Source organism: Notamacropus eugenii, unplaced genomic scaffold (assembly GCF_028372415.1).
Source record: "Notamacropus eugenii isolate mMacEug1 unplaced genomic scaffold, mMacEug1.pri_v2 scaffold_102, whole genome shotgun sequence".
Classification (NCBI taxonomy): domain Eukaryota; kingdom Metazoa; phylum Chordata; class Mammalia; order Diprotodontia; family Macropodidae; genus Notamacropus; species Notamacropus eugenii.
In genome coordinates this window covers 81,816-224,073 of record NW_027325148.1, presented here as the reverse complement: position 1 = coordinate 224,073, position 142,258 = coordinate 81,816, and the positions used below count along the sequence as shown (strand labels likewise).

The following is a 142,258-nucleotide window of genomic DNA, read 5'->3' as shown; positions in this document are numbered from 1 at the left end:
CAGAGAGTGAGACAGAGAGAGAGATAGAGAAAGAGAGAGTGAGACAGAGAGAGAGGGAAAGTATCTCTGTATGAGAACGAATGGGGAAGAGAGAATGTCTCTCTCAGTGGTTGTGGGAGACTCAGTGTGTGCCTACGGCTTGGTAAGAGAAGGATGTCAGAGGGAGAGGGCAAGTGAAAGAATGAGGAAGACAGATAGAAAGAAACAGGGGGAAAGAGAGACAGAGAGAGACAAACAGACACAGAGAGAGACACAGAGATTCAGACACACACATACACACACAGAAAGACACACAGGGACAGACAGGGACAGACAGAGACAGACACGAAGCAGGAGAGTGGGACAGATGGACTGTGCATATTGAATCGTGGCTCTATTTCAGACATATTGCCTGGGAAATTGTAAGTATGAAGGACAACAGAGAGACCAAAATGTTCTGTGAGTGTGACCGAGAGAAAAGGCGAAACAGAGAAAAAGAGAGGAAAGAATGTCCTTGTGCGAATGTGGCTGGTTTGGACACACAGCGTGGGGCTGACTGGGTGAGAACGAAAACACTTGGAGAATGTGTATGTCTGCCTGCTTTACAAAGACAAATTAAACATGTGTGGGAGAGACAAATTTACGTGTGAAAGACATTCTGATAACTCTGCCCGTTTGTCAGTGAAGTAAATTGTCAGTGATGGAAAAACACAGAGAGACAGACAGAGGGACAGAGAGACAGACAGAGACAGAGAGAGAGAGATCATGTGTGCATTAGAGTGAAAGATAGTATGGGAGAGTTCATCTTCCACGCAGTGCGTGTTTGTGGGAGATACAGGTTGGTATTTTGTGAACACGTTTAGTAGTGAGATGAAAAGAGACAGAGAGACAGAGAGGGAGGATGCAAGGGAGGGAGGTAGAGAGAGAGCAGGGGGATGAACCTGTGCGAGAGAGGGCTTGAAGAAATGTGGGTGTGCGAGTGAAAGTGTGTGTCACAGAACTTGCGAGTTTGCACTGGTGACCTGTGAGAGTGTGGGGGAGAGGAAATGAGACAGAGGGCAGGCTCTGTGACAGACATACAGTAGATGTGCATTGGAAGAAAGAGAAGGGGAGAGAGTGTAGCTGCAACACAGTGTGTGGAAGAGAGGGACTGACAATCTCTGTGCCTCTGAGTGAAGTAGAGAGAGAATTGCAGGTGGCAAAAGAGAACGGGCAACGGAGAGAGGGACAGGGAGACAAGGTCTTTCTCTGTGATTGAAGGAGACGTAGCATTTCAGGAAGAATGACAGAAGGAGGGACAGAGAGAGGGACAAAAAAGAGACAAAGATTCAGAGAGACAATGAGAGAGGGCCACAGTGAGGAAAGTGCGCTGTGACAGACGAAGGATTTCTGTGGAAAGGTGTGTGTGTTACTGAAGGAGTGAGGGTGAGAGGCTTGAGGAGACTGAGAATGACTGTGAGAGTGAGGGGGAGACAGAGGCAAAAAGGAAGGGAGAGAGAGAAAGAAAGACAGAGACAGAGACAGACAGAGAGACAGAAGGAGAAAGACAGAGAGAGAGTGAGTGGAAGAAAGAGAGAGGGCATGAAAGTGCGTGAGAGAGTGTTTGAAAAGACTGGTGCGAAGGAGAGGGAAAGAGTCCCTCATAGACTATGGCAGTTTGTATTTGTGATCTCGATTGTCTGGGGGGCAACAAAAGAGACAGAGAGCAGGTTGTGTGACAGAGAGACTACATGTGCAGCAGAAAGAAAGAGAATGTGAAAGAGTCTATTATGACTGAGTGTGTGTGACAGGGAGAAAGAAGGTGGGTGTTTCTCTTGGAATGAAAGAGTGTATTTCAGGGGGAATAAGAGAAGGATTCCAAGGGAGAGGAAGACACGGCTACAAGGAGATGGACAGAGACAACGTTACAGCGCCACAGTGAGATAACAAGGGTGAGTGTGAGAGACTAAGTGAATGTGTGGAATTGTGCATGTGTTTTCACAGGGGGACTGTGGGAGTACCTGTGAGACTGAGAATGAGGGTATACCTCCATGTGTATGTGTGTGAGAGAGAAAAAGACATACAGAGAGAGAGAGAGAGACAGAGAGACAGAGAGAGAGGGAGAGACAGAGACAGAGAGAAAAAGATTATGGGAAAGAGAAGAAGATAGGAACGATGTCTGCTAATGACGGTATGTGGGTGTAAGAAACATTCTGCGGCTATGACTGTGTGACAAGGACTTTATCACAGAGAGAGGGACAGAAGGATCATACGGAAGAGAGAGCTTGAACAAAAGACCGAGCTGGACTGGGAGAGACTAAGTGTGTTGCATTCGGCGTGTGTCCTTCAGAAAGATTGTGCAGGAGACTTTATGGGAACGAAGGAAAAGGCAGCAAGGGGGAATCCACTTGTACGGGGTGTCTGTGAGAGACACAGACAGAGAGAGAGAAAATATCCCTGTGGAAGAGAGAGAATAGGTAAGAGAGGAAGACAATATGAGAGAGTTTCTGGAAGTCAGACTGTGTCTTTCTGAGATACAGTGTGTGGTTAAGACTTGTGATAATACAAGAAGTCAGTGAGGAAGACAGAGAGAAATGGAAAGGGAGAGACAGATACTGAGAGACATAGAGAGAGACAGGAATACATACAAGAGCATTCAGAGAGAGAGAGGGAAAGACACCTATGATGAATGTGGGAGACAAAGAAGAGCTGTCGGATTGTGTGTCTATTTTGTAGACCGCACATGTCTGAGACGTTTTCCGCAAAAAAGAACAGACAGCAAGAGGGAGAATGTGTGTATGTGCGAGAGGGGGACAGACAGAGAGTGAGAGACAGAGAGAGAGACAGAGAGAGAGAGACAGAGAGAGAGACACAGAGAGACAGAGAGAGAGAGAGAAAGACAGACAGACAGAAAGACAGAGAGAGACAGAGACAGAGAGTGAGACAGAGAGAGAGACAGAGAAAGAGAGAGTGAGACAGAGAGAGAGGGAAAGTATCTCTGTATGAGAACGAATGGGGAAGAGAGAATGCCTCTCTCAGTGGTTGTGGGAGACTCAGTGTGTGCCTACGGCTTGGTAAGAGAAGGATGTCAGAGGGAGAGGGCAAGTGAAAGAATGAGGAAGACAGATAGAAAGAAACAGGGGGAAAGAGAGACAGAGAGAGACAAACAGACACAGAGAGAGACACAGAGATTCAGACACACACACACACACACAGAAAGACACACAGGGACAGACAGGGACAGACAGAGACAGACAGGAAGCAGGAGAGTGGGACAGAGGGACTGTGCATATTGAATCGTGGCTCTATTTCAGACATATTGCCTGGGAAATTGTAAGGATGAAGGACAACAGAGAGACCAAAATGTTCTGTGAGTGTGACCGAGAGAAAAGGCGAAACAGAGAAAAAGAAAGGAAAGAATGTCCTTGTGCGAATGTGGCTGGTTTGGACACACAGCGTGGGGCTGACTGGGTGAGAACGAAAACACTTGGAGAATGTGTATGTCTGCCTGCTTTACAAAGACAAATTAAATATGTGTGGGAGAGACAAATTTACGTGTGAAAGACATTCTGATAACTCTGCCCGTTTGTCAGTGAAGTAAATTGTCAGTGATGGAAAAACACAGAGAGACAGACAGAGGGACACAGAGACAGACAGAGACAGAGAGAGAGAGATCATGTGTGCATTAGAGTGAAAGATAGTGTGGGAGAGTTCATCTCCCACGCAGTGCGTGTTTGTGGGAGATACAGGTTGGTATTTTGTGAACACGTTTAGTAGTGAGATGAAAAGAGACAGAGAGACAGAGAGGGAGGATGAAAGGGAGGGAGGTAGAGAGAGAGCAGGGGGATGAACCTGTGCGAGAGAGGGCTTGAAGAAATGTGGGTGTGCGAGTGAAAGTGTGTGTCACGGAACTTGCGAGTTTGCACTGGTGACCTGTGAGAGTGTGGGGGAGAGGAAATGAGACAGAGGGCAGGCTCTGTGACAGACATACAGTAGATGTGCATTGGAAGAAAGAGAAGGGGAGAGAGTGTAGCTGCGACACAGTGTGTGGAAGAGAGGGACTGACAATCTCTGTGCCTCTGAGTGAAGTAGAGAGAGAATTGCAGGTGGCAAAAGAGAACGGGCAACAGAGAGAGGGACAGGGAGACAAGGTCTTTCTCTGTGATTGAAGGAGACGTAGCATTTCAGGAAGAATGACAGAAAGGGGGACAGAGACAGGGACAAAAAAGAGACAAAGATTCAGAGAGACAATGAGAGAGGGCCACAGTGAGAAAAGTGCGCTGTGACAGACGAAGGATTTCTGTGGAAAGGTGTGTGTGTTACTGAAGGAATGAGGGTGAGAGGCTTGTGGAGACTGAGAATGACTGTGAGAGTGAGGGGGAGACAGAGGCAAAAAGGAAGGGAGAGAGAGAAAGAAAGACAGAGACAGAGACAGACAGAGAGACAGAAGGAGAAAGGCAGAGAGAAAATGAGTGGAAGAGAGAAAGAGGGCATGAAAGTGCGTGAGAGAGTGTTTGAAAAGACTGGTGCGAAGGAGAGGGAAAGAGTCCCTCATAGACTATGGCAGTTTGTATTTGTGATCTCGATTGTCTCGGTGGCAACAAAAGAGACAGAGAGCAGGTTGTGTGACAGAGAGACTACATGTGCAGCAGAAAGAAAGAGAATGTGAAAGAGTCTATTATAATTGAGTGTGTGTGACAGGGAGAAAGAAGGTGGGTGTTTCTCTTGGAATGAAAGAGTGTATTTCAGGGGGAATAAGAGAAGGATTCCAAGGGACAGGAAGACACGGCTACAAGGAGATGGACAGAGACAACGTTACAGCACCACAGTGAGATAACAAGGGTGAGTGTGAGAGACTAAGTGAATGTGTGGAATTGTGCATGTGTTTTCACAGGGGCACTGTGGGAGTACCTGTGAGACTGAGAATGAGGGTATACCTCCATGTGTATGTGTGTGAGAGAGAAAAAGACAGACAGAGAGAGAGAGAGAGACAGAGAGACAGAGAGAGAGGGAGAGACAGAGACAGAGAGAGAAAGATTATGGGAAAGAGAAGAAGATAGGAACGATGTCTCCTAATGACGGTATGTGGGTGTAAGAAACATTCTGCGGCTATGACTGTGTGACAAGGAATTTATCACAGAGACAGGGACAGAAGGATCATACGGAAGAGAGAGCCTGAACAAAAGACCGAGCTGGACTGGGAGAGACTAAGTGTGTTGCATTCAGGGTGTGTCCTTCAGAAAGATTGCGCAGGAGACTTTATGGGAACGAAGGAAAAGGCAGCAAGGGTGAATCCACTTGTACGGGGTGTCTGTGAGAGACACAGACAGAGAGAGAGAAAATATCCCTCTGTAAGAGAGAGAATAGGTAAGACAGGAAGACAATATGAGACAGTTTCTGGAAGTCAGACTGTGTCTTTGTGAGATACAGTGTGTGGTTAAGACTTGTGATAATACAAGAAGTCAGTGAGGAAGACAGAGAGAAATGGAAAGAGAGAGACACATACTGAGAGACATAGGGAGAGACAGGAATACATACAAGAGCATTCAGAGAGAGAGGGAAAGACAACTTTGATAAATGTGAGAGACCAAGAAGAGCTGTTGGATTGTGAGTCTATTTTGTAGACCAGAGATGTCTGAGACATTTTGGGCAAAAAAGAACAGACAGCAAGAGGGAGAATGTGTGTATGTGAGAGAGAGGGACAGACAGAGAGTGACAGAGAGAGACAGACAGACAGACAGACAGACAGAAAGACAAAGAGAGACAGAGAGAGAGACAGGGAGTGAGAGAGAGAGGGAGAGAAAGAGAAAGAGAGTGAGACAGAGAGAGAGGGAAAGTATCTCTGTATGAGAGTGAATGGGGGGGAGAGAATGTCTCTATCAGTGGTTTTGGAAGACACAGTGTTCGCCTACGGCTTTGTCAGAGAAGGATGTCAGAGGGAGAGGGCATGAGAAAGAATGAGGAAGACAGATAGAAAGAAACAGAGGGAAAGAGAGAGAGATAAACAGACACAGACAGAGACAAAGAGATGCAGACACACACACATACACACACACAGAAAGAGACACAGGGACAGACAGGGACAGACAGAGACAGACACGAAGCAGGAGAGTGGGACAGATGGACTGTGCATATTGAATCGTGGCTCTATTTCAGACATATTGCCTGGGAAATTGTAAGTATGAAGGACAACAGAGAGACCAAAATGTTCTGTGAGTGTGACCGAGAGAAAAGGCGAAACAGAGAAAAAGAGAGGAAAGAATGTCCTTGTGCGAATGTGGCTGGTTTGGACACACAGCGTGGGGCTGACTGGGTGAGAACGAAAACACTTGGAGAATGTGTATGTCTGCCTGCTTTACAAAGACAAATTAAATATGTGTGGGAGAGACAAATTTACGTGTGAAAGACATTCTGATAACTCTGCCCGTTTGTCAGTGAAGTAAATTGTCAGTGATGGAAAAACACAGAGAGACAGACACAGGGACAGAGAGACAGACAGAGACAGAGAGAGAGAGATCATGTGTGCATTAGAGTGAAAGATAGTGTGGGAGAGTTCATCTCCCACGCAGTGCGTGTTTGTGGGAGATACAGGTTGGTATTTTGTGAACACGTTTAGTAGTGAGATGAAAAGAGACAGAGAGACAGAGAGGGAGGATGAAAGGGAGGGAGGTAGAGAGAGAGCAGGGGGATGAACCTGTACGAGAGAGGGCTTGAAAAAATGTGGGTGTGCGAGTGAAAGAGTGTGTCACAGAACTTGCGCGAGTTTGCATTGGTGACATGTGAGAGTGTGGTGGAGAAGAAATGAGAGAGAGGGCAGGCTCTGTGACAGACATACAGTAGATGTGCATTGGAAAGAAAGAGAAGGGGAGAGAGTGTAGCTGCGACACAGTGTGTGGAAGAGAGGGACTGACAATCTCTGTGCCTCTGAGTGAAGTAGAGAGAGAATTGCAGGTGGCAAAAGAGAACGGGCAACAGAGAGAGGGACAGGGAGACAAGGTCTTTCTCTGTGATTGAAGGAGACGTAGCATTTCAGGAAGAATGACAGAAGGAGGGACAGAGAGAGGGACAAAAAAGAGACAAAGATTCAGAGAGACAATGAGAGAGGGCCACAGTGAGAAAAGTGCGCTGGGACAGACGAAGGATTTCTGTGGAAAGGTGTGTGTGTTACTGAAGGAGTGAGGGTGAGAGGCTTGTGGAGACTGAGAATGACTGTGAGAGTGAGGGGGAGACAGAGGCAAAAAGGGAGAGAGAGAAAGAAAGACAGAGACAGAGACAGACAGAGAGACAGAAGGAGAAAGACAGAGAGAGAGTGAGTGGAAGAGAGAGAGAGGGCATGAAAGTGCGTGAGACAGTGTTTGAAAAGACTGGTGCGAAGGAGAGGGAAAGAGTCTCTCATAGACTATGGCAGTTTGTATTTGTGATCTCGATTGTCTGGGTGGCAACAAAAGAGACAGAGAGCAGGTTGTGTGACAGAGAGACTACATGTGCAGCAGAAAGAAAGAGAATGTGAAAGAGTCTATTATGACTGAGTGTGTGTGACAGGGAGAAAGAAGGTGGGTGTTTCTCTTGGAATGAAAGAGTGTATTTCAGGGGGAATAAGAGAAGGATTCCAAGGGACAGGAAGACACGGCTACAAGGAGATGGACAGAGACAACGTTACAGCACCACAGTGAGATAACAAGGGTGAGTGTGAGAGACTAAGTGAATGTGTGGAATTGTGCATGTGTTTTCACAGGAGGACTGTGGGAGTACCTGTGAGACTGAGAATGAGGGCATACCTCCATGTGTATGTGTGTGAGAGAGAAAAAGACAGACAGAGAGAGAGAGAGAAAGAGACAGAGAGACAAAGAGAGAGGGAGAGAGACAGAGAGAGAAAGATTATGGGAAAGAGAAGAAGATAGGAACGATGTCTGCTAATGACGGTATGTGGGTGTAAGAAACATTCTGCGGCTATGACTGTGTGACAAGGACTTTATCACAGAGAGAGGGACAGAAGGATCATACGGAAGAGAGAGCCTGAACAAAAGACCGAGCTGGACTGGGAGAGACTAAGTGTGTTGCATTCGGCGTGTGTCCTTCAGAAAGATTGTGCAGGAGACTTTATGGGAACGAAGGAAAAGGCAGCAAGGGGGAATCCACTTGTACGGGGTGTCTGTGAGAGACACAGACAGAGAGAGAGAAAATATCCCTGTGGAAGAGAGAGAATAGGTAAGACAGGAAGACAATATGAGAGAGTTTCTGGAAGTCAGACTGTGTCTTTGTGAGATACAGTGTGTGGTTAAGACTTGTGATAATACAAGAAGTCAGTGAGGAAGACAGAGAGAAATGGAAAGAGAGAGACACATACTGAGAGACATAGAGAGAAACAGGAATACATACAAGAGCATTCAGAGAGAGAGAGGGAAAGACACCTATGATGAATGTGGGAGACAAAGAAGAGCTGTCGGATTGTGTGTCTATTTTGTAGACCGCAGATGTCTGAGACGTTTTCCGCAAAAAAGAACAGACAATAAGAGGGAGAATGTGTGTATGTGCGAGAGGGGGACAGACAGAGAGTGAGAGACAGAGAGAGAGAGACAGAGAGAGAGAGACAGAGAGACAGAGAGAGAGAGAGAGAGAGAGAGAGAGAGAGAAAGACAGACAGACAGAAAGACAGAGAGAGACAGAGACAGAGAGTGAGACAGAGAGAGAGATAGAGAAAGAGAGAGTGAGACAGAGAGAGAGGGAAAGTATCTCTGTATGAGAACGAATGGGGAAGAGAGAATGTCTCTCTCAGTGGTTGTGGGAGACTCAGTGTGTGCCTACGGCTTGGTAAGAGAAGGATGTCAGAGGGAGAGGGCAAGTGAAAGAATGAGGAAGACAGATAGAAAGAAACAGGGGGAAAGAGAGACAGAGAGAGACAAACAGACACAGAGAGAGACACAGAGATTCAGACACACACATACACACACAGAAAGACACACAGGGACAGACAGGGACAGACAGAGACAGACACGAAGCAGGAGAGTGGGACAGATGGACTGTGCATATTGAATCGTGGCTCTATTTCAGACATATTGCCTGGGAAATTGTAAGTATGAAGGACAACAGAGAGACCAAAATGTTCTGTGAGTGTGACCGAGAGAAAAGGCGAAACAGAGAAAAAGAGAGGAAAGAATGTCCTTGTGCGAATGTGGCTGGTTTGGACACACAGCGTGGGGCTGACTGGGTGAGAACGAAAACACTTGGAGAATGTGTATGTCTGCCTGCTTTACAAAGACAAATTAAACATGTGTGGGAGAGACAAATTTACGTGTGAAAGACATTCTGATAACTCTGCCCGTTTGTCAGTGAAGTAAATTGTCAGTGATGGAAAAACACAGAGAGACAGACAGAGGGACAGAGAGACAGACAGAGACAGAGAGAGAGAGATCATGTGTGCATTAGAGTGAAAGATAGTATGGGAGAGTTCATCTTCCACGCAGTGCGTGTTTGTGGGAGATACAGGTTGGTATTTTGTGAACACGTTTAGTAGTGAGATGAAAAGAGACAGAGAGACAGAGAGGGAGGATGCAAGGGAGGGAGGTAGAGAGAGAGCAGGGGGATGAACCTGTGCGAGAGAGGGCTTGAAGAAATGTGGGTGTGCGAGTGAAAGTGTGTGTCACAGAACTTGCGAGTTTGCACTGGTGACCTGTGAGAGTGTGGGGGAGAGGAAATGAGACAGAGGGCAGGCTCTGTGACAGACATACAGTAGATGTGCATTGGAAGAAAGAGAAGGGGAGAGAGTGTAGCTGCGACACAGTGTGTGGAAGAGAGGGACTGACAATCTCTGTGCCTCTGAGTGAAGTAGAGAGAGAATTGCAGGTGGCAAAAGAGAACGGGCAACGGAGAGAGGGACAGGGAGACAAGGTCTTTCTCTGTGATTGAAGGAGACGTAGCATTTCAGGAAGAATGACAGAAGGAGGGACAGAGAGAGGGACAAAAAAGAGACAAAGATTCAGAGAGACAATGAGAGAGGGCCACAGTGAGGAAAGTGCGCTGTGACAGACGAAGGATTTCTGTGGAAAGGTGTGTGTGTTACTGAAGGAGTGAGGGTGAGAGGCTTGAGGAGACTGAGAATGACTGTGAGAGTGAGGGGGAGACAGAGGCAAAAAGGAAGGGAGAGAGAGAAAGAAAGACAGAGACAGAGACAGACAGAGAGACAGAAGGAGAAAGACAGAGAGAGAGTGAGTGGAAGAAAGAGAGAGGGCATGAAAGTGCGTGAGAGAGTGTTTGAAAAGACTGGTGCGAAGGAGAGGGAAAGAGTCCCTCATAGACTATGGCAGTTTGTATTTGTGATCTCGATTGTCTGGGGGGCAACAAAAGAGACAGAGAGCAGGTTGTGTGACAGAGAGACTACATGTGCAGCAGAAAGAAAGAGAATGTGAAAGAGTCTATTATGACTGAGTGTGTGTGACAGGGAGAAAGAAGGTGGGTGTTTCTCTTGGAATGAAAGAGTGTATTTCAGGGGGAATAAGAGAAGGATTCCAAGGGAGAGGAAGACACGGCTACAAGGAGATGGACAGAGACAACGTTACAGCGCCACAGTGAGATAACAAGGGTGAGTGTGAGAGACTAAGTGAATGTGTGGAATTGTGCATGTGTTTTCACAGGGGGACTGTGGGAGTACCTGTGAGACTGAGAATGAGGGTATACCTCCATGTGTATGTGTGTGAGAGAGAAAAAGACATACAGAGAGAGAGAGAGAGACAGAGAGACAGAGAGAGAGGGAGAGACAGAGACAGAGAGAAAAAGATTATGGGAAAGAGAAGAAGATAGGAACGATGTCTGCTAATGACGGTATGTGGGTGTAAGAAACATTCTGCGGCTATGACTGTGTGACAAGGACTTTATCACAGAGAGAGGGACAGAAGGATCATACGGAAGAGAGAGCCTGAACAAAAGACCGAGCTGGACTGGGAGAGATTAAGTGTGTTGCATTCGGCGTGTGTCCTTCAGAAAGATTGTGCAGGAGACTTTATGGGAACGAAGGAAAAGGCAGCAAGGGGGAATCCACTTGTACGGGGTGTCTGTGAGAGACACAGACAGAGAGAGAGAAAATATCCCTGTGGAAGAGAGAGAATAGGTAAGAGAGGAAGACAATATGAGAGAGTTTCTGGAAGTCAGACTGTGTCTTTCTGAGATACAGTGTGTGGTTAAGACTTGTGATAATACAAGAAGTCAGTGAGGAAGACAGAGAGAAATGGAAAGGGAGAGACAGATACTGAGAGACATAGAGAGAGACAGGAATACATACAAGAGCATTCAGAGAGAGAGAGGGAAAGACACCTATGATGAATGTGGGAGACAAAGAAGAGCTGTCGGATTGTGTGTCTATTTTGTAGACCGCAGATGTCTGAGACGTTTTCCGCAAAAAAGAACAGACAACAAGAGGGAGAATGTGTGTATGTGCGAGAGGGGGACAGACAGAGAGTGAGAGACAGAGAGAGAGAGACAGAGAGAGAGAGACAGAGAGAGAGAGACAGAGACAGAGAGAGAGAGAGAGAGAGAGAGAGAAAGACAGACAGACAGAAAGACAGAGAGAGACAGAGACAGAGAGTGAGACAGAGAGAGAGACAGAGAAAGAGAGAGTGAGACAGAGAGAGAGGGAAAGTATCTCTGTATGAGAACGAATGGGGAAGAGAGAATGTCTCTCTCAGTGGTTGTGGGAGACTCAGTGTGTGCCTACGGCTTGGTAAGAGAAGGATGTCAGAGGGAGAGGGCAAGTGAAAGAATGAGGAAGACAGATAGAAAGAAACAGGGGGAAAGAGAGACAGAGAGAGACAAACAGGCACAGAGAGAGACACAGAGATTCAGACACACACACACACACACAGAAAGACACACAGGGACAGACAGGGACAGACAGAGACAGACAGGAAGCAGGAGAGTGGGACAGATGGACTGTGCATATTGAATCGTGGCTCTATTTCAGACATATTGCCTGGGAAATTGTAAGGATGAAGGACAACAGAGAGACCAAAATGTTCTGTGAGTGTGACCGAGAGAAAAGGCGAAACAGAGAAAAAGAGAGGAAAGAATGTCCTTGTGCGAATGTGGCTGGTTTGGACACACAGCGTGGGGCTGACTGGGTGAGAACGAAAACACTTGGAGAATGTGTATGTCTGCCTGCTTTACAAAGACAAATTAAATATGTGTGGGAGAGACAAATTTACGTGTGAAAGACATTCTGATAACTCTGCCCGTTTGTCAGTGAAGTAAATTGTCAGTGATGGAAAAACACAGAGAGACAGACACAGGGACAGAGAGACAGAGAGAGACAGAGAGAGAGAGATCATGTGTGCATTAGAGTGAAAGATAGTGTGGGAGAGTTCATCTCCCACGCAGTGCGTGTTTGTGGGAGATACAGGTTGGTATTTTGTGAACACGTTTAGTAGTGAGATGAAAAGAGACAGAGAGACAGAGAGGGAGGATGAAAGGGAGGGAGGTAGAGAGAGAGCAGGGGGATGAACCTGTGCGAGAGAGGGCTTGAAGAAATGTGGGTGTGCGAGTGAAAGAGTGTGTCACAGAACTTGCGAGTTTGCACTGGTGACCTGTGAGAGTGTGGGGGAGAGGAAATGAGAGAGAGGGCAGGCTCTGTGACAGACATACAGTAGATGTGCATTGGAAGAAAGAGAAGGGGAGAGAGTGCAGCTGCGACACAGTGTGCGGAAGAGAGGGACTGACAATCTCTGTGCCTCTGAGTGAAGTAGAGAGAGAATTGCAGGTGGCAAAAGAGAACGGGCAACAGAGAGAGGGACAGGGAGACAAGGTCTTTCTCTGTGATTGAAGGAGACGTAGCATTTCAGGAAGAAAGACAGAAAGGGGGACAGAGAGAGGGACAAAAAAGAGACAAAGATTCAGAGAGACAATGAGAGAGGGCCACAGTGAGAAAAGTGCGCTGTGACAGACGAAGGATATCTGTGGAAAGGTGTGTGTGTTACTGAAGGAATGAGGGTGAGAGGCTTGAGGAGACTGAGAATGACTGTGAGAGTGAGGGGGAGACAGAGGCAAAAAGGAAGGGAGAGAGAGAAAGAAAGACAGAGACAGAGACAGACAGAGAGACAGAAGGAGAAAGACAGAGAGAGAGTGAGTGGAAGAAAGAGAGAGGGCATGAAAGTGCGTGAGAGAGTGTTTGAAAAGACTGGTGCGAAGGAGAGGGAAAGAGTCTCTCATAGACTATGGCAGTTTGTATTTGTGATCTCGATTGTCTCGGTGGCAAAAAAAGAGACAGAGAGCAGGTTGTGTGACAGAGAGACTACATGTGCAGCAGAAAGAAAGAGAATGTGAAAGAGTCTATTATGACTGAGTGTGTGTGACAGGGAGAAAGAAGGTGGGTTTTTCTCTTGGAATGAAAGAGTGTATTTCAGGGGGAATAAGAGAAGGATTCCAAGGGACAGGAAGACACGGCTACAAGGAGATGGACAGAGACAACGTTACAGCGCCACAGTGAGATAACAAGGGTGAGTGTGAGAGACTAAGTGAATGTGTGGAATTGTGCATGTGTTTTCACAGGGGGACTGTGGGAGTACCTGTGAGACTGAGAATGAGGGTATACCTCCATGTGTATGTGTGTGAGAGAGAAAAAGACATACAGAGAGAGAGAGAGAAAGAGACAGAGAGACAGAGAGAGAGGGAGAGACAGAGACAGAGAGAGAAAGATTATGGGAAGAGAAAAAGATAGGAATGATGTCTGCTAATGACGGTATGTGGGTGTAAGAAACATTCTGCGGCTATGACTGTGTGACAAGGACTTTATCACAGAGAGAGGGACAGAAGGATCATACGGAAGAGAGAGCCTGAACAAAAGACCAAGCTGGACTGGGAGAGACTAAGTGTGTTGCATTCGGCGTGTGTCCTTCAGAAAGATTGTGCAGGAGACTTTATGGGAACGAAGGAAAAGGCAGCAAGGGTGAATCCATTTGTACGGGGTGTCTGTGAGAGACACAGAAAGAGAGAGAGAAAATATCCCTGTGGAAGAGAGAGAATAGGTAAGACAGGAAGACAATATGAGAGAGTTTCTGGAAGTCAGACTGTGTCTTTGTGAGATACAGTGGGTGGTTAAGACTTGTGATAATACAAGAAGTCAGTGAGGAAGACAGAGAGAAATGGAAAGAGAGAGACACATACTGAGAGACATAGAGAGAGACAGGAATACATACAAGAGCATTCAGAGAGAGAGAGGGAAAGACACCTATGATGAATGTGGGAGACAAAGAAGAGCTGTCGGATTGTGTGTCTATTTTGTAGACCGCAGATGTCTGAGACGTTTTCCGCAAAAAAGAACAGACAGCAAGAGGGAGAATGTGTGTATGTGCGAGAGGGGGACAGACAGAGAGTGAGAGACAGAGAGAGAGACAGAGAGAGAGAGACAGAGGGAGAGAGACAGAGACAGAGAGAGAGAGAGAGAGAAAGACAGACAGACAGAAAGACAGAGAGAGACAGAGACAGAGAGTGAGACAGAGAGAGAGACAGAGAAAGAGAGAGTGAGACAGAGAGAGAGGGAAAGTATCTCTGTATGAGAACGAATGGGGAAGAGAGAATGTCTCTATCAGTGGTTTTGGAAGACACAGTGTTCGCCTACAGCTTTGTCAGAGAAGGATGTCAGGGGGAGAGGGCATGAGAAAGAATGAGGAAGACAGATAGAAAGAAACAGAGGGAAAGAGAGAGAGATAAACAGACACAGACAGAGACACAGAGATGCAGACACACACACATACACACACACAGAAAGAGACACAGGGACAGACAGGGACAGACAGAGACAGACACGAAGCAGGAGAGTGGGACAGATGGACTGTGCATATTGAATCGTGGCTCTATTTCAGACATATTGCCTGGGAAATTGTAAGTATGAAGGACAACAGAGAGACCAAAATGTTCTGTGAGTGTGACCGAGAGAAAAGGCGAAACAGAGAAAAAGAGAGGAAAGAATGTCCTTGTGCGAATGTGGCTGGTTTGGACACACAGCGTGGGGCTGACTGGGTGAGAACGAAAACACTTGGAGAATGTGTATGTCTGCCTGCTTTACAAAGACAAATTAAATATGTGTGGGAGAGACAAATTTACGTGTGAAAGACATTCTGATAACTCTGCCCGTTTGTCAGTGAAGTAAATTGTCAGTGATGGAAAAACACAGAGAGACAGACACAGGGACAGAGAGACAGAGAGAGACAGAGAGAGAGAGATCATGTGTGCATTAGAGTGAAAGATAGTGTGGGAGAGTTCATCTCCCACGCAGTGCGTGTTTGTGGGAGATACAGGTTGGTATTTTGTGAACACGTTTAGTAGTGAGATGAAAAGAGACAGAGAGACAGAGAGGGAGGATGCAAGGGAGGGAGGTAGAGAGAGAGCAGGGGGATGAACCTGTGCGAGAGAGGGCTTGAAGAAATGTGGGTGTGCGAGTGAAAGTGTGTGTCACAGAACTTGCGAGTTTGCACTGGTGACCTGTGAGAGTGTGGGGGAGAGGAAATGAGACAGAGGGCAGGCTCTGTGACAGACATACAGTAGATGTGCATTGGAAGAAAGAGAAGGGGAGAGAGTGTAGCTGCGACACAGTGTGTGGAAGAGAGGGACTGACAATCTCTGTGCCTCTGAGTGAAGTAGAGAGAGAATTGCAGGTGGCAAAAGAGAACGGGCAACGGAGAGAGGGACAGGGAGACAAGGTCTTTCTCTGTGATTGAAGGAGACGTAGCATTTCAGGAAGAATGACAGAAGGAGGGACAGAGAGAGGGACAAAAAAGAGACAAAGATTCAGAGAGACAATGAGAGAGGGCCACAGTGAGGAAAGTGCGCTGTGACAGACGAAGGATTTCTGTGGAAAGGTGTGTGTGTTACTGAAGGAGTGAGGGTGAGAGGCTTGAGGAGACTGAGAATGACTGTGAGAGTGAGGGGGAGACAGAGGCAAAAAGGAAGGGAGAGAGAGAAAGAAAGACAGAGACAGAGACAGACAGAGAGACAGAAGGAGAAAGACAGAGAGAGAGTGAGTGGAAGAAAGAGAGAGGGCATGAAAGTGCGTGAGAGAGTGTTTGAAAAGACTGGTGCGAAGGAGAGGGAAAGAGTCCCTCATAGACTATGGCAGTTTGTATTTGTGATCTCGATTGTCTGGGGGGCAACAAAAGAGACAGAGAGCAGGTTGTGTGACAGAGAGACTACATGTGCAGCAGAAAGAAAGAGAATGTGAAAGAGTCTATTATGACTGAGTGTGTGTGACAGGGAGAAAGAAGGTGGGTGTTTCTCTTGGAATGAAAGAGTGTATTTCAGGGGGAATAAGAGAAGGATTCCAAGGGAGAGGAAGACACGGCTACAAGGAGATGGACAGAGACAACGTTACAGCGCCACAGTGAGATAACAAGGGTGAGTGTGAGAGACTAAGTGAATGTGTGGAATTGTGCATGTGTTTTCACAGGGGGACTGTGGGAGTACCTGTGAGACTGAGAATGAGGGTATACCTCCATGTGTATGTGTGTGAGAGAGAAAAAGACATACAGAGAGAGAGAGAGAGACAGAGAGACAGAGAGAGAGGGAGAGACAGAGACAGAGAGAAAAAGATTATGGGAAAGAGAAGAAGATAGGAACGATGTCTGCTAATGACGGTATGTGGGTGTAAGAAACATTCTGCGGCTATGACTGTGTGACAAGGACTTTATCACAGAGAGAGGGACAGAAGGATCATACGGAAGAGAGAGCCTGAACAAAAGACCGAGCTGGACTGGGAGAGACTAAGTGTGTTGCATTCGGCGTGTGTCCTTCAGAAAGATTGTGCAGGAGACTTTATGGGAACGAAGGAAAAGGCAGCAAGGGGGAATCCACTTGTACGGGGTGTCTGTGAGAGACACAGACAGAGAGAGAGAAAATATCCCTGTGGAAGAGAGAGAATAGGTAAGAGAGGAAGACAATATGAGAGAGTTTCTGGAAGTCAGACTGTGTCTTTCTGAGATACAGTGTGTGGTTAAGACTTGTGATAATACAAGAAGTCAGTGAGGAAGACAGAGAGAAATGGAAAGGGAGAGACAGATACTGAGAGACATAGAGAGAGACAGGAATACATACAAGAGCATTCAGAGAGAGAGAGGGAAAGACACCTATGATGAATGTGGGAGACAAAGAAGAGCTGTCGGATTGTGTGTCTATTTTGTAGACCGCAGATGTCTGAGACGTTTTCCGCAAAAAAGAACAGACAACAAGAGGGAGAATGTGTGTATGTGCGAGAGGGGGACAGACAGAGAGTGAGAGACAGAGAGAGAGAGACAGAGAGAGAGAGACAGAGAGAGAGAGACAGAGACAGAGAGAGAGAGAGAGAGAGAGAGAGAAAGACAGACAGACAGAAAGACAGAGAGAGACAGAGACAGAGAGTGAGACAGAGAGAGAGACAGAGAAAGAGAGAGTGAGACAGAGAGAGAGGGAAAGTATCTCTGTATGAGAACGAATGGGGAAGAGAGAATGTCTCTCTCAGTGGTTGTGGGAGACTCAGTGTGTGCCTACGGCTTGGTAAGAGAAGGATGTCAGAGGGAGAGGGCAAGTGAAAGAATGAGGAAGACAGATAGAAAGAAACAGGGGGAAAGAGAGACAGAGAGAGACAAACAGGCACAGAGAGAGACACAGAGATTCAGACACACACACACACACACACAGAAAGACACACAGGGACAGACAGGGACAGACAGAGACAGACAGGAAGCAGGAGAGTGGGACAGATGGACTGTGCATATTGAATCGTGGCTCTATTTCAGACATATTGCCTGGGAAATTGTAAGTATGAAGGACAACAGAGAGACCAAAATGTTCTGTGAGTGTGACCGAGAGAAAAGGCGAAACAGAGAAAAAGAGAGGAAAGAATGTCCTTGTGCGAATGTGGCTGGTTTGGACACACAGCGTGGGGCTGACTGGGTGAGAACGAAAACACTTGGAGAATGTGTATGTCTGCCTGCTTTACAAAGACAAATTAAATATGTGTGGGAGAGACAAATTTACGTGTGAAAGACATTCTGATAACTCTGCCCGTTTGTCAGTGAAGTAAATTGTCAGTGATGGAAAAACACAGAGAGACAGACACAGGGACAGAGAGACAGAGAGAGACAGAGAGAGAGAGATCATGTGTGCATTAGAGTGAAAGATAGTGTGGGAGAGTTCATCTCCCACGCAGTGCGTGTTTGTGGGAGATACAGGTTGGTATTTTGTGAACACGTTTAGTAGTGAGATGAAAAGAGACAGAGAGACAGAGAGGGAGGATGAAAGGGAGGGAGGTAGAGAGAGAGCAGGGGGATGAACCTGTGAGAGAGAGGGCTTGAAGAAATGTGGGTGTGCGAGTGAAAGTGTGTGTCACAGAACTTGCGAGTTTGCACTGGTGACCTGTGAGAGTGTGGGGGAGAGGAAATGAGACAGAGGGCAGGCTCTGTGACAGACATACAGTAGATGTGCATTGGAAGAAAGAGAAGGGGAGAGAGTGCAGCTGCGACACAGTGTGTGGAAGAGAGGGACTGACAATCTCTGTGCCTCTGAGTGAAGTAGAGAGAGAATTGCAGGTGGCAAAAGAGAATGGGCAACAGAGAGAGGGACAGGGAGACAAGGTCTTTCTCTGTGATTGAAGGAGACGTAGCATTTCAGGAAGAACGACAGAAAGGGGGACAGAGACAGGGACAAAAAAGAGACAAAGATTCAGAGAGACAATGAGAGAGGGCCACAGTGAGAAAAGTGCGCTGGGACAGACGAAGGATTTCTGTGGAAAGGTGTGTGTGTTACTGAAGGAGTGAGGGTGAGAGGCTTGAGGAGACTGAGAATGACTGTGAGAGTGAGGGGGAGACAGAGGCAAAAAGGAAGGGAGAGAGAGAAAGAAAGACAGAGACAGAGACAGACAGAGAGACAGAAGGAGAAAGACAGAGAGAGAGTGAGTGGAAGAAAGAGAGAGGGCATGAAAGTGCGTGAGACAGTGTTTGAAAAGACTGGTGCGAAGGAGAGGGAAAGAGTCCCTCATAGACTATGGCAGTTTGTATTTGTGATCTCGATTGTCTGGGGGGCAACAAAAGAGACAGAGAGCAGGTTGTGTGACAGAGAGACTACATGTGCAGCAGAAAGAAAGAGAATGTGAAAGAGTCTATTATGACTGAGTGTGTGTGACAGGGAGAAAGAAGGTGGGTGTTTCTCTTGGAATGAAAGAGTGTATTTCAGGGGGAATAAGAGAAGGATTCCAAGGGAGAGGAAGACACGGCTACAAGGAGATGGACAGAGACAACGTTAGAGCGCCACAGTGGGATAACAAGGGTGAGTGTGAGAGACTAAGTGAATGTGTGGAATTGTGCATGTGTTTTCACAGGGGGACTGTGGGAGTACCTGTGAGACTGAGAATGAGGGTATACCTCCATGTGTATGTGTGTGAGAGAGAAAAAGACAGACAGAGAGAGAGAGAGAAAGAGACAGAGAGACAGAGAGAGAGGGAGAGACAGAGACAGAGAGAGAAAGATTATGGGAAAGAGAAGAAGATAGGAACGATGTCTCCTAATGACGGTATGTGGGTGTAAGAAACATTCTGCGGCTATGACTGTGTGACAAGGACTTTATCACAGAGAGAGGGACAGAAGGATCATACGGAAGAGAGAGCCTGAACAAAAGACCGAGCTGGACTGGGAGAGACTAAGTGTGTTGCATTCGGCGTGTGTCCTTCAGAAAGATTGTGCAGGAGACTTTATGGGAACGAAGGAAAAGGCAGCAAGGGGGAATCCACTTGTACGGGGTGTCTGTGAGAGACACAGACAGAGAGAGAGAAAATATCCCTCTGTAAGAGAGAGAATAGGTAAGACAGGAAGACAATATGAGACAGTTTCTGGAAGTCAGACTGTGTCTTTGTGAGATACAGTGTGTGCTTAAGACTTGTGATAATACAAGAAGTCAGTGAGGAAGACAGAGAGAAATGGAAAGAGAGAGACACATACTGAGAGACATAGAGAGAGACAGGAATACATACAAGAGCATTCAGAGAGAGAGGGAAAGACACCTTTGATAAATGTGAGAGACCAAGAAGAGCTGTTGGATTGTGAGTCAATTTTGTAGACCAGAGATGTCTGAGACATTTTGGGCAAAAAAAACAGACAGCAAGAGGGAGAATGTGTGTATGTGAGAGAGAGGGACAGACAGAGAGTGACACAGAGAGAGAGAGAGAGAGAGAGAGAGAGAGAGAGAGAGAGAGAGAGAGAGAGAGAGAGAAAGACAGACAGACAGACAGAAAGACAAAGAGAGACAAAGAGAGAGACAGGGAGTGAGAGAGAGGGAGAGAAAGAGAAAGAGAGTGAGACAGAGAGAGAGGGAAAGTATCTCTGTATGAGAATGAATGGGGGAGAGAGAATGTCTCTATCAGTGGTTTTGGAAGACACAGTGTTCGCCTACGGCTTTGTCAGAGAAGGATGTCAGAGGGAGAGGGCATGAGAAAGAATGAGGAAGACAGATAGAAAGAAACAGAGGGAAAGAGAGAGAGATAAACAGACACAGACAGAGACACAGAGATGCAGACACACACACATACACACACACAGAAAGAGACACAGGGACAGACAGGGACAGACAGAGACAGACACAAAGCAGGAGAGTGGGACAGATGGACTGTGCATATTGAATCGTGGCTCTATTTCAGACATATTGCCTGGGAAATTGTAAGTATGAAGGACAACAGAGAGACCAAAATGTTCTGTGAGTGTGACCGAGAGAAAAGGCGAAACAGAGAAAAAGAGAGGAAAGAATGTCCTTGTGCGAATGTGGTTGGTTTGGACACACAGCGTGGGGCTGACTGGGTGAGAACGAAAACACTTGGAGAATGTGTATGTCTGCCTGCTTTACAAAGACAAATTAAATATGTGTGGGAGAGACAAATTTACGTGTGAAAGACATTCTGATAACTCTGCCCGTTTGTCAGTGAAGTAAATTGTCAGTGATGGAAAAACACAGAGAGACAGACAGAGGGACACAGAGACAGACAGAGACAGAGAGAGAGAGATCATGTGTGCATTAGAGTGAAAGATAGTGTGGGAGAGTTCATCTCCCACGCAGTGCGTGTTTGTGGGAGATACAGGTTGGTATTTTGTGAACACGTTTAGTAGTGAGATGAAAAGAGACAGAGAGACAGAGAGGGAGGATGAAAGGGAGGGAGGTAGAGAGAGAGCAGGGGGATGAACCTGTGCGAGAGAGGGCTTGAAGAAATGTGGGTGTGCGAGTGAAAGTGTGTGTCACAGAACTTGCGAGTTTGCACTGGTGACCTGTGAGAGTGTGGGGGAGAGGAAATGAGACAGAGGGCAGGCTCTGTGACAGACATACAGTAGATGTGCATTGGAAGAAAGAGAAGGGGAGAGAGTGCAGCTGCGACACAGTGTGTGGAAGAGAGGGACTGACAATCTCTGTGCCTCTGAGTGAAGTAGAGAGAGAATTGCAGGTGGCAAAAGAGAACGGGCAACAGAGAGAGGGACAGGGAGACAAGGTCTTTCTCTGTGATGGAAGGAGACGTGGCATTTCAGGAAGAATGACAGAAAGGGGGACAGAGACAGGGACAAAAAAGAGACAAAGATTCAGAGAGACAATGAGAGAGGGCCACAGTGAGGAAAGTGCGCTGGGACAGACGAAGGATTTCTGTGGAAAGGTGTGTGTGTTACTGAAGGAGTGAGGGTGAGAGGCTTGTGGAGACTGAGAATGACTGTGAGAGTGAGGGGGAGACAGAGGCAAAAAGGGAGAGAGAGACAAACAAACACAGACACAGAGAGAGAGGGAGAGGGAGAGATAGAGAGAGAGGGCAAGACAGAAAGAGAGAGAGGTAGAAAGAGAGAGGGAGACAGAGAGTGAGGGAGAGAGAGAGGGAGACAGAGACAGAGAGGGAGAAAGAGGCAGAGAGACACAGAAGGAAGGAGACTTATGGTGAGTGTGAGAGACTAAGAACAGGTGTTGGATTGTGTGTCAATTTTGGAGAAGGGAGATGTGTAAGACATTCTGGGTAAAAAAGAAAAGATACCAAGAGTGAGACTGTGTGTATGTGAGGGGGAGGGACAGAGGGGGGGTGGGGATGGGGGAGTGAGAGAGAGAGAGAGGGAGAGAGAGAGAGAGAGACACAGAAAGAAAGAGTTCTATGGTGAGTTTGAGAGAGTATGTGTTCGGTTGTGTATGATTTTGAGTGAGTGTGTGTTTTTTTGTCTGTGAAAGAGACCAAGAATCAGTAAGTGTGTGTATATGTAATAGAAACAGAAACACAAAGAGATTTTTTGAGTGTTTGACTGACAGTATGTGTGAATTACAGTGAAAGAGAAGAAAACACGTCGTGTATCCATTTTTGATTGTGACCTAGGTGTACTGTGAAGGACTGTTAGTGTTCTAGTCTTTGTGTATAGTTGAGACAGTGTGTGGGAGACTTAGGGGTTAAGAAAGAAAAGCCAGCAAGTAACAATGTGTGTGTATGTGTGTGTGAGAGAGAGGCAGACAGACAGATAGAGAGAAAATTAGGTTTAGTATGTTGTCTCAGATCAAATTTCCATCAGATGTTGTGGGTAAGAAAGAAAAGAGATCAAGAGTGACTTTGTGTTTATGTTTTTGGCGGGGGAGGTGTGAGATAGAGAGAGAGAAACAGAGTGAAATGGGAGGAATGTATCAGAAAGAGATTGCATATATGTGTGAATGGGATTTGTTTTTGCTTGAAAGAGGATGTGGTTGAATGTAGTTGTGTTTGTTAGATAGACATTGGATGGAAGACAGAAAAAGACAGAGAGTGCATGTGTGAGCTTTAGAGGAAGGGGAGAGAAAGAGAGTGTGTAGGACCAAGGATGAGAGGGAGAGAATGTTTATATGTCAGTGTAAGAGATTATGTCAGAGAGAGATAGAAAGAAACAGACAGACAAACAGAGAGAAAGAGAACAATGTCTGTGTAAGACAGAGAATGAGTAACAGACAAAGAAAATGAGAAAGAGTGTATTTATGAGTGAATCTGTGTATCCGGGAGATACAGTGTGTGGGTATGACTGTGTGACAGAGGATGTCAGCAAGGTAGGGAGGAAGAAAAAGAATGAGGAAGAGAGAGAGAGAGATAGAAAGATAGAGACAGAGACAAAGAGTGAGAGAGATATAGAAAGGAATAGTGGATGACAGACAGAAAATCATACTCATGAAATGGATGGTGAAAATAGTAGAGTAAGAGAATGGGAAAAGAGAACGTTAAAATGATGAAACAGGTTCAAAGAGAAGAGAACAAGGGATGTCTGACAACTATTTACTATCTACTATGTCCCTAGATCTTATAGCGAAGATTAAAAACGTGTATGTAATATGATACAGTAAAAACTATTTTTTAATTTATTTTTATTTTTTTTCAAACCCTAGATTTCATAACTTTGGTTCAAGGGGCTTTGCCTAGAAAGAAAAGGAGAAATTAATACGGGCTATAGTTAGCAGGAAAACTTCCTGGAAAAAGAGAAACAAAAACTGGGCCTTGAAAGAAAAGCTAGACTTAGGAGAAAACACATTTTTTCTTTTCAATTCTAATTATTACTTTTCTCTCAATAAACTTCTCTCATCTCTCTGTATTTCTCTCTATTGGCAATGGATATCAATATCAATAATTCAGATGACTTTAGAGTCATTTTTATTACTTTCTCACTTTCCATATACAATAAGTTACTGAGTCATATCCATTTTATAATTTTACTCATACAGCTACTAGTTTATTTTTTATTCATCATTTTCTCCTTTTTCCAAATGATGCTATCCTGTATGAAGAGACACAGAACAAAATAAGCAGGTCATTGATTATAAAACTGTAAATTACAATTTTAAAAATCAATAATGGGCCTAAAGAACAAATAATATACATATATATATATATATATGTATTCTTTCCTTTGGCAGGGTCATGGGACAAATAGGGCACAATGTAATTAAACATTATATAGAAGATCACTCACTATACTGGGAGTTCTTGTTTAATTGTTTGATTTCACTTATCAAAAAACACTTTTTAAGTCCTAAGATAATAATCATCTTCCTAACGCACAAGTTTCATATTACAAATCTGCAATGACTCCTTAATGTTGACAGATAAAAAAGGTACCACTAATTCACTGGCCAGGTATTTAACAGGTTCAACAATCTCACCTACCTTTCCATATTCCCCTCCTTCTTTTAGCTCCTCTAAGAATTCCCTTTTCTAGCCCAAACTGACAACTAATTTCCCCCAGTCTCAAAATTTCCCATTCAGAAAATTTGCACAACCATATTCCATGTCTGAAATAGTCTCTACTTACCTACTCCTCACAGAATCTTTTTCAAAACTTCAGTTCCTTCTTCAAGCTTTTACTCATTCCCCCATCTCCACTATTTTCTAATGTTCTTTCCCAATAAAATGTTTCTTGAAGTTATACTCTTTGAATATTTAATGCCTGTTAATTGAACTAAACTGCTTTTAGGTCAGGAAAGATGTGTAGAAGTGAAAATAAGAGTGAAAAAAGGTGGGGGGAGCAAGGAGTACAATCTTCAAAATACTAAAGAATAAAAAAAATGGTAAGGTAAGGTTATGCTTAAATATCACTGTGTGAGCAATGGGGAACTGGCCACTGATGTATAGAGAACACTGGAGAGATGATTAAAGTGCAGCGATATAAAGAAAATTCCAAGAGCTATAAAGAGAAGAGGAATTTAAAGAAAAAAGAGAATGGTAAAAGATCAAGAAATTTATTCCACTAGAAGGAAAGGCCCAACAAAAATCACCAACATCAGCACCTTCCTCTACCGATCCTCTGAAACAAAACTGCTGTATATCCCATCCTTCCACATCAGATTTACTCACACACCACTCACACACACACTCACACAACACTGTGAGCTCCTAAAAGTTGAGCAACTGGGTAAAAGGAAGCATTTGCTCCTCTTGTATAGAACCTTCAAACAGTCTCTATAATGATAGTATTTTACAGTTTGAGAAGTCTTTATCTAAGGAAGTTACAGATGTAATGTCCAATAGCTCTCAGCTCCTTGCAACTCACAGTCACCCATCTTAGCATGAGCCCTCCCACAGGACCCAGATAGCCTGGGACAATATGACATAACATACGTCATGTTCAGTAGCTGCCTGTGGCAGCATCCTCAGCATGATGATGTAACTGGCCTTCTCGTCCTCTTCCCCATGTTCTGTGCGATAATCCTGATCTCGGTAGTTACCATCTCCAGGAAACCCAAGTGGATCAGTAGGGCTTTCCCACTTACGCTGTGTTTCAGAACCTGAAGAAGCCTCATAACATTCCTAAGCATAAGAAGGAAATGAAAAAGACAAGTCTTTGAGTCTGGGTCTTACACATGGTTATAAAATCTAGACAGGAAGAGAAGAAAGCCCTGCTCAAGGACATAGGCTTAACTTGGCACTGGCAGGACTGGGAAACAAACAGCTTTGTTTTGATTTGTGTAGGTTTTCAGACATACTCTACCTATTTATATCTGGCAGAAAGGTGGCAGGACTAGATAATTAGGTCCCATATGGTAGAAAGAAAAAAGCACCAAAACAACAATAAGCATTATCCTCCTTTATAATATTAAACCAAAGTATCACAGTAAAACCACTTAGACTGAACCTTTCCCCTTCTTATACCCATCCTGAACTTTCAAGTTTCTTACACTTGGGGCCAAGAAGTCCAATTTAAGCAATTTCCCATTGCTTGCCAGTGCCAGCCTCTCTTTCTGATCCATTGCCTCCTTATAATTTTTGCACCATACCTAAGGATCACAAAAGATGACTGGGATAGCTGACCAGATAAAGCAACAAAAAGGGGACAGTGAAGTAAACAATCAAAGGCCAATACCTTCTTCTCCTAGGCTCCTCAGAAAGCTATAGTATAAATTCCTTAAGTACTTCCTACAATTAGAAATCAATAGTGAACATCACCATGTTTTGACTCATGCATGAACTGCATTTAAGTGAGGCAGAGTTGCACAAAATAGTTAGCTATTAAAATTTCTCCTGACAGCTAGAGTCAAATTTAGGAACAATTAATTTTGTCAGAATATTTCTTTTCATTGCAATGCAATGGGAACAAAAAGGGAAAGAAAACCAATGAAATTTTTCTTGTTCTTAATGGTTACCTCTGCACTCTGTTCCTCAGATGAGTCATAATCATGTTTGAGTTTCTGACTGTTGAAGCCACGGGGATAGGAACGGTACTCCACATCCCAATAATCGTGGTCTCTAAGACTTCGGCTTTCTACTCCCTCATTTTGGGAGCAGTCAGATACACCATATCGGCCAGTTCTATCTCCGCGGCCACCACTGCAGAAGACAGAGATAAACAGGTTAGATTAGTTGAGCTCTGACAGGTAGCTAAAAATTCTAGTATACAACTTACGCTGAGGTAATTGTTAAATTCTCAGTATTAGCATGTACAATTTAAAGTGAGCAAGTTACCAATTAGAGCTTGATTTATTATTCTGTTGATTGTCTGCATTTCACAAAGTGATGAAAAGTGTCAATATTGCAGATTAAACTTAAAATTGTATTATAGGTCCTTTTTTTCCTTTCTAGAAAGTACAGTTGCCAAAAGATTTATCAGCACAACCCTGTTTCTAGGTTTTTGTTTCTTCTGTTCTTCTGTAACTCTAACCCTAACCCTAAAGCAACTTAAGGAATAAAGGGTCAAAGAATTTAAAGTACAAAGGAGAAAAAAAAATCAGAAGGCAAAAGCAATTAATTGATTGATCAAACATTTATTAAGTGCCTACTCCAAAAAACACAGTGAAATACAATGAGTATAAAAGACAAAATAAATCTTAAAGAGATTTATAGAAGATGTAAATAGATGAGAACTTAACAGACTGAAAGCTTCATATGGAAAAGTTGGTGGCCTTAGGTGATACATCTCTTCTATAGTATCACTATCCTTTTAAAAAAAAATTTTTTTTAATTCTGGATCTGTGGTTTATTTACAGGGACCCTTTTTATACTGAATCACACTAATGTGTTTGATCTAGAGTCACATAGCTAGGAAGTGTGCAGACAGAAGAGTTAGACAGTACTCTGTTGCTAGCTGTTAGATGCCATCTTCTAGTAATAAAGTGCAGATACTGTGTTTAAGGCCCTGTCCTTTTACATTGAGGAAGGCAGTTAGGTGCTATAGTGGAACTCTGCTGGATTTGGTATCAGAAAGAACTGAATTTGAATACAGAATGAAAGTCTTGGAGTCAGGAAGACTCATCTTCTTGAGTTCAAATCCCACCTCAGACACAAGTTATATTGTCTCAGTTTCCTAATCTGTAAAATAAGGTGGAGAAGGAAATTGCAAACCATTTCAGTATCTTTACCAAGAAAATTCCAAAACGGGTAACAAAGAGTCAGACATGACTGAAATTTCAACATGAAACATTTACCAGACACTTACCGTTGGATCCTAAGCAAATTACTTCCCCTTCAGCTTCAGTTTCCTCATCTAACAACAGCCCTTACTTCACACTATTGTGAAACTCAAATAGGGCTACAGTGTGTCATAAAGCACTAAAAAATCCTAGGTAATATTATTATTACATCTCACAAATGAATATCTAACAGTTGTAAAACCTTCTTACTTTAAAGAGACAAAGTTTTCAGAAAAAAAATCAGAATGATCTCCCCTTCCCTATCCCAAATCTTTTACCTCTTTATCTTCCCTCTGATGACTTAACTTTTTCCCTCTATTGATTATTTAAAATTTATTCTAAGTATAAGTACCTTGTTAATTGGTATTTGCATGTTGTGTCCACTAAATTGTGAGTTTCTTGAGAGCGAGAACTATCTTTTATTTTCTTTGTAACCCTGGTGCTTAGAATGGTGCTAAAGGTTTATTGACTGACTTACCGTCTTTTAAACTCCATCTCTTGGGTATTTTTCTTGGAGCAATGGCTTCTCTTTATTTTTCAGACACAACTACCACCACGCTTCCAACACCATGTTCTGCAAGCCTGCACGGTGTCTGATGATGATGTGAACAAAATAGACGAGAGTTTTTAAGGACAAACGAAAACATGCAAATAAAACTACTTGGTTAGGATTTGTACAGAATGGAAAAGATAAATGGAGTTTTCCAAAGGTCAAAAAAACAGACTTGGGAGCCTAAAATTAGGTGTATTATGTGAAAACTACCTTATTTGGGCTTACCTGTACTGATTACATTTTAAGAGAGACAAACAGAAGTAGGGAATGGATCAGTTTCCTCAGATCATTCCAAGATTTTTTGCTAGAGACTGATTTTAAATTTATGTGTGTTTTTTAGTCACTTTGTTTTATTATTGGCTGGTGAGAGGTGTAGTACAGATTATACAGAAGTATTTTAATGAAGCTATCTCTACTGTCCTCCAACTCAAATTCAGAAGATCCCATTCTTCTTGCTTATCTTTAGTCCTACCATAAATGGTCATTTTGCTTAAATAAGTTTTCTTTTATGTCCCATGAATTAGCATGGCATTCTAAAAGTGGTTTATATTCTATGAGGAGTTGTGTTTGTGTTTTGATATCAGGCAAGTCATGTTGCTTTTCTGACTTCACTTTCATTACCAAAGAGATGAATTATGATGGTTAGCCACGGACTTATGGTCTTATATTTATGGCTTTATTTTCTCCTGCATCGTATGATCCATCAAGGTGTCTTTTCTTTGTTTTCCAACTTTTTAAAAAAAAGGAAATGCTACCTAACTCTAACCCTAATCTTTCTTTGGGCCACATAATATGTAAAGCTATTGTACAAAAGTTGGTACAAAAACACAGGTGAGGTGATTTGTTATAAGCAATAAAGAACTGGAATTTCACAGGTCCTTTTAGTCCTCTGTATTTGAATGTAAAGTACTGATTTTTAGTATTGTTATTTTGATATTTTCACCCAATGGTGTCTAGATATATTAGCTACTAGAATTTTGACATTTGTCTAAACAAAAAGTTATGACAGATGGCATACAAATTTCAGGTACATAACAGTGAGAAAACTAGGAATCTAGAGGAAGTTGTTCTAAGGAAGATACGTAGGAATATGTTTTTTTTTTCCATTTTAGTAAAGAAGTATTAGAGATAAATAGTGTTTGCTATTATTTTGTTTTTTTCAGAATTTTCATGAGCCCATTTTGAATTTTTTATTTTGTTTTCCAGTTCATTTTACAGGTGAGGAAAGTGAAGTAAAAAGGCCTTAGTGGTAACTGTTTGAACTTTTACTTGAACTTGGGAAGATGTCTTATTCCATGTATGTCCAGTGTTGTATTTAGTGCAACCAAGTAGGTATTTTGTTGTGTCTAGTTATAATTAACATCCAGTAATGTAAGCAGAAGTGAAAAAATGATAGCATGTTTTTGTTTAGAGGGTGGTTTTGGGATTAGCAGATAGAATAAAGTCAAAATAGAATTTATTGAGGATTTGCTATAGAAAACATACTGTGTTAAGCTGTAGGAATGCAAAGAAAGAGTAAACATAATTTTTGCTCTGTAGAAGTTAATAATTTAATGGAAGAAATTCCAGGCAATGAAGTATAAGCAGAAAATGTGCAAATAAATTGTATAAATAAATGAGTGGGTGAAGTATTAAAAGTAAATGTAGGTAGAATGAGAGATTGTTAAATTACTAAAGTAAGAAAATAATTTGGTTTTGCAGTAGAATAAATAATTTAAAAGCTGAGATGTTAGGGTTTGTTTTTTATCTAAGTTTTTTCCTTCTAAAATTTTAACAGTGGTTATAGTCATCAGTGTTCTTGCTTGAGAATAGACAGGATAAAACAAAGAAATTGAAAATTAAGAAGGTACAAAGAATTTTATGGAAGTGGTGTAGATAAAAGTGGATTAAGGAAATGGAGTGTTACTTTTTTTAAGTTGGAAAATGTAGAGGGACAGGGAATTGTGACAAAAAATTACTTAAAAGTTACGAAGAATTTTTAATTTGTGTAAATGAGAAGAAACAATTTGGGTTTTGTTTAACAGGCTTAGGGGAGGAAATGTGTTGAGTGTTTGGATTACTTTCTAAGTTTCCAAGAGTAATTAATACTAGTTGTAACTAATAAGTAATAAGTAATCTGAAATTAGTTTTACTGTCAGTAAAATAATAACTTGATTCTTTTTTGAATACATATGTAAAAGTTTTTACCGTTTGGTTTTCCCACCCCATGTGGCATATTTTTCTGGGGATAATTTCTTTTTCAAACTGAGAATAATAATCTACAATGTTTTAGGTTAACGTCTAGTTTTTAGGAACTCTGTGGGTTTGTAACAGTACCATATTGGTTTTTTTTGAAACTCAAACTTTGAAAGTTTTGACGTTTTTGGTGGGAGAAGTCAAGGAACCAAATGTCAATTTTTTTTATCCCTCAGCGGATCTCGGGAGGAAAACACAAATGTCTAACGGTTTTTTTTCCTTCCCAACCTCCCGCCTACGTTTTGGATGCTTAGGCCTACCGTTTTTGTTTTTCAGAAGTGTACCTCTCCACAGAAGTTTGTGACCCCCTTCCTTTTTAAACCAAAGTCACAAGTACCCAAACCCTAACCCTCTCTCACTCCTCAGCTTTGTCACAGTATTTCTTCAATTTTCTTTCCTCCCTCACTCACCTGCTAGTTTCGATTTGTGAGGCGAGGAGTTCGGTGAGGCGCCCCCTCGCTCAGGCGCGCAAACGTATGTACAGTACCAAGGCTCACGCACCCTGTCAAATATTAGAAAAACGAGAGGCTGGATGTAGGGAACGGATTATTTTTTCTGCTCCCCCTCCAACCCCACCCATCATCCTCGGTAAAGCCAAACGCACACTACCAAAAGAGAGCCACCACAAAATGGCGGCCTTCGCGATGCTTCTGACTCTACCCCCACCGCAACTCTGAATCACCACAACAAACCGTGTTGGGTCTCAGTTACCATAGTGACAGTTCCGGCTCGAAGTACATTTATTGGAAGCCGCAGTCACGCACTTACGTCATCTCGATTTTCATTGGTAGGTATTTCCGTCACTAAGGCCTCAGGTTGCCCCAAGCCACGCCCCCTAAGGCGTGGTTCTTAGTTGACTATAGCCGTTAGGTTGGAGAAAAAGTGGGAAAAAGGGGCGGGAGGGCTGGGGGGGAGGGTTCGGGGTGTGGTGTACTTTATTTGAAATTTGTTTTCTACGTTATTATGTCTTTGTAGTTACAACAAAGAAGGACTTCTGTTTTTGCAGTTATCCCGCGAAATAACAGCATTGCTGGGGGTAAATGTACAGAAGGCGTCTTAAAAAGCAACATATTTTAGCAAAAAGGAACAAATTACATTCATTCATGATCAAAACACACTCATCACCAACGTCATACTGGTACTCAATGTTTTTGCTTTATAAATAATATGTAGTTTAAAAGTACTTTGAAATTGGCATCTACTATACCTTTAATGTTTTCATTTTACTTATTTTCTCCCTTTCCATGTTTCATTGCTTACCTAAAAAATACTATACTTTCATAATTATAGGTGTCCTTAAGATTCAAGTTAAACAATATAAATTTGTAAATTACCAAGTATATTTGTTCTTACCAAACAGAATAAATTTTCCTTTGCTATGTTTACAACAATACAAATTCGAATTCAGTTTTATTTTAACTATCATTTATATTCATATATTATATATATTTATATCACTTTGAAATTAAAATTACTTATGTAAATTATAATTTTTCATCTTGTACTTAAGCTACAGTTTTGAGGATTTTTTAAATGAATGTTCTCCAACCCAAAAAATGTTTTCTTGTATTCCCCTTAAAAGGGAGCATTTTCAAATTACTGTAGTACACAAAAAGAAATGATTGTATATCCTAAAATAAGGTTCAAATGTACGTCTTTCTTTACAAGATACGATTTGGTCAAAAGTAACCCAAGTTGCTTTGCGACAAATTTTGGACTGTACCATACTTTTTACTTAAAATTATTTTGGAAATGTGGTGAAAGCGTTTCTGAAGAATATGGGAAAACAGGAAAGTGTGTTTGAAAAAAACTTTCATATAAATTCATGACATGATCTGTTTTAATGTTATTATTTAATGGCATAGGTAGTAAGACTTGATTTAAAAAAATGGTCTCCCCTCTGCCAAGTGGTACAGTCCTGCTTTGATTCCGAATTCCTTTTTTTCAATATCCTACTTGGAGTCGAGGCGATTCTTACGTGGTAAAGTGGTAAGGTTAATCCAGAAAAGAGACATTCCATGGCCTGATTAAACAAAACCTAGTTGGAAAAAAGGTAGTTTTTAAAAACTTTTTCATTGTTTACTGAAATTTGAAATGGTTAGGTTTAAAATGGGGAGGGGAATATTCGCTTTGAAATATATTCTTGTATTATTCAGTTTTATCGTAATACTTCAATACTTTTTGTGCAATTCCTTCATAATTTCATGAGAAATTACCACTTGTTTTAAAAATCTTTAATTTTTGTCCTTTTTATTTTTTGACCACGAGTTCAATTTAGCTTTGTTTTGATAAATCGCTTACAGTAGAATAGGCATTTTGATGAATACAAAGTCAGGTACAGTATTTACTTTCAGCTTTTAGTTAGGGAAAGCTTCATTAAATGTACATTTCTGTATATAACATTGTTTAGTAGTTTGAAGTTCTGTAATTTCTCAGTTCTCTGTTGACTGTTTTGCACTTAAAGCATTAGTTGAAATTGTTTTATAAACCAATATTTATTATCCAGGACTCTTTATTTGCGTCGGCCATTTTGTGTATGTGTGAAGTAATTAAAACCTCTTTGAAATTATTTCCCATCATTTATCCTAAAGTAATGCAATCATTGTTGACCCATTTTCTTGATTTTGATGCAAATTGAACCTTTTTAGCCATTTAAATCCGAGTCAAATAACTTAATCACTTTACCTCATTTACTCCATCTGTAAAACAATAACAATAACCCCTTTACAAAGTTATAAGGATCAAGCAGACTACTATAGACTTAATAAATGCTTGCTCATTCTACTTCCACTTTCTCTTTAATACTCCCAGAGTAACCCAAATATTTACTATTAATTATACCTTCAAAAATAAGATCTTTCACCCCCAAAAATGTATTTAACTCTGTCTTTATCCATGTCCTTATACTTTTACACTTTTCTAATTATTTCAGTCATAGATTTACACAAAAGTGGACAGGACTCATTTTCCTTTTGAACTTTCATTTTAACCTCAGACTACTTTTCCTTCTTCAGACCACTCAATGTTTTTCCATTTTTACCAGATGTCTAAGTCTCCTATGTCCAAGAAACGTTGCATCTCCACAGCTGATACAAAGCCAGGTTCCAACCACTCCTCTGCCCCCTTTATACCTGTTGAAGCTCCTACAGCACCTGCTAATGTGAGTATCTTGACATAATATACATTTACATTATGTACACTAAACACTACATATTGTTAAGAACACAACTACAAGTTGAAATTCTTCTCACTCCTCACTCACTACCACTTCTTACTATGTCCCCAGGAAATGGCAAAGAAAGAAAATGAAGCAGATATAGATGAAGTTCTATACTCCAGACAACTGTAAGACCAAGGAAAAGACCAGGGCAGGTGGGGGTAGGAAAAATGTATACAAGTGGAGTGGGGGAACAAACACAGAAGTGAAAGAAGGGAAGTTGGGTAAAATGAAAATATATACTTAGCACCCACACCCATTCTCTTGCCAGGTATGTTTTGGGCCATGAAGCAATGAAGCGGTTGCAGATGTCTAGTATCCTTATATCTGGCCTTCGGGGCCTGGGTGTTGAAATTGCAAAGAACATCATCCTTGGTGGTGTCAAGGCTGTAACCCTACATGACCAGGGTAATGCCCAGTGGGCTGACCTCTCTTCCCAGGTAAGCTTTCAGTTCTTACATAATATGTAATTATAATTCTATTGTATTTTCCCCCCTCAAAATATTAAACAGGCAAAACTCTCTGGCAATCCAGTTAATCATTTTCTTTTTCTCTGATTATCAGTTTTACTTACAAGAGGAAGATGTAGGCAAGAATCGTGCTGAAGCATCACAGCCTCACTTGGCCAAGCTAAACACTTATGTGCCTGTTTGTGCATACACAGGTCCCCTAACAGAAGACTTCCTAAGCAGTTTCCAGGTATGCAGAAACCTTTTATCCTTCTAAATTCCTACCCCTAAAATCTTACTAAATGACTGACATTTGCTTGATCCCTCCAAAATTCCCCCCCATGTAACCACCAAGGAATTCACAAGTTCATTCTTCATTCCTCCATCTTTTCATTCCTATTGTTTCTTCCACTGATACCTGCAGGTGGTAGTTCTCACCAACTCACCACTACACGAGCAGTTGCATGTGGGTGAATTTTGCCATAGCCATGCCATCAAGCTAGTAGTAGCTGACACCCGTGGTCTGTTTGGGTGAGTTTTACTGCTTCCTTGTATACTGTTCACCCTGCAGGACTCCCTTCAACATTTTCCTGAAATCATGACCACATAATACACAGGGTTTTCTGGAACAGTTTCACCAGTGTATCTGATTCATATATGTATCTATGATTTAATGAGTAAAACAAGGCAAACAGAATGATAAAAATCTTCTGGAACACATTGTTAAATTATTAGATGTTGTCTTAGAGCAGTCTTAAAACTATAACATGTCTGTAAAGTACAAGATAATTCAGCAAAGGAACACTATGTCTCCTTCAGTCAGCTGTTCTGTGATTTTGGTGAAGAGATGGTCCTAATTGACTCAAATGGAGAACAGCCACTCAGTGCCATGGTTTCCATGGTAACCAAGGTAAGGGACTTAAATATTGGGATGCCTGCAAGCAGTGAAAGGGTTGGAGACATAGAAAATAGCACATTCTCAACATCAGAACATCATCTTTACTCAGGACAGCCCAGGAGTAGTAACCTGCTTGGATGAAACACGTCATGGATTTGAAAGTGGTGACTTTGTCTCCTTTACTGAGGTACAGGGTATGAGTGAGCTTAACAGCAGCCCACCTGTGGAAATTAAAGTCCTAGGTGAGTCAGTGAAGAATGAAAGCATTTTTTATTCAGTGGAGCTGCTGCTGGAAAAGACTAGGAGTTGGTCAACATCCTCTAACTGTTGTCCTTTGGTCTTACAGGTCCATATACCTTCAGTATCTGTGATACAACCACGTTTTCAGACTATGTTCGAGGTGGCATTGTCCACCAGGTTAAAGTGCCCAGGAAGATCAATTTTGTGAGTCCTGCAAATGCAAAGTATTAAGAGTATTTAGAATACAGTCATAGAGGTTGAGGTTGAACAAAGTAGGGAAATCTCTTTTATTCTTCCCTAACCCCATCTCTGCCTTTTTTTCTCCTCTTTAAATAGTATTTTATTTTTATCCACAGTTACAACTCAAGAAAATTATTAGCCTTTTTACAAAATTTTGAGGTCCAAATTTCTCATTGTTTCCCCTTCTAGAAAGAGTAGGCAGCCTGACATAGTATGTTATCATGTAAAACATATTTCCTTATTCATCACAGTAAGAGAAGAGATAAAAAGTTTTTAAAAATATATGTATCTCTGCCCTTTTAGTTTTTTTAACTTTCTTTAAGATTCATTTCAAAGGCTATATCCTTTCCCAATCTCACATACTGCTTATGCATTTTTTCCCTTGAATAAAAGCTTAATAAATGCTTTTAGACTAGTTCACTCACTTCACCTTTTCTTTTCAGAAATCCCTGACCAAAGCACTAACTGAACCAGACTTTGTGATGACAGACTTTGCAAAGTTTTCACATCCACCTCACCTACACGTAGCCTTTCAGGCCCTGCACCAATTCTGCAGCCAGCATGGCCGTCTACCCCGTCCCCAAAACCAGGTGCTTCTTTTTAGAAAGAAGAGAGGGATGTTACAGGGGTGTGGATTCTGGGAAAGGACTAATATATTAGTTTCTTGGGGATGCATTACATTTTGGGATATGGTCTTTCTGAACTAACATTTTCCTTCTTTCTTACCCTACTTAAAGGCGGATGCCACAGAAATGGTTGGATTGGCACAGGTGGTAAATGAAGCTTCCCCACCCCATGTGAAACAGAAAAACTTAGATGAGGAGCTGGTACAACAGCTGGCTTATATGGCAACTGGAGACCTAGCCCCTGTCAATGCTTTTATTGGAGGTCTGGCTGCTCAAGAAGTCATGAAGGTAAGAAAGAAAATAAATTTTGGAAGCCCAGTTTGAAAGATAAATTATGAGAATGATCTCTCTTTTTGAAGTAATTCAGTCTTGTTTTACCTTACTGTATCATGCCAGTGAGTTCTGGGCTGTCTTGCTTCTTTGTTGGTTTAGTTCATTTGTTCTAAAATGGACTCTGAATCTTAATCAGTTTTTGTTTTTTGTAGATCTCTACCGTACAAGCTAAGCTAATCTGTATCCTCCCATTGTCCCCAAATCTTATCTTTATTGCTTCATCCTACCTCTGAGCTATCAATCCTTGATGTCCTGGGCCCCCTGGATCTGTATGCCTTGTTTCTGCACTAATAATTATCCTGTCTTGGCTGATTTTATCATATCTGACCCCTTCACTAAGTCTATATTTTCTCTGCCAAGCTCCTTGAACTGCTGTTCATCCCCTGAATTCTGTCTTGTGCTGATGTATTGTCTTAATTCCCTGATCCGTGTGAATCTCTTTCCATAACAGACTTGGTTGAATCTCCTGCGTTTGTTTTCTATTCTTCTGTTAGGCTTGCTCAGGAAAGTTCATGCCCATCATGCAGTGGCTTTACTTTGATGCACTGGAATGTCTGCCTGAAGATAAAGAGACTCTCACAGAGGACAGCTGTCACCCAGTATGTATTTATCTAGGTACCACAGTTAAGTGGGGAAACTTTTGACTGGGCTTAATTAGGTGACTTGCTTATTTTCTACAGCGTCAAAGTCGCTATGATGGACAGTTAGCTGTTTTTGGCTCTGACCTACAGGAGAAACTGGGCAAACAGCGGTATTTCCTGGTTAGTGGCTTAGCGTTTTCTATTGTATTCTGGTTATCTTATCCACATAGGTTTCATTCCCTAACTTTTTGTCCTCATCCTAATTCTTCTGTATTTGTGGTACTCTATTCTTTGTTCTTCTATGATCCTCTCTATCCTCAGGTTGGAGCTGGGGCCCTTGGCTGTGAGCTTCTCAAAAATTTTGCCATGATTGGCCTGGGCTGTGGGGAAGGAGGAGACATCACTGTCACAGACATGGACACCATTGAGAAGTCAAATCTTAACCGACAGTTCCTCTTCCGGCCTTGGGATGTCACAGTACGTTCCTAAGGAGCATGTCAGCAGTGTTTGCACAAACTTACACAAAGGTTTTTGGTTAAGAATACTAAGTTAGGAGTGTGGATTTAAAGTGCTCTAATGTAATTCTGGTCTGCTCTATGGTTTTCCTACCCAACAGAAGCTGAAGTCAGACACAGCAGCTGCTGCTGTGCAACAGATGAACCCACAGATGCACATAACCAGTCACCAAAACCGAGTGGGACCTGACACAGAACGAATCTATGATGATGACTTTTTCCATGCCCTGGATGGTGTGGCCAATGCACTGGACAATGTTGATGCCCGTGAGGATAGGGGATTGGAATTCCTTCTCTTGTCTAAACTATTTTAATTACTTTAAGAGATAGCGTGTTTCAGACTAGAGAACTGAGGAACAAACAGAGTTCTGTTCATTTTCTACTGAGAAATAGCAATAACCATGAAGGCCCCTGAGAATAAGTTGAAACAACTGAGGAATATTTAGCCTGCAGAAAAGAAGACATAATAGAGGACAAAATAGTTCTGTTAAAGAAATTGAAGGGCAGTGAGGTGGAAGAGCAAATTCACTCTTCTTTGATCCAAAACTATAAGCAATAACTGGAAGTTACAAAGAATTAAATTTAGAGTTGGTGACACCAGTTTAGAAGTGAAACATTCTGAAAGACATAGTGATCTTAAGTTATTCAAACAGACAAGTTGATCACCTTTCAAACACAGAGCATATAATGAATTTATTTTTTGGACATGATTTGGCTTGGTGACAATCTGTTTCAACCTAATTTTTTAAAAAATTTTTATGAAAACTGAATAAAGTGATAGGTTGGCAGGTTAGAGAACCAGGAGAGAACATAGAGAAATTTAACAGGTGTGGTGTACAGGATATTTTTGTTCACATACAAAGTGTGGTGTTTTTTTTCTTTTACCAGTTCATCATATGATTATGCCTTTATCTGCAGAGTATCCTATCAATCACACATATGCTTTTTCGTAAGGGTTCCTTTCTTCTTTTACTTCAGGAATGTACATGGACAGACGTTGTGTGTACTATCGGAAACCACTGCTAGAGTCAGGCACACTGGGAACCAAGGGAAATATTCAGGTGGTGATACCCTTTCTGACAGAATCATACAGCTCCAGCCAGGACCCCCCTGAGAAATCCATCCCCATCTGTACACTCAAGAACTTTCCCAATGCCATCGAGCACACACTTCAGGTCTGGGAAATGGATCAGGGACTTAGGGAGGTTTTATTTGGGGAGGTGGGAGTAATTAGGTCACTTCCTCTTAATAAAAATCCATATTTTGCTGCATGCAGTGGGCCCGGGATGAGTTTGAAAGCCTCTTCAAACAACCAGCAGAAAATGTTAACCAATACCTGACGTGAGTATTGCTGGTTCCTTACCCCATAATGCTAGATCCCTGGCCTAGGCTACACTAGACCAGGGCATCTTTTGCCTGTTTTCATTTCTCTGTGGACTTAATTTACAACCCCATTTGAGACTCCATGTGTCCCATCTCTAGATATTACATTTCTGTTTTATTGTTTTTGTTACTTAATGCTGTAGATTGTGCATATTTTATCTTCAGGACTTTTGAGTGCTTGTTTTCCAAACTAACTATCAACTTTTGTCTATTATACTTACAGGGACCCAAAATTTGTGGAGAGAACTCTGAGACTGGCAGGGACACAACCCCTGGAGGTGCTAGAAGCTGTACATCGTAGCTTGGTGTTGCAGCGCCCCCATGACTGGGCTGATTGTGTGACTTGGGCCTGCCTTCATTGGCATTCTCAGTATGCCAACAATATCCATCAGCTCCTGCATAACTTTCCTCCAGAACAGGTATTCAACTAATTCTTAATCTTTCAGTTGCATCTAGGCTTGCAAAGGATTGATCTCTAACTTGGAGTTTCCTTGTTTTTTTAAATCTGGCAGCTCACAAGCTCTGGTGCTCCATTCTGGTCTGGACCTAAAAGATGCCCACATCCTCTTATCTTTGATGTCACAAATGTGAGTACACACATGTGTATCATCTTTCTGGTGCCTTGGAAGTGAGTATCTAAGCTTAACACTTAAAAATAATTCTGGATTTTGAGTTAATGAATCTAGGTTTAAGTCCCAGCTTCTCTTTTACTATCCATGTGATCTTAGGTAAGTTCTTATTTTATGAGCTTTAGTTTTTTTCTCTCAGTAAATAATCACTTAAGGTCCTTTATCACTTTCACTCATGATCCTGTCAATCCTTTTTTGTTTTCTCCCCACAGCCTTTGCACCTGGATTACATCATGGCAGCTGCTAATCTCTTTGCACAGACATATGGACTAACAGGTTCAAAGGACCGGGGTGCAGTTGCTGCTCTTTTACAGACAGTTCACATCCCCAAGTTCACTCCTAAATCTGGTGTCAAAATTCATGTTTCTGATCAGGAACTACAAAGTGCCAGTGCTTCTGTTGGTAAGTACCATTATTTACTCTTGTGCCATTGGGATTATTCACTTACAGTCTTATCTTGAAACATTTCTCTCCTCTTTGTCTCTTCTTCTCATTTTCTTAGATGATAGCCACTTAGAGGAGCTGAAAACCATGCTACCTAGCCCTGAAAAGTTGCCTGGCTTCAAGATGTGTCCCATTGACTTTGAGAAGGTGATAAGGGGTGCTGTAGACCCAGGATAATTCAGGGGGGCATTATATGTTTTTTGTGTTTGTATACTTGTTAGTGGAGGAGTTTATGCACTACTCATTTGGTAAGTGCAGACAGTAGAGGGTTCGTAGTTATCTTACCTAACCTTCTTTATAGGACAATGATAATAATTTCCACATGGATTTCATTGTTGCGGCTTCTAATCTGCGCGCTGAGAACTATGACATTCCACCTGCTGACAGGCACAAGGTGAATTCATGTATCATCTTCATGTGTATGTGTGTAGTAGGAAGATATGTGTTTACATACATGTTTATACATGAGAGTAAGCATACATGTTCATGCTTTAAAGTCTTAAGACTGACCAGAAGGCCTGGGTTTTGGGGGGGAAATATTTGATGCCTACAGAGCAAATTGATTGCGGGAAAGATCATCCCAGCCATTGCTACAACTACTGCTGCAGTGGTTGGCCTTGTATGCCTGGAACTGTATAAGGTCGTGCAAGGACATCAACGGCTTGAAGCCTATAAAAATGGTTTCCTCAACCTTGCCCTACCCTTCTTTGGCTTCTCTGAGCCCATTGCTGCACCTCGCCACAAGGTAACTGCAATATGTTTAGTTACTTTTAAAGGGCTACATGAAGTGTTTGGCCCAGGGAGAAGGGAAAATAGGTCTTTTGGGGGATTAATAGAACTAATTATAGACCTGGGACCTTCCTAATCACAGTATTATGACCACGAATGGACTCTCTGGGACCGCTTTGAAGTCAGGGGACTACAACCTGGGGGTGAGGAAATGACCCTCAAGCAATTTCTGGATTATTTCAAGGTAGAGATCTAGGAAATGGTGATAAAATGGGCCAAGGGAGGAAGAGAGGGAGATGAGTTGGCATTTCTGATCTTGGTTTTCTTTACTTCTTCCACAGACAGAGCACAAATTGGAAATCACGATGTTGTCTCAGGGTGTGTCCATGCTGTATTCTTTCTTCATGCCAGCTACAAAGCTCAAGGAGCGACTAGATCAGCCGTGAGTTTTCCAGGAACACTGTAATAGGAATCCTTGGGTTATATACAGTCTCTTGTTAGGAAAATTGATAGGCCCAGTTTTGTTCTATTCATAGAATAAATAAGTTCACTCTTTTAGCTTTAGAGGCCTTTTTAATGGCTGATATTTGATGACTTTATAAAATAGTTTGGGCACAAGACATGGGGAGGTGGGAAGAAGCTATGTTTGGTGACAAAACTTTTATCTCCCTTTTTGTAACCCAGAATGACAGAAATTGTGAGCCAGGTGTCAAAGAGGAAGCTGGGCCGCCATGTGCGGGCATTGGTGCTGGAGCTCTGCTGCAATGATGATAATGGTGAGGATGTGGAAGTGCCTTACGTGCGCTACACCATCCGCTGATCCTTGGCTGTTGCTTTTCTTACCCTTCTCCCTTTATCATCCTTTACCCACTACTCTTCTCCGTAATCACCTTTTTTCCCCAGTAAACTGGCTGGGTGGCCTAGGCCACTGGTTTTAGCTTTGCTCAGTTTGGCACTCAGGGCATGTGGGGAATCTTTCTACTGCTGTTTGAATCCTGAATTCAAAATAAAAGAGTTACAAACCGTTGCAACACTCTTATGTGAGAAACACTGAACTCAAGACTTGTGAATATAGGCCTCTTTTTTGAGAGATAGATTTAAGAATACATGTATGTTTTTATTGGGAACTCCTGTATTTATCTTTAAAGGACACAAAGATGCAACATGTTTGTGGAAAAGGAAAAGCCAGAATGTTACAGTCTGTCTTCTACAGAAAAAGAAACTAGTTCGTTATTTATTTTTTATTCTTCAAAATTTCGGTTTAATAACAGAAAACCACCAAACCTGGTTAAATGTCACCTTGTGTCAATTACAAGTGTTCTCTACAGAAAAGATTGACAAATAAGGACAAGCTAGATGATGTAAATAGAGTGTTTTGTGTACAACTTTACAGTTTAAGCATGAGAGAAAGAGAGAGAGAGAGAGAGAGAGAGAGCTTTGTATTCACAGCAGGTGGTATAAGACTTGGCCTGCAGCACTATATATGTTGCCTACCTAAAAAGTTCCAGCACAACATCTTTGGTTTTACAGCATTCCAGGTATCCAAGGAAATGGATCTGGTTAGCCACATCCTAATCTTTTTCAGGTTGAACTGGTTCCTGTAACTTGACAGAGGAAATACATATTTCTTCACCAGTCTCTCCACCTTCTAAACCTTAGTTCACCAGGGATTCCTTTTATAAATTTTTACCCATTATTTCCTAAACCTGGATTTTTTTCTCTGATTTTTAAGAAACACTAATTTCTAAATCAGCATTTTGGTGGAAGTACTGAGACTTGGAGTTAAGAAGACCTAATTTCCAATCTAGCCTCAGACACTTATATGTGTGATGTTGGAAAAGTCATTTTACCCATCTACCTTATTTGTTTCTCATTGTAAAATGGGGTTGCAAGGTTGTAAGGATCAAACTAACTAATTGTAGAGTGCTTAGAACAGTTAAATATTAGATATTATTATTATTATTAAATCTCTTCTGTCTCATAAATCCTTTTCCTATCTTAGCTGTATGAAGCTGATGGAGACCCTTTATCATATACCTCTAAGTTCATAGGGTATCTATCTGCCCATACCTCTAAATTCTTTATTTTTCCTCTGGCCCTTGGAACTTATCAGAATGTAGACTCCAAATTTGACCCCATGGTCCCCACAAACCAGGTCAATTTGACAATAATGGAGTTGTAATCATTCTTACAATAAAACCAGTGGGTATCTTAAGGCAGAAGTATTTAACTCCAGCATCCATTTCCTAAAAATGTTCTCTGCAGGGACTAGGATGGGTTATAAAACACCTTCCCGTTTAGGTCATTTCCATACACTATCACCTAATCCTAACTCTCAGGCTCCACTCTATACATACAAAAGATAAGAGTTGAATACCAATGTCTCATTCCTCTTCTGTCATGCCCAACTCCAGGCACTTCTGTCAGTTCTTGATAATAGGAAAAATTTTCTAAGACAGTTGGCACATACATTATCAGGCCCTTGCTGAAAAAAAAAAATGTAGGCAGGGCAGACACAAACTCTAACTTTTAATAATTCATTGGCTCTGTGTGAATGGTAGGTATTTCTGAGGGGCCTGCATTCTGGCATAAATAAATGATAATGCTTTTTATTGCCTTCTTTTTTTGTGTTAGTAAACTGTAAGTCTGTGGTGTCCTTGCCATGGGATCCCAGCATATGAAATTACTCCTGTTCTGTGATCTCATATTCTATTTTTGCTGAAGCAATAAAGGCTCTATGAAAAAAGTAATTTTCTGAGGGGAACAGAACAAGCATACAAAGTTCAGTGGTGGGAGTACTAAGCAAGACTGCTCTGAAAAAAAAAGGGTGACTGAAAACCTTGGAAGATGTAAGTGGTACACTGGTAAGACTTCTTTCAAAGATAGAGTAAACATCTTTGAGAACTCTGTGTCAGGCATTTGCTTAAATACTGAGGATGCAACAAAAAGGGTAATTAACAAAGATAGCACAGAAGGAAACTAGAAAGAGGTTATCTGTGATGCGGAGTGAAATCAAGCAGAACAATTAGTTTTTTTTAAATGACTGGGCTCTTCTTACACGATAACAGCAGTATTGTTTGAATGATGTAGCTATCCTCAGCAATACAATGATTCCAAAGGACTCATGATGAAGCTTACTATGCACTTCAGTTGAAAGGATTGCTGTTGAGGATAGACTGAAGCATGCTATTTTTCATTTTTTTCACTTTTATTCAACTCTTTTAGGACATTACTAATGTGGAAATATTTTACATAATTGCACATGTATAACCTATATCTGATGGCTTACCATCCCAGGGAGGGTTTTTTTTTTTTAAAAATGAAAGCTGGAGATTTTGCACTCCAAAACTCTTCTTTTACTCTCAGTAGGTAAGTTAAGAAAAAAGCTGAATCAATCTCTAAGACGGTTGAATTCTTAGGATGAATTTACAGTGGGGACAATACATGTAATCATGATGATGGCTTTATAAGCCAGTGTTACTCAAAAAGGAGTGGTGATGCTGGTCTTACAGGATTTGATCTGAGAAAATTATTTGGACATAACAGTGAGCTCTCCAAACCCCAGAAGTTTATGTGGTTGACTTCCTGAGCTATTTAGGATAGTTTTGGAAAATTATTTTGTACATCAGTGGTAAAAAAAGTGAGGAACACGTATTTACTTTTGCTTCCTGGCTTATTTGGGGGGGGATAAGACATATGAAAGGGGTTGGGAGCCCAGCATAACATATTATCACCATCTCAATGTCTAAACTGGCCCTGCATTCAAAGTACTTATTAGATATTTCATTTTACAACAACATAGAGGCAGGTGACAAAACTGAAGCACTTCATGTCTTGCCCATAATGAAATGTTCTGAGGCTGCAATTCAGACTGGAACTCTGATAGAAAGTGGGAAGTATTGGCAAAAAGATCCAGGCCCCAAACGGGGTCATACTCAAGGTCAAAAACCAGGAATTAGTGTAAGTGATCTCTGCTCTATTTTTCAACACTCTCACATGTTAGTTATGCAGCCTGGATAATTGATTATTGACTGACTTTAGTTCAGTCCATTGGCAGGACTTTACAGGACCTCCATTCCCTAGTACTCTTACTAGATGGTTGCTAAAATCCTGATAGAATTTCACCAATTAAGATATGATGAGGCTCTACTAGAAGCTAAATCTAACTGCCTCTAGACCCTAAATAAAACTGCATTTGAAGGGGATGCTGATGGACTTAAGTCCTACCTGTCAAAACCATTTCTTTAAGGATTTTCATCCCTTCTAAACCAGCTGGTTTTTCACAAATTCTTAGAACCAGGTTTAAATAACTCTCCATCTCAGACCCCTAAAAATTGACATAGTCTTTATCTGAAAGTTCAAATAAATGTATTTGACTTCATAAAAATCTTCAGAAACCTCCCAAAGTGTATGGAAGTTACTACATTTAAATATTAAATCTATTGGTTTCTCCCTTTAGGAAGCACCCCTTTTCCAGGATTAGACTTTTCCCTCACTTTCACACTGGCTCTCCTTTCTTTTAGCTCCAGATCTCAGTGGCAACTGGAATTTCTGGGTCAGAAATGGTACTCTGGAAGTATCTACTCCCATCAAGAGTTATCTTCACCAGAGAGGCTATGTAGTCAATTAACTACTCCCTGTTTGATATAGAGGATCCTCTATATATGGATCAGGAGGGCTCTGATTACTGGAAGCAGTAACTATTGTCATACCAAATGATCACCCTACCTTCATATATATGCTATTATTTTCCCCAACTCAGTCATGATACGAGTTGCACTGGGCTATTTTATCTTGTCACAGTCAAGTTAACTAAAACTTTCTCAGTTTTGATGTTAAGATGAAATGCATTCTTAAATCATTTAACAAAAATAGATTTATTTTGCTGTCACAGCAAAAATAAGCAATTCATGTCCTTAGCATCTCTGGATATATTTCCCCCTCCTTATACTCATATGAAACTCTTGGTGGGACATGGTTAACTTATATTCACCATATTGGAGGAATTATGATTTGGAATTTTTTCATTCATTTAGATAAAGAACAGAAAAAGGAGTCAACTGAGATGTAGGATCTTGGGGTTTTGAATTATAGATTGGTCAGCATTGGAGACTTTGGGAATTTTCAGTCGCAACAAGTCTCGTTTTGGAGAGGTTAGGTCATAGGAAGTTAATTCTAAAGGAAGTGAATTAGAATGCTATGAAAGTATATTTAGAAATTCTGAGGTTTAAGGAAGAGAATATTTTTATAGGATAAGATGGAGATAGTGGAATAAAATCAAAGTTCAGAGTGGATTAAATTTCTAGGTAACTAGAATCATTCGGGAGTCTATGACCACACTGTCCCCTAAACATCTCTGCCTACTTTTTGAACTTTAAAACCACCCTTCTTCGTATTCCCTTCCCTGGGTTCCAATCTTTATAAGGAAAAAAGAGAGTTGAACCAGATGATTTCCAGTTCCTAAACACCAGAATTAAAGAATCATGGAAGACACATAAAAAGTTAAAAGTGACTTTTGAGTGAAGCTTAATGTGTCATGGGGTTGATCCAGCTAACTTAGTGTAACCCTTCATTCATCCTTGAAACTCTTTTAAATACTTGGAGACTTAACTTATCTTTTTTTTTTTCTCCAAGATAAATACCCCTTTTTTTCAACTAATTGTAGTAAACATAACCACTCCTCAATTTCCTTGCCCAGTTTCTCCTCAGTACTATTACTAACTTTTAGGTATTTATTTCCCCAAATATATATGAGAAAGGATTTTGAGTAGCATAATTCAGGTCTACTATATCCATATAACTTTGTGTGATTTCTCCTTTTCTACTTCTGTTTCTCTCAGAAGTAGTGAAATGTTTATTTGAAATACAGAGGTGTGGGTTCAAAATGTTACAGCACTCTCAGGCTGTAACCTAAAACGTTCTTGTTAGGCCAGGATTGGAGGACAGATATACCACTTCTCAAAAAAGAAGAAAATGGAGTGTTTCAGATTAAATACCAATGAGATTGATTTCTACTTCAATTGCTAATAAAATTGCAAACTGCTTTCTGAAGGATCTGACTTGTGAACATTAGGAATGTCATATATATAAAATTTTAAAAAGAAGTACAACAAAGGTGGCAGGGGGAAGAAATGCTTCACAAAATTTATAAGAAAAATGAAACTTACAAAACCTTCTTCCTAGAAAATTGACAAAAATGAACAAAAGATAGAAATAACATTAAAGAGGATAAGGGGAAAAAAGGGAAAAAAAATTTGGGGAAATTGTTGAATGGGCAAACTATTTTGTAAAATGATTTGGGAGCCATGCTGGTAGGATAGAAGGAAGTAATGTTAGCTGAACTCTTGTACTCAGAACTCCTCCAAGGAGAATTATAAAATGCACTTCCTAATCCTGATCAGAAAATTCAGAAAGGTCCTTTGTTCAGCCCAGCTTTGTTTGGAGAGTGCGGAAAGCACACTCTAGTTCCCAGGAAGAAACTGCAGACAAAAGGAGGTCTTAGAACAACACAAAAGCATTGGATCACAAAGCCAGAATAGACTGAGAAAGGGCGCTTCCTACAACATAGTGTTCAGCAGCAGCAACAATGTTGGTTGGATCACAGATTCAAAGCAGGGTCTCCCTTCTAGCATCTATTCAAGCCTGCGGAGGAATAAGTAGGGCAAACATTCCTGTCCAAAGGGAAGGATACAGTTCTGCTCTGACCCTACAGAGTTCCCTAGCTGCCTGCTAAAGGGAGAGTCCAGCAACAGTCTATCTAGGCCAGGAGCTCACAACCAAGGGCAGCAATCACAGACTGTTCTAGATCTGGGGACACCAAAAGCTTGCAGATTCCAGGCCTGTCCTTCAGATCATGGCATAACAGATCTCTGAGAACCTAAGTGCAAAATGGAAATAGAAAGAATCCATTGGTCATTTCCTAAAAGAAAATCCAAGAAGCTACATGAGTAACAGCCAGAATCTAGAGTGTCCAGATCAACAAAAGACTATGCAAGCATCAAGGAAGCAACAATTCAAGTACTGAGGAACTGCAGTCAGGCTCACCACTACAAAAGAGCAGAGAATCTGAAATACAGTATTCCAGAAGGCAAAGGATGTGGATTTACAGCCAAGAAGAGCCTATACAGCAAAAATGACTGTTATAATGCTACATTTTCTGGTTGTGTGAGGTAGGCAAGGCAAGGGGAATGAACTTCTGATGAAACAGAGTATTTCAAGTACTCCTGATGAAAAAAACAGTTACACAGAAACTCTGAAACTGAAAAGGTAAATATGAATGACAATATGAGACTAAACAAAGGTAGCAAACTGCTTATATTCAAATATGGCCAGATGTTTCTGTGTTTTCTATGAACATTATCATCAAGTGCCATGGAAGAAATCCAATTAGATCATCAATAAAGTGACTCTATTGTGTCTTGATAATTGTTTGTTGTCCTTCATTCTTGAAGAGGACCAAAATGACATCACCGTGATAAAGTGAAGTTTCAGTGTGTATGACTGTGGCTGATCAGACCAATACAAGCTTAGAATGCTGTACCACAAATTGGGCACAGATACTCTGCATGAATATTTGGAGTGGATACTCCAAATTTCGCATTCTACATTTACTTTGTGCTGTCTCAATTCTGCTTTGCTCAGATAGCATAGCACCCTTTCTGATGTGGGCACTCCATGCTGAATGGTCCTGTGCCAGTGTCTCCCATGTTGCACAGTCAAATCCAGAGTTCTTGAGAGAGACTTTGAGAGTGTCCTTGTATCTTCTGATCACCATGTGATCACCTATCCCATGTGAGTTCTCCATAAAATAGTCTTTTTGGCAAGCATACATTTTTGCCTTCAAACTACATGGCCAACCCATTGGAGTTGCTCTCTCTGAAGCATAGTTTGAATGCTTGGCAGTTCAGCTTGAGCCTGCCAGGTGATCCTCAGAATCTTCCTAAGATAGTTCAAATGGAAGTGATTCATTTTCCTGGCATAGTGCAGGTATGTTTCACAGGTTTTTTCACAGGTTTTTTACAACAACAAGGTGAGCACAATGGCTCTGTAGACCTTCATGTTAGTAGTCATTCTAATACCTCTTCTCTCCAAAATTTTCTTTGGAGCCTCCCAAACACTAAGCTAGCTCTGGCAATGAGTACATCAACCTCTGATGGCTGCAAAAATTTAGAGTATATATGGCATCAGTTTTATATATTTTATACATTGGTTAAATATAATATGATCAACATATAAGATATATACTGCACAACTTTTACAATTTTACATAATTATAATGTCCATTTTCATCTTATGTGACTCTCTCATCTCCTTAATTTCTTCTGTTTCACCAATTTGTTTATATCACCCTTTATATCTAAATCATAAACTCATTTTGGTGTGACATGTTGGTATGGGGTTACTGTCTGTCAGACTGCTTTCCAAATTTTATAACACTTTTTGTTGAATAGTTATACCAACAGCTTGTGTTTTGGGTCAAAAACTACACTTGCTGTGCTCCTTTGCTTCTGTAAATTAACATGCCTAATCTGTTCCAATAATAAACCTCTTCAGGTACCTAACTGTTTTGATGATCATAGCTTTGCAAGATTCTTTCTTCAACTTTTTAAACAATTTAATATTTTATTTTTGTCCAGTCACATGTAAAAACAATTTTAATATTTTTTCTTCAAATTTTGAATTCTACAATCTCTCTCTCCTTCCCTCCTGCACCCCATTAAAAAGGTCAGCAATTTTACATAGATTATAATATGTGTAGTTATGCAAAACATATTTCCTAGTAAGTCATGCTATGAAAGAAAACACAGACAAAAATAACCTGAAGAAAAGTAAAGAAAAATTATCCTCCATCTACATTTAGGCTGTACCAATTTTTTTCTCTAGAGATAGAGGCCCTTTCATCATTCAGAATTGTATTGGATCAATGTATTGCTGTGAATAGCTAAATTATTTACAGATGATCATCATAAGTATTGTTTTTACTGTGAACTATATTCTCTTGGTCTGATTCTGCACATTTCACATTGCGTCAGTTCATATAAGTATTTCCAGTATTATGGATTGTTGTTTTTTTATTCCATGATAGTAATCCATCACAATCATATACCACAACTTGTTCAGCCATTCCCCCACTGAGATAGTAGTAGTACTTTGCAGGATATTTTGAAATATATTGCTCTGTCTCCATTTTGCCCATTAAAACTTATTATGAATTGATTCAGAGAGAAACTCAGAAAACAATTCCTATACTAATGATGTGGTATACAAGCAACTTCAAGTGGAGAATTCTATCAATTAGTAATGGTACTAAAAATGGATAAAAATACAAAAGTGAAGGATTAGTGATGCAAAATGCTAATAAGAAAATATGTTTTGCTTTATAAGTGATACAATACTTTTTTTTTCTTCTTAATTGACTGCAGGTAAGTGGAAAGGAGAGAGAAACTGTTAACTGAAAAATAAAAACAAAAAAGAGATTATTGATAAATGATGATAATACTTAATAGTGGAAAAATGAAATCAGAAGCCAGATTTTTAAAATGTGGTCAAGAAACTTGAAGCAGTAAAAAACGTTTTTCAAATACAATCTACCTGGATGGTAGAGTATGTTGTTCTGTCATTTATGGTAATGTTCAGCTCTTTGTAACCCATTTGATGTTCTTTTCTTGGCAAAGACACTGGAGTGGTTTGCCATTTCTTTCTTCAGATCATTTTATGGATGAGGAAACTGAGGCAAATGGGGTTAAGTGACTTGCCCAGGAACACACAGTAAATGTCTGAGATCAGATTGGAACTCAGATTCTACTGATTTCAGGTTTTAGCTTAGCTTCAGCACTTGACTAATCTCAAGCACCCAGTAAGTCTGAAAAACCTGTCCTCTGAATGACTGAATCTTTTTATGCCCTCAAGTAACCAAGAGACAGGAACCTATCAAGTTCTAGGGATATGCTTTTTAAAGTTCTTGTATGTTCTCATAAGCAGTTAAGTAGCTTGGTAGAGTGCGATATCATTTTTCTTAGTTTAACTCTAACACAATTTATTATATTTGTAGTATTTTTTATGTTGAACAGAAACAACTCTGTACTCTGATTAAAGTGCATAGTCCTTCTTATATTTTCTAGTATTTTACTTACGTTTTCATAGCAGTGTTTATATTTTAATATTTGAGCTACATTTTTCTTTCTCTTCTTTTTTTTCCCTGTAACCATATTTGTATTTTCAAATGAGAATTGTATCATAGGAAGGAATAAGAAAGTCCCTCCTTTTCCTATTGTTGAAAATTATACACGTAATATTGCAATTAATTCTGTGAATAATAGAATTTTTAAAAACTTCATTTGATACTGCAGTTTTTATTTTCCCCATGAGAATTCATTTGTGCCTATCCTGATTTTTTTTGGGACTAGATTACTTAGATTCTGTGATTCTTGCTTTGTTAACCTGGGTATTTATATTTTTGTAAGTATTTATCTATTTCCTTTAAGTTAACAGTTTTGTTAGCATCTAATTTGGAAAATAGTTTCTTGTACTGATATTGGTATATATTTTCATCTTCATTTGCTGTGAATTTTTTTCTGAACAATCTGAGCAATTTTTTTTCTTGTTTATTTTTTATCTTATCAATTTGGTTTTCATTTGTCTTTCTAAAAATCTAGTTAGCTAATTACTTATTATTAAATTCTTCCTTGGGTGTAAAAAAATATCCAGAACACCAACTTCTAATTTTTTCAACCAATAGTTCTAAAATTTTTTATTAATCTCTTTGTGTCTTAAATTTCTACTTTGTTGCTTAATTAAAAAAAAATATTGTTCAAGTTTTAATGTATTCTTTCTCTCTGTGGATGGAAGACATTTAGACATATAAAACAGCTTTAGCTTAAAACAACTTTAGCTGCTCATTTTAGTACAAGTTTTCTCTATTTTAAAAACCAAAGATATATGTGGCTAAAGTAAATATTTCATACTGGTCTCTTCTCAATTCTCCAGCTTCTCAACATTATACTGAGTTACTCTGGGTTAGGGTTAGATATTCTTTTCTTCTATAGCAAACTTTCTCTAGAGGGCTCAGTTGTATTTGTCCTTCATTCTCAAAGGGGAGCATGACATCAAGATGGTGACATGACTTGTAGTTGACTTTGATTTGAGTGAGAGAGGCTGTGCAAGGTCACCAACCTCACTTCTCCTACTGAACCATCTGGATATAGATTTATTTATTTATATATTTAGGCTTCTTTATCAAGAAGGCTGGAGATGGCTCAGGATGCAATGGGAGACCCTGCCCCTTTCAGGCTAAGGTCATATTCTCACTTTGAGTGACATACATCCATTCAATGAATAGGCTTCTTTAAATAGTTACTCAAAAGGCAGCCCTTTTTCATCAGGAAAAAAAAAATCAAATTAAGAGAAGAAGATCCTTAGGGTTCCTGGGTAAAACAGAATTTCAGTCCACTCTGTGCTAGACAGGTAGGGACTTGTGAGTGAAAAAAAAATGACTAACCAGCAACATACACTCTCAGTGGAGTCTTCAGCTTCCATTGATTCAGTTATTGTTCAACCCATATTTCTGTCCAGAATTCTACATTCAAATTATGAAACAGCCCCTGGTTGTTTAGGATTGAGTGTCCTGTAGGTTGCTCTAACTCAGAATGTCTAAAATAGAACCAATTATCTTTTCCTTCAAACTGACTCAACTTTTGAATTTTCTCATTAATCTTGAGGGTTTCACCAATCTGCCAGTCAGTCAAGTTCACAACTTATTGATTCCTTATTTAACTCTTCTTATGTATCCAATTAATAGACAGATCTCACCATTTCTCCCTCTACAATATGTCTTACATTTATCTCTAATTACACGACTCTGAGAACTCCTCTTACCTATCACTTGTACTATACTTACTTTTTGTACCAACAAGGTTAGTTTTTCCATAAAAGGAAACAAAGATGTTTCTTAGGCTTGATTGGTGAGAAGTAGTTCCAGTGTCTGTATACCTTCCCTTCTCCCAATATTTACAAAGAATTAGAAAAAAAATACCTTTTTTTCAGCATGACAGAGAACACAAAATTTAATATGTATCATTAGGATATTAAATCAGGATATATTAAATTAGAAAACCTCACAATGAAATGCATAAAAATGAAGAAAAAGCTTTTGACAAAATACAACTCTCATTCCTATTAAAAATATAGGAATAGTATAGGAATAAATGGAGTTTTCCTTAAAATGATAAACAATCAGTAAGTATTATATGTAGTGGAAATAAGTAATAAGTCTTCCCAGTAAGATCAAGGGTGAAGCAAGGAGGCCATTATTTTTCACCATTATTTTTCAATATTATACCAGAAATGCTAGCTAGAATAATAATAAGGCAAGAAAAAAATTAAAGAAATTAGAACAGACAATGAGGAAATAAAACTATCACTGTTTCTGAATCAGTGAAACACATTTGGTACACAGTTTCTGGGACAAGAAATCATTACTTGACAAAAATTGCTAAGAGAATGGAAAATAGTATGTCAGAAATTGGGCATGGACAACATTGCATACCATATGTCAAGATAAAGTTGAAATGGGTTTGTGAGCAGATTTTGGAAGGATGGAAACATATCTTCAGACATTTGGAAAAGGAAAGAATTAATGATCAAATGAGATAGAAAAAAATTTTTTGGAGGTAGATATAACTTTGATTACATTACATTAAAAAGGTTTTGCACAAACAAAACCAAGGTAGCCAAGATTATAACAAAATCAATAAACTGGAGGAAAATTTAAAGCAAGTTTCTCTGATAAAGGCCTCATTTCTCAAATGTAATAATGACTGAGTCATATTTATAGGGATAAGCAAGCAAGTCATTCAAAGGATATGAACAGGAAGTTTACAAAATAAAAAATCACTTGTTTAGTCATATAAAAATCCCATATTGATTAGAGAAATGCAAATTAAAACAACTTTTAAGTGCTATGTTATATGTAGCAAATTGGCTACTGTGATAGAAAAGGAAAATTACAGATGTGAAAAAACTGGTATACTAATAAGTTGTTGATAGAACTGTGAACTGATCCCAACTATCCTGGAGAACAATTTGGTACTATGCCTAAAGAGGTATAAAACTTTGAGTCAAAAATGTGACATTTAGTCCTATTTCCCAAACAGATCAAAGAATAAAAAAGAAAAAGGACTTCTAACAAACATACTTACAGCAATACTTTTTTTGTGGTGTCAAAGGACTGGAAATTAAGGGGATAAAATGATAGGATGGAAAAGATGAGATGTCTTTAAAAAAAATTGGAGATATCAAGGAAAAGTTTCATGCAAAAATGGGCATGATAAAAGACCAAAATGATAAGGATTCAAGCAGAATCAATTAGAAAAATATGGCAAGGCTACACAAAATAAGTATACAAGAAAGATCTCTACCTGACCCATAAGCACATACCCATGATAGTGTGGTGACTGATCTAGACTCAGATATCCTAAGAAATTACATCAAGTGGGTCTTTCTTAGGAAATATTTCTAACAAAAAGGCTAGTGGAGGTGATGTACTCCAGCTGAGCTACCTAAAACCCTAAAAGATTATGCTGTTAAAGTGCTGTACTTAATGTGCCAGGAAATTTAAAAACTTAACAGTTGCCACTGGATTGGAAAAGATCAGTTTATGTGGCAGTCCTAAAGAAGGTAGTGCTAGGGAATGTTCTAATCACCAAACAATTGCACTCGTATGCCAGCATAGTCATACTTAGGATTCTGTAAGCTAAGATTCAACTTAGTCAAAAATTACTGGAAGAGCATTGTTTTCAAAGGGGCAGAGGAAACAGAAACCACATTGCCAGCATTTACTGGACTATACAGGGATTTCAGAAAAACATCTACTTCTGCTTCACTGACTATGCTAAAGTGTTTGTGTAGATCACAGTGAAAAAAAAAAGTGCTATGTCCTCAAGGAGATGGGAGTGTTAGATCATCTTATTTAATGAGGAACCTGTATGAGGTCCATAAAGCAACAGTTAGAATAGAACATGAAACGACTGATTGTTTTAAGATTGGGAAAAGATCACAACTGTCAACTTATTTATTTAACTTATATGTAGAGTACATCATGTGAAATGCCAGGCTAGATGAATCAAAAGCTGGAATTAAGATTGCTGGGAAAAATATCAACAATCTCAGATATATAGATGATACCACAGAGAGTGAAGAGAAATTAAGAAACCACTTGATAGTGAAAGAAGAGAATGAAGTGTAATATTAAAAAACCTAAGATCTTGGCAACTGGTCCCATTGCTTCCTGGCAAAAAGAGGGAGAAGAAATGGAAGCTGTGTCAGTTTTTTGTTCTTGTTTTTTAGTATTGGCCTAAAAGACTACTGCAGCCGCAAAATGAAAAGATGCTTGATCCTTGAAAAGAAAGCTATGACATGTCTAGACAGCAGGTCAAAGTCCTAATTTTTCTAGTATCAATGTAAGAGTATAAGGAAAATTGAGCACTGCAGAATCATACCAATTATGAAGAAATCTTTTGAGAGTCCCTTGCATAGCAAGATTTAGTCAGTTATTACTCAAAGAAATTCAGGCTATTCATTGGAAGGTCAAATATTGAAGCTGAAGCTTAAATACACTGGGTACCTAATGAGAAGATGTGACTTATTGGAAAAGACCTTTATATTAGAAACATTGAAGGCAATAGAAAAAAGGGACAGTGAAGATAAGATGGATAGTGTCATGGAAAGAATAAATCTGAACAGACTTTGGACAGAGTTCAAAATACAGTGGAAAATAGAAGGACCTGGCCTGCCATGGTTCATGGGGTGTTGAAGAATCAGACATGACTGAACAATTGAAGAATAATACCTGTCGGGCAGAGCCAAGATGGCAGAGTAGAAACACACAAATACGCTAGCTCCGAACCCACAGCCTATGAAATATCTGTAGAAAAGAGCTGCCAATAAATTCGGGAGCAGGAGAAGCCACAGAACAGCGGAGCAGATAAGATTTCTGTTCCAGAGAGCCTGAAAACCTCTCGCAAAAGGTCCAACGCGCTGTGGATGTGGAGCCGAGCACAGCCCTGCCGCGGCTGCCCAGCGCTGAGAGGAGCAGATCCGAGCAGGCTTCAGGGACAGAATCTCCAGCAGCCGTGCGGGTCCCTCCACCCACAGGTGACAAGGGTCAGTGAGAGGGTCTCTTTGGCGGGTTGAGAGGGCCCATGAGTCAGGCCCCCTCGGGAGGCACCAGCGGAGGTTGGAGCAGACCGGGGCTCCCCAAACAGGCAGGAGCCCGGATCTATTGTTAAAGGTCTCTGCATAAACCCCCTGAGGGAACTGAGCCCCTCAACTTAATCTCACACTGAATAGCAGCCCTGCCCCCGCCCAAAGCCCTGGGGCTGGGAAGCAGCATTTGAGTCTCAGACCCCAAGCGCTGGCTGGGAGGATCCGGAGGCGAGGTGGGTGTGAGGAGAATATTCAGAGGTCAAGTCACTGGCTGGGGAAATGCCCAGAAAAGGGAAAAAAACCAAGACTATAGAGGGTTACTTTCTTGGTGAACAGGTTTTTCCTCCCCTCCTTTCTGATGAGCTGTGCTCACCATCAGGGAAAGACACGGAAGTCAGGGCTTCTGTATCCCAGCCCACTCAATGGGATCAGACCTGGGAAAAGCTCATAAAGAGCTCAGAAAATTTTGAAAATTATGTTAGAGAGGTGGAGGAAAAACTGGGAAGAGCAATGAAAGACATGCAAGCAAAGTATGAACAGCAGATCAGCACCCTGCTAAAGGAGACCCAAAAAAATGCTGAAGAAAATAACACCCTGAAAAATAGGCTAACTCAATTGTCAAAGGAGGTTCAAGAAGCCAATAAGGAAAAGAATGCTTTAAAAAGCAGAATTAGCCCAATGGAAAAGGAGATTCAAAAGCTCACTGAAGAAAATAGTTCTTTCAAAATTAGAATGGAACAGATGGAGGCTAATGACTTTGTGAGAAACCAAGAAATCACAAAACAAAACCAAAAGAATGAAAAAATGGAAGATAATGTGAAATATCTCATTGGGAAAACCAACTGACCTGGAAAATAGATCCAGGAGAGACAATTTAAAAATTATGGGCCTACCTGAAAGCCAGAATCAAAAAAAGAGCCTACACATCATCTTTCATGAAATTTTCAAGGAAAACTGCCCTAATATTCTAGAACCAGAAGACAAAATAAATATTGAAAGAATCCACCGATCACCACCTGAAAAAGATCCAAAAAGAGAAACTCCTAGAAATATTGTGGCCAAATTCCAGAGTTCCCAGGTCAAGGAGAAAATATTGCAAGCAGCTAGGAAAAAACAATTCAAGTATTATGGAAATACAATCCGGATAACACAAGATCTAGCAGCTTCTACATTAAGGGATCGAAGGGCATGGAATAGGATATTCCAGAAGTCAAAGGAACTAGGACTAAAACCCAGAATCACCTACCCAGCAAAACTGAGTATAATACTTCAGGGGGAAAATTGGTCTTTCAATGAAATAGAGGACTTTCAAGCATTCTTGATGAAAAGACCAGAGCTGAAAAGAAAATTTGACTTTCAAACACAAGAATGAAGAGAACTATGAAAAAGTGAACAGCAAGGAGACGTCATAAGGGACTTACTAAAGTTGAACTGTTTACATTCCTGCATGGAAAGACAATATTTGTAACTCTTGAAACTTTTCAGTATCTGGGTACTGGGTGGGATTACACACACACACATGCACATGCACACGCGCACACACATAGAGACAGAGTGCACAGAGTGAACTGAAGAGCATGGGCTCATATCTTAAAAAAATGAAATCAAGCAGTGAGAGAGAAATATATTGGGAGGAGAAAGGGAGAAATGGAATGGGGCAAATTATCTCTCATAAAAGAGGCAAGCAAAAGACTTTTTAGTGGAGGGAAAAAGAGGGGAGGTGAGAGAAAAACATGAATAAAGATAAAATGCACACTCATTTTGGTATGAAAACCTATCTTACAATACAGGAAAGTGGGGGAGAAGGGTGGCGGGGATGATGGAAGGGAGGGCACGGGGAGGAGGGTGCAATTTGAGGTCGACACTCACCGGGAGGGACAGGATCAAAAGAGAGAATAGAAGTAATGGAGGGAAATATAGTTAGTCTTATACAACATGACTATTATGGAAGTCATTTGCAAAACTACACAGATTTGGCCTATATTGAATTGCTTGCCTTACAAAGGCAGGGGGTGGGGAGGGAGGGAGGAAAAGAAGTTGGAAATCAAAGTTTTAGGAACAACTGTCGAGTACTGTTCTTGCCACTAGGAGATAAGAAATACAGGTAAAGGGGTATAGAAAGTTATTTGGCCCAACAGGACAGAGGAGAGGATGGAGACAAGGGCAGAGAGGAATGATGGAGGAGAGAGCGGAGTGGTGATGGGGGCAATTGGAATGCTTGGTGTTTTGGGGTGGGGGGAGGGGACAACGGGGGAGAAAATTTGGAACCCAAAATTCTGTGAAAATCAATGTTAAAAGTCAAATAAATAAATAAATTTAAAAAAATAAAATAAAATAGGGTAAAATAAAAAAAAGAATACCTGTCCACTTGGACTGGTTGAACAATTTGTAGTATATGATTGCTATTGTAGTGTATATTTTGCTTTTATAAGTTTCAGAAAAGCCTGGGAAGATTTATGTGAAGTGATGCAAAGTTAAGTGAGCAGAATCAAGACAATATTGTTTACAGTAATAATAGTGATATAATCAACTGCGAATGACTTCACTTTCAACAACCCAAGACAATTCTGAAGGACTTATGCTGAAAAATGTTGTCCATCTCCACAGAAAGAATTGATGATGGAGACTGAAGATAGGTCCAAGGAAATTTTTTTGACTTTCTTTTTTTTTGGTGTTTTCTTTTGCATATGGCTAATATGGAAATATTGTTTTGCATCCCTGTGCTCATATGATCTACATAAAATCATGTGCCTTCTGTACTTCAGGCAAGGGTAAGGAGGAAAGAAGAGAATATGGAACTAAGTAGTCCAAGGGAGGAAGCTGAGTTTTGATTTTGTTCAGTAAGTACTAAAACAATAATAGGTGACCTATTTTATGCTCTAATATAACATGAAGATTTATTTAGTACAATGAAACTATTCGATGAGGTTAATATTACTAATTCTGATGTTGAAATCTAATAGTTCAAATACTTTGAGAACTCTATGAATGAATGATAAACCACAAGAGATGTTACATGAATTATCCTCCCAATTTTAAAAATGAATTTTGATAAATTTTTACTGTTATTGTTACTTATATCCATCTCACATCTGTAGACTGCTTTCATTTGCTATAATGCTCTGCATACCTCCATTACTTATCAGCCACATCAAACTTTTAATTCCTAGCTTGAATTTACTCGTAATACTGATGTTACTTACAGCCTCTTTTTTTCAATGTAGAATAAACTGTTTTAAAGTATTTGAAATAATCAAACTTTTTATCTGACCTTTGAAAATTGTAGTTCAGCATTTTCAGTGCCTAGAGTTCTACCAAATGATTTACTTTACTACTAAATCAGAATTTATGTTCCTATCCTACTAAGTACAGTCTATATAGAGAAGCTACTGACTCAACATTAGCATAATCAAGCAATTTATAGTGCTTCTCTTTGATAAGTAAAATAGTAGAATCTGAAAAAAATTAAGAGTAAAATAATATATCATATTTAAAAAATAAACTGAAACAGACAGCTCTAGATTTAGAGTATCAATTCCACTTGACATATCTTCAAATAAATTAATACCATCTTAATTTAACTATGTCCTAAATAGTGTTTTAAAATGGATCAGTTTTAAATTCATCCATTTCCTACTAATAGTTTTCTAATGTAAAATCATTTTTTACTTGAAACTAAAATATTTGCATTTTGTACATTAGCTCAACATTAGTCTATAAATAAAGTAACCAAAATCATCCATTAAGCTAAATTAGATACAAGTACTAATTATCACTAATGTTAGGGAAACATCATCATCTTAGCAATGTTTGTAATATTTTTTATTATAAGTTTGGGTTTACATCAGCTGTTCTCTAAGATGTGTTCCTGGTTGACTAAAAATTCCAACAATAAGCTCTGAGGTTTCCTTAAAAAATTACCATCAATTGTCAATCTTGTAAAAACCAATTTAAAAATGTTAATACTGTTTATTTAGTATGGAAAACATTTTTAGCATTCTGAACATACAAAAAAAAATCAACAAAATGTTCCAAATATTAGGTACAGAATGTCTTAACTGCCATTGTTGTATTGTCTCTCTAGTTTTTTAAAAAAGCTTCCATTTTAAAACGACAGCATTTAACAACCACAACCAAAAAACCATTTTTCATGCCAGCTGATATACTAACCCCTTTGCAACATCAAGGAATGGCAGAAGACTGCTATTTCACTATATACAAAATGAAAACTTTGAGCTAGATGAACAATCTCATCGTATAAAGCTATTCTAACAGTGCATGCTTTAGGCCATGGCACCTAATGAAAGAGTGAAATTAATTTTCCCTTTCTAAAGTGTCATAATTCCAAATATTTGTGAGAAGAATTTGTCTACTACATATAAACACACACACAATATGCATATATATATGTATATGTTGTGTGTATGTATATGTGGGTGTATGTTTATATGGGTGTGTGGATATATTTACATATACCCCATCCTCTCCAAGATATACAGAGAGAGTGTAACTTTACATTCTGGGATTTCTAAACAATAACCATAATTAACACACACAAAATCTTGTTACTTTTTAAAATGTTTTGTTATAGCAACAGCAAAGTGCACAGAGAGAGGAAAACACTAAATTTCCTTTTTATTTTAAAAATGTTTGGAAATATGTACAACTTTGATACAGTTTAAAGGTGCTCATAACACCTATACCTGTAACATATAAACCAGGTAAAGTGTCTAGAACACTTGTTTCCAATTTTAAAAGTTAAATGGTACAAATATATTGACACTGTATCAATAAAGGTGCTTTAGTGTTTCCCCAACTCTATGGTATTTAAGACAAATAATATAGTTTTATTCATCATCTTCGTCATCTTCGTCATCTTCTTCTTCCTCTTCCTCCTCTTCCTCCTCTACCTTTTTCCGGGAAGCTTTAGCTGTTCCCTTTGCACTATCAAACTTTCCTTTGGACTTATAATCAGCAACATCCTGTTTGAGAAGTAATTAAAGAATTACCTGTCAAATAACCAGACAGAAATCTATGTAGAAAGTAATATGGATTCAATATTTAATTTAATATTTAGTAATATAATTAATGTTTTTTGTAGAATTAAAATGTTCAAACTAAAAATGCTTTTTCCATTGGGAAAAATATGGACTACTTCCAAGTTAAAAATGATGAAAAGAGTATTCAATAAATCAACAAGCATTTATTATGTGTTCAATGCTGTAGTAGGAATACTAAAACAAAAGTAAAACTACCCTTGCCTTCAAGAACTATATATTCAAAGGTTTTAAAGGTCAACAAAAACAAGAACTGAGATATGCTCATGAGATCTGGCAAAAACAGAGCTAATAACTTTAGAGAGAGAAGTCTTCATGGAATTGTAAGGTTGCAAGTGAGCAATACAAAAGTAAGCAGACATATGGAGTACAGCTAATTCTTTTGAAGGCAATTTAACTGCAAGAGGGATGTACAAAGTATTATTGAGTAGGTCTAGCAAGATATATATATATAGATAGTAAGAGATTTTTTTTACAGGATGAAGGGGATCAAGCTGTGTTTCTAGTAGGGAAGAAAGAATTTGGCAGGTTAGACAATGGAGGGAAGAGATACTAGAGAAAACATATGTTGTAGAAGCAGAATAGACTGAGAAAGGGCACTTCCTATAACATAGTGTTCTTGGGTATAGAAGGTAGAACCTCCTGGTAGAACCAGCAGCAGCAGCAGCAACAATGTTGGTTGGATCACAGATTCAAAGCAGGGTCTCCCTTCTAGCATCTATTCAAGCCTGCGGAGGAATAAGTAGGGCAAACATTCCTGTCCAAAGGGAAGGATACAGTTCTGCTCTGACCCTACAGAGTTCCCTAGCTGCCTGCTAAAGGGAGAGTCCAGCAACAGTCTATCTAGGCCAGGAGCTCACAACCAAGGGCAGCAATCACAGACTGTTCTAGATCTGGGGACACCAAAAGCTTGCAGATTCCAGGCCTGTCCTTCAGATCATGGCATAACAGATCTCTGAGAACCTAAGTGCAAAATGGAAATAGAAAGAATCCATTGGTCATTTCCTAAAAGAAAATCCAAGAAGCTACATGAGTAACAGCCAGAATCTAGAGTGTCCAGATCAACAAAAGACTATGCAAGCATCAAGGAAGCAACAATTCAAGTACTGAGGAACTGCAGTCAGGCTCACCACTACAAAAGAGCAGAGAATCTGAAATACAGTATTCCAGAAGGCAAAGGATGTGGATTTACAGCCAAGAAGAGCCTATACAGCAAAAATGACTGTTATAATGCTACATTTTCTGGTTGTGTGAGGTAGGCAAGGCAAGGGGAATGAACTTCTGATGAAACAGAGTATTTCAAGTACTCCTGATGAAAAAAACAGTTACACAGAAACTCTGAAATTGAAACTTAGGAGCTGAAATGTGAAAGATCAATAATCATTGCCTTGAGTGCCTTGAATTATAATCACTTATCAGCTGTAATTATCCATTTATAATATATATTATATATAATTTAGTATATTATATATATATATAAACAGAAATACTCATGGACATACATATAATTTGGTGAAGCAAATTATGTTTCAAGTGACATTAAGAAAAGCAGGAAGAGTAATTAATAATTAATAATTAAGTTTTCTGGAAAAAAAAAGCAAAAATAGATGTAATTAAAAGAGATCAGCACTATATTTGAACAAAACGTACCACAGAAAATTAATGTCAATACTGAATTGCAGAGCACACAAATACTTGAAGGGAAAGTTAAAATGAATTACAGTAGAAAATACAGTAAAATGGTACATTTTAAAATACAGTGAGGGACCTCAATTTACTTTTCTCAGGACTAGATGAATGCAAGAATAAAATAAACAATAAAAACTGAATACATTATAAAATTTAGAAAAATCAGAGCTATGGATAATACAGAATGGGAATACAAAAGGATATTTCTGTTTCTCAATTGCACATGCTAATTTACAGAAACTACTATAAATCTCACCAAAATGCAGAAACATTAAATTATTTTTAATGTCTATGAAGGAATAAAAATTGCTTTGAAAAAAGGTAAGAAAGTTGGGGCAGAGAATGGACTGAATGGAAAAGGAGTCAATGCAAATACTGGGCACTCACTGAATATTATCTCATTTTATTCTCAACACTGAGAAATAAGTGTTAATGTTATACCAATTTTATAGTTGAGGAAATGGAAATATACAGATTGGATGTGTGAACTCAAAGGTAAATTGTCTATATTTAAACAAGGACTTATGATATTCTCAACACAACTGCAGGTAGCAAATATAGAGGAAGAAATGTCAGATCCAAAGGGATCTTGACAGATTATAATAATCTTACAAAGTTAAATGGAAAATATCAAACTTGGACACAAAAATGTCAACATAAGTACAAGACATAAGAAATTGTTCTTCAAAGATTTACAGCAATCTTGATAATATATAAAGAGAGAAGAGGGAGTATTTCTTGGAATTTTCAATTACAGTCATCATAGTTTAAAAAGGACTCTGAAAGGCCTTAAAGCAATATCATATGAAGGAATTGCTGTATTAAACTTAGAAAAAAAAAGATAATTGGAGGGAAAAATGATAACATTTTTCAAGTATCTGAACCAGTGTCAAATGAGGAAAAGGACTCTAAGAAAGTTGTCAGGAAAAAAAGTTTCTTAAAAAGTATGTAGTGGTGTTCACCCTCACTTAAGTCTTTAAGCAAAATATGGGAATATTCTGTTGGTCCATTTAACTCTCAAATACTCAAATCATCAGGATAAAATAAAAATAAAAGGCATCAATAATTTTTTAAAAAGTATAAGAGCAAATGAAAGCAGGAGATGTGAAGGCCTGTCAATAACTAATGTAAAGAAGGTTTAGTACAATTGGCTGAACAGGAATGAAAAAGATAAATAATAATAAAGATAATTAATTAAGGGGTATTAGCTTAAGAAGGCAATGAAAGGATAAACAAAAGAGTAGAAAAATTTAAGGTTTCAATGAGACATAAGGCCAGATGTGACAGATGACAAGAAGATACTAATTTTTTTGGAAAATATGTTACAAGGTTATCTCATGATATTTAACTTACCTTTTCATACTTTTCCTTCAGTTTTGCTGCCTTATTGTTATATGGCTGCTTTTCACTGTCACTCAGATTATTCCACATCTCACCAAGTTTTTTTGCTACATCCCCAATGGATATTCCAGGATTTGTAGATTTTATCTTGGGGCGAAATTCTGAACAGAATAGGAAGAAGCCAGACCTTGGAGAAAGTCATAGATAATGATTTTAGTTATCTGACTCCTGACAAAATTTAAGATTTTTTTTTCTTTTTTAAAAACCCAGGTGATGTACAACTTAAAGGTTAATTTTAAGAGGCCCCAAATTTAAAGTAAAAAAATATATATATATTGGATTTCAGAGGATATTTTTCTGCGTATACTAAACTCTAAAGGTACAAAGCAAATTTTCCTTTCTGAGAAACATAAAAGTTATGTTTTCATAAGAGAACAAAAAAATAATTTAATATTTTCCTTGGAGAGAGAAGTTTTACTTACGGGGGCCGTTTGGGAGCATTAGGATCCTTTTTTTTTTTCCCTCCTTTAGCTGGTCCATAATCCTTCATCTCTCTGTCGTACCGCAACTTATCAGCCTTTGCCATTTCATCAAACTTGGATTTTTCCTTTCCAGACATATTCTTTAATTAAAAAAAAAATCAAAATTTAAAAAATTTCATTATTATTTTATCTAACCATTGTCTAAATTTGAAGGCATACTATATGCTTATTTTTAATGGAAACCTTTTGGTATCTGCATATTGTCAGATTGTGCATCATTTTTTTAATAGTCCCTTCTTTACAACAATAAATTGAATATTTTTTGAATATGTAAGGATTTTGGTGTATTACTTCAAATAAAGAAACACTGGCACCAGGTTCTTTATCTTTAACTAGTTTCTTTAACAATTAGAATTGTTTAACATTTTTGAACATTCTGAAAATAAACCAAATGTATTATTTCACTGAAAATATCTGCATATTTTAAAATGTTTATGTTAAAGGTACCACTTAAGTGAATGTGCTAAGCAACCTTGTAACACAAGTCCTGAGTACATCGATAGTCATTGTGAAATAAAAATAAAAATTCTATTTTGCTTAGCTAAGCTTGGACTTATTAAATTATGAAGTTCTGATTCTTTTAAATGAGTGCTTTTGAAAAGTTTTTGTGGTTTACTAAGTTTTCATTCATGTTTGACTCTCTGTGACCTTATGTGTGGTTTTCTTGCAAAAGATTGTTGTCATTTTGTTCTCCAGTTCATTTTATATATGAAGAATATGTGGACAATAGGGTTACAGTGATTTGCCCAAGGTCACAAAGATAGCAAGTGGTGCTGGATTTGAACTCAGGTGTTCCTGATTTCCATCCCAGCATGTTTATCAACTGTGTCAAACACTTACCTTTTAAAAAGTAGATCATTATTGTCAGTGGGGAAACAACGAAAAATAACGAAATACAGATTTTCAGATAGAAACAGGAATTCAATTAAATATAAAGAATTTTTACCTTCCATCTTTCTGAACACTTCTTTGAAAATTCTGCAAAGTTGACAGGAACTTCTGGATTTTTTTTTTTGTGTTCCTCACGGCATGTTTGTACAAAGAAAGCATAAGCAGACATTTTGCCTTTTGGTTTCTTTGGGTCACCTTTAGCCATCTCTAGTGTGTAGCTAGAAATAAAGATAATCATGAATGTAAAAAAACCTGAAAACATTTATTTTGGGGGGAAAAACTATAAGCAATTCTAAGACAGTCAACTTTTTAAATATTTTGAAAGTTTGTTTTTTAGGTTATAAGTTTATCTTAGGATAATTATTTTAAGACGATAGGAATTATAAAATATATTTCTTAGTATGTGCCAAGTTCTGTACTAAATGTTGTACAGATATCTGTCTTAATTGATGTTAACAACAGAGGATATTATTATTGTCATTTTACACATGAGGAAGATGAACTGAGGTTGTTTTGACTCCATATATACTACTGTAAACCCTAAGGCACCTACTGTTCTAATACAATTTAGCAATGTTTAAAGAAGTTTTTGTAGTAAGGGTTTTTAGAATTATTTTAAAAAAATAAACTGATTCTAGTTTCTTGTTAGTATAAAAGTTTGATTATAGGGTAAATTTTCACATAAAGGAAACAGTTCATTCAACTTGTAAACCCATTTATTTTGAAAAGCAAAAAAAGTTATTTTCAAATCGTTTCATTTTTAATATATCAATTTTTATTTTTTGTTTTAATTTCATAATGAAAACTTTTATGGTTTTTTTATTTTGACTATGTAATAAATTTTATTTCATTCAATCTGAATATGTAATAAGTACATATGCAATTATATATTACACATATATATTTAAAGCATGAATCAAATTTTTTTTGATAACATGCTATGTACTGAGAAAGTATATGTGCACAATTAAAGGCATGCAAAATTTTTTTTTACATATTAAGTAAAATGTTTAATATTTCAATTGAGTATTTTAATAGAAACATTTTTAAAAGGTAAATAATTTTGTGAGTATGAGTAAAGGATAAAGAATTTTAATTTTAAAGGTAAATATAAATAAAACCAGTGTACTGCTTTTCTGGCTCAGGGCTGCGGTGTTTAACTAAAATGGCTTCTCATACTGGCTAACAAAGCCACACTCCTCCCCCTAGAAATTTGTGTTTGATGGTTGGTGGTAAATTATCTTTAGAATATATTTAAAAATTCAGAGATTTCCAAAAGGGTTTTTGAGGTTTAGTTTTAGGATAGGGTTTTAGGTGACAAAATATTAGTTTTATTACACTACATTAACAAAGCCTCCCTTTTCAGCCATTAAGAATTGAAGTAAAGAAAGGGGATGGAAATTAACCAACGAAGGATAGTTTAGACATAAGTCAATTCGAAATATATTACAGAATTTATAATTTAAATAGTTTTAAATTTCGATATAAGAAAGAAATGAACATATGGATTAAATCACACTTTTCATTTGCATAAACGACTAAGTAAAGAATCTGGGGTATAATCTTGAATATGATCGATATTTAAGGTAAAAATACAAATTTCCACTGATTTGAATTTGCAAATTTTTCTTTCTCAATTTGTCTAAACGTTTTAACATCGATTTTTGAAACAAAAAATTGTGACAGCATGAAATGTAACAGCAAAGATAATTTCAGTTGGAAATCTATTTGAAAATTTCCATTATTTTTTCGAAAATTGTCTTTAAATTTTATCTATCTTCAAAAATATTAATATTTTACCTTGTTTTCTTGCACCATAGAATACATAGAATATTTTACTGAATACAACTTTTCATATTAAAATAAACGAATCTTAAGTTTAGTAATGCAAAATAACTGAATGCAAATTTTAGTCTTCATGCAAAAAAGTATAATAAAGCAAAAGGTAAAAAAATTAAATGAAAGAAAATTTAGAGCAAGAGTAGACTAAAAAAGGTAAAGGGTTATAACACAATATGTGAATGCAGCCAGGAAATCAGACCAAAGTGCGACAGAAGCAGGCGGAGCGAAAAAACGTACCTGTATTGTTCGCTACTCTGTATAACACAGGGCACAACGAGAGGCTAAAAAATTCCGTAATTCTCGCGATACCAGAGTACGCGAGAGCCTCGTGATTGGCTAACAGGCACTACAGTTAAAATAGCCTCTTTGAGCTACCATTGGCCACATAATAAAACAGACACAGTCGATGATTGGATCTCAGCAATAAAAATTATTTGAATTAAACAACCCGCCTGAAAACGCGAAACAAAACCATCTGATATTCCAAAAAACATACCCACAAACACAAGAAATAGCAGACCAAATGAATTAATATTAGTAAAAAAACATAATTCAAAAAGTTTTATCACACAAACAACACTTTAATAAAACTACAAAATTACATGCTGAATGCTAGCTCTTATAGAAAAATGAAAACGAAAGCTGAAACTGAAAATAAAAATTATAACATTTGAACCAAAAGCTAAAAGAAAAAACCTACAATAATGATACTCATACTCCTTTACAATTTTAAGAACTCACTGACCAACAAAATAATGAAACTACTAAAACAATGAATAAAGTCGCCTGGAATAAACAGGAGGACCTGAGTTCGAACTGCACCCCAAACCTTTAGCAGTTGTGTTACTCTACACAAATCACAAATCACCCTATTTGCCTTAGTTTCCCCATGTACAAAATGAGCAGGAAAAATAGCAAACCATACTCTAAAGCTATCATGTTGATAAAATTAGTATTTCCAAAAGATTTATTGGCATCAAAACAACACCACATTTACTAAATTAAAAATGGAATTCTAGACCAGCAATTAATAATAAAAACAAGACCCAAATTAAAATTATAAACAAATAAAAATTCTATTACGGGCAGTTTCCTTTTCAACTACTTTTAAAAGTTAAACTGTATGGACATATAGAAAAGAATGTACTTTTTAAAAAAAGACACTTGGTCAATATAGGAATTTTTTTCAATTGTACAAAAACATATATATCATTCTGTACCCTATGTACATTACCTGTTTCAAAAAATGGGTACATGCAGGGATATGATACTAAAAGTTCAATAACCAGTTTGTCATACAAAAATATATGTACAATTCATTTTTAACCATAACCTAAATTTCACTTTTTCTTTTTTACATTCTTAAGCCTCACCAATCAACAAAACAAGAAATGAAGTTCCAACTCTTGTTAATCATGAAAGAAAAGTATATAAACCCTGACCTCAAAATGTATTCATACAATAATTTAAAAGATTTTTTTCCCTTTTATCTTTACTTTCTTTTTTATGATTTTATTTGCTTTTAATTGTGAAGAACTTAGAGAAACATTTTCTTTAACTGTAAATTCTAACAAAAATGGCTTAATGTTATACATGCTAAATTCTGTAACTAATAACATCAGGTTCCTTTTTTCAAAGAGCCATAAATGGTACATGAAAAAAATATATATAGAATGTGAATAAAAGTTTTCTTCTATTCATTAAGTGCTCAATAGTTTATTCTTCTGTTAAATTGGAATCTCCATATTGCCAATGATTGTCACTTATTTCTACCACACTCCCACTAAACTCCTTATGACACATTAATACTCTTTTGTTTGTCTTTAAAGTAATTTTTAAAAAATGAGTTTATGACCATAGAAGACACACAGACGTTCACAGAAGAATTGGAAAGTCAGGTAATGTCCATCAATTGGAAAGTATATGAACTATGCTGTTTAAATGTGATGAAATACTATTGTATTATGAGAAATGATTAAATGATGCATTTAATATTACAGCTTTTCTAAATTTGTTTAAGATTTTAATACCCTAATACATGTTCAATTCTTGAAACATTTTATGCCTAGCATAAAAATAGGCACACTAATTTCTGTTTTCAATGAATGTTATCTAGAAGTATAGCATATCTAACTTTTCTAAAATGCTAATCAGCAATTTAAATTTAAATCTGTATTTATTATTATTCAGTCATTTCACTTGAGTTTTAGTTCCTGTGACTTAATTTGGAGTTTTCTTGGCCATTTCCTTTTCCAGCTCATTTTATAGATTACAAAACTGAGGGAAACAGAGTTCAGTGGCTCACCCACGGTCACATAGTTAGCAAGCATCTGAAGTCAAATTTGACTTCAGAAATATGTCTTTCTGCCCCCAGAACTATCACTGTATTTACTCAGTTCTAAAGTATAAATCTGTCTTTTCGTTTTCTTCAAGTAGTTATTGGATATGTTGAACTTATGCTGGATAGAGTGCAGAATTTGGAGTCAGAAAGATATGTTTAAATGTGGGTGAAACTCTGTGACCCTGAGCAAAAGACACAATGTCTGTTTGTTTCAGTTTCTTCATTTCTAAAATGAGGATAATACAGTACATAACCCTAACGGTTGTTCAAAAGTACAATGAAATAATAATTGTAAAGCAAGTGGCACCATGCTTGAGATATTATGTGCTTTAAATATGAAAAATCTCTTCTTATAAACTTAACAGATGCAAAACTGAATTCAATCTTTCTTTCCATACCCATTTCTTATTTATTACTATCAAGAATATTACAAAGTGGCAGGGACAATATGGTACGATACAAAAAGAATCTAAGTCAAATTCTCCTAACATTTTCCTCCAAAAAAATTTAACATCAAATATCTAAGAAAATGTTGTGGTTAAAATTTTTCCCATCTCTGACAACTTAGGAGATGTAAGGTACTCAGGTACGGTTTGCTCTCAGTGAATCAGCAGTGGCTGCTTCTGCAGGTCTCAACCCACAGTTAGTAAGTGGGTTTCTATTTCAAAGGGATCATAAAATTCAAAAAAAACCTCACATATACAAGTTTAACTTTTTGTGGTGGCCAAGAAGTGGGAATGAAAGGGATGCCATCAATTGGGAAATATTGTATATGATTATGTTGGAAACTTGGAAAGAAATCTCATGGTGAATTAAATGAATAGATCAAAGAGTACATTAAATATAGGAGTAGAAATGGTGTTAGATGAGTTGTGTATGATTTTGTATTGTGAGCAAAACAATGATTCAAGGTGATGTTAAGTGAATTGTGATGAAGTGCATTTACCTACAGGGAAGGAGTTGAGTGTTTTTGTCTGAAATTGCCAATATGAAAATGTTTTATGTAGTTATGTTTCCTGTGAGTGTTTAGTATGTATGGAACAAGAAGAAAACAGAGCAGAAAGTGGAAGTCTGAGCTTCAAAAAATTTTTTTTATTGTTTTAATATGATTAGGGTAAAATAAATACTTTTAATATCCTTTATTAGTTTTTAAAATTAAATATTTTTGATTTCTCAGATTTGCAACTTATGTTGTAGAGTGCCATATTTAATGTTATATGTGTACATTTTTTGTTTTAAATAATGTTTGCAGAGAGCAAGTGGTACTACCAGTTTTACTAAAATATATTTAAAATTAATATACTAAAAGTTTTGATATTAAGTTTGGAATTTTTTTTCTTTTGTGAGAAAAGTTCAGGTATATGGAATCACAAATGTTATCATTGGTTATAGCTATTGTATAAAATATGCCTGAGAAAAATTTTGAAGTTTTTTTGTTAGGGATAATTTTGTAAAAAAATTTTGTAATGTTAGAATTTGTAAAGTGAAGCTGACATCTTTTTTTTATAGTACGCTGTTTTAATTTTTAGTAATTTCTTATGTTTTAAAGGTATTTGCAATTTGTATGTTTTGTGTGTATAAGTATTTGTTTGTTGTGTATTTGTTAAAATGTTATGTTTTTGTGGTATGGGATTTTTTTATTTTTGCATTTTTGTACCTGCAGAGTTTGGCCGTTTTTCGTTTGGCATTTGTATATTTTTTGTCTTACAGATTTAAGTAATTTGTTGCTTTTTGTGGTAGTTTTAATTACATGATGTGAGTTGTAAAAAAAGTATTTTGTCAGATTCAGTTTCCTCATCAAAACTGTAATTAAAACATTTTATTTTTATCTTAGCTGTTTTGTGTGTATTTTAAAGTTAAGAAGTATAAAAATAAACAGAATTTTAAGGGCATATAAGTTGCGTATTTGTTTCTTTTTTTTGCTAATTAATGAACAAATGATTTTGTTTTTTCAGTTGAGACTAAGTAGGATTTGAATACCTCATTTAAAAATGCATTATTCTTTACCATCAGTAATTTATAAAGAAAAACAACACCATAAAGAAAAAGAAAATGTACCTCGGAGAAGCATCATGTGGGTCTCAACCAGAAGTTTTCTCTTTACTTTCGATGTTACCCGGAAATAAATGTTTAAAAATCACGTGACTAAGTAAATGCGTGATGTTAAGAGAGATGTTGTTGAAGAAACAGTTCTTTCATTAGAACACACAAGATTTTTTTGCCTTTGGCAGGTAAACAAGCATGGGATCACATTTTAAGGAATTTGTGGTTCAAAGTTTTTTAAATTTTTTTGAAGAACTTGTTTCGTTAGGAAGTTTTTATTTTTAGAAAAAATGTTTTTGAATATGTAAACTTAAGTATAAGGGAACATGACGGAAAGGAATTATAATGAAATACAGTAATGAAAATCTGTGGGGAAAAATATAAAGAAATTCTACTATAAAAACATTGTTTGTTAAAAAAAAAAAAGTGTTCCCCTATCGGGAGTCGAACACGGGCCGCCTAGTTGAAAAACCGGAAATCCTAACCGCTAGACTATATGAGAACTTTCGGTAGTTTTTTTGTTTACTAGAATATCTGAACTATATGTTAGTGAATTACTAGAAGATTGTCCTTGATTGTTATACAACTTTGTTTTTTCTTACACTGAATTTGTTGTAATTTTTTATTTTTTTCACTGTATAATGATGATAACTTCTCGATAGTAACAGTAACTAGTTTAAAATAGGAGAAGATAGTAAATTCAAAACTTGAAATTTCCCAAATATAACTATAGAAAGAGGCTGAATGTAAAAAAATTTTATTATTTTTTTTATATTTTGAAGTGTATAATTTTACTGTGTTTTCAAATTTTAAAAGGTCACATTAAAAAAGTGTTACTTGTATTGTGCTTTAAGTAACAAACGTTTAAACGCAACACCTCACAGTTTCACGTTACAATTTTTATCATCTTTTTCTAGTCCATTCTTTGTATGTTCAAAGAATTAGGAAATATTAAATCTTGGGGAAATTTCCCTTAATGAAAGAATGGAAAATAAATTACACTAAAATATCCGGGTGGAACTGACGATGAAAAAGACAAATAAATACACTTTAATTAAAAAAACGGAGGCAAAAAAAAAAAATTTGTACAGGAATACCTCCTGCGCAGGCGCAACCTTGATACGTAGTACTGGAAGCGGATGAAGAAAGGGCGGTAACCATGGCGTCTTCCTCATACGCAGAAGAAGGTGAAGGCAGTCGTTTTAAAAAGGGTGAGTAACCCTAACTTCTAGTTAATTTTTTTGGGATAACCCCGACTGTAACCCTAACACTTCTACACAATGACTGCTCCCTTTCTACTTAAATGTTTTATTTTAAACCAGTCATATCCGCGTAGATAACTCCACGTGGATGAACATAACCTTATATTTATATATCCACTACAATATAAATCTTCCTAAAAAACAGAACACCATTTCTTTACATCCCGATATATAAGACTTTACTAACTACTTGATTGACGATGTGGAAAACAGTAGACTTTGGAAGGATAAACATTACACAAGACCTAGTTACAAAAACAATCAATAATATATTGGATCATCGAATTTTCAAGCCCCATCAATGCTGACACTATTTACCTAACTGTATAAACATTCTGATGCATACCGATTGAAACAAAACCCACAAATAACAAACATTTTGGAATGCCTAACCCTTTGAATTCTTCTTCTAAATTATTCATTATATTAACTAACCCAATATCATCTTACCTGCCTACAGAACGAAACCCACAACCTAGGCTTGAAAACATGATGAACAGAATTAATGAACTTCAACAAGGTGAGCCAAGGCTTTGAAAAAACCAAAATGAAAAATATATCAGTACCCACTGTGTTCCTTGTACCTGCTTAATACTTATTTTACTAACTCACACATCACAGTAAACACACATACATACATTAGATTACTCAAAGGAAAATGATAAAAGGACACCAGACACTAAAGAATGTTAACAGACCACCAATAAAAGAAAAAGTTGACTGACCTGTATACTGAATTTTATTTCTACATAAAACTGTGGAAAAGTTCCATACTTTTTCAACTGCAACTTGCTACATTTTATGGTTACAGTTAGGAAAGGAAGAATGTGTAACTGTCCATTTATAAATATCTCTTTTCATCTTTCTATATACAGCCAAGAAAATTGCAAATAAGGAACTCTGTGAGACCCAAGCACACAGACAATCCCTGGAAAAAGAACTAGATAACTGTAAGTAACACAATTTCAAAAACTTTTCTTCCCAAAACCTAACTGCTTTACACACTTACATTTTTATGAGCCAAAGAAATCTTGAAAAATTTTGAACTCCTGTTTAACTACAAATACTCCTCACAGACAAATACTGTTGCTACAACTCAGTAATAACTAATAGATACATTAGGGATAGACAAATACAGAAGACACAAACATTATCAAATCACAGATACATGCAATTTCCAAGAATTCACACAATGCACAATTTAAAGTAAAATTTCAAAAACAAAACAAAACACACATACTTGATTACATTTTATGACCATTCATTGAAACTGTTCCATTTACAAAAGACCTAAAATATTATCTGTTTATAATTATTTGATTATTACATTATCTTTTCAAAAACAACCATAACAACTGAGAATTAATGCCACTAACTTGCAACTGAACTGCATTTTAATGACACACAACAAAGCAAAGTCACCAACCTCATTTTCACTTCCAAATCCATTTGAGTCAAGTGCCAATTTATAGATCAAGTGCAGAACTCCTATGATGCACTGGAAAACCTTGACCTTTTCAACCTCAGGTCTTTAATCAGTCTCACTTTCACAATGCCCATTTGGTAATTAAGGCCTAATAAGAAATAAGGCAGAAAACAGCTTCTTAACCTCTATATACATGTATTAATTAAAAATTTTAGAAAACCAGTCTTGAAATAAAAAACCCTTAGGGTTTCCAACCACAACAAAAACACCCACAAACCTCTTGTTGACTTATGAATAATATCAAGACTGACCTGGTAAATGAACACGGCTTTTTAAGAAAGGAAAAACAAAAGGTTTAGAAATTAAATTTACATTCCATTTAGACAGAGTACCCTCCCTACAAGAATAGAAAAAAAGGAAGAAAAGAAGATCATTCCCACATCCATGTACCTATATGTCTTGCTTTCCATCTCCTTTTCATCTCTTTCTTCCCACCATTCTTTTTCCTCCTATCCTTCCACTCCTATCACACCTTTACCTGAAAATGCCAAAAAAAAAATGTAAAGTTCACTGTCAAACTTTTTTGTTTTTTCTTAAAAACCAATCTTAAACCCAATTCACTCCAGCACTTGCTGGTCAGCCAATAATAGATCCCAAGCTCAGGTATTTCTGTTTTGGCTAGAAATCCTGACACTCTTTCCTTCTCAGATAAACACATATTTGTGTATATGTATATGTATGTATATACATGAATGTGTGTGTGTGTGTGTATATGCCTCATTTCTTACTAAGTCTTAATCACTGAACAGGCATTGCCTCAGTGAAACTGACACCTGTTAAAAACCTTAACTTAAAAGGGCCCACATCTCCCTCCACATCTCCACTTGTCCTGATGAATATCTGGCCACTACACCTACATGACTGGAGGAGAAAGTAAGGCTGCTGATTTTGCCCAACTCTCCCTTACTTAAATCCTATTCACTTACATGTCATGGATTCAAAACAGTAGGCAACTTACTGCTTTACATGTGGCATAAACAGAGCCACTCACCACCCAAGGCTGTAACCTGAAATTATCTTTTCTTTATGACACCAAATGTGAAAGCCTGTTTCCTCTCTGTTTTCCTCTGAATTTTCCAATTTATGAAGAAAGGACCACAATGTCAAATCAGTCAGCAAGCATTTATTAACTGCATATCATTATGGTCCAGGCACAAAAGAGAGAAATGTAAAGAATGAAATTTCTACTTTAAATTACATTCTAATGGGGAAGACATTAGGTACAACCCTAAGCAAATATGGAATAAATATGAAGAACACATACATGATGGTTAAACTATGCAATGGTTATTGAGCAATGATTCCAGAATGTTCTGTGAATCAGGCAGAACTACAAATAGTGCTATTTGGAGAAACAAGAATTCTGTGAGGTGGAGATAAAAAGGGGATATATTTCAGTCATGAGGCACTGTGTATTACAAAGACAGGGAAATGAAATAAAACAACTTGGGTAAAAAACAGAGAAGTTCAGACTGGGTTGGTACAGTACACTGTATTATGGATATTGGTTGGGAGCAAATTGAGAAGAGCTGTAAGAGATAAACAAGAATTTATTTTTAGTTGACTTAAATTGTACTTTTGAACCTCAATTTGTTACCTGCAAACTGAGGGAATCTCTGGGGTTATTTTTTCTAAACTTATTATAACACTAAAAACCATGGGGAGCCTGATGCATTTTGGGGATGAGGTAAACCCCATATTTCAAGGTACAGGCACTCTGTTTTGAAAGAATTTGTTCACTCAGGCCTTCCACTCAAAGTAGTGAATTTATTGTGAGAAACAGAGGACATTCTAAGTAAATCTGCACAATTTAATGGGTGTAACACTGGTACTATATATAAAAATACAGAAAAAGACTGTGAGAAATTTTAGTTGAGATTAAGGAGTGGCAAAAAGCCTGAGGTGGTCCAGAGGTCAGACAGAAGGGGGTCTAGATGACATTAAGAAGTGTCAAGTAAAGTAAGTAATCAAGGCCAGATACCTTGTGGGAAGCATGAATACTGAAATGTGTGGGAAAATTCAGGGACTGGGTTGCTTTCAAAGACATGATGTTTTCCTTTTAGGGTCCAGGGCAAATCCCATAACACCATCATTATGACATGGACATTTCTGTGCTTATGTAAAGTTATTTTGGCAAGTAGACTCAGAACCCAGTGAACTTGCTGTAGGCCAGGCATGCAAAGAGTGGGGGAGGACAGAAAAGTAAGGCTGACTTCTTAATTTCTGTCACTTGCAGTGAGCTTGGAGGAGACACAACTGAAGGAAATCTTGATTGAGAAGCAAGGTATCAGCCAATGAACAAATGTTTTTAAAGTATCTACTGTATGCTGGGGATTGTATTAGGTGTAAATTAAATGAAATAACCCCAAATTCCAAGGAACTTATATTGTAAAGGAAAGACAATAAGTACATATGTAACTAAATTATGATTAAGTATAAAGAGAACAAATTCAAATAAATGCAAAGTAGTTATATATAGGATACTTTGAAAAAGAAGAAACTAGCCATATTGGGAATAGGGAACTTGGCTCCATTGTTTAAGTAGTTCTAAAAAAGGCAGGATTGAGAACATAGATCATGTGCCATTTAAGGACTTTTCTAGCCTTTTGGTTACCTTTTAACCCCTTTCATTCTAGAAACTCTAAGGATCCTTCACCTGCACTGCCAGGAGAAAGAAACTGAAGCCTTAAGGTTGGTGACTTCTTTCATTTCTCCTTTTTGTAAATTCACTAGAACTCATTCCATTTCCAGCACTCAGTGAGAAAAAGCCACAGCAAAATAATGCTGAGGTACCATGTTTGTTTTGCATTGATGTAGTGATTTTGCTTGTGAGGGCAAGGTAACAATAATTTATTAAGACATTATTATGACTTAACATTTACTGTGCGAAGTACTGAGTATAAAAATAGAGTATTCTGAGGTTCTTTTCTCTCAACCTTTCTTTCTTCAGGCATCAGACAGTGTCTGAAGGATACAAGAAGAGGATAACAGAGTTGAACTCCAAAATCCAGGAAGAAAAACTGAAGAAAAGGAATCAGAGGTAAAAATTTGTTTTTGTCTTTAGGCTACTACTTGATGGTTTCTGAATTCAAAGCAAAATTGAGATTGTGGACTAAAGAAAATTAGTAGAGGACTGAGTCTTCCCACAAATATGAGACATGCAAAGCAAGACTGGAGGGATCATGGCAGTGAAGTGAAAAAAGCTTGAAAGCTCTTTGGAGATCACCTAGTCCAAGCATCTTACTTAGAAATAAGAAAACTGAGGTTCAGAGATAGGATGGGACTTGCCTAAGATTGCACAGTTATGTAGTTGCAGTTTCTTGAGTTTCCTGACCATTTGTCCAGGGCTTTTATCATGCAACTCTTCTCACTTTGAGAAGTTCATAGAAAATTAGACATTAGAAAATATCAAGCATAGTTACGTTTATTTTTACAGGGGAAGAAATTAAGACCCAGAAACCCACTGATGTGGGTTTTATTCCTAGCTCATCCTTCCCTTATTTAACCCTAACACTAACCTTCCCCTCTTCTCCCCTCCCTTTGTTTCTTGATTTTTCAAAGTGAGAGGCCTAGACTAGATAAATGGTGAACTTTTCAGTTTTGGAATTGTTACTCTGTAAGTGATGAGATTGTTGCAATACAATTTAATGCAATTAGTATTTAAAAGTGGGAGGGATCTTTGTATACTTCTAGAAAGATACTATATCCCAGAAAAAAAACTTCTTGGTCAGGTGGGGAGTGGAACTTCATTGGTTCCACAGATCTGGGATTAGTGATTGGGTTGGAGGGTTAGTCTCTTTTGGTAGTTACTCTCATTAATCCTGTGCTTTCCTTTTCCTTAGAATGGAGTTTGGGGAGCAACTAGAAGAAATGATGGAAAAGCATAAGACCCTATGGGAATTCCATGTGAGGGGATTATCTGTGATCAGGATCTGAAGAAAAATGGTTATTGATAGGCAGTATGGAAAGTGGGGTGTAGAATATGGGGAATACTTCAACAAAGGGATACACCTAGCATGCACAAGGGGACAGTGAAATAGCCACTAGTTTAGAGCAGAGGGTGGATTGAAAAGGTAGTTAGGAAGTCACTGGATTAAGGAGTTGTATTTAACATGGGCAACTATGGTTTTTAGATAGTTTCAAGAAAAGTAGATTTGCAATCTCTGGAAGTTTTCAAGAAGATGACCATTTTTTGGTGATGTAAAAAAAAGTTCTTGTTCAGGAGTGCGTTAGGAAAGAAGACCTCTAGTGAGAGTGTGACAAGACCTTAGTCTGAAAGGCCCAAGGTCTCCCAGTGCATCCTGGGCCATCTCCAGTCATCCTGATGAATATCTGGTCACTGGATCCAGATGGCTCAGGAGGAGAAGTGAAGCTGGTGACCTACACAGCCCTTCCTCACTCAAAACAAAGTCAAGGGCAAGTCATGTCATCTTTAGTGGGGTGTGAGGACAGGCATTACTGAGGAGGGAGGGATTTTTTGGTGCAGATGGCCTCCTATTCTTTCTTCCATTAGAAGGCAGACAGATTGTCCCAAGAAATCTGCAACATCAATCACAACAAGAAACAGCTCCTGATGGAGGGTGAGAAACTGTGTTGGAGGGTGAAGGGGGGTAATGAGAAGCTAAAGGTGAGTAATGTTTGTTTTGAGAAAATGAGTTTCCCCATTCTTAGGACTGTATCCTAGATTCTCCTAAAGATAACATCCTTTTCCCATGATGTAGAAGATGAAAATTTGCCCTAAATGTAGCCCAAATTAGGTGTCCACCCTGTTTAGAATCTTCAAGAAGTGAGATTGGAAAGGAGAGGAAAATCCCTGATGACAGGGCAGCTTAGATAACTTGTATTCCTGTTACCAGGAAGGCTAACTCAGGAAAAGCTTGACAGCATCCAGAAGCAGCTGGACAGATTGACCCATAGTGAGACCAAGATTGAAGCCACAACTATCAATAGTGTGGATGCCTTCCTGTGCAGTGAAGAGGCTGCTGCAGCTGTGTGAGCCTCTGTTGGGCACAAGGGGAAAGAAAAAGAAGTAGAGGAGGATTGACTAGGTCTGGGGGATTGAGGAGTGCTTCCCAGGACACACAGCTTACAAGCAATATTTTTTAGGCGACTGTTTGAGGAAGAAAACAAGAAAGCCACAGAATTTCTGGAAGCAGCTTCCCTACACTATCAACAGCTACAGCAGAAATACCAAAGGTGAGCCCCTAGAGGAAGTGGGTATTAGTTGTATTTCATTAATCTCTCTCTCTCTCTGTCTCTCTCCTTCCTCCTTCCCTTTTTTGTCAACCTATCCCTCTTTCTTTATCTCTCTTCCACTCTCTTTTTCCCTTTTTCTTTGTCTGTCTCCCTTGTACAACCCATCCTAATTTGTGTTGTCCATTTCTGTCTCCTGGCACAGGCTGAAGAGGGAGTTAGAATTGGTTGGCCTCAGAGAATCCAAGGACACAGACACAGAAGGGAAAAGTGGCATTGTTACCAAGGTGGGTGAGGGAGAGATAGACATCAGGAAAATCTCCATCTGACTGGAGAGAAGTGAGAGAAGTGGAGAAGGAGATCTGAAAGATAGAGGCTGTCATGTAGGAGATTAATAAAAAAGCAGATAATAAAGGGAGAGGACTGTGTTGGGGAGATTACTATTAACTGACCCGGGGTCCATCCTTATCCTTTTCTGTCTGCCTAGTCTGTCATGGAGCTTCCCAGGACATGGAAGAAAGATCAACAAGTCAGACCTGGTCCTGGCAAAGATCCTTGCTCACTAGGTTCATCCTCATCCTAAAGGTTCGCAGGGAGTTTTGTCACCTGTCATATAAGTGAGGTGAAGCTTTGCCCCTACAAATTTGGAGAGACTTTGTAGGTTGTACTTTGAGCCCATCTCAAGCCTGCCCTTTGAGATGCCTACCCAAATAAAGAATTTCTCATTTTCTGCTTTTTGCTCTGACTGTGCTTCTGTCCTTGTTGCAAGGTCTTAGCCCATTAGTCAACTAAATAACTAGGAGGTGCCAGGCACTGGGTTAGGTATTGGGGGTAAAAAGACAGAAGTGAAATAGTTTCTTTTCTCAAGAGTCTTTAATCTATAAAAGAGAAGCATAGAAAGGTGAAAAGGAAAGAGAAATCATAAGGGATTCAGTAAGGTTAACTGTTTACATTCCTACATGGGAAAATGATAACTTGCAACTCCTAAAAATTTTCTTATTACAAGTTAGAAGTAGTATATATGAACTGAGATAATAGATAATAATAATGTAATTTATGTGCTAGTGAGGAAAAACTTGAAAAGATCTTGGAGGACTAGAATTGTTAAATGAGACCTATATCATATTTGAATGAGAGAGGAGAGAAAAAAAGAGACAGACACAGACAGAGAGACAGAGTGAGAGACCTAGGGTGAGTTTGAGAGACTAAGTATAGGTATTGGATTGTGCATATGTTTTTGAGACAGAGTGTGTGTAAGTCTTTGTGAATGAAAAAGAGAAGAGAGCTAGAAAGAGTGAGTGTGTGTGTGTGTGTGTGTGAGAGAGAGAGGGAGACAGAGACAGAGATAGACAGGGAAAGTGTGAAAGATATTTAAAAGATGGGGGAAAAGTTTTAAAATTGTGTGAATTAAACATTTTATATTTTAAAAATATAACAAAATTTTAAAAGTATAAATAATTAAAAAGTATAAGTCTAATTGGGACTTGACCAAGAATTCATATTGTTAAATGATTTCCTGCAGGGATGTTTTCTGTGAATTTCTCCCCCCAAAAAAAATCCATAGTAGATTTATCAATGATGTGTCATAGAAGAACCTTGTAGAAAATGCTGCTGGAAATGGATAATTACCTTTGCTGAAAAAGGAAGGATTCCACTTATGAAGCAGCAAGGTATACCAGAAGTCATTTTGATGAAAGATGTTGGGATGAGAAGTAAGAATGGGTTGGAATGTGGACAAACTCATCACAAACTGTTCAAAAATACACACCTTGAGAGGAATCCATTTTAATCATTATAGAGGAAAATATCCAAACAAAATCTGAGTCAATAAAGCCAAGGACATTTCCACCACAATTTATAGGATGGTTATTTTTCACAGAACCAATTAAAATTTTAATAAAATTCCTTTCAAAGATATAAAGGCATCCTACAAAAAAAACTGTCACTGTACACTTAAAGACAATTGGGATGATTTTTCAACAAGAATTTTCTATTTAACAGACAGTAATTTTCTAAGACATAAAAATGATAAAAGATCATCTAAGACACTGGGAAAGATTTTTTAAATCAGAACACCTTAGTGAAGGAACCATGGGAAAAGTGTTGCCTTAAACAGGAGAAGACAAAACTAACAATCTTACCAATTACCTGGATGACAAGCACACACACATACACACACTCCATCTTGCTCTCTTCTCTTTCTCACACACTGTCTCACAAAACACACATTCAGTCTCTTACAGTCAGCTTCTGTCTCTCAGTCACACACAAGCACGGTATCTATCCATCCGTTTCACATCTTTCTCTAACAGATTCTGTTTTGTTCCCATACACACACTCACTCTGACACACACACATTCATAACCTCTTTCACAGAGAAATTACTCTTCCACTCACCTACATTTTCAATCTCTCTCACACACACTCATACATTTTCTCTTTCTCAGTCTCTACCTCACACACAGAAACACAAACACTCTCTTCCACTCTACTTACTCACAGAGTATTCCACTTAATATGTCTCAGTAACACACACAGAATCCAATGAAGAAACTCAGTTTCACAAACTCAGGCTCTATAAAAATACACAATTCAATTCACTTAGTCTCTAACATTCACCCTAGGTCTCTCACTCTGGCTCTTTCTGTCTTTGTCTCTGTGTCTCTCTCTGAGACACACACATGCATACCCTTTCTCTCTCTCTCTTTTTTTCCTTGCTCTCTTTTCTTTTGTCACCCACAAAATTTCACACACAGTCTGTCTCAAAATCACACACACAATCCAACAAAAACACTCAGCCTCTCACAATCACCTCTATCCCTCTCTCACTCTGTCTCTTTTGCTGTGTCTTCCTCTGTCTCTTGGCTTCTTTCTACCTGCATGTTTCTCACACACTCATGTATTCTTTCTAGCTCTCTTCCCTTTCCAGCCCACAAAGACTCACACACACACACAGTCTTTCAAAAACACACAATTCAACATATACACTTAATCTTTCACAGTCATCCTAGTTCTCTCACTCTGGCGCTCTGTTATTGTCTCTGTCTCTCTCTCTCTAACCCTCTGTCAACCTTTCTCAAACGTAGACACACACATTATCTCTCACACACATACTCTATCATAGACACACTCTCTCACGTTCTCTTTCTTTCTAAGACATACATACTCTATCTCTGTCACAAAAACTTGCTCTCTCTTTTTCTCAAACCCACACTATTTCTGGATCACACATACAAACAACACATGCTGTATCACACACAGAAATATATCACTCTCACGCACACACATATTCAATCGCTCACATACTTTTATCCCCTTTCTCTGTCTCTCTGTCTTCCACATAAACTTTTTCTCACACAAACATAGACATACACTGTGTCTCCCACAAACACACACTCCCTGGTAGACTCACTTTCTCTCACATTTTCTTTAACACTAATTTACACATGCTCTCTCTAACTTTTATTTTTCTCTCACCCAAAATATCCCTCATTCACAAACATGCACACTATTATGACAGCCTCTTTCACACATCAGTTTCTCCCTCCCTGCATATTCAGTCTCACACACAGAAAGGCACAAATACACATTCTCGCACTCTACTTGCTCACACAAAGTTTCACACACACTCTGTCTCAAAACCACACATGCCAATGCACACACTTATTTTTCTCTCACTCATACACACTCACAAATACACACATACTCTTTCTTGCTGTCTTTTCTTTCATACCACCAGTCTTCCCCACACTTTGTCTCAAAAGCACACACTTTCCAACACATATATTCTCTCTTTCTCTCTCTCTCTCTTTCTCTCCTGTCTCTGTTTCTCTTTTTCTCTCAGCCACACTCTTGCAAAATTTTTGTCACTGTGTTCTTTTTCACACCCATTCTCTTTCGCTCACATAGTTTCACAGGCAATCTGTCTCAAAACACACACGAAGCAATGCGTACACATCATCTTGCATACTCACCTTTCTCTCTCTCCCTTGCTGACATCCTCTGTCACACAGTCATAGCCACACACTGTATCTCCCGGATACACAGATTCACTCATAGATACACTCTTTCTCATTTTCTTTGTCCCATTCTCTGTCTTACACAGACACTTGTTCTCTTTCTGTCTGTCTGTCTCTTTCTGTCTCTGTCTCTCTCTCTGACATAATCTGTTACATTGACATATAAATATTCTGTCCCTCTCATCCTCCCTCCTAGACACTCTCTCTCCTCTTCCTGTCCAGCTCACACATGCTCTCCCTGTCTTTTTCTGTCTTCCACCCAATGTCTGTCAAACAAACACACCTACATTCAATCACACCCTCTTTCACGCAAAAATAAATCTCATTCACACATATATTCAATATCTTTCTCACAGATTCCTCTCCTTTCACTGTATGTCTGTCTCTGTCTCTCTCTCTCTCTCACACACACACATACACACACATTGTTTCTTGCTAGCTTTTCTTTCTTAACCCCAAAGTCTCCCACACACTGTCTCAACTATACACACAGAGTAGAACACTAACACTTAGTCCTTCACAGTCCACCTAGGTCTGTCCCTGTGGCTCTCTTTTCTTCACTATTTCTCTCTCCCTCTCTCTCTGATATTGTCTCTCTCACACAGAGAAACAGTCATTGATGAACACACTATCATATTCTCTTTTACTCTAATGCACACATACTCTCACTCAAACACTCACAAGCTCTCTCTGCCTCTCTATCTGTCTCATACACACACACACAAACACAAACACACACTCATTCTTGGTCTCTTCTCTTTCCCATATGGAAAAACTCATACATACACACTCTTTCAAAATCACACACACACAATTTAACACACTTATTCTCTCACACTTACCCTAGTTCTCTCAGTCTAGTGCCCTATCATTGTCTTTATCTGTGTCTTCCTCTCTATCCCTCTCTCTGTCATTGTTTCTGTTGTTGTCCCTAGATACTCTGTCTTATTCAAACGTGGACACTCACATTCTCTCCCTCTCACACACACTCTGTATCATAGACACACTGTCACATTCTCTTTCCTTCTGATGGACACATACTGAATCTCTCTCACACAACCTTGTTTCTCTGTTTTTCTCTCACTGTTCTGTGTGTTCTCTTTGAAACCCACAGTTTCACAGGCAGTCAGTCCCAAAATCACACACAATACAATCGGAACACTTCATCTCTCACACTCTCGTGCTTTGTCTCTGTCTTTCTCTGTCTCTGTATCTCTGTCTGTCTCTCTGTCTCTTTTTCTCTCTGTCTGTTGCTATCCCTCTGTCTCTATCTCTCTCGCTCTGTCACCCTCTTTCTTTCTCTCTTCCTCTTTCTCTCCCTCGCTGACATCTTCTCTGTTACACAGTCATAGCACATTGTATCTCACAGACACACAAATTACCTCGTAGAAACACTCTCATATTCTTTTTCTCTCTTACCCATTTTCTCCCTTACACAGACTCACTCTCTCTCTCTCTCTCTCTCTCTCTCTCTCTCTCTCAGAAACACACAATCCAAAACATACACCTAGTCCCTCACACTCACTCTAGGTTTCTCTCTCTCTCTCTCTCTCTCTCTCCCTCTCTCTCTTTCTCTCTTATATCCTCTTTGTCACACACTCATAGTCACACACTGTATCTCACTTTACTCAAATTCACTCACAGAAGCACTCTCTCTCATATTTTCTTTCTCTTTCCCATTCTCTCTCTTACGTAGACATTTGTTCTCTGTGTCTGTCTATCTCTCTCTGTTATAATCTGTTACACTGACATATACACACTCTATCTCTGTCTCTCTTATTTACTCATACTCCTTCATAGACATGCTCTTTCTTACCTTCTCTGTCTCTCACACTTACCCCAGGTCTGTCGCTCTGTCTCTGTCTCTCTGTGTCTGTCTCTGTCTCTCTTCTGTGTCTCTCTCTCTGTCTCTGTTTCTGTCTCTCTCACACACACACACACACAGATACTGTGTCTCGCTCTCTTGTCTTTCTTGCTCACAAACACTTTTTCTCAAAAACACACACAATCTAACACATACACTCAGTTGCTCCACCTCATCTCTCTCAGTGTCTGTCTGTCTCTCTTTCTCTTTAATATATTCTGTCTCTCACAGTCATATATATCCATTGTCTCTCACAAAGACACAGTCCTTCATAAACACCGTCTCTCTCACATTCCTTTACTCAAAACCACAAATACTCTCTCTTTCTCTCACACACACACACACACATGCTCTCTCTTTTTCTCTCACTCACACACTATCACTAGCACACATACTCTTTCACAACCTCTTACACAAAGAAAATACTTTCTCACCCACCCATATGTTCAATCTTTCCCTCACATACACTCAACCATTTCCTATTTCTCTCCGTCTTAGTCTCTATCACACACAGCAATACATATATACTTTCTTGAATTCTTTACTTACTCACACACACATTATCACACACAATCTGTCTCAATAACACAGAGTCCAATGAATAAACTCATTCTCTATCTCTATCTCACACACACACACATACTCTTTCTCACTCTCTTGTCTTTCTCACTCACAGTGTCTGACACACACACTCTGCCTCAAAAACACACACAATATCCAACATGTACGTTGAGTCTCTCACACTCACCCTTGGTCTCTCGCTTTGCTCTCTATTTCTGTCTCCCCCTCTCTCTGAAGTCATACACACATACTACAGAGAGAGAAAGCAAGAGAGACAGAGAAAGGTGATGAATGTGTGGAAGAAAGACATTGAATATGTGTGTGAATGAGACTGATTTTTGTATGAAAAATGGTGTGATTGAGTGTATGTATTTATGTTTGTTGGAGAGAGAAAATGTGGGTGACAGAAAAAGAGAGACAGAATGAGAGAGAGAAAAACAGAGAGAAAGAGAGCATGTGTGTGTGTATGTCTGTGTGTGTAAGAGAGACAGAGACAGAGAAAGACAGAGTCAAAGGGGATGAATATATGTGTGAATGAGGTTGATTTTTGCATGAAAGAGAGTGTTATCAAGTGTATGTGTTTGCGTTTGTTTGAGAAAAATAATGTGGGTGAGAGAAAAATAGAGAGAAAGAGCATGTGTGTTAGAGAGGAAGAGAAAGTGAGAAAGAGTGTGTGTGAGGCAATGTGTGTTTGTCCTTCATTGCCAAAGGAGACTACGCCATCAGAGAAATGATGACATGACTTGCACTTGACTTTGTTTTGAGTGAGGGAGGGCTGTGCAGGTCACCAGCCTCACTTCTCCTCCAGAGCCATCTGAATCCAGTGACCAGATATTCATCAGGATGACTGGAGATGACCCAGGATGAGGCAACTGGGATTAAGTGACTTGCCCAAGGTCACACAGCTAGTGAGTGTCAAGTGTCTGAGGTGAGATTTGAATTCAGGTCCTCATGACTCCTGCACTGGTGCTCTATCCATTGCACCACCTAGCTGCCCCTATGAGGCAATATGAGTGAATGAGAGGAACAGAATGTGTATATGTCAGTATAAGAGATTATATCAGAGAGAGAGAAAAAGAGAGAGAGAACAAGTGTCTGTGTGAAAGAGAAAATGGATAAGAGAGAAAGAGAATATGAGTGTTTCTGTGAGAGAGTTTATGTCTCTGTCAGATCCAGTGTGTGGATATAATTGTTGAATAGAGAGAATGTCAGCGAGGAAGAGAGGGAGAGAGAAAGAAGAAGATATCAGAGAGGTGGAGAGAAAGAAACAGAATGAGTGTGTGTGAGAAAGATTGAATATGAGGGTGAGTGAGAAATTACCGTATGACAATGTGTGATTGTGAGAAACTGATAATGTGGGTGACATAAAATGAGACAGAAAGCATGTGTGTGTGTGTGTGTGTGTGTGTGTGTGTGTGAGAGAGAGAGAGAGAGAGAGAGAGAGAGGATGAGTGTGTGTGAAAGAGAGACTGAATATGTGGGTGAATGAGAGAGTAATATATGAAAGTATGAAAGAGTGTCTGACAGTGTGTGTTTTGTGAGCGAGATATAGTGTACATGAGAGAAAAAAGAGAAAAATTGTGTTTGTATGAGATACACTGTGTCCGTTAGAAAGAGAACGTGACAGAGAAAGGGTGCCTATGAATTAGTGTGTCTGTTTGAGAGTGGATAGCAGAGACAGAAAAAGACACGAAGACATAATGAGATATAGAGACATAGGGAGAGACAGAGCAGAGAGAAAGAGACAGATAAGGAGATAGAGAGAGACTAAGAGACAGAGGATGAGTATGTATGAGACAGAGAAATTGAATGTGTAGGTGAGAGAGTAATTTATGTGAGAACGATGTGGTGTGAGAGAGAGAGAATGAATGCATGTGTGTGTGTGTGATAGAGTATGCTGTGTGTAAGAGAATAAGATAATATGAGAGACAGGGTGTTTGTGAAGGAGTGTGTGGCTATGTGATAGACAGTGTGTGTATGTGACTGTGTGAAATACACTACAGAGACAGACACAGACAGACAGAGATAGAGAAAGAGAGGGTGTGAGAGATGAAGTGTATGTGTTGCATTGTGTGTGTGTGTTTTTGAGACAGAGTGTGTGGGAGACTTTGGGGATAAGGAAACAAAAACAACAAGAAAGAATGTGTGTGTGTGTGAGAGAGAGAGAGAGACAGAGACAGAGACAGAGAGACAGAGGGAGACAGAGACAGAGAGAAAGACAGAGTGACCTTGGGTGAATGTTAGAGACTGTGTTTGATTGTGTGTCTGTTTTTCAGACAGAGTGTGTGTGAGATTGTGTGGCTAAGAAAGAGAAGTGAGCAGGGAAGAGTGTGTGTGTGTGTGTGTGTGTGTGTGTGTGTGTGTGTATGTGAGAGAGGCAGATACACACAGACAGAGAATGAAAGAAGGTGAATGTGCATGAGAAAGGTATTGAATATGTGTGTGAATGAAATTGGTTTTGGTGTGAAAGAGGGTGTCATTTAGTGTATGTGTTTATGTTTGTTTGAAACAGTGTGGATGAAAGAAAGAGAGTATGTGTGAGTTGAAGAGGAAGAGAAGTTGAGAAAGAGTGTGTCTATGAGTGAATATGAGTGTCAATGTAACAGATTATATCAGAGAGAGAGACAGGCAGAGAGAGAGAACAAGTGTCTGTGTAAGAGAAAATGGGTAAGAGAGAAAGAAAAGATGTGAGTGTTTCTATTAGCAAGTTTGTGTCTCTGTGAGATACAGTGTATGGGTATGACTGTGGTGACAGAAATATCAGAGAAGGGGAGAGAGAGAAAAAGAGAGAGAGGTGATGTGAGAGAATTTGTGTGGGTTAGTGTGAAAGAGAATGTGAGAGAGAGTGTCTACCAGGAAGTGTGTATCTCTGTGAGATACAGAATGTGTCCATATCTGTGTGAGAAAAAGTATATTAGTGTGAGAAATGATATTCCAGAAGTGAATCCTCCGCAAAGAGTTATTTCTTGTACTGTTGAAACACAGTCCCTTGAAAAACTACATATGCAGCTAGCTGGTCTTGTAGAGAAGCACACTTAGTAACATACCTTGTATTGTGACTCACTCCCCATTCATCCCAACCTTGTTCTATACCCTACACCACCCCCTTCACCTCAGTTGCATATCTTTGCAAATTCCCACCAAGCTGTTATGTTCTTTGTTGCGGGGGAAGATTTCTGTGAAGAGATTGTACCCATTGAATCCAAGCCAATGGGATAAGGGGAAATGGTTAGGGAGGGGGAGCTGGTGATAGGGTATAATTGACCTTGTTTTCTGTACTCTCTTGTACACCGTGGCTGGCACTATTAGTTTGAAAAGGCTGGGGGGTGTACCTTTTCTCAGGAGAAAGCAATAAATTCCTTTTTATATTTCCTAATACAAGTCTGTGATCAGTTCATTCGGGGGTCTGAAGATCCATGTCATATATTAAAGAGTGAGAGAGACAGAGAGAGAGATATGTGAGTGTAAGAGACTAAGTGTATGTGCTGAATTGTGTGTGCTTTTGAGATAGTCTGTGTGAGACTGTGTGGGTGACCAAGTAAAGAGTACAGAAAAGTATATGTGTGTTTCTCCATAAGAGAAAGAAACAGACAAAGAATGAGTGTGTGTGTGAGAGAGAGAGTTTGAATGTGTGGATGAGTGGAAACTAATATATTTGTGAAAAAGGGTGAATGTGATTGAGAGATAATGTGGATGAGAGAAAAAAAGTGAGAGCATGTGTGTGTGTAAGAGAGAGAGAGTTAAAGAGGGAAACAGAGAGAAAGAGGATGAGTGTGTGGGAGTAAGTGTGCATTAAGTGAAAGAAAATGTGGGAGAGAATATGTCTGTCAGGGAGTGTGTGTCTGAGAGAGAAAATTTGTGTCCAGATCTGTGTGAGAAAAAATATATTAGAGATACAGAGAGACAGAGTGAGAGAGAGAAAGACTGAGGATGAGTATGAGATTAAGTGTATATGTTGTATTGTGTGTGTCTCACACATTCTCTCTCTCTGCTTCTCTGTCTGTGCTTTTCTCTTTCTCTGTCTCTCTCTTTCATGCACACACACAGACACAAATTCTTTTTCTTGTTGTCCTCTCTTTTTTACCCACAAAGTCTCACACACATTCTGTCTCAAATACACACACTGTCCAACACATAAACTTAGTTTTTCAAACTCACCCTAGTTCTCTTGCTCTGGTTCTCTGTTATTGTTTCTGTCTCTCTTTGTTCCTGTCTCTGTTGCTGTCTCTGAAATTCTCTCATTCAAATGCAGACACACAGATTCTCTCTCTCTCACACACACTCTGTCATAGACATAGTCTCTCCCATTCTCTTTCTAATGCACATATACTCTGTCTCTTTCACCCACACTATGTGTAGATCATAAACAGAAAAACACACACACTGTCACACATCAGTTACTCTCTGACTCAACCACATATTCAGTCTCTCTCTTATACACATGCATCTTTCTCTTTTTTTGTCACTCTCTTTTTAATCACTACTGCAGAAGAGGCAAGGATTCTGTGGAGAAAGCCCCAAGATAATCCAAAATTATTGAGGGGAGGTTGGAATATCAACTTCTAATTTTAAAATTGACTATAAACCTGATAGAATCCTAATAAACTTGCCTGTTGTCCTAATAGTCTCACCTCCTCATAGGTCTCACTGAACAATCAACCACTCTCCCCTCATCAATTTCCTAAGTTGTTCAAATATGCCTCACTGCTCAGTAGAATGGATATGTCCATGAACTTACATTTCTCACACAAGGCAAGCATGTCCATTTGATGGGATCCCAGTTACTGTACCTAGGTTTCTTATGCTCCCAGACCCACCCCTCATATTTCCCACAGAACCACCATGTCTATCTAGTCTCAGACAGTACCACAATACTCGATCAGAAAGCAGCAACACTAGGATGTCCTAGTAAGATTCAGACCCCAAAACTATAGAAGAGATTTTTCCCTAAGTAGGAACCATGTAGAGAGGGTCATTATTATACATACATACCCTCTCAAATAAGTTTTTCTGTATACATTGTAGTGAATTGCATGCATGGTTGCACAGTGGCTGGGATTCCTCCCCTGTTACCTAATCCCTTTTTAATATTCATAATTGCTGTTATGTAACTGCATTCTTACCCTACAAAAATACATGTTACTTTTTCTGAAGTTGCTGGTTTGTCTTGGAACTTAACTCACTTCACAAAAAACGTTAATTTCAATAAATGTCTAGATTAGAGGTAGTGTGACTCTAAATTCTTTAAGATGATTCCACCAGGATACATTATGAAACTGCAATGGTTTTTGGCATCCCTGCATGGGCCTAAATAGCAACAAGTCATTTCAACTTACAGTATCAAAGTCTTTGGTTAGATCTACAACTCTTTTCTGTTCTTGGCATTTCTTCTGGAACAGCAAACAACATACCAACCCTTCCTCATCCCTTTTACAAGTCACACCATCTTCTAAAGGAATGAGGTCTCTGACAAGAAATTTGTCAGCAATGACGGACACTGCCCTTACCCATGATTGTCACTCTTTCAGCCATGCTGTTAAAGACCTTCAGTGATGATGAACATGGTATCAAGGTCACCTACAGCATTGGTGGTAAATTATTCAACTTGAAAAGGTTACAAACCAAGGTCAAAGTGAAGTGTTGGTGCATGATTTTCTGTTTCCAGGTGATGGCACACTCAATGCAGCCTCTGAAGCTGAGATGCAACAAAGTATGAATCAGTTCTGTGCTGTCTGTGCTAATTTTGGCCTAATAATGAACATTAAGAAAACATAGGTGTTTCATCAGCCACCACCACACCATCCATATGTGGAAGCATTGGTTACAACAAATGGAGAAGTTTTGAAAGCTGTGGATAAGTGCACTTTCCAGGGATGTACAAAGAGGTTGATGTACTCATTGCCAGAACTAGATTAGTGTTTGGGAGACTCTGAAGAAGATTTGGGAGAGAAGAGGTGTTAGACTGACTGCCAAGCTGAAGGTCTACAGAGTTGTTGTGCTGACCTCATTGTTGTATGCCTATGAAACATGAACAGTCTACCAGTGCCATGCCAGGGAATTGAATCACTTCCTTTTGAATTGACTTGTGAAAATTCTGAAGATCTTAGATTCTAGAAACTGATGTATTCCCTTGAACTAAACTAAACTACTAAGCATTCAAACTCTGCTTCAGAGAGTGCAGTTCTGATGGGCTGGTCACTTTGTTCAAATAAAAAATATATGCTTGTCAAAAAGACAATTTTACTGAGATGATGAGTTTTCATGGTGATTACAAGAAGCAATACAAGGACAACCTCTCAGAAACTGTGTGACTGATAGCATGACATGGGAAACGCTAGCACAGGACTGCCACATCAGAGAAGACACTGTGGTAGAATATTCTGAGCTTGTATTAGTCTGTTTAGCTACAGTCAGATGTGTTGAAACTTGACTCTGTGATGGTTATGTTGTTTTGGTCTTCTTTGAGAATCAGCTTACCAGTAATGTTTGTGCTATCCTCAAGACAAAAAAAAGTCTGCTCATTATAGCACATTCACTCTAACTAAATTTTTTTTTCTCATTACGAAGAATACATTTCTTTATGTATAGGAGATACATATTGGCACAGCTTAACCTTATCATGACTTATAACTTATCAGCCCCAATTCTTTAAATAAAATTAATTTCAACCGGAAAGATGATACTGAAAGCAAAGCGTTTCTTAGAGGGACTAAAGGGTCATAAAAATTTCAAAAAGGAGTTGAGAAATCTTGATAATGTGACATTAATGACAATAGTATTACCAAATTTTCTCCCTATCTCTCCCTTCCTCCCACCCTGACATAGCATGCATTCTCATTACACCTTCCCCGAATATGCCTTCTTATCATACCACCTCCCACTTTCATATCCTTTTTCATTTTCATTTCCTGAAAGGTAAGTTGGATTTCTATAACCCGTTGCCTGTGTATCTTATTTTCCATTTGTTTTTAAAACATTGAATTCCAAATTCTCTCCCTTCTTCCTTCTACATCCACCCTCATTAAAAAGGGAGTCAATTCAATATAGATTATACATGTGTACTTACACAAAACACTTTCAGAATATTCATATTATGAAGGACTAACTATATTTTCCTCCATCGTATCATATCCCCACCTATTCTGTTTTTTCCTTTAATCCTTTCCAAGTGTTTTCTTCTGACTACACCCTGCTCCAATCTTCCCTCCCTCTTATCATCTACCTATTCTCACCTTCCTCATTACTTTCCTGTAGGGTAAGATATCCAGTTCAGTATATTATTCCCTCCTTGACACAAATCTGATGAGACTGAGGTTCACACATTTCTTCTCACATGCCCCCTTCCTTTCCATTGTGAAATAGTTTTCTTGCCTCTTTTATGTGAGATAATTTATTTATTTTTATTTCCACAATACTTGAATTGTGTCTTTCTGGGTGCTTGTAATAGTATCTCCTTGACCTGGGAACTCGGGAATTTTGCCATAATATCCCTATGAGTTTTCTCTTTGGGCTCTGTTTCCAGATGATTCTTTCAATTCCTATTTTGCCCTCTGGTTCTAGAACATCAGGGTAGTTTTCTTTCTTTCTTTTTTTTTTGATCATGGCTTTCTAGTAGTTCAATAATTTTAAAATTATCTCTCCTGGATTTATTTTCTAGGTCAGTAGTTTTTACAGTGAGATATTTCACATTGTCTTCTATTTTATCATTCTTTTAGTTTTGTTTTATAATTTCTTAATTTCTCATGAAGTCATTATCTTCCATTTGAAGGAATTTATTATTTTGTTCAGTGAGTTTTGGGGCCTAGTTTTCACTTGGCCTATTCTACTTTTTAAGACATTCTTCTCATTGACTTTTTGGACTTCTTTTGCCATTTAGGTTAGTCTGTTTTTAAGATGTTATTTTCTTCAGCATTTTTGCTTTAGCAAGCTGTTCATTCATTTTTCATGATTTTCTAGCGTTGGTGTCATTTCAATTCCCTATTTTTCCTCTACTTCTCTTAGTTAATTACAAAATCCTTTCTATGGTCTGGGAACAATTCATATTTTTCTTGGAGGCTTCTGATGTAGGTGTGTTGACCTTGTTGTCTTCTTCTGGTTGTATGTTTTGATCTTCTTTGTAACCAAATCCTTGACTTTCTAACTTTGTCAATATGGGATTCTGCTTCCAGTGAGGGTGGGAGTAGGGGTGTACTGTTCATTCAGGGGTTTTGTATTAGCTGTGTGATTCCTCCACTGACTCTGGGCCTAGAGTTCCTGCTGCTGCCACTGCCACCAGTACCACTCTCACCCAGACTCTGTCACTGCTGCCACTCCCACCACCATGGGGCTAGAGCTGGACTCCATGCAGACCAGGTCCTACAGAGTTTTCCCACTGACCTTCTATGCTGTTTTTCATATGTGTGGGAAAAAGTCACAACTACCAGTGATTCAGTCCTCTGAAGCTTGCTCTGGTCCATCTGTGTGACCACATTGCATATCAGACTGCACTCCACTGCCTGCCTGTTGTGTTACCCTTCCTGTAATTTGCTAGGTTGTTGTGGGTCGGAGATTTCTTTTCCTCCATCATTTTGTGGATTCTGTAGCTTTAGAATTTGTTTGGAGTCATTTTGATAGGTATTTGGGGGAGAACTCAAGCAACTCTTTGCTTTCACTCCACTATTTTTGTTTGCTCCTGACATAACTCTCTTCTGCTTGAAATAATCTGCTTTAGGGAAACATTTGTATTTCTGAATTTTGACCTTGATCATAGTCATGAATTATTTTGCTTGATCCTCTTAAATTTAGTGTCATACATTACTTGTCTTTTAATAGAAGTCCACTTGATGAGTTCTTTCTGTAAATGTTTGTGAAAGCCAGAGGTTCCCTGACTCATCGTACTTCAGCTTGCCAGGAATAAGTCTCCATTCATTTTAATAAAGTCCAGTTAAATCTAGTCACATTGGTGTCCCAGTATATAGTGCACGGGAAAAATCAGTGGTCTAATGGAGTTAAACTCTTATGTGTAAGCAACATGGGAAGAGCACCTGATTATGGTACTTCAAATTATTCAGGAATTTTAAAGAGTTTTTAATATTCATATGCTATTACTCATAATGTATGGATAGTATAATTTATATGTTAGTGAGGAAAGTTTTGAAGTCCAGAATTGTTAAATGAGAACTTCTGTATGAGACCTAGAGACAGAGACAGAAAGAGAGACAGAGAGAGATAGAGAATGTATATATGTGAGAAAAATTGTGTGTCTGGGGTTGGGAAAGAGTGTTTATGTTTCTGTCCTTGTGAACCTAGTGTGTTAGTGTGTGAGAGAGGAGAACGAGTTTGTGTGAAAGTGTTTGTGAGAGACAGTGTGTCTATGTGTTTGAAAGAGACAATGAGATAGAATGCATGTGTGTGAGAGATAGAGTGAATATATGTGAGAGTGAAAGAGTGTTTTATATGTGAGACAGTGTGTGTTTCTGACTGAGAGATAGTGGGTGTCAGAGATTCACAGAGAAAGAGAGAGAGAATGTGTGTGTGAGAGAAAAATTGTGGGTCCATGTTTGGGAGAGAGTGTGTTTCTGTGTCTGTGTTTGTGATATAGTGTTAATATGTGAAAGTGAGAGAGAAAAAAGTGTTTGTGTTCGACAGAGAGTGTTTCTTAGAGACAGTGTGCATGGGAGAGAATATGTGAGAGAGTAAATATATGTGAGTGTGTGTTTGTGTATGTTTGTGAGTGACAGTGGAGGTGTGACAGAGAGAAAGAGTAGGCATGTGTCAGAGAAAAATTGTATTTGGGTGTGTGTTTGTGTCTTTGCTTGTGACATAGTGTTATGTGTGAGTGAGAAAGAGGAGAAAGTTTGTATGTTTGAGAGTGTTTGTGAGAGACTGTGTATATGTGTGTGTTGGAGACAGAATGTGAGAAAGTGTATGTGTACATGAGACAGAATGTGTATGAGAGAAAGAGACAGAGAGAGAAAGAGAAACAGTGTATTTGTGAGAGACTGAGTGTGTTAGTATATGTGGGGGGAGGGGAGGAGGGAGAGAGAGAGAGAGAGCATATGAGAGACAGTGAATATGTGTTGTGACAGTGTTTTGTGTATAAGAGTATGTGAGAGAGTTTGTGTATGTGCTTGCGCTACAGATGTGTAGTTTGGGTCAGTTCCCTCTACATCCCAAGAACACGGCCCAAGTTTATTTAACACAAAGGCAAAAGTCAAGAAACAAACTGACAAAATAAGCAAACAGCAAAAGAATCTGACCACAGAAATTTACAACAGTGACAGTGAACATCAAAATACAATCTCAGAAGATAACACAGTCAAAACTGCTACATCCAAATCCTGAAAGAAAAATGTGAATTGGTTTCAAGCTCAAAATGTATTGCTCGATGAGTTCAGAAACAATTCTAAAATTTGAATGAGAGGTAGAAGAAAAATCAGGAAAAGAAGATGAGATTTTTATAAGAAAATAATGAAAAAAGAGCCAAAAGACTGCTAAAAGAAGCACAAAAATACTGAAAAAATAATACTTTAAAAAACAGAAATGGAGTCATTGCTCACAACAATGCAGTAAAAAGAACTCCATAAAACGTAGAATTGGTCATAGGGAAGAAGATGGTTATTCTCATTATATGCCTTCAAATGAAAACTGGATGATTAGTTTTTTGGTGATATTTATAGAGGAAATTCTTTAGGTAAGAATTGTAGTGTTTTAATTCCTTTTGAGTGTTTGAGACTCTGTAAACATGTTTCAAGGTGGGCTTGATATAAGCAGAGATAAATAATCAAAGGTAATTAAGAAAGTACTATATATGTAGTATATACGTGTGTGTATATTTGTACATATATGTATGTGTATGTATGTGTGTATAAAATATATATAAGGACTTCAAAGAGCCACCCTAAAGATGACTAAGAGAGGAAGAGATCTTATTTGACCTTTACAACAAGCCTGGGAAGTAGGTGCAGCAAAATAAGACCTTTGCTGAAATAAGACCTCTTCCTCTCTTAGTAGTCAGTTGGGACTAGTTTTATGATTCTGAGCAAGTCAATTAACCTCTGCTTGTGTGTTGTTATTATTGTGTTCTCAAAAGCAAAATGGGGAATATGAACTACTCTTTAACCACATTTGAATGCAAGTGTTCCTGCAATTCTCTATTGTGTCACCATTAAGAAGTTTAATAACTACTGCTAGTAAAAACAGTATCAGAAAGGATGCTTACATTTAAAGAGTTTTGTAGGTTCTTATATTTCTTTTTTTAAAACATCTGAAGAAAGATAAACTACAAAACATCCTCAGTTTATATAGTAGGGCTTGGGTTTTTGTTTTGTTTTTGTAGGTTTGATTTGTTTTTCAATATCCAGCCTATTATAAAGGTTACATTTCCTGGGCAACCACAACAATTGTAGCTATTAGAAAGCAGAATGTTATATATTCTAAATTCTAAAAGAGAATTTTCTTTCTGTTTCCACAAAGGTACTTCTGTCTCAGCATCAGGTCAAAGTGTGGGCAGAAATAACCTGTTGCAGTATTATTCAGAGCAGTTGCTTAAAGAATCTTTGACTATTTTTTCTTTTTTATTTCATTATTATTAGTATATTTTCAACGTTGTGGTAGCTGGTAAGACTTTAGTTCAAATGTAGAAAGTAAGTCAATATTATTAGCATTATTATAAGTTTAAGTTACTTATATAGACTTTTACCACAATCTGGTTAGTCTGTCCTGATTTGTCTTTCAGTTGAGCCAACAGTAGTCATTTTACTGGTGAGAACTTTCCAAAGAATGATGTTTGCTGTGGCTTAAAGCTTTAGGGGTTTAAAAAAGCTGGAGAAACACTTAAGTTTAGCCTAGTTTCTGTTTGGATAAACTTCTTTGACTTATACAGATATGATCAATATCTAGCCTGTTATCAAACTTACATTTCCCAGGTAACCACAACAATTGTAGCTATTACAAAGTAGAATGTTATATATTCTAAGTTCTGAAAGAGAATATTCTTTCTGTTCCTTCAAAGCTACTTCTGTCTCAGCTTCAGGTCAAAGCATGGTCTGAGGTACACACACACATACATATATGTATATATATATATACACACACACACATATATTATATATGTATATATATGTGTATGTGTGTGCACGTGCATGCGTGTGTGTGTACATAATATATGTGTACATATATACTTCTCATTCTCATGATGGGAGGACAGTATTCAGTAGTCAACTGCAACATAGAATGAAGAAAAGAAAATCTAGAAAAAAATCATGTTGGGGAAGGAATTGGTGTCAGGAGGGAAAATATAGATTGGGGAGTGTTAGAATCCAAAGTTAAATTTGATCATGCTATAGTTGAGACTGTGTAGTGGGTACTGTAGACCTCAAAATATGATAGTCACTGAAAAACATGAGGGAGGATTCCCTCACTTCAAGCACCGAAACAGTTTATTTTAAATTAAGACAATGAAGTAAGGAACAAAGCACCAGGAACTAAAAAGTAAAGGACTTCCGACTCCTAGTAATTCACCTTGAACTTTTTTCATGGGTACATATAAGGTAATACAACATTTCTTATAATTGCAAACATAGCATCTCATCCTTATAATAATAATAAGAACAAGACTCATAAGGAAATTTATTATTTCCATAATAATTCAATGCCTTAAGAGTCAGGACTCTTGGCTGGATTTTGAAAGTCTGTGTAGACCTAATGGAAGTGCTGTTTACTTAGCAGCTTTTGTTCTGGAGAAACTAAAATCAAACTAGGATTGTTTTCAGTATTCTCTAACTCAGATCTCATCACATTTATTGTAGGACAGATGCCTGTTTATCTATCAAATATTTACATCCCCTATCCCCATCCTCACAAACAAACAACTGATCCTGAAAAGCATTTTATTCACTGCTACTTGAACAGAGTTTGCAGTTGGAGTTGATCAGAAGAATCTGTGATATTATCTTGAAAATGGACACAGCTTATGAAGGTACTGATGAAGAAAGTGTAGATCATGTTCCGACTCTGGAGGAAGGAATGATACATGGCCCCAGTCTCCAGTTTACATTCCCATTTAGCATCCTATTTTCCACATTCCTCTACTGTGGTGAGGTTGCTTCTGCTATCTACATGATTGATATATATAGAAAAAACAATGACAGGTTCTGGACAGTATTTACATCCATTTTCTGCTTTGGTGGATCTATTATGGACCAATTGACTCTAATAGTTGTTCATAAAGACTTATCCAAGAGTAAGCCTCTAATGCTATTCATGCACTTTCTACTTATGGGACCAATTGTTAGGTAAGCAACTTTAAAAATTTCTCTTTACTACAGTTTGCAAAAACACATATATAGACATATATGTAGTACTTTTAATATTTTGACTCTGGGAGATGTTTTCTTTCATATAACTTCCATTTTATCCAGTTAACATTCCAGTTAGGAGTTGGAGGGGAGGGAGAAGATTGAGGAGTGTCTTGAATTCATGCTGTCCAAAAAACAGAGGATGGCTACAGTGCTTCTAGCTGCTGAGGCTCTTGGCCTGAACAATAGAATAATTAAGGGGATCATGAATGTTTGTAAGTGTTTATTTGGTGTGGTTAAAAAGGAAAGATTAGGAACAGAACACAAAATTGAGTTTTGGCTTGATGTGTTAAAAAAAGTCCCCTATTCATATTCATAAGTGGAATAGACATTTTCATAATATTGTTGTTATTATGTCATCATCCTTATGCATAAATTTATAGGAATTGTATCACACATATAAATAATTTACATAAATTATATCATTTGATTCTCTCGAGTTCTGTGAAATTAGTACTGTAAGTATTCCCATTTTACCATTAAATAAATTGCAGTTCTGAGCAGTTAAGTGATTTGACCCTGATTATTTTTATATTAACCAGAAACATCCAAATCCAGGATTCTTTTTTTTTCTAAGTTTTTTCAAAAATTTAGGTTAGGTTGTTGTTGTAGTTGTTACATTAAGTTACAAACTGTCTCCCTCCATCTTTCCCCATTCCCCATTAGAGAAATCCACCATTTTATGCATATTTATAAATACATGTAAAACAATACCATGCATAATTCTATTTATGTTTTTTTCCTCTGGAAGTGGATAGCATTTCTTTCCTTGGTCCTTTATATTTGAGTTGGTTGTTCACAATTACTATTCTTTTAATGTTTGCAGCATTCTCTTGGTTCTGCTCATTTCCCTTTTCATTTTTTCATACAAATTTCTCCATGTTTTTCTAAAATCAACCAGCTCATCATTTCTTACAGCATTGTAGTATCCCATTCTACCCATTGTCCATGCTGTGTTTTGTTGGCGGTTTTTTGGGGACAACAGGAAGGAAAAGACTTAATGGGAAGTGTCTAGAATCTACAACCTATTTGCAAAGCATTTAAATCAAAGTGATTTTTACACTGTACACAACTAATAAATGTTTGTTGAATTCAATTCTCCCCTTCCCCCATTACAGAAAGTTAAAGATAAAAACAATTCATGAAGCCTTGTCTCAGTGAAGGAAAATTTTGTCAAATGTGCAATGACTTTGTTTTCATGTTTCTGTGAATTTGTGTGTGTGTGGGTTGGGGTGATACACAGCGAGTGTAAATAACACTTAATTTAATTCTTCATACTTGTATCCTCAGAGACTAGCATGGTGCTACTTCTTGGTTGTTTGATTAAAGCTACATTGTTTAAACTTGAGGGGCATAACAGCAGATTTCATGAACAGGTTGGCATTTTATTCTTTAAAATTCAGAAGATTTAGAAAAGATAGAGATGTGGAGAGAGTATTGAAAATGTAGAGGAAAGCATGCTTAAACAAAGGACAACATAGAAATTGCCTCTCCTACTGAATGTTATATACCTAAGTTTAAAAACTGAGAACACTAAGAAAGTTGGCTGTTATTCTTATTCAGGATGGTTGTTAATGCTTGCTTGGAATAGTGGGAATAGAAAGGAGAGCGTGAATTAGTCATTCAAGAAGCAAAACCCCAACTAGATAATAATTACAAAAATAAGTAGAAGTTAATAAATGACATAATTAATATGACTTCAAAGTTTTTAAACAATGTAGAATTTGTCAAATGATGGAAAAGGAAGTTATAGTACGGTAACAAGGGAGGAAGAATGAAGTTAGTTGTTGCATGCTCTTGTTTATGTCTTGGTGGGACATCAGTTAGAGAGATGGATCTGCATTTCACAGAAGAATAAGTATCTGGACACACTATCTGCATTGAGCTAATATTTGAAGTTGTGTCAGTAGGTGACATTATAAAAGGACAAAAATAAAAGGTAGTAAATGCAGACAGATTATATCTAGAACAGATGGATATTGAAAAAGTAAGCAGAATGGTACATAGCATGTTATGTACCAAGAGAGGTTGCTAAATGCATATTCATGAAACTAAGTGTTCTCAGTGAAAATAAGCTTTCTCTGCAGCTTGCATAGAGTTTCATCCAGGAAGAGAAGAATAAATTTAGTACTCCATTTTTACTGAACTGTCATTACCTAAAGACAAATTCATTCTTTTACATATCTTTGTACTTCCATAAGACTTAACAATAACTTTCACAAAGAAGAATACTGTTAAGTGTTTAGGATTAATATAAGGAAGTCAGGCAAATAGCCTTTCTATTTATTCAAATATGCCCAAGAAAAGTTTTGATTAGATTCCCATGATGGTTTATTCCAACAGATGTTTGGAGGCAGTTGTGATATATCTTCAGTTGTTGAAGAAACAGAAACGTGAAAAAGAAGAAACCTATATCAGTACAGCAGGAAGAAAGATACTCCAAAGCAGCAGCAAAATGACACTGGAATGGGAGATTGCCCACTCATTACAGACACTATACATGCACTATAATGCCTTCAAACGTATGGCATTGATTCAGGCCTTTCTGGGGTCAGTGCCACAACTAACTTATCAGTTATATGTCACCTTTACAGCCCGTCAACTCCCCCTGGGTAGAGGTAAGCTGTATTAACTGAGTCCTAGGATCCAGGAAACTTGAGTGTCTTATCATTATTATTAATGACAGGATAACTTGAAGAACTGGACCTATACTTCAAACTCATGGATCTAATAAATTTTCGGGGTTTTATGAATAAAGTCTCCTGTTATTTTGATAACACCTCTTCTCAATATTCTCTCCTCACTTTGTAATACAATTCTCTATTTTCTCGTCTTTCTCTAGCCTCCCTTTTATCATGTCTGTGCTATTTTCATTTTCTTCTCGCTTCTTTACTGTAGGTTCTATCTTAAGACCATGATTTTCCCTTCTCATAACTTCTCTTTTAGTGTTCTGATCCAGTGGAATTTAAATTCCTGGGACCAAAACCACTCATCTTTATCCTTGTTATCCTAGAAACTAACAATACCAGGCACCTAACACTGCTCAATAAATGATTGTTGAATTGAACTGAACTAAATCCATCCCCATTATTTTAACTCCCTCTTCTATATGAATGCTTTCTTGAAATAATCCAAACCCCAACTTTCCCCAACTACTCTAACCACTTATTTCCTTGACAATGCCATTAGAATGTCCCTACAGTAACTGAAAAATGCCAAATTTGAATTATTCATTTACTTTGAAATTCTGTATCTCTTTCAATGGCACCATCATAGTACCAGGTGTTCTGTCATTTTTTTTGTTAGTTCTGATCTCATCCACTATAATCATAGAGTTGCTAAGTTCAGAAGCTTCCAATCATTCCCATGGCAACTGCCCTAGTTCAATGCTTCATTGCCTGTTACACAGACAACTGAAAAATCTTAATAGTTTTGTTATTATTTTGCAACCTTTTGGAGCAAAAAAAAAAAAACAACACAACAACCCCAAAACTTTCTTTTACTCTTTGTCATTCACACATTCACCCCCACACTTATGTTTTTGGTGCCCAAGTTGCTCACAAACTTTCACTAGTTTTGTCTACTAAAAAAACAGTCATTTACGTTGCTTGCTATTCAAGCCCCATTATTAGGCTAATTCAATGTATCTTCCTGTGCCTTCCCATATCTCACACAATAATGAATTAGAGAGAACAGAAATGTGCCACAAACTGCCATAAATCCTTTGGTTTCTATAATGCAATAATCTTCTAGTGAAATGCCAAATCCCCACAGTTAGTGGTCACAACTCCTTCCAGAGCTTTGAGGTTTCTGTGGGGAAGCAAATTTCACCCTGACAGAGAAAGCAAGTCCGTTCAAACACATACCCAAGAGAGAAATGGACATTTCTGGCATTGCTCTTTGAGTATTACATTCCTGCTGTGAAAGTGCATCAGTCAGTTAAATCTCAGAGTGAGGGATCCATCCTTCCTGATCTACATCTCACCACTAGACCCAAATGACCGCAGAGAAGAGAGGCTGGTGACTTTGCACTTTTTTTCTCCCTCACTTAAATTCAATTCACTTACAAGGCATGGCATCACTTACCTGATGCCATGGTCCTCTTTGAGAATGAATAAGGACTGAGAAAAGGATCGAGGGTTGGTTTTTTGTTTGTTTTGTAATAGTATCTCTGGATCATGATATATTCAAATTAAAAGCATAGTTTTTGAATTGCTTTTCAGAATAGCTGCACCAGTTTATGTCACCATTAATGGTAAATTAATATGCCTTTTTTTTAAAGCTTTTGTTATTTTCTCTTTGGGGGTGGGAGGAGGTTGAATTTGACAATCTGAAAAGTGTGATGTAGACTATGAGAATGGTTTTAATTTGCATATCTCTAATTGTTAGTGATCTAGATTATTTTTACATGACTTTTGAAAACTGTTTCCAGCCTAATTCATATCCTGTAGGGCAGTATTTATCTTTTGGGAGATGCCTCTCATTTTTGCAAATTTGAATTTATGCTATCTCTTGGAATTGAGATCTTTAGGGGAGAAAATTGCTGCACCTACCATTATGTCCTTTATCTCCTTTTCATCTAATATTGACTGAATTGACTGTATTTATGTAAAAGCTTTTAAAATTTTATGTAATCAGAATTAGCCCTTTTCCTTTCCATGATTTTCTCTACCCTTATTTTGGTCATGAACTCTTTCCTCATTCCTAGATCTAACAGGTAATTATTCTCATTGCTCTTCTGATATCTTTTTCTTGCTCTACAAAATAATCTGTCAGGTAATTTAAAAGGTGATATATTTTAGTTAATATTTTCACCTTTATTATACTGGCTCTGCCTTTTCCAATTATTTCTAACAATATCTTTACTTCCAAAAAGTATTTTATTGTTGTATTCAAAGTATTTCCAAGAGTTTGACTTCCAAATATTTTATATACCATGGGTGGAAAAAGCATGAGCAGTTTGGACATCATTCAGGTAGCCATTCTGGTTGGAAGTCTCTTTAATTTCTTTTTCATGTATTATTATTATGGCTAGTATTTATAGTAGTTATGATAGACATCTTTTCATTAGGAAGATCTTTTTTATTCCTATTATATCTCGTTTGTTGATAAACATTATTCATGCCAAAGAGTTATATACATTCTGCTGTTTTCTTGGGTTTGTTATGGAAATGAGTGTTGTATTTTGCCAAAGGCAAAAATACTGCATATGTTAACATAATCCTATGATTTTTTGATATTATGTTTATGGTTTTTAGAGGGTACCAACATCCTCTTAGTCCCTCACAACGTGGATGATGACATCCTTAGTTCTTCAGTCTCACTCACCTGAGTCCCTACATTCTATATACATGGCCTGTTGCCAAGACTTTTCAATTATACCTTTGTAAAATCTGTTGTACATACCATTCCCTCTTCTCTCCTCCAATACCCTACTAAAGGGCTTTCATCACTTTATACCTGTGGTGTTGCAACACATGGTTTTCAATTCTGAAGTCTCTCTTCACTTTAGTCTACTCCCCTCACTCCCAGCTATCAAAATGACTATCCTAAAGAAGATGTTTGGACATGATGCACCTCTCTCTTTTTCTGTTCAATCAACTCCAGTGGCTCCCTGTTATCTCAAATATAAAATCCTCAGTTACACTTTTAAAGATATTTATAGCCTTTGCTTATTCCCTGCCTTTCCAAATTTCATATACTTTACTTTCTGTCACGCATGCTAGGATTTACTGACGTTGGCTTCCTGGCCTTTCCTTGAAGAAGACTTTACATTTCCTGACTCTGGATGTAACTGGAATTCTCTCCCACCTAATCTCTGCCTCCAGGCTCTTCTGGCTTCCTTCAAGCTCCAGCTAAAACCCCACCTTTTAAAATTCTCTTTAATTATCTCGGATTCTCCTCATAAAACTTGTTTGCACCTTTCTTTGTGTCCCCAGGGCTTGGCACAATGGGTTATGTAGGAACTGTAGACTTGATTTGATGTAATACTCCTATCAGTAGCTTTCTTGGAAAAATGATGAAGAAAAATGCCTACACTCAAGAATGGTGGTGATTTTCTATCGCACTTTGCATTCATTACATCACTTTGTTAATATCTTGACCAGCTTCCTTTTGCTTGTGTGTTGTCAAATTTTCTTACCCACCTTCTTTTCTTTAAGGGTTTCTGTTGCTTTCTTTACTTCTTTAGTTCTTCTCTTCAGTTCCTTCTACTCTTTTCATTTTCAACCTTTCTTATTCTTTTATTTTTCCTTTGGCCCCTCAAATATTTCCAAATTTATATTCTATCAAATCAACGTATTGCTTTCAATATTCTCAGCTTTCATCATTCTCTTTTTCAACTCTACTTCATTCTTTCATACAACTTTCTATGAAAACTAAAATTTGTTTCAGCCACAAGTGTCAGTTAAATTTTATTATGCCTTCTTCTGTCACTCTTGTAAGTTAGTATTCATACTTACTTGCCTGGAGTACAGTGGCCAAATCACAGATTCTAAAGATTGAAAAAGCATTTTCATCATCCAGTTTTTAGAAATTACTTAACTTGTCCATTCTTTTCTGTTTCTCTTACAGCTGTGTTGATGACCTTTGCCCTGATATCTACCACCTATGGGGCTATCCTCTGTAACATACTGGCCATCCAAATCAAGTATGATGACTATAAAATCAACCTGCAAGCTCTAGAATTCATCTGTATCACTGTCTGGCGTTGTCTGGAGATAACTTCACGCCTTGTAATTCTGGTGCTGTTCTCTGCATCCTTAAAATTGAGAGCTGTGCCCTTCATGTTAGGTGTCTTCATGATTCCCCTGTTGGAGCCCTGGATTGAATTTTGGAGAAGTGGTGCTAAGTTTCCTAGCAATACTGAAAAAAATATTAGCCGGGTTGGCACTCTTGCCATGTTTATGTTAGTCACTATTCTATATGCAGGCATCAATTTCTCCTGTTGGTCAGCAGTGAAGCTGCGGTTGGCTGATAGAGAATTAATTGATAAATCACAAAACTGGGGTCACATGGCTCTCCATTATAGTATTCGGCTAATAGAAAACATAGTCATGGTAGTGGTATTTAGATTTCGAGGGGGGAAAACAATACTCTATTGCTGCGACTCATTAATTGCCCTACAACTCATCATAACCTACCTGTTATCCATTGGTTTCATGCTACTCTTCCATCAGTATTTGCATCCAGGGTGGTCAGACAAAGCATTACCAGAATATGTTGAAACTCAGCCTGAAGTAATGTAATATTGCTACAAACATTTATAAAAACTAAACATTAAAATTAAAGAAAAACAGAGATATCTCACAATTTGCTGGTTTGATTAGATCAGAGTTGGACTAGTTTAATAAACAATGCAACAAAATGTCAATAAGAGATATCTATCTACCCTTGCACCAAAGAATCATGAATAAGTATTTCTGAGATTTCTACATGAAATTTTTCCTAAGAGTTTGCAGAACTTTCATTTTTTTGTAAAAAATGATTTTATTAATATCATCTGTTTCTTGCATCACCACAGTTATCCCAAGAATTCTTTTGCAGAATGTTTTTAGAGAGGAAAAAGTCAGCACAATGGGTTGATACATTGAATAAAGTCTGAAAAAATGTGCAACATGGAATACCTGTGGAGCTCCCATCTCCACAAAGGGGTAAGTTATTTCTCTCCTTTGAAATTCTGTTGGATATTTATATTTTTTCTTACATTTATTTTTGAGCTTTTGGTATGTAGTTGTTCTTCCCACCTGCATTGTTGTAATCACTACTGTGTATAGTTTTCTTGATTCTGCTTACTTCACCCTACATAAATTCATACAAATCTTTCCCTGCTTCTCTATATTCATCATTTATTTACCATTCCCCAACTGATGGCCATCTACTTTGTTTTCAGTCTTAGCTACCACAAAAAGTGCTACTATGACACACATTGGGAAATGTTTTTTCGTCTTATTGATGGTTATCATTTCAGGAAGAGAGTCTCAGGTTCAAAGTGCCTGAACGTTTCAGTTACTTTTTTGGGTGTATAATTCTAACTTGCTTCCCAAAATGGTTGTACCATTTCATAGCTCCAAAACAATGTATGACTGTGCCTAATGTCCTCCAACATTAACTATTACATTTTTTTCTGTCACTTTTGCTAGTTTGGTGAAACCTCAAAGTCATTTTGATTTGTATTCCTGTTATTTTTAGTTATTTGGGGCATTTTTAAAAGGGTACATGTGCAGGTTTTGCAATCTTCTTTTGAGAGCTGTTCTTGTTGTCTAGCTCTTTGGGACCCCACTTGAGGTTTTCTTGGCAAAGATACAGGAGTGGTTTGCCATTTCCTTATTCAGTGTGTCTACATTTTACAGATGAGGAAATGAGGTAACAGGCATAACTGTCTGAGGCCAGATTGAAACTAAGGAAGCTGAGTCTAGGGCCTAGCACTCCATCCACCATGCCACCTAGCTGCCCCATTTTATCAACTGGAGAATATCTGTTCAAAAGATAGTATTCATACACACAAACACACAACACACAGAATCCACTATTTAGCATGCTAAGATTTAACATTTCTGTTTCTGTTGACATTGGTTATTTGGGGGCCTCTTTGTCGTGGCCAAGAGTGAAAAGTATCTAGAAGTTTGATGCAACATGATAAACCCCAACTGTTCACTTAGGGCAGCTTGGGGCAGTTGGGTGGAGACCCAGTGAAATAAAAGAATTATTTTGGTCTCCTACAATTCTCCTTTGTGACAGATAGTGTGAGCACTCTTTTCTCCAACTTGACACTGTCTCCTTGTATGGACTCCACTGACAAAGCTTTCTTCTAGGATACTGTCTTCCTTTTCTTCTTTGTGTACCCAGGTAGGTATAAGATTTTTGAGATATATGTTTGAGTTTCTAAGGTCTGGAGGATTTAGGATTTCTGGGAGAAGCAGACTGTCAGTGACAGAAGTGTATCATCAAGAGGAAAGCTTCTGATTAAAAAAAAAGACAAGCCCAAACTTTGCCATTTTACCAGGAAAAAACTACCCAGAGCACGAAAGTAGAATGTAAATTATCTAATAAGTAGTCCTGCAACTATATGAGCTATTATTAAAATTACTTCTGGGAGGAGTTAACAAGCATAAGAAAGGAAAATCTAATGCCTCCTCCCCTCCCCAAATTGAGAAAATAAGCAAACAAGAAACAACAATCTATGTATCAAATGTCCTATCCATAAGTAGTCACCCCTTTTCTGCTTTTCCCAACAATGCAAATGATTTACATTCCCCAAATAAATCCACTTCTGATCTTCTATCAAAGTTTCAAAATCACCATCTTCCTAAATATTTCCAGGGTTTCAAGCTCAAACATATTCTGTGAGATCTGGGGTTATAAGCCTTATATGGGTTGATGTTAACCCTTCATCACAGTTCATGATCACCAATTCTAAACCTTGACCCACTTGTTTCATTATCTCTTTCTCTCCCTACAGGACACTTAACATTTTTCAGAACAGGCATTTCCTTGTTTGAATTACCTTGTATCCACAATACTCAGTAGAGGACCTGAGCCAATGAAAGCCTTCAAGAAATGCCTGATATCCTATCTCACACCTAACATATTGGTTAATAGGACTGAAAAGGTAATGACAATGTTGGAGGGGATATAGGAAAAATGAAACTTTAATGCACTGTTGGTGGAATTGTGAACTGATTCAACAATTCTACAGAGCAATTTGGAACTATGCACAAAGGGCTAAATACCCTTTGAGCTAGCAATTTCACTACTGAGTCTCTAGAAAAGGACCTATATGTTCAAAAATATTTATAGCAACTCTTTTCTTATAGCAAAGAATTAGAAACTGGGGAAATCATCATCAATTGGGAAATGGCTGAACAAATTGTGGCATCTGATTATGATGGAATATTATTGTACTATTACAAAGGATGAGCAGGAAGCTGTCAGAACTGATGCAAAGTGAAATGTGCTGTGTACAAGGTAAGAGAAATACTGCAGGATGATGAGTTGTGAATGACTTTATTATTCTAGTTATATAATGGTCCAAGACAACCCTGAGGGACTTACGGTGAAAATGCAATCCACCCCATTCTTATGGCTCTCTAGTGACTCCAGCTCCCCTAATATACTCTGGTTGTGATAGTGATCAACTCCAAATGACAGTGAAGTACTCCAAGTAATGGGAGGCCAAGAAGAGATGGTGGTGGAGTGATGACAATTTTCCAGTAGCATTCTCTATACACAGTATTACTCTTTTTTTCTCCTCTCTTCTCCTTTCTATACTTCTCTGCAGGTGCTGTCCAAAGGAATGTAAATTTTGATTTCTCAAATCTTGCAAGGTATCCTGGGGTTTATGGACTACATTTTTTTTGAGGCCCCAAGCCTTAAACTCAATTCACTCTGGTTTTCATTGACTGGTCAACAATAGGTTGCAGCTGGAGCTCCACTAACTGGTCATTCTGTGGATACTGATGGCTCAGCGTGAACCAAAACAGGAATTATTTATGTTTTACCCAAAACACCCAAAACTTCCCCTCCTAGATTGATTTTTTTAAACTAGGTTCAAGACTCCATCATCTCATTTCTTATCTACCCTTAATCAGTGAATGGGCCAAGGTCTCCCACTGCATCTGACCCTCCTCCAGTTGTTCTCATTATGTCTTGACATTGGACCCAGATGACTCCAGAGGAGAGAGGTTGGTTTTGCACAGCCCTCCATATCACTTACATCCCCTTCATTTACATTGCCTTCCTGACGTCATGGTACTTTTTAAGAAGGAAGAACAAATAACCACTACCAAGACTACTGTCCACCTGTCATATTTCTAACAATAACTGGCAGATACCACAGCAAACACACTCATATGAAAAACAGGATTCCTCAAATAAACTTCCTGTGTTAAATCAACCCAAAATGATTTGTTTCACCGAGAGAAAAAGTATGATAATGATAACTGATGAAAAAGGGCAAAGCTGTTCAATTTTTGTTTTTTCTTGTTTTTTTTCCCTGAAAAGATGACCAATCTGTACATTGGAAAAGGCAGAACAAAACTAAATTTTAAGTACATTACACAATAGACTATCATTCCAACAAGGTGATAGTCATACCTAATTATTTTGTTGGATCCTTAAAAACTTGCAGATGTGATTAGTCAGCAATATGGAAAACTGCAAAGGCTGAAGAAGAGTAAATACCCCAATTTTCAAAAAGCAAAGATAACAGACTATAAATTTTAAGCCAGTAGCTTGAGTTGAGATTCTTGAGAAGATCCCAGAGGAGATCAGACAGTGGTCCAGAGGAATAAAAGTCAGTGATTACAGAACCATCATAGCTTTATGATCAAGTCATGGCATGCCATGTAAAATTCACGTTTCCAAAGCAGATACATAAGGGAACAGTGTACTGTATACACACATTTTATCAAAGCATTTCGTGATATGTCTCATACTATACTTGCTAAGATATTAGATGTTATTAACATAATTAGGCTGATTGACAGGGTTGCCATAAATGCCTCAATAAGGAGAAATGTCCAGTGGAATATTCCAAAGGTTAGCTAGGTGTCATTTACCACGGCCAAAAGAGAAATGCCTTGTGGCAACTGGCAGTGTTGGAGACAGTTGGTTCTGAGGTCAAGGAGATTCATTTAGGTCTTACCTCAGGCACTTACTAGTTGTGTCAACCCAGACAATACATTTTGCCTCTGTTTCCTCATCTATAAAATGGGAATAATAGTACAACCTCTTAGAGAACCTATTATCAGAGTTAAATGAGATATTTGTAAAGGGCTTATTAGCTCATAGTTGATAGTACATCACAGTTTTAGGATAGAGGTATGAGTTGTGCTGCTTTTTTTTTCCCTGAGAATTGGCACATTCTTCCCTCTCACCCAGCTTTTCAAGTAGAGGCTGGATTTGTCTCTTGAACCCTTGCAAATGTGGAGGTGGCCTTAGCTCTTTACCCTAACTCTCCTCCCCCATCTCAAAGTATTGTTGCAGTATCCTTTTCTGTCCCTTTGTCTTTTTATAACAGATGACAAATGACAAGGACAAGGGCTTCATGACCCTACCAATAAGGTCCAAGAATTGCCTTAGACATACTCCCTAAGTGTACATTTCTGGATGCTGTAGGATAAAGGAAAGGGGCTGTTTCTCCTAGTTATCCTATAAGCAACATGAGATTCAATTCATCTCTTGACACTAGTTATATTAGCTTTTCCCTCTTCCCCAAGACTTTTCCTGTCTATCTCTTGAAGCAGGCTAATCAAAACATTTTTCCTTAGGATTAAGAGGACAGTAGTTGAAGGACTTGTCTTCTAAAGACTGACCTTAGCTCAGAAAGAACGTGGTCCACTGGACTGTTTAGCCCCAACAGATGAAAAGGAAGTATCTCAGACATGGGTTCCAGGCTTGGTGTTGTATGTCCATAATGCTCTTTTTCTTATGTCCAAGGCATAAAATGAGAGGTTTCCAATCAAGGCTCCAACAGCATGAAAACTCTGGTAAACCTGTCAACTATGGATGTTTGTGGTTAGGTGTTTGGGGCAATCCCACTTCATTAAAACCATTAACAGTAGAATTTCAAGTAATGCAAGGGAGAAGGAAGCTTTATATTTATTAGTTTCCTCCCATTCCAGTTTAACAAACATTTAACCCTAACTCTTAGGACACTTCCCTTCAATGAACAACACTTTGCTAAGCAGGGAAATCAGCTCTAATAAACCCAGGCTAGGATAATAAAAAAGTATGAACAGGTGGAATTTTCTGGTCTTTCTGTAAATGTAAACCCCTTTGCAGTACAGATAGAAAAACTCAGGTCTAGAAAACAAGGATAGACACACTAAAAGTTAAACTGTCAGTTGGTAAGAACTGAACTTTATTAATTGTCCTTTTGGGATTCTATCCCAAAATTATATGGTGGCATCTAACCTTGCTTTTCCTTCACCTACCATCTTCTATTAAGTACACTCTAAGCTTCAGAGAAGCACTAAGGTGATAATAAGAAACTAACATCAAATAAACAAATAAAAACCATTTTTCTTTTATTCCTAACAAGGAAAATAATAAAATTAAATTAAATAAGCAATCTCAAGAACAAAGGGTTTCCTATGGAGTTTTTTTTGCATGATGGGGGAACCACTGTTTCTTTGAACAAATTAATCACATATCAGCAATGGGTATTTTTTATTTGTACAAGATAAGGTGAAAAGAGTCAGAATGAGAAAGATACGAGATCTGAAGGGGACGAGTAGGAGAAGGCAAGTAGCTAAAGCTGCTTCATCTCTAAAGAGAATTTCTTATAAACCTCCAGTGACAGAAATTCATAAAGCAGAACCTTTTTTTTTTCTACATCTTGCCTGGGTGGATGAGATAGAGGAGTTCTGAAGAAAAATGAGACAGAGACAGAAAGAGGAAAAGGTAGGTCAAGACAGCAGTAGGTAGAGAGAAAAAAATATAAAAGGTGAAAGAATGGGAAGGGAAATTAAGTATAACCATCACTGGAACCTTACAAAATTTTGCATAATTCTTGGTGCAGTCTAGTATTCTCCCTATAATTTCTTCCTGTCTCCTGTTCCCCTGGAACATTAATGGCTTTATGATAGCAAGGAAAGGAGAAACATAGCAAAATGGTGGTACATGAGCCTTTCCTTTACAGGGGAAGTGAATCCAAAAGACCCCAGGGATATGCTGAGGAGTTGAGGTCTAAAAACTTTGGATGGTACCAGAGAGACAAATGAAAAGGTGGAGGGCTAGATCCTGGGTATCTGAGCTCCCCTTATTCCCCTTTTTTATCATTATGCCTTCCAGATGGGCCTTCCAGGAGAAGGTGGGATAAGAATGTGAAGGAAGGGGCTAAGATGCTTATTCATCTGGTTACAGGTTCTCACAAATCCTGCTTAGAAGAACAAAGAGACAGACAAGAAGAAGTGGGCAGCAGGCAGATGCTAGAGGGACAGGTAGATGATGTAATTCCCCAGCTCTCTGGCCTCACCTCTACATTATTTTGGCTCTGACTACTACTCTCCTTAGTCAGCCTAGCTGCAGAGACAGCATCACCACCAGGAAGTCCCATATCCCCATCCTTATTATCCTTCATGGTTTCTTCACCCACTGCCACTTTGGCCCGTATTCTCTTTGGCTTCAACTGTTCCCTGGATGCATCTTTGAATTCACCACTCTTCTCTATGTTCAGACGATGCCGTTTCTCCAGGGCTCTACCCCGGATCCGGTTTCCACTCTGTTCTGCCTTCTGCAGCTGAAGATTAACAGGTATAGAAAAAGTACTCATCTCAGATAACACAAATATTTTGCACAATCTTGATCAACCCTCTAACCAACCTCACCTCTAGTAATGTGCGGAGCCGTGTCAAATCTGGAGGACGGCCAGCCTGCAACAACTGCCAGATGCTATAGTTCTCATCCAGTGTCACCTCAAGCAGGTCACCCTCTATCATCAGTTCCTCCAGTGGAGCCCGTGCTGCCTCAGGTAGCTCTAGCACTGGGCCTTTCAGCTGTGGCAGCAGTGATAAGAGCATATCTAGGTCTGTAAAACCCACAAATGAAACTTCAGTGTACAGATATATATTTAATTACTCTGTCCCTCAAAGTGACAAGGACTCTCTCTATCTCCATCCCTTTTCTTTTCCTCCACATACCCCAAGATCCCTTATTTCCTACCTGAGAATCCCTCAGGACCAGTCTTCTTGAGCTTCATGGTACCATCTCCATTTTCCAAAGATACCTGGGATTAGTGATCAGAATGGGAGGAAGGAGAGAAGCAAACTGATTCATTTCTATCCCAAAATATCCAAGGAAATTGGAAATTCTTCACCCACTTACTAATAACAATTCTCCTGAGAAAGGAAAAAACAGCTTGATATAAACACAGCACTCTGGACAGGAAGCTCACCTTGGTTTCACTGCTCATGTTCTCTCTCAATGGTACTGGTGGTGTGGAAAAAACCTGGGCATAGGTAGCCCCAGGTGGAGGTCCAGTTGGCTGCTGAAGCCATTGTCGTAATTCAGCTAGGCGAGCCAGCAGCACTGCTACATCATGGGAGGCCAAGGCCTGGCGTGCTCGACCCTGCCAGCCAATAGCTCGCTCTGTGAGGCACTGTAGGGCTTCACCCTCAGGTAGCCGCACAGGTAACTTCTGCAAGGCCACCAGAAGAGCCAGAATAGTCTCTAGGCGAGGGCGGCGGGAGCGCATGCAAAGTGGACACAAGAATTTTGTATCCCACTCCCACCATGCCAAGGGAACTGGGGAAATAGGATTCAGTGGCCGGGGTACACTGGGACGAGGGGCTGACACACATCTCCCATGGAACCAATCCTGGCACAGGTCACACTGTATAGCCCCCTCACCCACTGGTACCCGTCCACACAAACAGGATGATGACATGACATCATCAGATGTGACTGATGATGGGCAAGGCTTGGTCATGTTGGCATGACGAAGATGAAGGATGCCTTCCTTTTCCTTCAGCTCACCCTCCTTGAAGGCCAAGATCTGCAGCAAAGGAAAATACATAGACCATTTTAGGGAGCCCAACCCCCATCACAACTAAATGTTCTCTTGTGTTAGACCCTGCATTCTATCTCTAAAAAAAGAAACAGTGACTTAGAATACCTGTTATTGTTAGCCTGCCCCATATTTGTTGCTTATTTTAAGTGTATACATAGGGAAATTAAAGCCCCTGCCTTTAGTTGTGAAGATCTATAAATATCAAATTTTGACACTGCCAGGGGAAATCCTGAGTTGAGGCATAAGCCAAAAAGAGTGATCTGTGTGACTAAAATACAAAGACTTAGGGTTTACATGTGTTTAGGATCATAGAATGTCAGAGCTAAATGGAAGCTCCTTTTTACATGGTAGATAATGCTAGTTCTAGCTCCCACTGGGACTTCAAAAACAGCAAAGCAGCTATCCAAGCCTTCTCACCACTGAGCCTGGATCTCTGAGATCCTCAGCAGACAGACCCAAAAGTTCTATGTCTGACTTGTACAGTCCCAGCTCCTTTTCCTTCCACCGATTCCGTTTAATGGTGTCTGAACCAGCATGTGCACATGGACACAATACCTGAGGAGACAGGTAGGGAGATGAGTAGTTTAAAGTACACAAAAAACATGTGCTCCATCACAAAGTAGGAGTTGAAAAAGAGAAAAAGAGGAATCACAAGAAGAATTAAAGTTAATGATAACAGGAAAAGAATACAACACAGTGACAGAGCTCACCTCAAGAAGAGTGTAGCAGGAATTCTTTTTGAGGAAGGTCTTGGATGCCTTTTCCCGCCATGAATGAGCTGTAAGCACCTGTAGCTCCAGCTGCTTCAACTCCTCTAGCCCAACAGGGAGATCTCGGCCCACTGCCACTAAGCCCTCCAAGTCATCCAGGCAAGGATAGTGGTCACCATTCTAGGAAAGGGTGGGTGAGTGGGGGCTTAGTTCTCGTAAGAAAAAAATGCCTGCCCCTTTTTCTGGCCTCAACATTTTCTTTTACAAGGATAGATGAATAGAAAACTCCTATTTTCCTTGTCTTGGCTTTATGCCTTTAAAATCTTGGGCACTTTCTAGTCTCTCTCCTCAGGACATTTACCAGGTTTCTCCAATTCAGCTTCTTGATATGCACTACATTCCCATATGTCTGGACCTCCTCATCAAAACTACACTTGATCTTTGTTTCTTTTCTTTTACCCTCACTTAAATCACTTACCACTTTTCAATAAACCTCTATTTCCATTCCTTTCATTTTCCATCATTCTCAACTGTCTTCTTCACTTACCCCTTCCTGAATCAGAGCACAGTCAGAATGATTTCAATTCAAATCTGGACTCACACATTTAACTGGACTTAGGTGAGGGGAACTTGGGCAAGTCACTTAATTTCTGTCTGCCTCAGCTCTCTCACACTATAAAAATGGGAAAATAATTTCCCATTACCATGGTAAGAAGCCATAACTCCAGTTTCTATGTAGCTCAGACTTCACAGGATGACAAAGTGTCCCTGGCTGTCCTCTAACCTCAAGGCATTGGTGAAATCAATTTCATGCTAATCCTACCTACCAACCACCCAATCAAAATCTTGGTAGAAGTCTCCTACAGATTCCACATTACTCACTCATTCCTTACACAATCACTCTTGCAAATCCTTAAAATTCCTCCACGAACCCTTCATAACACATTCTATCCTCTGTTGTCAGCTGAGAACCCTGCCTCATATTTTATAGAAAATATTTTGGCCATAAGCTACCTCTTCTCCTCTGTTTCTCATGTCCCAGCTTTCAGGTATGCTTTGTCACTATTTTCCCCTTCATGTTATCTTCACTATGCTTATCCCTTCCACTTCATTAAGTGATTCTATTCCACCCCATCTCCTCCAACATATTGAACCCAGTGTCATTTTTAACCCTTATTTTTAATTTCTCCATGTACTGGGTCCTTCCCTACATGCCCATGTCTCCCCCATGCCCTTCAAAAAATCTCATCCTTCCAGCCCTGCTAACAAATATTCTATATCTGCTCCTTTTGTGGCTAAACTACTAGAAAAAGGCTGTTTACAAATAGGTGTCTCCACTTTCTTCCTCCTCTTACTCTCTTCTTGATGACTTAAAATCTGACTTCTCACCTGATAATTCCACAAAACAATTGCTGTGAAAGTTAACAGTGATCTCTTACTTGCCAAATCCAAATGTCTCTTTGTCAGTCCTCATTCTTCTTAACCTCTCTGTGCCTGTCATCTCTTTCTCTTCTTTCCAAGTATCTGGGTCACCAGTCTGTCCCAGCTTTCCTCCCTTTCTGTATTCTTTGCAGGATCCTCCTTCAGGTCACTCCCTCAAACCACAGGAACTTTCCCGAACCCTCTTCTCTTCTCCCCCTGCACCACTTCAGTAAGTAATTAGCTCCCATGGATTCAATGACCATTTCTATACTGATGACTCGCAAATCCACCTTTCCAACTCCAATCTCCTGGCTGATATATAATTTGTCATCTTCAAATGCCTTTAGATGTATCTTTTCCCCTAATCTTAACCTAACCCAACGCTCCCACTACTGTTGAGAACAACAACATCCTCAAAATCTAGAAGTGATTCCAGAAAACTGTCTCTTACTCTTAAACCAGTCCCTTCCCCAATATCCAAAGTATAGCCAAGGTCAGTTACTTCACCTTTGCAATATCTCTCCAATGTACTCTCTTCTTTTCAGGTTGGTGCAGGCCCTCATCACCTTACACCCAGACCACTTCAACATCCTGATGGTGCATCTGTCTGCCTAAAAGCTTCTCCCCACATCCTCTACTGAGCCACTGTAGTGATTTTCCTAAAGAACCGATCTCTTCCTGACATCCCTACCCTCCCAGACCCATCACTCACTGCACTCCAGTGGCTCCAAATCCCCTATCAGAATAAATACAAAAGCACTGCTTGGCATTCAAAGCCTTTCATCACCCAACCACCTAACCACTGCCTGCCATTCAACTCGTATACCTTACTTTCCCAACAAATACTCTTCCATCCAGTGACACTGGCTTCCTGGCTTTTCCTCAAAAAAGATACTGTGTCAACTGAAGGCATTTTCTCCTGCTGCTCTCCATGCCTACAATGCTCTCCCTCCTCATCTTTCCCATCAGCTTCCCTAGCATAAGTGCCAGCTAAAATCCCATACTTTCTACTTCTTAGTTTTCGTACCTTCCCTTTTAAAAATTATTCTATCTTTTATATAACTCATTGTCTACTCCATTACACTGTGACTTCCTTGAAATCAAAGACTATCTTTTTCATTTTTGTATCCGCAATGATTAACACAGCATAAATTTAACACAGCAACATAAATTTCCCCCACCTGAAAACCACCCTTTCTTAAACTGGTTCTTCATGACTACCCAACCTAAGTTGCCAAAGAGTCACCAAGAGTTGCCAAAGGGGATCAACTGCAGATGCCCTAATATGACAAGAAAGTAGTGGAAGACAGGTGTAGTCCTCACCTGGATTTCATCCACATCTGCAATCCATGCTCGGGCCTTGGCAAGAGCATCTTTCAGTGCCAGGATATTGGGAAGGTGGACAGGAATATTCTCTGCTTCATGAATGATGGCTTCCAGCATGGCAGGAGGATGTTTCTGTCTGGGTAGTAAATACAGTCATTTTTAATATCAAATATTAAACTTTTAATTTAACAAAATATATTTAAATAATGAAATTAAAATTTAGTTTTAAAATTTAAATATTAAAATAATTTAATCAAATTAAATCATTTCAAACTTTTATTAATATTAAATAAATTCTAAAAGGCTTATTTTAAAGTCCTCAAGGATCATATAGCCAAGGTCACATAGCTGGAAGGAAAGGAAAAGTCAGGCATCGCTTGACTCTTGGTCTAACATGTCTCTTACAGTGCCAAGGCCCCTTTAGGAAATTCTTCCTAATGGCCATCATCCAGATCTCAGTCATAAGGTACATATGTGGAAGCAGTAGTATAAGAAAAAGAATAAGTTTAGACATGAACAATAAAGGTAGAATGTAAGGGAGGACAAAATGTGAGATCTAATGTGAACACAGAGAGGCTAGAGGGGAAAACAAGAGGGCTTCAGCATAAGGACAGAGCATGTGGTTCATAAAGGCTGGGTAGACAAGATTTGAGAATAGAAGCATGTGGTTCAGGGAATTCAGGATGCTGTTAAAGGCCAATCTGTGGTGGTCAAAGTACAAGAGTATTAGTTAACAGTAAAATGAAAATGGGGAGAGACATGAGAAACAGGTGAATGCAAGTTATACCTGGCTTCCAAACAGAGATGGGCCTTTTCCTCCCAGCGTTCTGCAATGGTGAGTAACTCCTGCAGCTCAGCCCGAGCCTTTTCTACAGCAGGGCTGGATGCTACATTGGCACCCAAAGCCAGAAGTCTCCTCATAACTGCTAGGGTGCCCCGCTGAGCAGGGGGAATTAAAGTTCGCCTCACCTCATCCAACCAGTAATATTGCTGCATTTGTCGCCTCAGTTGCTTGACCTCTGGCACCTCAATCCCCAGTTGCTGAGCCCTCTCCAGTAAGTCTGGAAGGAGGGGCAAGCTGGCAGGTAATGTGGCCAGAGCTTTCTGTGCCTCTACCCGGAAGGCCTCTGCCTGTTTTAAGACACCCTATGTGAGGATAAGGTGGACAGGGAGGTGTTACATTGTGATTAAGGAGACAACCCAACTAACTACACAGAAAAGTCCTATTAATCCTTTAAAATACAACTTTTTATCTGCCTTACTTTGACATCTCCAATTTGATGCATGGCACATGGAAGGCTGCTCATCTGTTCAATGAAGGCCTGTAGCTCTTCTAGGGTCAGCTGAGGAGACTCTACTCTACTATGGAGAAAGAATGACCACTAAGTAATCAGTCTGCATCACTGTTTTATTTTATTATTATTATTTTATTTAAATATTTATTTAATAAGAAGTTATATATAAATACATTTAGATACATATGTGCTTATATACAAACACATATATAAAGCTACAAGCTGAGCTTTGATATGAGGAATTAAACTAAAACAGAGATATTTCTTTACTTTGTTACTATTTACAGCTGACTCTCAAAGTCCCCAAGTTCTGGACATAAACCCACATCAATTCTCTTTTCTCACCAATTCTTTACCTTAAATCACAATTTTACTGTCTTTTTTTGGTTTCCTGTAGTCTGCCACTTACAGAACTGTGAAATCATGTTTAGTTATACATACCTTTGTTCCTGAATACTAACCAACCCCAAGGCTTGGGAAATGCATTTCTCAGCTTGACTCAGACAATTCTTCAGTCGCTGAAGAAGCTCACTCTGAGGAAAGTGACGCTCCCGAGCCTCTGACTCCAATGCTCTTAACTCTTCCAGACCTGAGAATGGAAAAGTACTGTGTATGTTTGCTTGAACTTGAACTCAATCCTGTTTCCTTGAAATTTCATTCATTTTCTGGGCAGTTACTATCATGTAGAGATGGGGGAAATGAGGTTACTATGGCCCAACTGTTACTTACTGCGCTTCCGTCCGTCTTCCAGCCCTAGTGCCACTTGAACCTTGCCGGCCCAAGTATCAAAGGACTCAGCCCGAATTTTTAACTTGTGTAGCATGGCAGGAAGTTCATCCAGTGTATATCTGTATCTGGGTGGAAAGAACAGAGCAAGAAGTCACTCACCCTATCCTACCATGATTAGTATTACTTCCTGGTAGACATAACTTGGCCTTACCGTAAATACTGTTTACTTCGGGGGCATTTGCAGAGGTCATCAATGTGTGAGAGGCAAACAAGCCCATCAGGACAGTCATAACAAGCTAATGCTGATAGAAAACATGTTGTTTTACATTTGACACATTGGCGCTCATCATCCGGGAGTAATTCAAAGGCTTCACGTTCTGCCTCTGTGATGCCCTGTGACATATGTGATCATGAGTCTCAGAAATTATAAAGTGCCTTTACACAATTACATTTGACAACAGTTACAAAAAGGTTACTAAAGAGTTTTACACAGTAAATGGTTAATGAATCCTTCTTCATTCTTTTGTTCAATCACTGATCAATTTATTCATCTCAATGAGACAACACAGAGATGTATGATATGAAGGAGAATTAAAGGAGACCTTTTGATACTCATACCAAATGCTTAGTTTAAGGAAAAAATAAATTAGCTAGAATACCTGGGTTTCTAGAAAACATGAAAAACATTTACCTTCTCAAGTAGGGCTTTTCGTAGTTGCCTTTCTTCTTGCACCATAATAAACATCTCCTTATGTACTGCTACTGCCAAATTCAAATCCAGTTTCTCAGGAGAAGCAGCCATCTTACAAATGAGCTCCTCATGGGAGAAGACACAGTAACGCCGAAGTCGTCTGTAGTGGTCAATGCATTGACGCCCAGCAGGTAGCTGGCAACAGAGAAACACCATGTGGTGAGCAAAGCTGTACTGTCACAGAGACCTTTTGTTTACCCATCACAGAGTCAAACTCAAAAAGCCTCAAACTGAAGTCTAATTTTCTCCTCACCCAATCAGCAGTGCAAAAATTCACAGCTTCAGCAAAATTGTAACCCTGGTTGAAGCCACTGTGGTAAGCACGGGGAAAAGTAATAACAAATTCTCCTGCACACTGATTTGTTCGGACAACCTAAGAAGAAAATAAACAAAAAGAATATCACACATGCATACATTTCCTTGTGTGAGTATATACACATTTATATAAACATACTTAGATACATACATATGTGCATATATATAAATATATATAAATAAAATGAAAGCTAGAGGTTGAGCTTCAATATCACAAATTAAACTAAAATGGAGATAAAATGAAATAGTATTCTTCCCACCACAAGGAACTTCTTAAGCTGATAAGAACTGATATGTCACAGAACTTCTTAAGGTACATTGCCTAAACCAATTTTCAATTTGTGCTGCCCTTTGTATCACCTAAATCAATGTGAAAAACTTTACCTCTTTAGACAGAAAGATAAGTAGTACATGGGACCTATAGAAATTTACATGTTAAACTTTTCTTACCTATGTTCATTCAGATCTAAATGCATTAGTAACTGTAAACAAAAAAACTCACTCTGGGAGATTGGATTAGGAAAGGCAAAAGTAGGAAAATAAAAGAAAATAAAGAATAGAAATAGATACTTAAACACAACTACTATATTTTTGAGGATGGAGTACCCCTAGGCAAAAGTGGAAGTAATAGAAAAGTGAGACGGCTAGCTGAACTGTCAAGTGAAACTGGGGCTAAAGTCTGTGGGGCCAAAGACAAAAAAAATTCTTCCTCTTCCAGGGCACAGATAAAAAGCTGTAATAACAAGCACCATCCAGCATTAAAAGTATGGATGAAGGATAAATCTCCATTCTGTGTACTGTCCATGTTCTCTCCCTTCTGAGAATAGTTTATATTACTTTGTACATATTGTCTTAACTTGAATCTCAAAAGCCTCCCAGAACCTCCAAGGAAAGGTACTAAATCAACAGATATTTGTTTTATCCCCACTGACCAGTGGTATGTTGTAAACATTTAATAATTATTAGCTTAATTGAACTGGAAACAGGACATAGTAACTGTAAAATTTGTACATTTAAACTTGCCATCTATCAATACCAGGTTTTCTGAAACTCTCATGTTGAAAGTGAGTAATTGATTCAGGGATTCTTACTACTCTATTAGCTTTTTCTTCCCAAGCAATAGGTTGGGATGATGATCATGCTGTGGGAAAAGTAGGACAGGGAAGGAAAAGGAAAAGATCAAATAAAGGAAAGAGTACAAAAAGAAGCAAAGAAGAAGGTATGACACTAACCGGAACTCCATGTGACATGAGGGTATTAGGATTCATAAGTGTGACCAGCTGGTGGAGGAGATCAGGTTGGCTATCAAATAACTCAGGTGTCAACTTCTTCATCACCTCCTCCAGGTGTTCAGCAGCAAATGAGGGTACTCCATACCATGTCTTTGGTTCACCCCTGACAGTAAATGCATAAGAAATGTCACAGTAAGGTAAACTTTACTTTCCTAACTATCCCTAACTCTAGGAGCTTGACCATTTGCTCACCAGTGAAGATAATTAATGGAGTAGCTCCAATGGTCCTCAATGTGCCAGCAAAAAGCAGAAAAGACCATGCCCACATATAGCCAGGGAACTTTCATGCCTGAAATGTCTGCATTGATATGGCATAGGACTGACTGTTCCAAAACAGGCATAACATTCAGGTTCCAGCCACTGGCTGCATACTCCTAGAGAAAACAAAGAAAGACTCATGAATCTTGAGGAATAAATGAGACTCCTAGGGTTGTTATAAAGAAAGCACTGTTTAAATGTTATTGTGTTGTAGCTTTCCTACTTACATAGACAAAGAAACAAGTTTATATGTTTATAGTCAGAATCAGTAGCAAATTCAAGACTTATACATGTCCCCAGATTCAGCACTATTTCTATTTGTCTCCACTGATTCCTTCTTTTTACTTCCTATGACACAGTATAAAACTAAACATAATTGTTGAGTTGCAGAAGTACTCCAAAATGGAACGTGTGTGTGTACATATATATGTAAAGATACAGGGGTGTGTGTGTATGTATATTATACATGTATATAGGTAGACATAGATATACATATAAAACCTTGAATTTCTCCCTCCCACACAATCACACAACTAAGGATTGTACCTCTTCCTCATGGGACAAATGCTTGTTGCTATCATTAATGGGAAAACCACTACCAAAGTCCTTGGAATGGATATCAGCCCCATACTCCACAGTCACATCCTCTTCAATGCTGTTCACAAGCCGCCAGAACTCCCTTTCTACTAACTCTGTGGGTACCATCTGGGGAATAAGAACACAGTGTAAATACGTATATTATGTGTTCCTATAGAGAAAGTGTGGTGGAAGTAATAGGATAAGAGGGAATAGAGACCAGAACATACAGCTACAGACCGCTCTGCAATCTCTGGGTTTTAGGGCCACAATTCAGTTCCCCTACCTCTTCTTTCACCCTCTGACAATTATCTGGCCCCTACCACCTACGTGTACAGGCATATTGAAGTAATCAGACTTGAACGTGTCAGCCATTTCCCCAAAGCTTTGAAGTGTATATTCCCTTGTGGCCTGTTCAAAGCCAAATGCTTCTGGGGGCCGTTTACACTCCTGGAACAAGAGGTGAAAATCACAAAACAAATTATGTGCAAATGAGAACCTCGCCCAACCCCAAAGAAAGCAAAATTTTAAATGACATCTTCAGCTTAGCCACTGAGGCATTCCTTATCCTATACCTCCAAACCCTCATATGTATTCCACATTTTTTCACAAACTGTCATTTCCTCTTAAAATGAATGCCTCCTTCCAATCTGCTTAATACTCAAAATATAATTTCCCCCTCACCTACAATGTCTTCCTCAAGCTTTCCTTCCTTTCTGTCCTCTTTGGTGACACTATTCTGAATTGCCTCATGCTGAAACAATGGGAATGGCTACTTGCATGACAATGAAACTAAAACTGTCTGGTAACTGGGATGGTTAAACACCCTAGCCAGAGAAATCACTAAAGGTCCTACACTGCACTCCCCAAAAGATGAAGGTACCATACCGCCATGACACACTTTGGACAACGCCAGACACCTCTGGGGATCTCAGGCAAAGGTGGCAACAAACAGTAAATGTGGTAATTGTCATCACAGCCATCACACAGCAGGAGCTTATCATCCTCATCCCCTCGAACACATATTCGGCACACATATGAGTCAATCTGAGAAGACAGAAATGAATAAAAAAAAAACCTACTAAACATGCCCTATCTGGTAATCAAAGCTATTTCTGATAAGCCTACACACTTTGGACAACATCAGACACGTTTGGGGATCTCAGGAAAAAGTGGCAGCAAACAGAAAATATGGTAACTGTCATCACAGTCATCACACAGCAGGAGCATGTCATCCTCATTCCCTTGAACACATATTCGGCACACATATGCTAACTATTAGCTTTCTACGACATGCAAGCATCACTGTGATACTCTGTGGGCATTCCACAGATCTAATTATTACATTCTTTTTCACTTACAAGAAGAGAATGTATCTGTGTTATCACTGGTATAAACAATTACTGGAGGAGGGTCCTCACTCTAACAAAACAAGTTGCCACCTTTACAATTTTTCTCAACTGAACTACCTAATCACTGAGAATTTGAAGTTGTTCAGTCATAGAACTACTGCATGCTAATGGTGGAACCTGAACTCCAGTCTTTTTGGCTCTAAAAACTGGCTTTCAAATGCTGCCTCTCATTTTCTTTCCCATATCTACTGCTCTCACCATCTCACTGATTTTATGTTCTGTCTTCTAGAATCACATAATAAATTTTCATGTAAGTTAACTGCTCCTAATCTCCAACCTTTTTGCCATGCATCCTGTGCCATAAACTAAGAAGAGCACACATTTTCACAATGACTTTTATCTTTTCTAATTCACAGCAGCTAAGTGGGCCACAGTACACAAAGCACTGGAGTCAGAAAAACTCATCTTCTCAAGTTCAAATCCATTCTCCGACACTTGGTGTGACCCTGGGCAAGTCCCCTTAACCCTGTTTGCCTCAGTTTTCTCATCTGTCAAATCAGGTGGGAAAGGACTGGGGCCACAGTCAGACACAACTCAACAACAAATCTTTTTACTGTCATGTGCTTTTCTTACAAAATATTAATGAGAATTTTAAAGAGCAAAATCAAATCTTTAAACTTTTCAAATCTTTAAACTTGCTTTGCTAAATGGGGGTGACTGAAATGTCTACCACTCCTATGAGTTTTTGGCATTCGTAAACGAATAAAAATTGGATTCTAAAAATCAAAATATCACTAAAGGTCATACCTTAACATCTGTTTTGCTGCTGTCCCTAAGGACCATCAGATCTATATGACTTGTAGCTGAAATATTCCATGTGTTATCCTGAGTTCCTTAGCCAGTTACAAGGACAGATCAGTAATTCATTTGACCCAGGGGCAACCACTTCCTTGATCCTTTTATCCCCAGCACCCTCCTTAATCTTTCCTAACCACTGAACTCTTAACCAAGTCCCCTCATTTGTGGACTTCAAATGTTACTGATATTGGGTCAGTTGTCAGACCCTCCCTCACGTATTGTACAGTTTCCTCTTACCATGTGATTTATTCACCTCTGAGAAAGGGGGGGGAATGTAGAGTTGGTGTATGCATATTCAATCCTTGCACTTATCTATCAGTAAAATGCTGCTGATACGTGTATAATGAGAAGTGAAACTTGGTTTGTAAAGTCTCATCCGGCAATATTTTAGGTCTATGTCCTATTACTTCAAATATTTTCAGTTCTACCATCTACAGGTTACATTTTTATTTAATTTCTGACCCCTTGCTTCCCCTTACCAAAAAAAGAGATTCTTACAAACTGGGCATTACTGTGGTTCCTCCGAAGGCGCATTGTCATTTTGGTACAAGGCTCCAGGCTGTGAAAGAGCTCCTCCTTTCCATCCATAAAGGTTTTGGGAAAGGATGTCTCTAGCTTCAGATCTACATCCATTTCATCTTTCACTACCACTGTGGGAGGACATTCAAGTTCATCCTTATCCAGAGAAGCTGAGACTAAAATAAAAAAAGGTAAGCTTCTATCATAGATCAGTGCCTAGCACTTGAAGATCACAGTGAAGTATCTTACTATTTCTTATCTCTCCCACCAAAGACTCACCCTTCTTTCTAAGATTTTTTTCTTTGGCCATGAGTCCAAGGCCCATCATTTTGGGGCCAGCTCCATATATCTGTAATTTCTTCAGTTCTGGGTTTTTCTCAATATCTTCCTCTGTAGGTTCTGGCTGCAGGAGACAGAGGTTATCCATGTGATACTGTTTGATGGAATCCAAAAGTAGTTTACCCTTACCGCAGAAAACAATTTTGTGAAGTAGGTAGGGCTAGAAAATGGAGAGCACTACATTACATAGAACTGAAACCATTATCTGAGAGTAACTGGGATACATTAAATCCATAACTAAGTAGAAAATTATATGAAGTTCTACGTTTCTTCCTAGGAGAGGTGTGTTCCAATCTTTACCAGTCAGCTTGTAAACAAAGTAGCACTGTGACTCATTCCCTCGTAACTAAAGTGTTCACAACATAAAGGCATCTCCATGAACAGATTTACACAATATGAGTTTACAGGTGGTTGCTAGGTTTGGAGAACTCTGGGAAATATTTCAAATTTGATGAGAATGACCCAGGAAGTTAAGGTCAGGGACCCACAAAGAAAAAGATGAATCATGCCAGCAAAGTCTTCAAATTCAGTTAGGTTATAGGGAAAGCGGAAGCAAGAATTACTAAGACACTCACATCAGGCTGCAGCCTTTTAGCACGTCGACCATAAGTGCTGAATTTAGAGGGCTGCACAGATTGGCGCAGAGGGATGCCATGGGGTTTGTACTCCTTGTCCTTTTCACTTTCAAATGGACGTGTATTACACTGCTAGAGAGTACACAGAGAAAAATTAGATGGGGCCACGCCCCTAACAAAATTAAGCTCACATGTCCAAATGAATCAGTGACTTTTTTGTTCTGGGAACTGCCTTGATATATACTGTGAAAGAAACTATCCAATGGTATTATTATTTATATTAAATTTTTTGAACTGTTTCATCAGAAGCATCACTCATTTGTCTCACATTATTTCTGTTATACTGGGACATTCTTACTGAACAACACTACAGCAATATAGGACATTAATGCAATCTGTCCTACGCAGTAGCATGCGAAAGGATACAGCAGGTAAAGTTGGGAGTGGGGACGGCAGAGATTACTTTCTGGAAGAATAAACATGGAAAATCTATTTATGACAAATGTCATTCTCTCACCCACTGGGAACTGAGCCTAGTTTGGACCAGCAGAAAGAGAAAAGAGAGTTAGTAGCTGCACAAAAAGGTAAGTCCCACAGCCTGGATCCCCATGTGAAAGCAGAGATTCTATCCCTGCCCCTTTTCTTTACCACCAGATTGGCTCCTGACTGGTACATCTCATAAGGGTAGATGATTCGCTCATAATGAGAGCGCAACAGGGAACCAATGTTTTTGCCAGGTGGGTAGTTGAGGCGCTGGGCCACACGAGCCCAACGACGGTCTTTGCTGATGGCCTCATAGCCTCCCTCTTCCACTACAATCTGGAAAGAGAGAAATCAAATGGGGTTACTTATACTCAAAGCAGACTCAAGTTCTCTAATATCTCAGGGTCTTGGTTGGTGTCAGTCTCAGCAGCCCAAATCCTTGGCTTCAGTCACCAGAAAAACTGCATTTTCTCGTTGCCTATACATACTATATTCATCCCCTACAACGAAGGGTCAAACAAGAATATTTTGAGAAACTGTTGTCCTGGTGACAAAGAAGTTGCATGGCCTGAGGTATTTATTTAACATTTTTGAATTTTTGTTATTAAAGAGAGTTTGACACTCAGAGGGAGGATGAAATGGGAGGACAAGATGATACATATACTTTGCTGAGGCTGTAAAGATCCAGGATGCGCCGCTCCACATTTGGGATCTTCAAGGAAGAACCTTGTATCTCCCAAAATTTGGCAATCTGATCCAAGTAGTTGAGCTTCACTCTAGTCTGGGCCTGAGAAAAAAGTGAGTGTGGGCAAAGTTTTTGTACAGCTTGCATTTCTTCCTGTATCTGCAAGATATCAACAACTTGAGAGGGCAAGTTCATCATCTAATTTAGAGTATCTCACTATGAAAAAGGCATGACTTTTTTTTTTCCCCAGTAAAAATGGACTCTGTTCCATACAAAAAAAGCTATCTCCTTTGTCCATGTGTTTGTCATGGATGACCAATTAAATGAAACTTTATGCCTTCAAGGAGCACACATTATAAGGGAGAGGAAGAATATCATGCAATAAGATTCATACAAATATAATACAAAGTAATGGAGAAAAGGTAGAGGGAAGCTTTTACTTTAAGAGATAAAAAGGCAGTGACATGGTTGAACTTACTTTTTAAGAAAATCACTATGATAGATGAATAGCTTTCAAAGAGGAAATAAGGTTAGGGAAACAATGTAAAGACACTAAAAATGGTGAAAAGTGGATATACCTTAACAGGTGGTGATGCCCTTAACAATGACAGGGAAATTTTTGAATGTAGTTCACTAGGGGTATATTCAAATAATCAGTAAGCATGGCATGCTCATTGACAATGACATTTTTGATTTATATTTGAACTTGAAGTATTTTTGGGATATCTGTTTTGGGCTTTTCAAAACCCATAAGTATATCAATAGATATGTGAGGATATCTGAAGTTGAAAGAATAGTTTACATCTTGAAATTTAAATGTACAATCAGTTTTGTGAAAAAAAATTGAGGAAACCAAGGAATTAAAGAAGGGAGGGGATAAAAATGATATACTCTCTTCTAATTTTTATAATTGAAACTGAATTTTTCCTGGATTATCCGAACTGTGGGACAAAAGTTTATAGTATTAAAAAATTAGGTTATTCTTTGAAGTTTTGTCACTAATGCTGTTAAATTTGGACAATATTAAAGATAATACAGGCTTATATTGTTTTGTGGTTTTATTGTATGTTCAGTATTTTCTGTTGAAACTACATATCCACATTTGGGGAGTCTGTATCACTGTATCAGAGAAGGTTATAGGAAAAAAAAATTATTACTGGGAAATAGTTTTGCAATGGTAATCAGAGTTGGGTAATAATTTAGGAAATAAGACTTTTGAGTACATGTGACATGTTTGGAGTTTGGCAGGTAATGGTTTAGAAAAGTTGGAAGTCTGTGTGTGATATTTCACAGTAAGAGAAAATAAAAAGAGGTTTGTGTGGATAGGTAATATTAGTATAGTTTTACTTTAATGTTAATGAGTTGTTCATTTTTTGACTTACTTCTAATTCATTTAGTCTTTGAATTCTTGGAGTGAATTTGAAGTTGTCTACTTCTACAGCAAAGGGTGGTTGCCAATCCTTAAAGATCATGGATGAGAGAGAAAATATAAAATAGTTAAATACATACACACACACACAGACAGAGACACAGACACACACATATATATATACATTTTTCAGACATCTGACCTTTTTTTTGTCTCCCTTTTGGTTTTTTTTTATTTGTCTCTCTCTTTCTGTGTTTCTGTCCACCTCTATTTATATTTCTCACCGCCAAACATATACACAGTCCTTCTTCAAATCATACTCAAAGCTATTTTCTCTCACAAACACATGTACATGTACTGCTTTCTGTTTCTTTCTCTCTGTGTCTCTGTGTCTGTCTCTCTCTCTGTGTAGGCACATACACAGTTTCTCTCCAAAACATACTCAAAACTACTTTGTCTCAGAAAGACACACATACAAGCTGCATGCTATTCACTCTGTCTCTGACACACATACAACTTCTTTTTTTTTCCCTCTCATTCTCTCTCTTTCTCTCTTCCAGCATCTTCATCTGACTTCTGTCTCTTTTTCTCTCTCACTCTCTCTGTTCCTGTCTGTGTCTCTGTGTCTCTCTGCGTTTCCTTCTGTCTCTCTCATCCCCACACTCATACACTGTTTGTCTCCAAAACATGCTCAAACCTATGTTATGCCATAAACACAAGTACACAAACTCTAATGTATACAATGTGTCTCTGACTCACATACTGTTTCTCTCTTTGTCTGTATTTCTCCATGTATATACATATACATACATATGCACACACAGACACAGACACACACACACACACACATATATATACATTTTTCAGACATCTGACTTTTTTTTTTGTCTCCCTTTAGGTTTTTTTTAATCTCTTTCTTTCTGTCCCTCCGTTTGTGGGTGTCTCTGTGTTTGCCTCTGTTTCTCTCTTTCCCGCACACACACACTCTTTCATGGTAAGATATTTTCAAAACTATGTGTTCTGAGAAAGACTCACACACAAACTCTAATATATATATTCTGTGCCTGATACACCCTTTGTATATAAATGTACATATATGTGTGTGCTTGTATCTCTCTATTTCTGTCTATACATTGTTTCTTTGCATCTCTTTCTGTGTCTGTCTCATGTACAGAGGCACACACATTCTCCCCTGAGAACATTTTCAAAAGTATTTTTTCTCATAGACACACTCAGAAAAGTCCAGCATATGCACTGTGCTTCTGGCTGACAGATTTTCTTCATATGTCTAAGTCTCTCTGTCTTTATGTGTCCCTGTCTTCTCTTCCTTTCCTGTATGTCTCTGTGCCTGTCTTTTTCTGTCTCCCATGTACACACACAGAGCTTTGTTACCAAAAATAGTCTCAAAACTCTGTTCTCTCAGAAACAGACTTACAGCAAGTCTCACCTATATACTCTGTGTCTGATACACAGTGTTTCTGCCTCACTGTCTGCAGATATGTGTACACAGAGATATACACACTTATCTGCTGTGTCTTTTTGTCCTGCTCTTTGTGTGTGTCCCTCTCCCACAGACATACACAGTTTTTTTTCTAAAATATACTCAAAAGTATTTTGTCTCACAACGACTCACATATATCAGCTGCATCCTATACAATGGGTCTCTGGGATACACACAGCTTCTCTGTTTTTGTCTTCCTTTTCACTCTTTCATTGTCTGTTTTTTTCCTTGTTTTTCTGTTTTTGTCTTCCCCCCTTATTACCTTCTTTCTGTCTGTCTCTTACGCCCAGACAGATAAACAGTTTTTCCCCAAAATATATTTAAAAGTATTTTGTCTCACACAGACACACAGAAAGACAAACTCCAGTATATACACGCTGGCTTTCACTGAAACATTCTTCTCATATATACTTGTGTGTGCCTAATTTCTGTCTCTTTGTTTCTGTCTCTGTTTGTTTCTCTTTCTGTGTATCTCTCTTTCTCTCTGTCTCTTCTGTGTTTCTTTCTCTTTCTTTCCCTCTGTCCTGTTTGTCTGTCTTTCTTCTTTCAACTCTTTGTGTGTGCTTATATTTTTTGCAGAATACGATGTGGTAGGGATCTGTACTAGTGAGCTTAAAGGTGACCTAACCTTTGCTTAGAAACGCGGTGCGTTTAGTTTTTTTTTATTTGGTTAAAAAGTCTTACCGCTGGCGGCCGGATCTTGCAGATACCCGACTTCTCGGCGATGGGCCGGATCTTGGCGATGTAGGCCAGCGGGTCCCTGAACTCGGCCCAGCTCGGCTCGAAGACGGGGCACTCGGGCGGGGGCACGAAGTCCTGAGGTCCGGCTTCCATAGTGCGTGCAAAACAACTTCATTAATTGTTCCACGTTTTGTTTAGTATTAAATTTTAGAAATGCTGGTAAATGTCCTTACGACGTTGCTGAAAATTTTTTCAAAGCCGCCATTTTAAATACGCCACGACCTCGTCACAGACTTCAAAATTCCTCCGCCTACTTCTCGCGTTTATTCACGTAGAAAGGTCTTTTTTCAGGAAATAAAAGTAAATATAACACAAACTCAATCTGCACAAATTACATCACCACTACTAATTTGCAGTAAAACTTTGAAAATAAAATCACAAATCCAAACCAAAAGAAAAAAAAGCGCCATTATCAAAAGATGAACTCTTAAAAAACCGATCAAAATAAACCTCAAAAATACAAAATGGAATCAACCACTGTAGCACAGAAAAACAGCCACATTCCATGCATCTCCAGACGACTCCCATCCCCCACAACGAGAATGACAACGCGCAGAACGTTCACTAATAACGACCTAGTAACCAGAACCTTGCGCCCTCTTCCCGTCTCCAATCACATTCGAATCTCCCACACATTCACCCGCCGGCCACGGCAACGCTCCTCAACGCCTACTTCAACCTCAAAAACGCCGGTGAGTCCACAAACTCTATCTCGTACATTGTACACAACAACTCTCCCCTTACACGACAAACGAACACACCTAACCTAAAACACAACCCTACAAACAAACCTTATAAAACAGACGTTACTTACCAAATCTCTCTCAAACACGTATCACTACAACTGTACCTTTACACAGATCAAACACCCACAAACTACGACGGCCTTCTCCCGCTCTCTCCCCCTTTCTCCCTCTCTTCCGCTTTCTCCCCCTCTCTCCCACTCTTTCTCTCTCGGTCCCTCCCTCCCTCTCCCCCTCTCTCCCCCTTTCTCCCTCCCACCTTTCCGCTCTCCCACCCTATCTCTCCCGCTCTCTCCTTCTCCCTCTCCCCCTCTCTACCTCCCCGCCTCCCTCTCTCCCTGTCCCGCCCTCTCCCCCTCTCTCCCTCCCACCCTCCCTCTCTCCCACTCTATCTCTTCCCCTCTCTCCTTCTCCCTCTCCTCCTCTCTCCCTCCCACCCTCCTGACTTCTGGCCGATCTCTCCCCCTCTCCCCATCTCTCTCCCTCTCTCCCTGCCACTCTTCCTCTCTCTTACCCGATATCTCTCCCACTCTTTCCCCCTCTCTACCTCTCTCTCTCTCTACATCCTAGGCTATCTCTCCCCCTGCAACCCTCTTTGCCTCTCCCTCTCTCCTTCCCCCAACTCTCTCCCTCTCCCTCTCTCTCCCCCTGTCTCCCTCTCTTCCGCTTTCTCCCCCTCTCGCTCCCACCCTCCCTCTCTCCCACACTATCTCTCCGTTGCCCTGCTCTCTCCCTCACCCTCTCTTCTTTCAGCCGCATCTCTCCAGCTCTTTCCCTCTCTCCCTCCTCCCCTCTCTCCCTCAGCCCTATCTCTCCAGCTCTCTCCCTCTCCCACTCTTTCTCCCTCTGACCCTCCCTCTCCGTTTCTCTCCTTCTCTTCAGCTCTCTCCCTCTCTTCTTCCCCCCAATATATTCCGCTGCTCCGCTATTTTCCTCTCCCTTTCCCTTCCACCTTCCCTCTCTCCAACCCTATCTCTCCCCCTACCCTGCGCTCTCCCTCTCCCTCTCTCCCACTCTCTTCCTCTCCCCTTCCCACGCTATCTCTCCCCCTGTCTCCCTCCAACCCACCGTCTTTCCCACGCTATCTGTTCCCATACCCCTCTCTCTCCCTCTCCATCTCTCCCACTCTTTCTGCCTCTGGCTTCCCTCTCGCTCTCTCCCACCGCCGCCCTCCCTCGCTCCCTCTCTCGTGCCCTATCTCTCTACCGCCACCTCTCTCCATCTCTCCTTCCCCTTTTCTCCCTTTCTTCTTGCTGCACTATCTCTCCCCCTACAACCCTCCCTGCCTCTCCGTCTCTCCTTGCCCCACCTATCTCCTCCTCCCTCTCTCTGCCCGTTTCTCAACCCCTCTTCTGCTTTCTCCCCCTCGCTCGCTCCCCCCCTCCCTCTATTCCACCCTATCTCTCCGCTGCCCTGCCCTCTCCCTCTCACACTTTTCATTCAGGCGCATCTCTCCAGCTCTCTCCCTCTCCCAATCTCTACCTCAGCCCTATCTCTTCAGCTCTCTCCCTCTCCCACTCTTTCTTCCTCTGCCCCTCCCTCTCCATTTCTCTCCCTCTCTTCAGCTCTCATCCCCTCTCCCTCTCTTCTTCCGCCCCATATGTTCACCTACCCTGCTCTTTCCCTCTCCCTCTCCCTCTCTCCTTCCCCCACCTCTCTCACCCTCCTACAGTCTCATCCTTTCTCCCTCTCTTCCGCTCTCTCCCTGACACCTTCCCTCTCTCCCCCCCTATCTTTCCGCCTATCTACTTTGCCCTCTCCCCCTCTCTTTCTCTCTCTCTCCCATTCTCTCCCTCTCCCCATCCCACCCTATCTCTCCCCCTACCCCTCTCTCTCCCTCTCCCTCTCTACCACTCTTTCTGCCTCTGTGCCTTCCTCTCCCTCTCTCCCACTTCCTCCCTCCCACCTTCCCTCTCTCCCACTCTATCTCTCCGCCTATCTACTTTACCCTCTCCCCCTCTCTTTCTCCCTCTGTCCCTCCCTCTCCCTCTCTCTCGTTCTCTTCAGCTCTCTCCCCCTCTCCCGCTCTTGTTCCCCCCATATGTTCCCCTATCCAGCTCTTTCCCTCTCCCTCTCCCTCTCTCCATCCCCCACCTCTCTTACCCTCCTACACTCTCGCCTTTTCTCCCTCTCTTCAGCTCTCTCCGCCTCTCCTTCTCTTCTTAACCCCGATATATTCCCCTTCCCCGCTCTTTTCCTCTCTCTTTCCCTCTCTCTTTTCCCCACCTCTCTTACCCTCGTACTCTATTGCCCTTTCTCCCTCTCTTCCACTCTCTCCCTCCCACCTTCCCTCTCTCTCACCCTATCTCTCCGCCTATCTACTTAGCCCTCTCCCCCTCTCTCTCTCCCTCTGCCTCTCTCTTCCTCTCTTCAGCTTTCTCCCCCTCTCCCTCTCTCCTTCCCCCACCTCTATTACCCTCCTACTCTCTCGCCTTTTATCCCTCTCTCCCACTCTCTCCTTCCACCTTCCCACCTTAGCTCTCCCCCTATCTCCCTCCCACCCACCCTTTTTCCCACCCTATCTCTCCCCCTACCCCTCTCTCTCCCTCTCCCTCTCTCCCACTCTTTCTGCCTCTGTACCTCCCTCTCCCTCTCTCCCACTCCCTCCATCCCACCCTCCCTCTCTCCTGCCCTATCTCTCCCCCTCCCCCTCTTTCCATCTCCCCCTCCCCTTCTCTCCCTCTCTTCTTCCTACCCTATCTCTCCCCCTGCAACCCTCTCTGCCTCTCCCTCTCTCCTTCCCCCACCTCTCTCCCCCTACCTCTCTCTCCCCCTTTCTCCCCCTCTCCCTCCCACCCTTCCTCTGTCCGACCCTATCTCTCCCCTGCCTTGCTCTTTCCCTCTCCCTGTCCATCTCTTCTTTCAGCCCTATCTCTTCATCTCTCTTCCTCTCCCACTCTTTCTCCCTCTGCCGCTCCTGCTCCCTTTCTTTGCCGATCTCTCCCTCTCTTCAGCTCTCTACCCCTCTCTCCCGCTCCCTCTCTCCTTCCTCCACTTCTGCCCGTCCCCCCTCTCTCACCGTGTCTCCCTCTCTCCCACTCTCTCCCTCTCCCCTTCCCACCCTATCTCTCCCCCTGTCTCCCTCCCACCCACCCTCTTTCCCACCTTATCTCTTCCCCTACCCCTCTCTCTCCCTCTCTCCCACTCTTTCTGCCTCTGTGCCTTGCTCTCCTTCTATCCCACTCCCTCCCTCCCATCCTCCCTCTCTCATGCCCTATCTCTCCACCTCCCCCTCTCTCCATCTCCCCCTCCCCTTCTCTCCCTCTCTTCTTCCTGCCCTATCTCTCCCCCTGCAACTCTCTCTGCCTCTCCCTCTCTCCTTCCCCCACCTCCCTCCCCCTCCCCCCTCTTTCGCCCTGTCTCCCTCCCACCCTCCCTCTCTCCCACTCTATCTTTCCCCCTGCCCCGCTCATTCCTTCTCCCTCTCCCTCTCTGCCACTCCGTCCCTCCCACCCTTCCTCTCTCCTGCACTATCCCCCTCTCCCTCTCTCCTTCCCCCACCTCTCACCCAGGCTCTCTCTCCCCCTTTCTCCCTCTCTTCCACTTTCTCCCCCTCTCTCCCTCCCACCCTCCCTCTGTCCCACCCTATCTCTCCCCCTCCTCCTCTCTCCCTCTCGCTCTGGCCTTCCAGCCCCATCTCTCGCTCTCTCCCTCTCCCTGTCTCCCACTCCTTCTCCCTCTGTTCCTCCCTCTCTCTCTCCTTCTCTCCTTCTCTTCTGCTGTCTCTCCCCCTGCCTCCCTCTCCCTCTCTTCCCCTCTCTCCTTCTCCCCGGCCCCTTCTCTCCCTCTCTCCTTCCTGCCCTATCTCTCCCCCTGCAACCCTCTCTGCCTCTCCCCTCTCTCCTTCCCCCACCTCTCTCCCCCTTTCTCCCTCTCTCTCCCCCTTTCTCCCTCTCTTCCGCTTTCTCCCCCTCTCCCTCCCGCCCTTCTTCTGTCCGACTGTATCTCTCCCCCTGCCCTGCTCTCTCCCTCTCTCCCACTCTTTCTCCTTCTGCTGCTCCTTCTCCCTCTTTGCCGATCTCTCCCTCTCTTCACCTCTCTCCCCCCTCTCCCCCTCTCCCTCTCTCCTTCCTCCACTTCTCCCCCGCACACTCTCAGCGTCTCTTCCTCTCTTCTTCCGCCCCTTATCTTCACCTACCCTGCTCTTTCCCTCTGCGTCTCCCTCTCTCCTTCCCCACCTCTCTTACCCTCCTACTCTCTCGCCCTTTGTCCCTCTCTTCCCCTCTCTCCCTCCCACCTTCCCTCTCTCCCACCCTATCTCTCCGCCTCTCTTCCTCGCCCTTTCCCCCTCTCTTTCTCCCTGTCCCTCCCTCTCCCTCTCTCCCTGTCCCTCTCTCTCCCCCTCTCTCCCTATATCTCTCCCTCTCCCTCCCACCTTCCCTCTCTCCCACCGTATCTCTCACCCTACCCTGCTCACTCCCTCTCCCCCTCTCCCTCTCTCCATCTCCCTCCCTCCCTTCCTCTCCCCTTCCAGATCTCTCCCCATGCCCCTCTCACTCCTTCTCCCTCTCTCCTTCCCACCCTATCTCTCTCCATGCACCCCTCTCCTTCTGTTCTTCCCTCCCCTCTCCTACCCTCCCCTCCTCCCTCCCACCCACCCTCTTTCCCACCCTTTCTCTACCCCTGCCATGCTCTCTCCCTCTCCCCCTCTCTCCCTCAGCCCTATCTCTCCAGCTCTCTCCCTCTCCCACTATTTCTCCCTCTGCCCCTCCCTCTCCCTCTCTCTCCCTCTCTTCAGCCCTCTCACCTTGTCCCTCTCTTCTTCCCCCCTATATGTTCCCCTGCCCCGCTCTTTCCCTCTCCCTCTCCCTCTCTCCTTCCCCCACCTCTCTTACCCTCCTACTCTTTCGCCCTTGCTCCCTCTCTTCCGCTCTCTCCCTCCAACCTTCCCTCTTTCCCACCCTATCTCTCCGCCTCTCTTCTTCGACCTTTACCCCTCTCTTTCTCCCTCTGTCCCTCCCTCTCCCTCTCTCCCTGTCCCTCTCTCTCCCCCTCTCTCCCTCTCTCTCTCCATCTCCCTCCATCCCTCCCTTCCTCTCCCCCGCCCTATATCTTCCCATGCCCCTCTCACTCCTTCTCCCTCTCTCCTTGCCACCCTATGTCTCTCCCTGACCCCCTCTTCCTTCTGTCCTTCCCTCCCTTCTCTTACCCTCCCCCTTCGCTCCCTCCCACTCTCCCTCTCTCCTGCGCTATCTGTGCCCCTCTCTCCCTCTCTTCTTCCCGACCTATCACTCCCCCTGCCCCGCTCACTCCCTCTCCCTCTACCTCTCTCCCTCCCCCTCCCTCAATGTCTCTCCCTCTATCCCACTCCCTCCCTCCCTCCCTCCCCCTCACTATCTCTCCCCCTGCCCCGCTCAATCCTTCTCCCTCTTCCTCCCTCCCACCCTCCCTCTCTACGGCACTATCTCTCCCCCTCTCCCTCTCTCCTTCCCCCACCTCCCTCCCCCTCCCCCTCTTTCACCCTGTCTCCCTCCCACCCTCCCTCTCTCCCACTTTATCTTTCCCCCTGCCCCACTCATTCCTTCTCCCTCTCCCTCTCTGCCACTCCGTCCCTCCCACCCTTCCTCTCTCCTGCACTATCCCCCTCTCCCTCTCTCCTTCCCCCACCTCTCACCCAGGCTCTCTCTCCCCCTTTCTCCCTCTCTTCCACTTTCTCCCCCTCTCTCCCTCCCACCCTCCCTCTGTCCCACCCTATCTCTCCCCCTCCCCCTCTCTCGCTCTCGCTCTTCCCTTCCCGCCCCATCTCTCCCCCTACCTAGCTCTCTCCCTCTCCCTGTCTCCCACTCCTTCTCCCTCTGTTCCTCCCTCTTTCTCCCCTTCTCTCCCTCTCTTCTACTGTCTCTCCCCCTGTCTCCCTCTCCCTCTCTTCCCCTCTCTCCTTCTCCCCCTCCACTTCTCTCCCTCTCTCCATCCTGTCCTATCTCTCCCCTTACAACACTCTCTGCCTCTCCCTCTCTCCTTCCTCCACCTCCCTCCCCCTGCCCCTCTCTCGTCCTCTCTCCCCCTCACCCTCCCTCTCTCCCCCCGTCTCTCCCCCTCTCTTCTTCTCCCTCCCCACTCTTTCTCTCCCACCCTCGCTCTGTCCCACCCTTTCTCTCCCCCTGCCCCCCTCACTCCCTCTCCTTCTCTCCTTTCAGCCCTATCTCTCCCCCTCTCTCCATCTCTTCCACACCTTCTCTCCCGCTCCCCCTCTCTTCTCCTCTCCCCCTCCCTCCCACCCTTACTCTCTCCCACCCAATCACTCCCCCTGCCCCGCTCACTCCTTCTCCCTCTCCCTGTCTGCCACTTCCTCCCTGCCACCCTCCCTCTCTCCCGCACTATCTCTACAGCTCTCCCTCTCTCCTTTCCATCACCTTTCTCCCCCTCCCTCTCTCTCGCCCTTTCTCCCTCTCTTCCGCTTTCTCCCCCTCTCTCCCTCTCACCCTTTCTCTGTCCCACCCTATCTCTTGCCTGTCCTGCTCTCTCCCTCTCCCTTTCTTCCTTCAGCCGTGTCTCTCCAGTTCTCTCCCTCTCTCCTTCTCCCCCTCTCTCCCTCACCCCTATCTCTCCAGCTCTCTCCCTCTCCCACTCTTTCACCCTTTGTCCCTCCCTCTCGCTCTCTCTCCCTCTCTTCAGCTCTCTCCCCCTCTCCCTCTCTTCTTCCCCCGTATGTCCCCCTGCCCCGCTCATTCCCTCTCCCTCTCTTCTTCCCCCACCTCTCTTACCCTCCTACTCTCTCGCCCTTTCTCCCTCTCTTTCGCTCTCCTCCCTCCCACCTTCCCTATCTCCCACCCTATCTCCCCGCCTCTCTACTTCGCCCTTTCCCCCTCTCTTTCTTCCTCTCTCCCTCCCTCTCCCTCTCCCTCCCTCTTCTCCCCTCTCTCACTCCGTCTCCCTCCCACCTTCCCTCTCTCCCACTCTGTCTCTCACCCTACCCTGCTCTCTCCCTCTCTCCCACTCTTTCTCCCTCTGTCCCTTCCTGTCCCTCTCTCCATATCCCTCCCTCTCTCTCTTCCTCTCCCCCGCCCTATCTCCCCCCTCCGCTCCTCTCTCCCTCTCCCTCTCTTTGCCAATCTCTCCCTCTCTTCAGCTCTCTCCCCCTCTCTCTCTGTCCCTCTCTTCTTTCAGCCCTATCTCTCGAGCTCTTTCCCTCTCCCCCTCTCTCCCTCAGCCCTATCCCTCAAGCTCTCTCCCTCTCCCACTCTTTCTCCCTCTCTCCCTCCCCCTCCCTCTCTCTTCAGCTCTCTCCCCCTCTCCCTGGCTTCTTCCACCCCTATATGTTCCCCTGCCCCGCTCTTTCCCTCTCTCTCTCCCTCTCTACTTCCCTCACCTCTCTTACCCTCCTTCTCTCTCGCCCTTTCTCCCTTTCTTCTGCTGTCTCCCTCCCAACTTCCCTCTCTCCTACGCTATCTCTCCGCCTCTCTTCTTCGCCCTTTCCCCCTCTCTTTGTCCCTCTGTCCCTCCCTCTCCCTCTCTCCCTGTCCTTCGCTCTCTCCCTATCTCCCTCTCTCTCTCCCTTTCCCTCCCACCTTCCCTCTCTCCCACCCTATCTCTCACCCTACCGTGATCTCTCCCTCTCCCTCTCTCCATCTCCCTCCCTCCCTCCCTTCCTCTCCACTGCCCTATCTCACCCCATGGCCCTCTAACTCCTTCTCCCTCTCTCCTTCCCACCCTATCTCTCTCCCTGTTCCCTCTCTCCTTCTGTTCTTCCTTCCCCTCTCCTACCCTGCCCCTATCTCCCTCCCACCCTCCCTCTCTCCTGCGCTATATCTCCCCCTCTCTCCCTCTCTTCCCGCCCTATCACTTCCCCTGCCCCGCTCACTCGCTCTCCCTCTACCTCTCTTCTTCCTCCACTTCTCCCCCCTCCCTCTCCCTCAGTGTCTCTTCCTCTCTCCCGCTCTCTCCCTCTCTCCTTCCTACGCTATCTCTCCCCCTCTCTCCCTCCCAAGAACCCTCTTTCCCACCCTATGTCTCCCACTGCTCTGCGGTCTCCCTCTCTCTAACTCTTTCTCCCTCTGTCCCTCCCTCTCCCTCTTCCTGTCCCTTCCTCTCCCCCTGTCTCTTTCTCTCTCCCTCTCCCTCCCACCTTCCCTCTCTCCCACCCTATCTCTCACCCTACCCTGCTCTCTCCCTCTCGCTTTCTCCCACTCTTTCTCCCTCTGTCCCTACATCTCCCTCTCTCCCTCTCCCTCCCTCCCTCTCTTCATCTCCCCCACCCTATCTCTCCCTCTGCCTTCCTCTTTCCCTCTCCCTCTCTTTGCAGACCTCTCACTGTCTTCAGCTCTCTCCCCCTCTCTCCCTCTCTTCTTTCAGCCCTATCTCTCCAGCTCTCTCCGTCTCCCCCTCTCTCCCTCAGCCCTATCTCTCCAGCTCTCTCCCTCTCCCACTCTTTCTTCCTCTATCCCTCCCTCTCCCTCTCTCCCTCTCTTCAGGTCTCTCACCTCTCCCTCTCTTCTTCCCCCCCATACGTTCTCCTGCCCCGCTCTTTCGCTCTCCCTCTCTTGCTCTCCTGCCCCCACCTCTCTTAGCCTCCTACTCTCTCCCCCTTTCTCCCTCTCTCCCACTGTCTCCCTCTCCCCTTCCCACCCTACCTCTCCCCCTGTCTCGTCCCACCCACCCTCTTTCCCACCCATCTCTCCCCCTACCCCTTTCTTTCCCTCTTCCTCTCTCCCACTCTTTCTGCCTCTTTTCCTCCCTCTCCCTCTCTCCGACTCTGTCCCTCCGACACTCCCTCTCTCCTGACCTATCTCTCCCCCTCCCCCTGTCTCCTTCCCCCACCTTTCTCCCCCTCCCTCTCTCTCGCCCTTTCTCCCTCTCTTCCGCTTTCTCCCCCTCTCTCCCTCCCACCCTCCCTCTGTCCCACCGTATCTCTCCCCTGCCCTGTTCTTTCCCTCTCCCTCTCTTCTTACAGCCATAACTCTCCAGCTCTCTCCCTCTCTCCTTCTCCCCCTCTCTCCCTCAGCCCTATCCCTCAAGCTCTCTCCCTCTCTCACTCTTTCTCCCTCTGTCCTTTCTCTTCCCTCTCTCTCCCTCTCTTCAGCTCTCTCCCCCTCTCCCTATCTTCTTCCCCCATATGTTCCCCTGCCACGCTCATTCCCTCTTCCTCTCTCCTTCCCCCACCTCTCTTACCCTCCTACTCTCTCGCCCTTTCCCCATCTCATTCTCCCACTGTCCATCCCTCTCCCTCTCTCCCTGTCACTCCCTCTCACCCGCCCTCACTCCGTCTCCCTCCCACCTTCCTTCTCTCCCACCCTATCTCTCACCCTACTCTGCTCTCTCCCTCTCTCTCACTCTTTCTCTTTCTGTACCTCCCTCTCCTTCTCCCACTCTCCCTCTCTCCATCTCCCTCCCTGCCTCTCTTCCTCTCGCCCGCACTATCTACCCGCCTCCCCTCCTCTCTCCCTCTTCGCACTCTTTGCCGATGTCTCCCTCTCTTCACCTCTTTCCCCCTCTCTCCTTCCGCCTCTCTTCTTTCAGCCCTATCTCTCCACCCATCCATTCATCTATCTATCTATGTATCTATCTATCTATCATCTAAATATCTACCTACCTATCTATCTATCCATCCATCCATCTATCTATCTATCTATCTATCTATCTATCTATCTATCTATCTATCTATCTATCTATCTATCTGCTGTCTGTCTGTCTCTCTGTCTGTCTATCTATCTATCTATCTATCTATCTATCTATCTATCTATCTATCTATCTATCTGTCTGTCTGCCTATCTGACTATTTATCTCTCTCTCTCTCTCTCTCTCTCTCTCTCTCTCTCTCTCTCTCTCTCTCTCTCTCTCTCTGTCTGCCTGCCTATCTATCTACCTACCTACCTACCTACCTACTATCTATCTATCTATCTA

General features: G+C 40.0%; 6 protein-coding genes and 1 long non-coding RNA gene across 24 annotated transcripts; 4 read left to right on the top strand and 3 right to left on the bottom strand.

The window, feature by feature from the left end:
- Nucleotides 1-24,649: 24,649 nt before the first annotated feature.
- LOC140517024 (RNA-binding protein 10-like) lies at nucleotides 24,650-30,806 on the bottom strand. Its single transcript, XM_072627872.1, has 5 exons — nucleotides 30,725-30,806; nucleotides 30,526-30,617; nucleotides 27,806-27,920; nucleotides 26,065-26,248; nucleotides 24,650-25,231 (listed from the first exon to the last, which is right to left on the bottom strand). Exons 3-5 carry the CDS (start codon nucleotides 27,820-27,822, stop codon nucleotides 24,986-24,988), a joined length of 447 nt encoding a protein of 148 aa, XP_072483973.1. The 5' UTR covers nucleotides 27,823-27,920; nucleotides 30,526-30,617; nucleotides 30,725-30,806; the 3' UTR covers nucleotides 24,650-24,985.
- Nucleotides 30,807-31,164: 358 nt separating this feature from the next.
- On the top strand, nucleotides 31,165-41,426 carry LOC140517029 (ubiquitin-like modifier-activating enzyme 1). Of its 4 annotated transcripts, none has more exons than XM_072627886.1 (26): nucleotides 31,165-31,253; nucleotides 33,159-33,275; nucleotides 33,402-33,460; nucleotides 33,604-33,772; nucleotides 33,897-34,031; nucleotides 34,206-34,312; nucleotides 34,601-34,691; nucleotides 34,789-34,921; nucleotides 35,026-35,123; nucleotides 35,603-35,749; nucleotides 35,897-36,073; nucleotides 36,613-36,717; nucleotides 36,799-36,879; nucleotides 37,021-37,176; nucleotides 37,316-37,481; nucleotides 38,193-38,389; nucleotides 38,491-38,555; nucleotides 38,821-39,016; nucleotides 39,110-39,184; nucleotides 39,439-39,628; nucleotides 39,729-39,817; nucleotides 39,972-40,064; nucleotides 40,224-40,415; nucleotides 40,542-40,643; nucleotides 40,741-40,841; nucleotides 41,084-41,426. In XM_072627886.1, exons 2-26 carry the CDS (start codon nucleotides 33,159-33,161, stop codon nucleotides 41,217-41,219), a joined length of 3,177 nt encoding a protein of 1,058 aa, XP_072483987.1. In that variant the 5' UTR covers nucleotides 31,165-31,253; the 3' UTR covers nucleotides 41,220-41,426. The 4 variants fall into 4 exon arrangements, with proteins under 4 accessions (XP_072483987.1, XP_072483986.1, XP_072483989.1 ...); XM_072627885.1 differs by lacking the exon at nucleotides 31,165-31,253 and adding an exon at nucleotides 32,053-32,168; XM_072627888.1 differs by lacking the exon at nucleotides 31,165-31,253 and adding an exon at nucleotides 32,054-32,168 and having other exon boundaries at nucleotides 33,402-33,487.
- Nucleotides 34,427-71,449, bottom strand: LOC140517031 (high mobility group protein B3). Of its 4 annotated transcripts, none has more exons than XM_072627896.1 (5): nucleotides 71,362-71,449; nucleotides 65,176-65,338; nucleotides 64,170-64,309; nucleotides 63,700-63,874; nucleotides 34,427-35,130 (listed from the first exon to the last, which is right to left on the bottom strand). In XM_072627896.1, the coding sequence occupies exons 2-5, from the start codon at nucleotides 65,323-65,325 to the stop codon at nucleotides 35,116-35,118; spliced, it is 480 nt and encodes a 159-aa protein (XP_072483997.1). In that variant the 5' UTR covers nucleotides 65,326-65,338; nucleotides 71,362-71,449; the 3' UTR covers nucleotides 34,427-35,115. The 4 variants fall into 4 exon arrangements, with proteins under 4 accessions (XP_072483997.1, XP_072483994.1, XP_072483995.1 ...); XM_072627893.1 differs by lacking the exon at nucleotides 34,427-35,130 and adding an exon at nucleotides 59,406-60,582; XM_072627894.1 differs by lacking the exons at nucleotides 34,427-35,130; nucleotides 71,362-71,449 and adding exons at nucleotides 59,406-60,582; nucleotides 67,200-67,414.
- Nucleotide 71,450: 1 nt separating this feature from the next.
- Nucleotides 71,451-80,017, top strand: LOC140517030 (synaptonemal complex central element protein 1-like). 3 transcript variants are annotated; one of them, XM_072627889.1, is made up of 13 exons: nucleotides 71,451-71,534; nucleotides 72,438-72,557; nucleotides 73,069-73,128; nucleotides 73,484-73,558; nucleotides 76,331-76,378; nucleotides 76,731-76,785; nucleotides 77,045-77,134; nucleotides 77,937-78,000; nucleotides 78,608-78,674; nucleotides 78,951-79,086; nucleotides 79,201-79,290; nucleotides 79,493-79,574; nucleotides 79,775-80,017. In XM_072627889.1, the coding sequence occupies exons 2-13, from the start codon at nucleotides 72,506-72,508 to the stop codon at nucleotides 79,868-79,870; spliced, it is 915 nt and encodes a 304-aa protein (XP_072483990.1). In that variant the 5' UTR covers nucleotides 71,451-71,534; nucleotides 72,438-72,505; the 3' UTR covers nucleotides 79,871-80,017. The 3 variants fall into 3 exon arrangements, with proteins under 3 accessions (XP_072483990.1, XP_072483993.1, XP_072483991.1); XM_072627890.1 differs by having other exon boundaries at nucleotides 71,468-71,534; nucleotides 72,455-72,557; XM_072627892.1 differs by lacking the exon at nucleotides 73,069-73,128.
- Nucleotides 80,018-98,316: 18,299 nt separating this feature from the next.
- On the top strand, nucleotides 98,317-106,522 carry LOC140517027 (XK-related protein 2-like). Its single transcript, XM_072627884.1, has 3 exons — nucleotides 98,317-99,005; nucleotides 101,412-101,686; nucleotides 105,642-106,522. The coding sequence occupies exons 1-3, from the start codon at nucleotides 98,671-98,673 to the stop codon at nucleotides 106,313-106,315; spliced, it is 1,284 nt and encodes a 427-aa protein (XP_072483985.1). The 5' UTR covers nucleotides 98,317-98,670; the 3' UTR covers nucleotides 106,316-106,522.
- A 2,365-nt stretch (nucleotides 106,523-108,887) lies between these two features.
- Nucleotides 108,888-112,832, top strand: LOC140517028 (uncharacterized). The gene is made up of 2 exons (XR_011971442.1): nucleotides 108,888-109,034; nucleotides 109,348-112,832. It is a non-coding gene; the product is annotated as an uncharacterized lncRNA (long non-coding RNA).
- LOC140517025 (lysine-specific demethylase 5C-like) lies at nucleotides 109,057-132,685 on the bottom strand. Of its 10 annotated transcripts, none has more exons than XM_072627875.1 (29): nucleotides 132,490-132,685; nucleotides 131,619-131,956; nucleotides 129,447-129,524; nucleotides 128,044-128,166; nucleotides 127,545-127,715; nucleotides 126,897-127,028; nucleotides 126,262-126,385; nucleotides 125,962-126,158; nucleotides 124,142-124,300; nucleotides 123,584-123,703; nucleotides 123,224-123,382; nucleotides 122,612-122,793; nucleotides 122,360-122,522; nucleotides 121,066-121,185; nucleotides 120,753-120,947; nucleotides 120,273-120,454; nucleotides 120,062-120,186; nucleotides 119,774-119,921; nucleotides 119,300-119,399; nucleotides 118,825-119,183; nucleotides 118,035-118,173; nucleotides 115,290-115,469; nucleotides 114,997-115,134; nucleotides 113,965-114,564; nucleotides 113,733-113,796; nucleotides 113,399-113,598; nucleotides 113,047-113,310; nucleotides 111,383-111,569; nucleotides 109,057-110,770 (listed from the first exon to the last, which is right to left on the bottom strand). In XM_072627875.1, exons 2-28 carry the CDS (start codon nucleotides 131,766-131,768, stop codon nucleotides 111,417-111,419), a joined length of 4,725 nt encoding a protein of 1,574 aa, XP_072483976.1. In that variant the 5' UTR covers nucleotides 131,769-131,956; nucleotides 132,490-132,685; the 3' UTR covers nucleotides 109,057-110,770; nucleotides 111,383-111,416. The 10 variants fall into 10 exon arrangements, with proteins under 10 accessions (XP_072483976.1, XP_072483975.1, XP_072483974.1 ...); XM_072627874.1 differs by having other exon boundaries at nucleotides 109,057-109,350; XM_072627873.1 differs by having other exon boundaries at nucleotides 109,057-111,569.
- Between the last annotated feature and the right edge of the window lie 9,573 nt (nucleotides 132,686-142,258).

Coding starts and splice junctions, on each gene's coding strand:
- LOC140517031 (XM_072627893.1), bottom strand. CDS start 65,325: ATGGCTAAAGGTGACCCAAAGAAACCAAAAGGCAAAATGTCTGCTTAT. Junction 64,310..65,175: donor AGTGTTCAGAAAGATGGAAG/GTAAAAATTCTT, acceptor TTTTAATTAAAG/AATATGTCTGGAAAGGAAAA. Junction 60,583..63,699: donor TGAAGGAAAAGTATGAAAAG/GTAAGTTAAATA, acceptor CTTCTCAAACAG/GATGTTGCTGATTATAAGTC.
- LOC140517030 (XM_072627889.1), top strand. CDS start 72,506: ATGGCGTCTTCCTCATACGCAGAAGAAGGTGAAGGCAGTCGTTTTAAA. Junction 72,558..73,068: donor AGGCAGTCGTTTTAAAAAGG/GTGAGTAACCCT, acceptor ACCTGCCTACAG/AACGAAACCCACAACCTAGG. Junction 78,001..78,607: donor AGACCCTATGGGAATTCCAT/GTGAGGGGATTA, acceptor TTCTTCCATTAG/AAGGCAGACAGATTGTCCCA.
- LOC140517029 (XM_072627886.1), top strand. CDS start 33,159: ATGTCTAAGTCTCCTATGTCCAAGAAACGTTGCATCTCCACAGCTGAT. Junction 36,074..36,612: donor CTGCTCAAGAAGTCATGAAG/GTAAGAAAGAAA, acceptor TTCTTCTGTTAG/GCTTGCTCAGGAAAGTTCAT. Junction 37,177..37,315: donor TCCGGCCTTGGGATGTCACA/GTACGTTCCTAA, acceptor CCTACCCAACAG/AAGCTGAAGTCAGACACAGC.
- LOC140517024 (XM_072627872.1), bottom strand. Junction 25,232..26,064: donor CTGAGGAACAGAGTGCAGAG/GTAACCATTAAG, acceptor TCTTATGCTTAG/GAATGTTATGAGGCTTCTTC.
- LOC140517027 (XM_072627884.1), top strand. CDS start 98,671: ATGGACACAGCTTATGAAGGTACTGATGAAGAAAGTGTAGATCATGTT. Junction 99,006..101,411: donor CTTATGGGACCAATTGTTAG/GTAAGCAACTTT, acceptor TTATTCCAACAG/ATGTTTGGAGGCAGTTGTGA. Junction 101,687..105,641: donor TCAACTCCCCCTGGGTAGAG/GTAAGCTGTATT, acceptor TTTCTCTTACAG/CTGTGTTGATGACCTTTGCC.
- LOC140517025 (XM_072627873.1), bottom strand. CDS start 131,768: ATGGAAGCCGGACCTCAGGACTTCGTGCCCCCGCCCGAGTGCCCCGTC. Junction 122,794..123,223: donor ATTTGTCCCATGAGGAAGAG/GTACAATCCTTA, acceptor TGTTTTCTCTAG/GAGTATGCAGCCAGTGGCTG. Junction 119,400..119,773: donor GTTAGTATTCAGGAACAAAG/GTATGTATAACT, acceptor CTTTCTCCATAG/TAGAGTAGAGTCTCCTCAGC.